Below are 144,179 nucleotides of genomic sequence, written 5' to 3'. Positions count from 1 at the left end.
CAAAACTGCACCGGAGCCGCAACGCACATGCAAGCGGTGGAAATCCGGGGTTAGTGTCACCACAGTGTGTTACTCAGATCCACCCCTCACTCCTCCACAGCTCCATCCTCCAAATATTATAACCTCTGGCTCCAAAAAGTAAGATGGCGGCAGCCAAAATGCCAAACTCAGATCTCCAAAAAGGCAGCATGACAGTACAGTATGTACATCAATTATTTTATACAGTCTGCAGAACACTGCAGAATGCCAATGTTAAATGTACTGTCTTTTGGGAAACACAATTTTGACCAAATTAGAACAGAAATATAACAAATAAACAAGGGACATGAAGTAAACATTGATGCCTTTGAGAGAGTGAATGTTGAATGTCAGTTTGACAGTAACTGGAAGTGTCTACTGGACAAAGACGGCAGAATATGTGATATGGCCCATGGGAGGCTAAATAGGACCATTTAGAGAGCAACACTCAGGTGCTATCCTGAGGAGAACAATGATGTCACATGGAATAGCACATTCATGGCCCCCTCCTTAAAACTGATTGAGAAAACATAATGGATGAAGGGAGCAGAGCAACACTCTTCACAGCTGCATGATGTGATTTGTCCAAAGCTGTTTCTTAAGGCCAAGCTCTCCACCAGGTGGACCTTCTGCTCTCGGCTGATCTGTCTGCCCTCACCTCTCACCTCTTTCCATCATTACTGCAGCCATGTTATGATGGATGGGTGTTTTCTCCAGAGGTAGAGACTCCCTTCTTATGCCTGCAACAGAATTATTTGAGGTGGATACGGGTAAATAACCCTGCTTTGAAACATCAAGTCTGGCTAGTGATGGGTTTTTTTCACTTCTTTATAGAAACAAAGAGAGAAAATGTGATTATGTAAAGGTAAGGCAGAAGAAAGAAAGGATGGGGGAAGGAGGAAGTGGAAAGGGAAAAGACAAGCCTTCCTTGCTGTGTCTGCCCCTAGCCCTACTGCTGGGTAATATAAACAGTGGAGATAAGCTATAAAAGTTAACATCCCCATGCCTCAGTTTCCATTAGAAACACCTCTTATATAGTGTTTCTATGAGAACGGTCCTCATTTAAATTCATAGCACCACAGTTTCTCTGACAGATACCCTCGCAGAGCTTAAATAGATTTGCAAAACATGGCATTTTGTTAATGCCTTTGCTACTATAGCATATGAAGATATTGTGGGTGGCTGTGGAAGTTTTACATGACTGAATGAAGAGTGACATTTCAGTCAAATTTAGGGACCACCAACAGTCCAGTCACAAGATGGGGATCAATAATGGAAGCCCAGGCTGTGCTGCCTTGTGTGCTAGTTCTTCTAAAGAAGATGAAAAGGCTTTGAGAAGGGCCCATTATTCAGCAGCTTATCTCCCTTCACTTCACACATCACCTGTCAGCCCCTCAGCTGGCCTAGTACTCAGAGGTGGCCATCAGTCATCAATCACCCAACTTCAAAGATCACATTATTACCAAAATGAAGGTGTTAGATACAACTCAGGAGTGCAGGACAGTTATTAACACCAGAGAAAGAGTGGATTTTACATAAAAGAACCATCATTGAAACATTTTCTTACAAGTAGACTAAACTTCAATTATACAATATCACACAAGTACCAAATATATACAAATATAAACAATATAATATAAACAACTAAATGTATATACATAACATATAACCACAAGCGGCATTTCAGTATCAGGCCCTTTTTCGCAAACAGAAGGAACAGCTCTAGCCAAAAATTAAAGCCATCTGACTGGGTGTCAGGCATTACAGCTCTCTACAGAAAAGTAACTTCAGCTGGTTAAAGTCTGGCCAATGAAGAAGTGAGACCCATCACAGACTTGTTTCACCATTTCACCATTCCATTTTAATATCTTTACAATTTAATTGGATATCAACAAGCATTCATTAGGTTTTAATATGTTTTATCCAGTGATTTAATGCAAATTGGAGATAAGGTTTAAGAGGAGATGTCAAAAATGCGAGCTGAGTGTATGTGTGTTGTTTTTTTGGTAACACGTTCTATGAAGCTATAGCATATTTATGTAGCATAGTTATAAGCCCTCATAGTTATTTATAATTTTTTATAAAAAATAATCATGACTCATTATGATGCCAATGTCTGTAATGAATTATGAACATAATTATAATGTGTTATAGTGTGCATATAGTTTATATAGCATTTATAAATATTTATAATATTTTATAACAATAGTCTCACACACTATCATTTTATAATGACTTATAAGGTCAGGACCATACTACATATTTGCTCTTCACTCACTGTACTTGCAAAGATCAAAGTGTATAAAAATTCTCACAGTTGTGAGGCATAATAATCATTTTATATTACATTATAATCCCTATTATAATGTATTATAATGTGAGTATTACTCACCATAAGTGTTCATTGGGTGCTTTAAGTAAAATAATGAAATCCCTGTGATTATTACTCACTATAAGTAGTCTTTGTTTGCCTTAAGTAAACTGACAAAGATTAAGATTGAGTCAATACAAAAACAGCACATTATACGCTGTAAAAGTTATTGATTTGAACAGGTACTAACATATAGTACAAACTAAGTCCAAACAACACTTATTGTCTCAATTTGGAGATAATAATACAGATAAGAGCATGAAGGTGGAGGATTGTCTTCTGTATTGTTCAACTTTGATTTAGAGGCATAACTTCTCCCCAGCTCAACAAGGGAGACAGGGGGTGAATGAGCAGCAGCATGAATGAAGAGAGCAAATGGCGGTAATGTCAATTAAGCAGTTAATTATAGGAACAAAACAGTGTTTCCTGATTATGTCACAACTGTAAAACTTTAAATCACCAAGACAATCCTGTATGACGTTGACTTTCTGCCAGATGAACTGAGCCTAAGTTTACACCTGTGCTTCATCCTGTTTGCTGCTGTTTGTCCACTAAGCAGTCTCTGGCTCAGCTACACTTCTGCCATGTTCAAACATGCACAGACCTGTAACTCTTAGCAACAGAGAGTTGCGAGCTGGGGTCAAAGTCATCACCAAAAAACCCTGCATCATCATCAAACCTTGAATTTTTTGGATATGGACACATAACAAACAATACCTTTAAGCTACAGAATGATGACTGTTGTTAAAAAGTATTCACAATATTTATAATATATAAACTATATGCACACTATAACATATTATGAGAATGTTCATAACTCACAAAATACATTGGCATCATAATGAGTTATAATTATTTTATTAAGCATTATAAATAACTATGAGTGCCCATAACTATGATTATGCAGCACTTATAGACATGGGCTTCATGTGGCTGTTTGTATTTTTTTTTTTTTTACTCAAAATGGCAGAAAATCCATTGAGGTGGACTTTTATGGTTCTTGTGGCTTTTTTTGTACAGCATACACTGCACAGAATGCAGGAAATGAGGTGTTGACTGTCAACACTTCCCTTAGAAATGATATTTCTCAACACTGAATTCAATTTCTTCTTAAATTTAATGAACAATATATTAAGATGTGCTTGTGTGGATCTGCTTGCAATGCTCCATTGAAATCTCTACAGGTTCAAAGCTGTCTATAGAAAAGCCATGTAGATCAGTTCATCAACTGATTCATGATTCATCAAACCATGACATCATTACATCAGAGATAGACAATGTTAAATCTATATATCTGATAGGGCCAGTAAAAGCATTTGAAAAAAACGTATATGCAGAAACAGTAAAGCTCTTCTTCACCTTATCTTTTTTTCCCTGTTGCCACAAACAGCAAATACAGTATTTTGCTCCTACAGACTGTGAGCTGCCAACACCATCTCAATCCTAGCTCATAGAAAATGGCAGCTTGGTCACTGTCCCTACACTAAACTGTTACGCTCTGGATGGATTCTTGCATCACTTTTGGATGTGTCACTTTCAGGGTCATTCTGTTTATTAAATGTTTTCAAAGTAAACTTATGTTGTGAAAGGAAATGTAGGTTTCACCACTAAAACTAGTTAAGGTTCAGGCAACAAAAGATTTTCATCTCCAAAACTACTTGAGGTTTAGCTGACAGAACTACTGCATTAGGTTTGGTAGAAGATCACAATTTGAGTTAAAAGTACATTTGTTACAATAAGTTTAAGTTAGACTTTGTTACGGAACAACTACTGTATGTCACCTGATGTATACCAGTAACTATGTTATGTGGTTAACAACACTTAAAGTTGATGATTGGTTTAACATGGGGCACAACCAGGTGTGTCTCACTGACACACTGGGTGTCAGACACTGACACTATAGTGCATTGTGCATTGGTATCAGAAGTTATGAATGTATAGCTGTATAGCTGTAGGTTTATGAGCAAGCAGAGGCGGATAAAAAGGGGAGTTGGGGGAAAGACATACGGAGGTGAAGAGTGTGTATGTATAGGAGGAGTAGAGTGTGCACAAAATAAGGTGATTTTTTTTTACAGAAAAAAACAATCAAAGTGCGAAGCAGCAAAGGCAGGTAGGTGGAATTCCATTGAAATGGCATTTCTGATAAGGTGACATTTAGAGAAATCTCACCTCTATCATCTTGTAACAAAAAGGTCTTATTTTGATTCCAGAAGAAAAAAAAACAAAAAACACCCAGCTGTTGCTTACAATTTGTAATGGTAAAGAAACATACAGTAGCAGATAAGGTATTTTAGTTGGCAAGACTGTTACCATTTTATAAGAACAGACTATACTGATTTTAAGCTGCAATGAAGGGTAAACTTAGATAAACTGAGTTTCCCCACTTGGTGTTTTTTTAATTAAAATGTTATCTTTTTAAGGTGAAAAAACTATGACATGAACTCTTAGCATCCATGATCACATAATTGTGATTTGTGAGCAAAATGATACATAAGATCATGGCGTTAAAAAGGCAGAAACAAGTAAAAGATGTGATTATCACCAGTCAGAGGTTATAGTTCACTCTGCTTTTTATCAGGACTACATGATTGATCAGAGCTAACAGTTACCATGGAGTCTGCTGGTCTTTCTCTTCCTTTCACTACCCATTCCCTCAGGCTTGCTCCCTTCCTCCGCCTTTAGATGGGCCCTGCTGTTATTAAATAGTAACGGAGCATGTGCAGTGTAGAAAGGAGGATCTCAGCTGTTCATCCTGGAGAACTCTTCTCCCCTCCCATTCCAGTTCTAGGTTAGCCACAATACTTCCCCAGACCTCCTATTCCTTTGGCTGCCATTACCCAAACTAAGCTCATTTGTCCCCCCAATAGACCCATGATCTGCCTTTTGTTTGGGCCCCAACCTCCCATTCATGTCCCCCAAGAGAGCAGACAAAAGAGGAAAAGACACAGGCCTGAACCCTTTGCCCAGACAGACCGCCGTAAAGCGACCATAAAGAAATGCTGGGCTTGAATGGAGCTGGCTTGTGATGGGGAGCTCTCCAGCTTTAACTTTGAGCTCTGTTTGTGAGGATGATTCAGTTGGTGCATCTTTATAGTTTCCTAATTCATAGCTAAAACTGCACACAAACTCTAAACAAAATAGCATATCTGTCTCTTGTGGACCATACTATTAACACAATGTATAGTGTTTCCAAATAACATGCAGCCACATTTCTAAATGATTAAAAACAAGGTTACCCAATACCAAAATAATATTTATATCTTGCCTTATTTACAAAGTCTTGCAAACAGCATCCCAGAAATGAAAACTAAGCCTTTAGTTCTGCAACAGCAGCAACTCAAAAGCCATTTTCACTATTTTCACTATTTTCAACAGCTGATGAATGAAAATATATTGAAACACTGAGAAATAAAGGATTTAATTCATGTAATACAGACCAACCACAGCTAATGCCAGTCTTATTCAGAGACATTTCCAGCTGTTTCAGTTCTTTTACTTACATGGAGGAGACATGTTAGATTGATTTTGTTCAGTGGGGATACAGCAAAACAAAAAAAAGCAGAGACAGAAAAATAAAATGTTAGAACAAGGAGGAGAGGAGAGGAATAGTTGGACAAGGGAAAGGAAAAGGACCAGACAGATGAGTAGCTGGACCAGGACAAGGGGGAAGGAAGAGGAAAAGGAGTAGGAATGTGTGGCGGTGGTGTTCCAAAAAGAGGAAAAGCTGCTGACTCTGGTAGCAATTTCATTTTGCTAAATATAGTCACAAGCTGTAATTCAGGGTTCAAGCCAGCACCGACCACTAAAAGATGAAAGCTGCAAAGGATCAAGACCTTTAACAGTTTCAAACAGCTGCATTACAAATACCTAACCAGTAACCAATAAGGAATGTATCTGTGTTACAATTGTGCTATATATATATAGCACACTTGGTTCAATATTTTTATGAAACATATCCCATGCATTTTGTAATGATTGGACAGACAATAGTCTAATTTGTGTTATGGCACACTGTTTTTTTTTCTTTTCTTTATTTTTGTGTTTTTAGTGCTCCCTAGTGATAACTTTGAATTAAACTTTCAGGGTAAGGTTCAGGTACTTTTGTGGACATGTACTGCAAGTTTGGTAAGGCTAAGCATTGGTTGTTGAAAGTAGGTCTGTTTATGTGTTGAGCTAAGCCCCCTCTAAAGTTCATCATCATCAGTGGTTAATCTTTATAATGCAATGTGATATCAGCAAGCTTTTGATCATTTTTGAAAAGTGTGGTCCAATGATGACCCACAGAAAATATTATACGAAACGGACCAATGGTTTAGGAGGAGATGTCTAAAATGTGTTTTTCAAAAAATTGAGATTGCGCTTTAATGCCCCCTATTGATTAAGTTCAGTATGTCATCATTTGATATATCCTGAAAGTTTTGAAATTGGACAAACAATTTCTGATTAATGTTCGAATATGTGTTACTCAAGCCCATTTTTTTGCTTTAATGGCACTCCCTATTGGTCAATTTCAATGAAACTTTCAGGGTATGGTTCAGAGACATAGCCAGTGAATTTTATGATGATTGGTCCAGTGGTTGTGGTTTGCCCCATCTTACCTCTCTGAGCTCCTTCACCCCTACACTCCTGCTCAGTGCCTCAGGTCAGCTGATCTGCTGCTCCTGGAGGTACCGAGGTCAAAACGAAAGCTCAGAGGGATAGAGCTTTTTCTTATGCTGCTCCTAAATAGTGGAACAAGCTTCCCTTCCACATTCGACAAGCCTCCTCACTGTCCATTTTTAAAACTCATCTTAAAACCCTTCTTCTTTTTCCCTTGGCTTTTAACCCTGCATGAGACTCTGCTCCTGTTTTAGTGTTTCATGGTTTGTTTTTAGTTATTGTTTTTATTGTTTTTACATTGTTTTTAAAAGCAATGAAACAATTATCTCAGTGTTTATAACTGTTTTATTTCATCCATTTTTAAAAAAATATTTTATGTCTGCGTTGTTTTACGACACTTCGTTTTGGCTGTGGTTGTTTTTAAAATGCTCTATAAATAAATTTCAGCTGAGCTGAGTTGTGGAATTTGGTCTATTTATGCGCTGAGCTACACCCCATTTGAATTTCATTGGACAATGTCTTTGAAATGCAATAAGATATCTACAATTTCTTGGTAACTTTTGATATACTTTGTCCAATATTGAGCCACAAAAAATTTGGTACAAATTGGATCTACAGTTTAGGAGAAGATGTCAAAAAATGTGTTTTTAAATCAAATTAAAAATGGCAGAATATGTAGTGGAGGACCTAAATGGTTCTTAAAGCTTTTTGTAAAGCACTTTGCACTGGACAGGTCTGTCAAAGTTAAGTCATTGAATTTATGGTGTATGGAGAGTGCCTATTTCGTGCCTACTTGAATTTTTGGGCCTTATTCATAGCACCACTATCTGAACGATTGCTGTCACATTTCTTGAGTAGCATTTGCACACAACTTCTTATCACTGGTGAAAATTTCATGTGTCTATGATCTACCATTTTAAATGAATTTACAAAAACATTTCTAAAGAAAAATAATAAATCAGGACAAAATGGGTCTGAAACTCTATTGGTGATAGTTATTTGGAATAATTTTTCTTGTGCGTGGGTAACCAGCAGGAAAGTGCACAGTGTCGGTCTCAGACACGTTTTTAACAGGCTCAACTGGAGGACTGTAATGAGCATGCTCTCTGGGTCAAAACACACAGAAGAATGAAGAAGTCTGCTGAAACTTTTTCAGCATATGTGCCCAGTGAGCAACTTTTATAGGAGTGAATGGGGTGCCATATTTAAACAAGGTATCCAGCAGTCCTTGATGCATTCATGCCAAAAAGGCAAAGGCACATGAGTTGTCACTGTGGTTGGCTGGAGTTTAATTATTCCATGACAGCTGTGCTGTAAATGTTAAAATGTGTCTTATTTCTAAATGCAGAGTTTTCAGTGAATGTGTTATTTCTACTTCTGCTTTGTCTATTAACTAAATTTAAGTTGTGATGCACTGTGCTCTCTGGGGAACAAAAGAAACAGTGCAAGTGTGTGAACTCTGTGTTTGTATGCTAACGGAGCAGGATACAGGAATTTAAATTCTTTTTGCCACAGTACAGCTTCTGATAATAACATATCAGCCCTGGATCCTTGTTGTCGGATTGAATCCTTTGGCTTATGTTTCTGTTATGGTTTGAGGCACAAATCACATCATATTTAAAACTTAAGCTATTTTACTGTAGCACAGGCTTTATAGTCATGAAGGAATACTCTGAACTCCCCGACATCTTAATCTACAAAGCTATAAAGTCTCACATATACAGTAGCTGTGTATCTGTCTCCACCTGTGTGGTGTTAAATATGAGCTTGGGTTCAGCTTGGAGACAACAGGTGGGATCTGCCATACTGTTCTATAGGGACTCCACAGCTCAAAATAAAAGAGATAAGCACTAAGTCTCAGGAGGCATCCATGCTGTTAAATATTATTACAAAAAAATATGGTGTGGGCTGATATTAGTTCCATGTAGTAATAAGGCAGGCAGATTTCCAAACTGAAAATGAAAGATTTTAAAATAAGCTATCCATTATCTCTTAAAGATACTAGTTACTCATTCAAAATATTGTTGGCATGGAAAGAAAACAACAACAACAACAACAACAACAACAAGTAAAGAATATTGCTCCACAGTGTCCTGATTTATGTCAGAGCAATGTGAAAGAAAATGATCAATTAACAGTGTGCTGCAGGTGTAGCCAGGAATGACACGTGGCTAAACATCTGCCAGCAGGAAATAATACACCTATGAGCGAAACAATAACCTGATCATAAACTAGTGAAATAAATTCTCCACCAACACCAAGATTTGGTCATCCTACTCATCACCATGATCAAATTTTATATACAAAATAAAACATTGCTTGATTCCTGCAGTTTGCTGTGTTGACATACATCCAACATGTGTGATATTAATGAGAGATACCAGCAGCAGAAAATTCCCACATCTTCAGTATTGTGATTAGAGGATGGAGATTTTTTTTCCAGATTACAGTTTGTACAGTAAGGTTGTTTGACACATAATAGTCTGGGGACTTGGTTCGACTGGGGGCGTGAAATTGCAACATTGTTGCAATTCAAGTTGGTTTAGTCCACTTTCACACTGCACTTTGTCAAACAAACCAATAGGAGTAAACATAAGGTTCTGCTGACTGACAGGTAACTCACTGGGCAGGTTTTGCATTTGCCATCCTGCATCATCAGGACCCACGTGGGAAAATCAAATTATCTGAGTGACAGAAGTTCATGCAGCACTTTAATGCTTATAGAGAGTTTATATTTATGTTATTTGGTGTCGCAAAGAGCTCATACACAACTGATGAAACGGATCGTAAGCATTATTAGACAGCTATTTTTAGACTGCACATCGATCACATGTTGTGTGGGTGCACGATCATAATTGCTTTATTGATTTGCTCTAATATTATAGAAAAAAATGACAGCCATCCAATGAACCCATCCAATGCATGGATTCTGCAAATTTCTGCCAAGGTGATCATAATCTGACTGGCAATGTTGACTTAGTGATTTGAGGACAAACAGAACCACATGGAAAGCAAAAAGAGAAACTATTCTACTCTGTTTTTTTGTTTACATACAAAAGCCATTTCGACCAATACCTCTCAGCTTTACTACGATTCAGTCTTAAAGAAAAGGTCATCATCTCCATGTCATGTATATTTTTCACAGTGGCTGACCACTCTCCCACCGTCGGCGGCTCCCTGTCGAGCCATTTCCTTGTTATTGGTTTCTTGCCTGCTATTAGTAGTATCTTAAGCAGGTATTTATCCTGGAAATTAAAATCGTCTGGTAGATTACATAGATATACAGTTTGAAAGTTATACTCTATTTCAAGTCCGAGGATTGAGTTAATTTCATTAACTACACCTATCCAATAAAATTGGATTACCGGACAGCCCCAAAAGATGTGACAGTGGCCAGCCATCACATTGTTACAATGTCTCCAGCACTGCCCAGATTCTGCTCTACCATTCTGTAAGTATGTTCTTCTCGGGGTGATAAAGTACCAAATAACATTTTTCTATGCAAATTCCCGCCATTGCCCTGAACTGGTGATAGAAGAGTTTATTTTGCATATGTTAAGCCAATCGTCTTCTGTCAAGATTATATTTGCTTCTTTCTCCCAAATTCTTTTGACATATGATGTTGACATTTTTTTGTGTATTTGCAGGCCAGAGTATATTTTGGAGACCACTTTCTTATGAATTTTACCTTTGTATGCACTGATAAGAATGTCGATGAGGTCCGTGTCGCCTTTTTCTAGAATTTTAATATTTCTATCAAAGTGATGCCGAATCTGTAAGTATCTGTAGAAGTCGTGTTTCTCTAGATCATGGTTTTCCTGTAGTTGTTGGAAACTGTCCAGGCCTATGTCAGATGTAATTACACAATATGAAGTAATGCCTCTTTGAGTCAGCTCTTTAAATCTCAAGTCAAGCTGTGCTGGTTTGAAATCTCTGTCATGTTCGACCCACCTTAATAGCCAAGCTTTTCTTTCCAAGTGTGTCTTACTTAATTCTTTGTACCAAATATTAAGGGGGGGTTTTGTAAGGTCACATATTTTACTTGAGTTTAAAGTCATGAGAGCTTTATCACCCAGCAGAGATTGAAGTGGGATATCTAGTTGGTTAAACTCTAGTTCCTTCCATTTTGCATCGTAATCGTCCTTACACCAGTAGACTATATACTGCAGTTGTGCTGCTTTGTAGTAGTCCTCATAACATGGGAGTGACATCCCTCCCTGCTCTTTTGTTAAGTGTAGTGTTTTGTAGCGGATCCTTGGCTTCTTGTTCTGCTATATGAATCTAGAAATAATCCGATTCCATTCGTTGAATTGTTTATTGGGTATTTCTATAGGAAGCGATTGAATAAGGAATAACAGTTGTGGTAGAAGAACCATTTTTATTGTTTCTATTCGGTTGTAAAAATCAAGTACCAGGGGAGTCCATCTATCCAAATCGTTTTTAATTTTGGTTGTAATGCGACCATAGTTTACACTATATAAATCTTTGGGGGTCTTGGGAATATTAACACCTAGATATTTCAGAATTCTGGTTTTCCATATGAATTTAAAAGTTTTACGTATGTTTTCCTGAGGTGAGTAATTAAAAGAAAGGGTTTGAGTTTTCTCTATGTTCAATTTGTATCCTGAATAGGAACCATATTGGTCGAAGCAGGACATTAATTTAGGGAGGCTGGTATCAGGGTCAGAGAGTGTTGCCAGGATATCATTCGCATACAAACTTGTCTTATATTCTTTTCCTTTAACTAATATTCCCATGATTTCTGGGTCTTCCCTAATTTTTTGAGCAAGTGGCTCTATAAATAGAGCAAACAGGATTGGACTCAGTGGACAGCCCTGTCGGCATCCCCTCTCCAAAGGGATTGTGCCTGAAAGACTGCCATTTATTCTAATTCGGGCCACAGGTGAATTATATATGGATTTAAAACATCTTATAACTGTATCGTTAAAGCCAAGACATTGTAGAGTCAAATATAAAAATTCCAACCGCACAGAGTCGAAAGCTTTTTCTGCGTCAAAACTAATTGCTAAGGACTTTGTTGTTCTTTCGCTCATAATTTGTAAGAGGTGTATAGCTCGCCTAACATTATCTTGTGTACGTCTATTTTTAATAAATCCTGTCTGGTCCGTGTCAATAAGGTCGGGGATAATATTTTCTAGTCTATTAACAATAATTGAGGTAAATATTTTATAATCAGTGTTTAAAACTGAAATAGGTCTATATGAGCTGCATTCTGCTCTATCTTTCCCTGGTTTCGGTATTACAGATATTATGGCTTGTTTCCAAGATGGTGGGGTCTCACGACCCTTCAGCACATACTTAAAACAATTTAATAGCAATGGGATCAGGGAGTCCCTAAAAGTCTTATACCATTCTGCAGGTAGTCCGTCTCCCCCGGCTGCTTTGTTTGTTTTCAGTTTAGAAATGGCCTTGACGACCTCTGCATTTGTAATCTCTGTGGTTAACCGCTTATTTTGTTCCTTGCCAATAGATGGGAGGTCTAGAGAGTCCAAAAATTGTTTTACTGTTACTGCTTCCGCTAATTCGGGTTGGGTGTATAAATTCCTGTAATATGTTTCAAATGCCTTATGTATTTCTTCTGGCTTATAACACATCTGGTTGGTGACGGGATCTTTTACTTTATATATGGATCTATCAGACTGTTGTTTTTTTAGTCTCCAGGCCAATACTTTTTTCGCACGGGGTCCATTTTCATAATAGGTTTGTTTGATATACTTAAGTTTAAGTTCCACCTGATCGTTAAGTCTCTTATTTAGTTCTGATTTTACAACAGTTATTTGTTCCAGTAGGGCAGGGTCATTAGTCTCTATATGCTTCTGTTCCAGTGAATCTAGTTTATTAGTCAAGTCATTGAGTCGATTAAGTTTTTCTTTCTTTCTTTGTGATGTCCACATTATAATTTTCCCACGCAGTACTGCTTTTCCAGCATCCCATAAGATACTCGGTGACACCTCTGTATTACTGTTGAGTTCTATATATTCCCTCATTTCCTTTCTAATGTAATCTTCGAATTGGGTGTCATTTAATAGGGAGGTGTTGAGTCTCCAGATAGTGTTTTTGTATGGGGTGTCCAAATTTAATTTCACGTATACTCAAGAGTGATCTGATATATCTCTAATACCAATGTTACAGTCTAAGACTCTGTGTCTGTCTGTTCTGAACATAAAGAAATAGTCGATCCTAGAGCAGACTGCGTGAGGGTGGGAGTAAAAAGCAAATTGTTTAGTGGATGGATGAAAGTCCCTCCATACATCAATTATACCAATCCCTTTAATCATTTTCTTAATGATTCAGGATTTGTTTTCTTTGTCGGGTTTGTGGAGTCTATGGTGGGGTGCAGCTGTACATTCCAGTCCCCCCCACAGATCAAAACACCAGAGACTTCTGTAGCTATCAAATCAAAAATTCTGTTAATTAATGTCTTGTCCTGTCCTGGTGGTCTATACACATTAAGTAGTGTTACTTCCTTTGAGTCTAATGTTCCCCTCACCAGGACGAAACGTCCATCCTTGTCCACAATCTGTTTGGAAAGCTGAAAGTCTACTCTGTTCGCAATAAGAATCGCAACCCCTCTTGCATGTCCAGATGTATATGAGGAAAAAAAAAAATTTTTTAAACCCATTTTTTTAAGTTTCTCGTGTTCAGTTTTAACCATGTGAGTTTCCTGCCAAAAGATCATGTGGTGATGTTCCCTTTTCATCTTAGCTATGAGCTTCCCTCTTTTAATTGGATTCTGTAGCCCATTAACATTGAGTGTTATGATACTATATTCTTGCTGAGACATTTATCACTGGATACAATTGTCCCCTCCATGTACCTCCAGGGTGACTATAACATCTGAACATAAGAAGATACAGTTACTGAGAACTTGTAACTTGAGAACACACAGATAAAGGAAATAGTAGAAAAAACGGCTTCCATATCAAAGTTTTCTCTTAAAAAGGAGTCTTATTTGAAGAGGAAAGCCTCCAATATGTGAAGGGCCTCTCCAGTGCAAACTGGGATAGCTCAGCAGTGAGTATCAGTTCAGTGCACACACGGAGTAACTTAAACAGGCTCCCAGTCCAACGGTCTGATATATGCATTTTTAATCTAATAATTAAACAAAAGTATTCCTCCCAGTTAGTTTGGGCTACAGGGGGTAAGGTTACAAAAATAATAATAATAATTAAAAAAAAAAAAAAAAAAAAATTCTCCATGTTGGCAAGTCTTACCGCAGATATGACCAGTCGCTGTTATTGTGATGTTCACCTCAGCGTGGAGACTGTGTCCTCCGTATCCGCTGTGTCGCAGCGGAATCCACTGAGTTTTTTCCGTGCTCTTTCTCCGTATGCATCCGCGTTCCGTCGTTTGGCATCCACCGTCTCCCAGGACAGCCTCCCCAGCATCTCCATCGGCGACGCCGCTGACAGTACTTCTCTAATGATGCCGGCCGGTGCGAGTCCCCTCCTTGTCAGGTCCACCATGGCTTCTGTTGCACTGTTGTAAAAGACGGGGCTGCTGTCAAAAAACACCCGAAGCTTTGCCGGTGGAGCGGAGACCCTTTTCCTTTAGAAGCTTTCTGATGGGTGCGTAGGCTCTCCTTTTCTTCTGGATCTCTGCCGGGTAATGTTGATCAAAGTATACTTTCTGTTGATCAAACAGCTTGGGGTCAAATTGACCCCAGAGGAACACCAATGTGTGCAATATGTGTTAAGCACATTGAAAAAATATTATATTGATAATTTTATGCTGAATCAATTGTGACCATCAAATTAGGAAAAGTCATGAAATATGAAGCAAAAAAAAAAAGTCAACTATTATTGTTAACTATTGTTTTTTGAAACATTGAATGGGGTCAAATTGACCCCAAGGATAATAGGAGGGTTAATAAACTCAGGAACATAAATAGCACATTAAGCATTTTATATATATATTATATATATATTTCCTTCTTTTGTGGTGTCCTCTCAGTTAGTCTCCACCATGCTTTGCTGTGCTGCAAGGGGATGATCCAGGCGCGTAGAGAAAGGGGGTACACGTGCACATTTTCTCCACTGACATGCAGATGAGGAAAATATTGTTGAGTAATGCCAGCAGAAGTACTCTTACACTCAGATTACAACTACAAAAAAATATGTGAGGTTATCAGTTTCAAAAACTGCATAAGAACATTTTACTCAAACAAAAAGCACACCACTGGGAAGCCTTGTATTAATTATTGTTTAATAAAAATAAGGAACAGGGAAAGGTTTGCAGAAGACAGGGAGCTGACTCTCAGGATGAGGGTGCTGTCTTAGTGCAGGGAGTCTCCAGGCTCCATTGAATCCTGTGTAGCTCTTTTGCTGAAAGAGAGAGGGAGAAAAGGACAGGAGAGAGGGTTAGACATACCTTTATAGGCCTGGGTGAGAAACCGCTTTAGGAGATGAGGCATGTTTGTTCCCCAACTTCAGTTATGGAACTTTGTTAGTTGTGTTAAGTTTGTGCTTATCATAGTGAATTACTCGCTTGGAAATGAGCTTTTGCTGTGCTAACCTCAGCATTCGTCTATAGTGTTTCATATGATAGGCCTACAAATATTGATCCTTTTTTAATTATATATTAGACTTTGATCCTTTGTCAGCCTGCCTGTCCCTGTGTCCAAGCTTTTTCCTTTGTTTAAAAAGGTCTAGGCTACTTCATTGTTCTATGTCGTCACACTACCGTGAATATAAGAGGGTGATTTTAATACAAAGTGCAAACCACTGCATGTGAATGCATGAATTAGTCAGATCTGCACTCCAGAGGAGAGCCTTCATTAGGCTGTGTAACATTGTTCTCTACTGGATTTATACGTTAATGAACTGCATTAAACTAGCCCTCTGCGTTTTTATAACCCGCTTCAAAAAAGTTCCTCCAGCACCCAGTGCTCCTATTGTAAGTTACCAATATACAATAACGCGATTACATGTACACCATAACAAAAAATAATTTAATACAGTAATGTAACAAGTTCAGTGTTTAGAATAATTCCCCATTAAGCCTAGTACCTTTCATTTTTCAAAATGATTTACCCTGTGATCTCATTCAGGTCTTTCCGCTTCCCCCTGTTTGCCATCAATGGAAAATCAGCTGAGCTGTAACATAATAAAGACAAATGGAGTCAACAGAATCACATGGCTAAAAACATTAACCCTTAAATTACATTTCCGTTTACAGAAATGTTTTTTTACATTCTGTTTAGATGTCTCAAATATGCACTCTTAATCCATATCAATACTTATGTAACATAAAATAGCAATCTGCTATCAAGCGCCGTGTTATCTTTAACAAAGCTGACATGTAACTCACACTGAGCTGTAAAATAAATTGGCATGGTTTGTGCACAGCCCAGGATAGAAAGGCTCTACAGTGGGTGATTAAAACTGCCCAGAACATCACTGGTTCCCATGTATGTCCAGAGCATCAGTGACCTCTGGGAAGTGAGGTGTCTGCCGAGATGCCAAAGGATACTGAGCAGCCACCCCAGCCACAGTCTGTTCACCCTGCTACCATCTGTAAAAAGATACAGAGGTATCCGCTGCCGAACCACCAGACTATCAAGCAACTTCTTTTCCCAGGCTGTGAGATTCCTCAACTCCTCCTTCGGCGCCAAATTCTGTAGCAGGGTTAAGGGTCAAATTTAATGTCATTTTTTCTTAAAATACATTAAAAAAAGACAAATAAATCTACCTTGTACCTTGTACCTTATACCTGCTCTGTGCCCAGGAACATTCTAAACACAGCAAAATAAGAAGAAAATAAGAAAATCCAGTTAGAGGACAGAGTCTCTGCAACGCGCTACTGAGTAACTTCATTACCTAGTAACACTGTTACTTTTGGCAGTAACGAGTAATGTAGTTGATTACTTTCTGATATTCAGTAACTGCGTTACAATTAGTTCAATACAATGGGGTTTGTTACTCTGTTACTCTGTGAAAAGAGCAGATAATTTAGGCCCATTTCACAAAGCCAGCTTTAGCAGTGAGTAAGCAGTGCAGAACGTGTTGTTTTTTTATTGCGGCACCCATGTTATCAAGTTAGAGCATCCACACTGCCAGTCTGAGCAGCAGTGGTCAGGAGCATCTCAGCTGTGTGTCAGCTACAGCACATCTACAGAAATGGTGGCTCGCCGATTTTTTACGCATGCCATGCGTGTTTGTCAGCAGAAACAAACAGTGAAAATGGTGTTTTGATGATTATACTGACTTTAGACCACCTTTTATATTATAATATAATATTTCACACTGTCAAAACATTGTACTGGTGCTCAGTTTGAGGGCTTGCTAAGGTTACTATAAATTTTTCTTTGAAAAGTTTTAAAATATTGTGTTTTGCGGTTCCACTACTTATGTTCATCATAATGATAATGGGGCCAGTTTATATAGAATTTGACAGTCTTGTCCCAACTGTGCCAAAACAATTGCTTTTCTTAGTAATTAATTACTTTTATTATGCAGTAATTTAAAAGTAATTGAATTACTTTATTGACAGAAGTATCTAGTAATTGTAATTAATTACACACTAAGAATGAGTTATAAGAGATGATTGAGTGGGATTACTTCTGTATAAGTCTATACATTTTTTAGGAAATTTCTGCAGAAGTACACTTTTGAAGTCCTATGTGTCACCGAGTCTTCCTTCACCAAACTGTTCAAACAAAAAGCATTTTCACATTTGGATGATTTATACACTTAACAATGGCTTTCTGTTGCTAAGGTCCCTGGCAATAAAATTTCCATTCATCCTAAAACAGAGTCTTTTGTGAAAAGTCAAGCATAAGGAAATTATTTTCTTGTCTTTACATGTGGTGTTAGACTGTTTGCTTACAGAAGTACAGTATGTTGGTGTTCATTGGTTAAATAGGCCTTTCATCACAAAAACACAAACATGCATAATTATTTGAGAGCAGAGTAATTAAGAGGTTGGTGTTTATAGAGTAACATGTGGCCCTTAAAGCAATCAGTGACTTTGGTGCCTTATCCTAACCATTGTGACAGTCTGGGCTATTTTGTGAACAGAGGTGACAGGGCCATGCCATGTCATCCCACCACACATGCATTTGTTGAAATCACAGTAACAACATCCTGGAATGTCATAGCTTGATGTAGCAAGGATAAGTAAAACGTCATAGGTTGACGTGGAAAGTCACTGACAACTGTCCCCATGTGACTACTTGAGAGAGAGAACGTTTTGCATCAATGCACTGTACTGAGGACCTTTTTTAGCCATTTCTACAGATGGTTGCAGCGATTATGAATGTGTGAGGCCTAAAACAACAACTCATTTGCCTTAGCATACAGTATGAATGAAGAACTGAATACACTATGTATATATTTTCATTTTTTTAAGGAAAAAGTGATGATTTGATTTGCTCTCTTTCTGAGCTTTCAGGAAGTGTTTGGTGTAGTTCATCATCAAAGATTATTATAAAAACTGGAAAACTAACTTGTTTACATGCCTAAAGTTGCCCAAAAGTTGTTATTTTACAAGAAAAAAGTCGTAATTTATATTATATTACTGATATAAACATATTGCCAGCAAACTATAAAACAATCAAAGGACAGGCAGCCTCCTTAGCAACCACTGTCCCTGTGCTCTCTCTGCCTCACCAACAGTCTCCTCAGCAGGGAGGGGAGCAGACAGAAGCCATGGAGACGTTGCTTCAGTTAGCGGCAGTAGCAGCTCGAATACAACCAGTGCAAACCTCAACTCCCCGGGTTAGACCCAGCACTGCTACTGGCCACCAGCCCACTGTGTCAGCCCTCGCTGGGTTAGCTCTGGCTGAATTCAGCCACTACAAGGAGTCTGTCTCCTCTCCAGAGGTGCTAGCTGCTCTCCTCATGACCAGAGTTTTTTTTTTTTCGTTTTGCAATTGTTATTATCAAAACCTATTCCTATTTCTTAATAAACACCATGAACAGTGGTTACCAAGGTGGCTGCCTGTGCTCCACTTGTTACATAGTGTTCTATGACTTTGTTTGTCTACTACTTATTTTGCTTAATGTATTCTCAAATAAAGTGCCAGAAATCAAAAAGGAAGCAGTAGAACCTTTAACAGTGTTACAAAGTTTTGCTTGTTTTAATCAGTCCAGACGGGCTGGATGAGTTTTCTCCTTAGCTGGATGCTGCTGGATTTCTCACTAGTACAGTACTAGTGAATGAAATAGTGAATGAGCTGGAAAAAATAGAGTATATTAGATATAGAGTATATAGCCCCAAAAAACCCTGCTGGATATCTCATTCACTAAAACAGCACTAATGAATAAGTCATCCAGCTATCCAGCACCCCTCCACCCCCAAAAAATAAATATATGTATATTTACACACCCAGATTAGCTATAAGCTATACCTTTCTTCATCTCTGTCATGGCAGCATATTAATGTTGACTTTCTCATCTAACTTTTAGCGAAACAGCAAAATGAAAATAATATAATATATTCACTCCATGAGTTTCAAAAAATGGAGCTTAGTCCGTAGCCCTTCGTATCAGATAGGGACGCACAATTCACACTTGCTCCCACATGCTAAGGGCATATAGGTGTATAAGTCCAACAAGCACTGGATTTTGACCCAGGAGATGAGTGTTCATGTCCCATGTGAAACTGCAAGCCAGTTTTTAATTAAATCTGTTGCCTTACATGACAAACATCAACCAGTCCTTCCCAAAACCTAACCAAGTTTTGTTGCCTAAATTGAATTGCCAACCCCATGCATAAATATACAGTGCAAAAGGTTGCCCAAGTGTTGAAATATGATGAGCAGGGATGAAATTGAATTGGACCTTCAGATCACAGGCCTGTTTCTCTCCCTAAACTGCAACCAATTTTAGATTAGATGGTTTCTTTTATAAATGTTGTGTAAATAGCTGTGCAAACAACTGCAAGAAAGCAAAACCAAAACACTTGATTTTGCAGTTCATGTATATCCCATAAAAATTATCATGGGGCCCATCTTTTCCCTAAACTATGAATTAAGAATCACTGCTAACAGGCTCTTTCTTCCTTGTATAACTTATTGCGGCCACAGGCTTGTCACTGTTGGCTGCTTCTTACTGGACTCTCTACCTCAGTGTTCATCGCCTACATTATGCTTCCCACCACTGTGCTGTTGTCTCATTATTGCATTACAGAGGCAGGGGCTAGTAGCTCAGGGAGGAGGAGGTAGACTGGTTCTCTTCCAAGTGACCCTCCCTGAGGACTTAACCTACACCATCCCACCTCACTGTTGCATAATGGATGAAGGACAGTCTTTGGGAGGGAGGAAAGCAATGGAAGTAGGGCCCTTATTACCTTTTGATTCATTTTTAATGAGGTAAACAGGTCTTTCCAGGTCACCTGCAAGCTCACACACACCCATAGCGGGTGGTGTGTCTTCACCATCACTGACTTATTGCTGCCCGCTTTGACATCCTCCATGGCTGCAGGGGCTCCATAGTATAATTAGGTCTCACTGTCATTGACAGAACGTGTCTCACTTCCCAGAGTCCCTTTTCCTTTCCTTAAAGTTAGATACCACCAATTAAACAGTGAAAAGAAGACCTTTTTTATAAGTGCTCTAGGCAACCTTTGCCTCACTTTTCTTCTTGCTGTCTATAGATGAAGTTTTCCTGCAGTGAGTTCTACAGTGAGAAGCAGCACCACAATTAAGTTGGTGTATATTCTCTCATAATTGATTCCAGCGCATTTTGCAGCTCATGAATTTAACTTTAAATGGGTTATGTAGACAAAACCTATTTTTTAAAAAGAGCTTAACTTTCTGTAGTCCCTGGCAACATCAACGCTAACACATTCTGTTGCAGGTAATTGTTTTCTCTCTTTTGCTTGGCATGTTGTGGTAGCATTTTTCTGTCTTTGTATATTTTAAAGGACAGCCAATAGAACTAACATTGTCATTCTTTAATTGAAATAAAGTGGGCTCCCTCATGCAGACACCTGGTTCTGAAGTGGCAGAAATTGGAAGTCGGGCGAAGATGCACATACGAGGTGTCATCTGGGAAAACAAACATGCTCAGTTCACCTGCGCTAAAAGTCGGTGAACAGGTATGCTTTCACAAACAGGGAGGTGGAGAAGTCCCACAGCAATTCTCTAAGAAGTCTGGCGAGGCTGTGAAGGAAAGGGAGAGAAAGAGACAGAGTGTGACAGGAAGGTGAAAACAGGAACAGATGGAGAGATACAGGGAATCTACATTTACAGCCATTTAAAACAAGGGCTATACATATCCAAGCTTCCAACCCATCATCTCATCTTGATGATATCATTACAGCCAGAAGTCATTAATGAAGATCTATGCCCCAGACAATAGAGATCCCCTTCTTCTCTCTTGGGAGTGGGGATGAAAACGAATTTAAGGCCTCTCAAGTCATTGAATTAGGCTTTTATCACCCAATAGCCGTGCTATGTTTGTGCTATTGTACCATATATAGGATTAGAGAGGATCTTCTCTACCTGACTGGCTAGCAACTCTCAGCAACAACATAAAGTTCATTTCATAATCCTCAGTGAACATCTATCTATCTATCTGTCTGTCTGTCGGTCTGTCTGTCTGTCTGCCTGCCTGTCTGTATGTGTCTGTCTTTATCATTTCCATCATCATCAGCGCCAGAAAAGCTCTGAATAATGAGTCTGAGGGGTCACATTCTGATTTAATGAGTGTCACACCATCCACGAGGATCTTCTGATGCGCATTTCTCTGCTCTTTGAAGTCTGTGTTTTCGCCCCAGAACAAGGGGTCGATAGGAGCTGTGTGGCGCAGGATCCCCCTGAGCTCTTTGTTCCTGTGTTTATTTGAAGCAGTTCTGCTTTTTTACATCACAGTCTTGAGTGCAGAATGACTGGTAATTGCAACCATCGTGCATTTGGTACCCCAAGCAAAGTCTAATCAAGAGATGCTTACTAAAACAACTGTTTGATTCAGTGTTTCAGGTTTCTAGGATGATGTTCATCCACAAAGCTGTTAAATTGATGAGTCAGTGGCAAAAAAAGCCATCATTTAGGTCAGTGATAACCAAATAAGAATGCAATTTTTAGAAAAAGATTTCATTTTAGCATTTTTGACCACGTTTTGACATCTATCTATATCTATGTTATGATTTGCTGTCTGTAATTGCTTTTCAAGCACTAGTTTTCATTTCATCAACTTGCAGAATACACATGCCTAAATTACCTACTCATGCACAGGAGATTTACAGCTACTGCTGCACTTTCGAATACTTATAAAATGTGTTTGTCGTTGTTGTTGACTATCAGTATATATCAGCGCAAGATTATCAACCAGATGGTAGCACAACCAAAGAAGATTGAAGTCAGGAAGAAGAGATTAGCGATGGGCAATGATTTACTATGTCTCAGCAATAAGCATGCCAACTTTTTTGACCTGCACTATCATGTCTCTTGGCCAAGTAAAAACCAAAATTTATGAAATACATGGTAAGTCTGGCAGTGCTGTAAACTATGTCAACTTGAGTTGCTTCTTTTGTTGTATTTCTGATTGAGTCACCCTTTAAGACATGATTGCTATATATATATGCATATATGTATAAACTTGAATTTTTCAATTATCTATATATATCATCACAAATCACAATTTGCTTCAGTGGGTTTTACAGCACACGACATTTATCAAATCATGTTTAGTGTAATGTATAATGAAATCAGGGTAGATTCCTAACTATGAGCTATGGTCCAGTCTAGTCCAGTCCTCAATTTCATTTCATTTAATATTAGAATGGTTACTTTTTGCATTTTCATTGTCAAAAGTTATGGATGGTGCGAAGAGAGCCGTTCAGTTCCCTCCAGTTTTTTGTCGTCACCCATCTGTTGAAGTAACTAGGACACTGATACTAATACTGAAAGATTAGGCTAGAAATACTGCAGTCCATTGATCAGTCAATAATAGAATCAACACTTTTACTCGACTACAGTGGACTGTAGCCATTGTTCCTACTCTTGCAGGTTAGTCAGTTAACAGTTAGCAGCCATATACTGAGAAAAAATCATTTAGGGTGCCTGTGGTGCAGTCTGTAGGTGCACTTTATATTATTTGTCACATTAATTCTTCTTCTTTTTCCTCTTCCATATGAATTTTGGCTGCACTACTCCTCCCACAGCGTTGCCACCACATACACAGAAAATACATCAAAACATGCAGCATAATCAGTTACAATAGGCTGTGTCTTTTCTCAGAAATTTAGTGAGCGGTTTTTACTAAATTTCCAGAAAACTGTGACAAATTTTACAATGGATTTCTCTGTGATGGAATGTTGGGAGCTTAACTGGAGGCAATCAAAGGCACAGTGAGGTTAGTCAGGTCAAGTCAATATCATTTATACAGCCCATTATCACAAATCACAATTTGCCTCAGAGGGCTTTACAGCGTATGCCATGCCTCTGTCCTTAGACCCTTACATCAACTAAGGAAAAAATTCACCAAAAAAACCCTATAAAAGGGAAAAACATGGTAGAAACCCTAATAAGAGTGACTGAGGAGAGATCCCTCTTCCAGGATGGACAGATGTGTCATAGACATAACTTATAACAATAGTAATAGACATAAAAATGATGTGTATGTGACAATACCAGCCATATGTATATATTAATAGTGGAGGCATGAATAATAATAGCAGTAGTAGTTGACATCAAGTAGGATCACATGATCAGTGCAAACATGACCCACAATCCAGGTGCAGCTGCAGGCAGGACCACTGCATCAGCACAACCATGGACCACGATTCAAGCTGAGCCGCTTGCAGAGACATAGCATCAGTGCAACCACGATCCAGGTACAGCCATGATCCGAGAAATCTACAAAACAAGGGAGCACAAAAGCACCGTAGAAGAAGCTGGGTTAGTGTTATGCAGTAATAGGACATGAGTGTTTACAGATGAAGCGAGTGAGAGAAGGAGAGAGGAGCTCAGTATATCATAGGAAGTCCCCCGGCAGACTAGGCCTATATCAGCCTAACTAGGGGATGGTTCAAGGCAAGCCTGAGCCAGCCCTAACTATAGGCTTTATCAAAGAGGAAAGTCTTAAGTCTACTCTTAAATGTGGAGATGGTGTCTGCCTCCCAGACTGAAACTGGAAGACGGCTCCACAAAGGTGGAGAGTAATAGCTGAGGGCTCTAGCTCCCGATCTACTTTTGAAGACTTTCGAAACAACCCTGCATTCTTCGAGTGCAGCTCTGGTGGGAATGAGCTCTGAAAGATATGATGGAGCCTGACCATTCAGAGCTACATTAGTAAGGAGAAGGATTCTATATTCAATTCTGGATTTTATAGGGGGCCAGTGCAGAAAAGCTAAAACATTAATACAAGTGCTGCAGCATTCTGAACCAATTGGAGTGTTTTTAGAGACTTGTTAGAGATACCTGATAATAAGACATTACAACAATCCAGCCTAGAGGTGACAAATGTGTGCACAAATTATCCTGCATCTTTTTGAGACAGGATATACCTAATTTTGTAATCTTACACAAGTGAAAGAATGCAGTCCTTGATGTTCGTTTTAAATGAGAGGCAAAAGACAAATCAAATATTACTCTGAGGTTCCTTACAGTTGTGCTGGAGGCGAGGTTAATGCCATCTGGAGAGACTATATCCTTAGAAAAAGAGTTTTGAGTTTTGAGGTGTTTAGTGCCAAGTACAATAACTTGGGTTTTGTCTAAATTTAACATCAGGAAATTGGGGCTCATCCAGGCTTTTATGTCCTTAAGAAACCTTTGTTTAGATAACGGATCGGTTTCTTCTGGCTTCATTGGTAAGTACAATTGCATATCATCTGCATAATAATGGACATTTTGCGGAGTGATTTCTAACAATGTTGCCATGGGGAAGCATATATAAAGTTAGTCATCGTTAGTCATTTGTAATTTTAACAGCTCATGTATTCATCAAATTAACTGCCGTCTCTGAGATGTTCTGTCCCCCTCGGCCCTCCACTCCTACACATGGTTTATTAATTACCACGGCAATGGCTATTGACACAGTTATAGTTAACAGATTCAAGCCTTTAGATGTTTCAGGTTTAAAAGTAGCTTTGACTTTCTCATGCACACACTCGCACAGTAGCTGACAATGTAAGCAGCCACTCAGAGACTGCTTAAGGGGCCACTCACACCAAGAAGCATCACGCCAGGTGCAACTGCTCCAAAACTGCCTTAGAAGAGCATCTGAAGAACAGCTGGGAGTCCCGGGAATGCCTCCACACCTTGAGCTGATAGTTGAAAATAGTTGAAAATATTTAAACTTTTATGCGCCGTGCAGCAGCAAGAGAGGCGTGACAAACAGGCACGCTGTATTATAGGAAAAACAAAGGTTTTGCTGGCAACGCTTCTCTAGTGATCAGCCTTTTATAGTTGATGTCGTAAAATGTAGGCTTGCAGAACAAAAATAACAGCTCCCGAAGCAACAAGCGCTCTAACATTAGTAAACACAGCAATAAGTAAAGTTATTGCAGAGATAAAGTCAATTATAGAGTCAATAACAACAATTAAACAAGAACAAGGGTATACACATGCAGAGTTTCTTGGAGAAAAAGATGTTTTCACCGTTTTGCTGGATTCAGCAAAAACGTGTTTTTACTAAATGGCTCCACTGGTGATGAAGAAGATGTTCCTCGGTTCAAAGGCCAACAATTATTGTCATTTGGCCACTGACTGGCTGGTGGAGGAGCAGATACAAAAGGCTGCAAAGCTGAGGATCACGGCCATGCAGATCAATGCTTTATACAGACAACAAGGATGCTGCCAGCTGGTATTCAGCAGTCCAGAGGCAGCTGGCTGCTGAATGAGAAATGCTGAAATATGCTGCAAGTCGAGAGTATCATAAAAACCTCATTGGGATTGTTGTTGATGAGGTACACATCACATACAAATGGTAAATATAAATCTTTTTTTTTTTTTAGATTTACTGTTATTGTCTGACAACATATTTGTTTAGTAGAGGCTAGAGCTAATGTCAGGATTGGCTGAAGGAGTTCGTTTGTCAAGACGAGTACTCCCGCCTACTGAAAGTGTTTGAGGTGGCAATCCAGACTGATCCAGAGAGAGAAACAGTATGTGGAGCCCACGTCATCAGAATGGTCTTAGGAGCCTATTGCTTTTTTGGATGTCACTTAATCCATGAATTTAAACTGTGAAGTAATCAGCACACCTTAATGTGAATATGATAACTAAACTTTCCATTTCTTTATATTGTCTCTCTTACATGACATATGTTTTAATGATTGTTTCTTTAAATGCTTAAAAAATGGTAAAACTTTACAATAATAGTACATTAATTAGCATTAGTAAATATACTAACGAGTAACTAAAAGTTCACTAATGTGTCAAGTAATCATTAACTAATGGTGTTCATGTTAATTTAGGTGTTAATTAATACATTATTTAATAGTATATATACAGTCAATTAACAGTAACAACAACAAGTACACATTAATTAACATTTTAACATTAAAAGATTAATAACCAATAACTAACAGTTAACTAATGAAATGTTGTTTTTAGGATGATTGTTTTCAACTTCAGTCAAGATCATAAATTAATGGTTAATTAGAATAAAAAGTAGACAAGCATTAAGTGATGAGTATTCAGCATCAGTATGTGTTAATGACGTGTTACTTAAGGAATGAATGTTTAATGTTACCTTGTAATTGTTGCTGATAATGTATTAATTACCTTTATTGACATGACACAATACACACAATACACACTAGTTGACTATGTATTGACTGCTAGTTAACGGTTATTACTCCATTATTTGATACCATTAAATGTGTCCTTATTGTTGTTGTTTATTGATGTGTCCTTGTTACGGGCTATTAAATAATGTATCAATTACCAGTTTAATTATCTTGAACACTCATAATAAATAATTACTTGACACAGCAGTTAATTATTAGTTAATAGTTATCACTACATTATTTAATGTTAATTAATGAGTCCTTGTTATGGTTGTTACTTTTAATAAACTATTGGGTAATGTATAAATGAACACCTTAATTTAAATGAATAACATTAGGATTGTTACATTAGTTAACTGCTAGTTAATGGTTATTACTCCATTTATAAATGTTAATTAATGTATACTTGTTATTGTTTTTACTGTTACTAGACTGTTTATATACTATTAAATAATGTATGAATTAACACTTCAATTAGCATGAACACCATTAGTTAATGATTACTTGACACATTAGTTAACTTTTAATGGTTAGTACGGCATTTACTAATGCTTGTGTGAATTACAAATTTTCTATTTTTTCTCTTGGAAAAAATAAGATAAAATGGAGCATCATTCCTCTGTCCAGCAGCACTATACCCTGTTTGTCTTTGCTCTGAATATGTCCCATAGCCACATTCTGTGGATGATAAGTTGCTGGACGGAGCAGTGACACAACTATTACCACCTGGTAACAACTTTACCTACTTTAAAAGTACTGTCTGCTTTGGAAACGATAAACAGATCTAGAGTTTAGATATGTCTGTACAGGTTATGCATGCTTCTAAGGGAACTATACCAAAAGTGTTTTGTTGAAATGTGACTTAAGTGATAGTATGCTTTAAAGACCCTACTATATCACTGAAATCTACTTGTCATTATGATCAGTGAGCAGAAGTACCGCCACATCAATCATGATTGATATCTCAGGACCCATTCACACTGGCTTTTAAAACAACAATGATTCATCCCAAAGTTTAGATATTATTTCTTTATAAGATGCATTACCATGCACTTTTATTTAGGCGTCCATAGACTGTATTCACAAAGCTTCCTAGTACAAAGAGTTGATCCTAATGACAAAATTCTAAGAAAATTCTTAAAATTGTGATGTTTTCCAATAATTTCTCCTTTAAATTAACACTGCATCCCGATAAAGATAAAAGTTATTCACAAAGCGTTTTAGCCCTTAAGAGGGATTCTAAGGTGAAAATCTGTCAGGAGTAGGGAAGAGGACTTTAAATAGTCTTACGAGTTTCTTAAACACAGGAGAAAATGGCAGAAAAACATAGAGGTTGGATGATTATTCCCCAAACGCTGTATGGCAGTGAGTTAATGAAACACTATCTGTTAGACAGTGGGGGGATGTTTGTGATCAATCTCATTAAAGACTCACTCACATCTCTCACCCGGCGCAGTAAAGATACAACGCCAGAAATAAAGCAATGACAACACTGGAAAAAACATTGGGGTTTTTTTTGTAGATCTCTCTCAACCTTCCATCAGCGGAGTGATCACATCATCAACAATCACAGCACTTCCACAGTCTCTCATATTGTGATGCAGTTAATTTGTTTTCCAGTGGGGGTCCACACCTTGTAGGCGCACAAAAAGGTTTGTCTGTGACAACCAATCATATCTGGTAAAAGAATGCATCACACCTAGCGATAGGATCGACCACACCTCCTCACTAAGATAAAAGTTCCTCGCTCTTCCTGCTCAGTTGCTCTGTAAATTTTCCTTAATCACTCCCAAGCCAGGACTCCATGCTAAAAAGGTTTGTGCTCTCTCTGAGAGTATTCTCAGAATTTTTGTGAATATGACCCCTGGAGTATAAGGCGCATGACAAAAGTGTCATGGTTTTACAGACAGACATGAGACATGCTGATAGTGCATATACATCTTTTAAATAAACTATGATTTACGTCCAGTCAGCACCCTAGCTAACTAGCATGTAGTAGTCACAATATTGTCGAGTTTCTAGAACCTTGAATAGAATAGTTGGTAAAGACCCCATAATTTCACTGAATTCATAGCAACACTTTCTGTTTTATTTTTTGTTTGTTTGTTTGTTTTTTACAGAACAACCAAAACTACCAGCATTGAGCAACTCATCATTTTTCAGCACTGGTCCAATACATCATTTACTGTACATTCAGTGTTTGTCTGTATCACCTACTCTCTACTCTCACAAATTAAGTTTGTGCAGTCCCTGTCTACTCCCTGCTTTCAAGTTCTTAATGCTATGTTAATACAAGCCCTGCGTTCACTTATATCTTGCTTTCCATTGGCTTGCCTGCTGCAATTTGCTGCTAATGGTCCAACCCCCCACCCCTCAATGCCACCCCCTCCACACACCATCACCCCACTGATTCCTTTGCTACACTCTTTCTCTTGGTCGCTCTCTCTCTCTCTCTCCTTCCAGCCTTGAGGCGTCCTGTTACAGCTCCCTCGCTTTCAGTCACAATGCTGTGGAGAGGGTGAATGGTTGGGGGCATTTAAGAGAGCAGTAGGTGGGAGTGGAGTCTGACCGCAGAGGGTCTGCTGTTTGAGAGAAAGGGAACTCACTCTTTCTCCCTCTGTATCTCAGCTGCTCTCAGACTCTCTCTCTCTCTTTCTCGCTCGCTCTCTCTCTCTCGCTCTCTCTCGCTGGCTGCACAACATCAGCCAGCTCTCTAGGTAGACTCGAGTAAACACTCCAGTAGAACAGAGAGAAGAGGGAAGGTGACAGAGCTGTCAGCACTCACACTGAGACACTGAGAGATACACGCTGGTGAGAACATTTGTCAGGGCTGGCTGACAAGGCGCTCTTCAACACTGCTTCTGCTTAGGTTTTCTAATCAGTGGAGAAGCTGTGAGCATTGGGTGGGAGGTAAGTCACCGTCATTACCTGCATGGAGCCTTTGTGTTTGAATGGAAGCAGCATGAATGGGCTAATTGCTTTCATTAAGATAATTGACAAAATGAATCAGTTATTATATTATATTATTATTCTCTCGCTGGCTGCACAACATCAGCCAGCTCTCTAGGTAGACTCGAGTAAACACTCCAGTAGAACAGAGAGAAGAGGGAAGGTTATTGAAATGCAATGTAGGGCTACAACCAGTAGACCAGTAGATTTTTTAAGCAATTGTTTAATCTACAAAATGTAAATGCATAGTGAAAAAAATGCTAATTACAAGTTCCAAGAGTAATATCTTATCTATATATATATATATATGTATATATATATATATATATATATATATATATATAAAGAGAGAGAGAGAGAGAGACATAGATACATAAAGTTTAAATTTACATAACGATGAGAAAAACCTTCCCATTTGAAAAACTAAAACCACCACGGTGTACTGGATGTGTATATTATATTTTTTCACATCCAGTAAAGAATGTGGGTTATGTTAACAATAATTTTTTTTCATTATATTTAAATATTTTCATTCATCAAAGCAGCTTCTGTAATTGATCTTCATGTTTTACAAGTGAGGACTTCAGAGACTAGCTTCATTTTGCTCTTTATTGAATGCACCTGGATGCTCATTACATATTTCTGTAAAAGTTCTTCCTCTGGCTATTTCCTATTTATTAGCAGAGCAGTTAAAAAGAGTGATGTTTTCAGAGATAGAAGTCTCTGATGATCAACTGAATTATCCTGCCAGCATTTGGGCTGATGCTGATAGTATAGCAGAGGAGAGACGGGTATGGTTAGTGTGTGTGCGTGTGTGTGTGTGCGTGGGTGTGTGTGTGTGTGTGTGTGTGTGTGTGTGTGTGTGTGTGTGCGCTTCTTGCTGGAGTAGCTCCAGCTGTATACTTTATGGCAGCAGACAGTAGGCTTGTGTAACCCAGGAGACAGACAGCTGCTCTGTATTAGATGCTGCTGGTTGGTTCCTCTTCCAGATCTTTAGCATACACATGCACTGGCATATGCGCGCGCACACACACACAGACACACAGTGGCTGTTCTTCTCCATGTGCCTTCCAGTCTCCTAGCTTCGGGTCAGCTTAATTTGTTTTGAACAGACTATATGAAGTAGAGGATGTAAAACAAAAGTAAATGAGGTGGATAACTGATATGGATGTTTGACAGCAGATATATCTTTTTCTAGATTACTGCCAAGTGCTTGCAATGTTTGCTGTTAAGGTTAATGGTAAAATATAATTGAATAGAAGCATATATAAACATGAGTCATAAGTTATTATACAGAATCAGCAAACTGGCTCGTGATTATCAGATACACAGTATGTAGTTCATATATACATGTATTAAGTTTTTTGACATCAGCTATCATTAGATAATGGACACACCAGACCAAGTGAGGCTGTAGCAGCCTCTGAGTGTTCATGTCACATCATCTCACCTTGGAGCTTAAAAACCATTACATGTCCACTGAAAGCTAATGCAATTCTTTGGGTCTTTAAGGATGCAGTTCTTTAAGGAGGCGCAAGGCAGGATTCATTGCAGGTTTCACGGATTTGCACTGTATACCTCTTAAGCTGGTTGCAAAAAATTGTATCCTCATGGTGCCTGAATGGGAAACCCTGTGTATGTCTTAGCAAGAGAGTTAGAGGAAGGGAGAGGGGTAAATATGTGAGCCAGAGAGGAGAGACAAGTGGGTGTATACAGGGATATCAGGTGGGCTGTGATGTAGGAGACCAGGGCAGCCTCTGGAGGATGGTAATTGTGTTGTATACTCAATGAAGGAGACCTGACTGAGTTTCAGTCACTGTGTCTTCAGGTTTACAGGTTCACAGGTTCTGTCTATCCATCTTAAATATCTCTTGGAAGATTTTTGTCTAATTTTGACCCATTGTACAACTATTTCTCCTGTCTTCTCTCTGTTTGTCAGTGGCAGTGCAGCCTTGGTGCATAAATGTTTCATGATGCTTTGGCCATGCATATGAGTAGCCACTGACAGCGACACTCGACATAACGATGAGTGGGAAATGGGCCTTTGTTTGGACAGCTGTTAGCTCCTAATGCTCATTGCCGCACAAAGCTCACTGAGAGGGTGTCGCCCTTTAACCCCACTTAGCTTCTTCACTGGCAAACAGTAATCGCTGGTATTCAAGATGACCCATGCTGCTAAAGAGAGATGCAGAGATGTTTTGGTTTGACTGAAAAAATGTCTTTTTAAATAATGGCTGATGCAGATTGTCACCATCACCTCCTCTCCTGCCTTTCCCTTTGTCTCCCTTCTTCAGCTTTGTCACTGGTTTCTGGTACAATGTCTCTAGATATTGTTGTGTTCATTGAAATAAAACCAAATTTCACATCATTTATGAATATATCTTTGGATAATTTCAGCTGTGCTGTGCTGTGCTGCTCAGTTTAAACGACCACCTTTGGTCTATATAATTCTCAATTCCTTGAATCGAGTAAACCAAAAGAAATAAAAGTGAAGATCTAAAGTTGAGAGAGAGGAGGCAAACAGTAAAAAATAAGTTGCTTCCTGAAGTACAGATATTAGATTTTATTTTACAGAGATTCATGGTTCGCAGACAATGAATCCTACTGACGTTTTGTCTAGCACCACCAGCAGCTCCAAGTTTTGATTTGTCTAACATTTTGGTTTGTAACCAAATACCTGCAAAACTGACACTCATGTCATGCTAAGCTTTAGTTGTAGCAAAGGATGGCATTTTCTTAAACCTGACATATACTTAATATCTGAATGAAGGCTGGTGTGCCTTTTCCTCTTTACTGGATATGATCAAAGTCCCCTAAAGGGACCAATGACTGTATTGTCCCCACAAAAGTCAGATCAGTTGTCACCTCAGAACAAAGACACCCCCCAAAGAAATCTAGTGTTTTAAAGCATCCCACATGGTTTTCAATGTACCTCTGATACTAATGTGTGACAGGAATGCGGAATGCCTTTGTATTGACATGTCCTCTATTGGAGGCATCCAATAGAGGAACACATGTGGTAGATACTTTCCTCTGACACTTTGCCTCCATCAGTGACCCTGCACATTGGAATGCATAAGCCATAATGTTTTTGGAACACGATGGGGGCCCTTTTGAGAGGGGCAGACAATTTCAATTGATGAAAATACTTTTAAAAAAAAACTACAAAAAAAAAACAAAAAAACAAACAAACAAACAAACAAACAAACAAAAAAAAAATTTAAAAAAAGCTACCCCAATGAAGACGCGATCCCGGGAAACAGGGTCATTAGGCTCATACAAGTGTCTGAATGGAAGGCACTCCCAATTTGGACACGCAACACGATTCAGGCTTTCATCACAGACAAGGACAAACAGATGTCCGGGTATCACAGCCAACATGCTCACTTCCATTTATAGTTGAGAGAAAAAACCTTTCCATCCTGTCTGAATGAAAGTAACCAATAGATGCAGTCTTTGAAAGGCCTTCCATTGTCCTCTTACATGTTTACTCAGCATTCTCTATAATAGGACCTATATCATATTCAATGTCATAAAATATGTTGGTTGATATTATCTTTAAGTCTGTAGGATAGCTGATTCATGCTGCCTGATAAATTTACGCACTCATCTATGTTAGGTCTGCTGTTGGTGCCACTTAAATAAATACATTTGTGAACATCTGGACATTTCATGTCCAGATGTTCACAAGAATTAACAGCCATGCCAGCCAAACACTCTCTTGAGATTGAAATTGCAGGGAGATTGTGTTCTCACCCTGCAGCCAATTACCTGAGAGGGAAGGTGTTAGTTACATGGTAACCTTAGACGAGTCCCAGAAGTCAACATCAATACCTCAGTGTAGCATGACAACAAAGGCAGGTAAAAGCCTGATTTTTATACTAATTGCAGTGCAGTGTGAAAGCTGAGAGAGGAAGTAGGTAGAACGGACGGCTACACAATTATGTGTCTGGAGAAAACAGCAGGTGGATGTGCTGTAAAGGCTGCACATGAGACTGCCAAGTCTCCACACCACACAGAGGTTAGGCTAATAAACAGTAGGTCACCAGCACCCAGCATTTTAAAAAGCTCATGAACAATGACTAGCTTCCAACCGCTCCATCTGGACTCAGTAAGAACAGCAGCGCAAGACGGAGGCGCCACAGGGGGAGAGCTATAAAGAATATTGATAGGAGCCGTGAGTCAAAACCAACAACACAATAAAAATTGAATTGAGATTTGACTGTCTGCTATGATTGACTCTTGTTCGCTTAACATTTGTCTTCTCCATAGCATAGTGTCAAAGAAGAAATTGTTTTTTTTTATTATCAGTCAGACATGTTAGCTCTGGCTTCAAATCCCTCCGGATATTCTATGACTGTGATAGGGCTCAGCCATGGCAGAGCATTTTCTCTGAGTATCCAGATAAGTGTTTCTGACGGTATCTTAGATCCAGCCTCCCTGACCGCCTTATCAGCCAAGAACACACCAACCCCCACCACTCCACTGCTATCTGTGTCATCAGATCCAATGGGGTCACAGCAGAGAGCCAATGAGCACAGCCTTGGCTTGATGAAACCAGCCTTCTTTTGATCCATAAAAAAGAGCATATTTCCCATTTCATATGTTTTTGCAAGCAATTATTATTTTTTTACCAGCCGGGAAATAATAGAGTGATGATAGAGTGATGGAGTGAAAATATTGATATGCTTTATTGATTTCATGTTCGATGGTGTGAGAGTGGACGGAAAGATATTATTCTTTAAAGGCAAGGATCCTTTGTAAATGTTGAATATAATTTTAGTTATTACACTCATGAATACAACCATGTAGCTATCTTATAGTGCCATCTGCATCCCAATGAAAACAATCCTTTAAATATACTGAGGCATCCCAAATAATCTATTGTGCTTTATACATTCCTACAACTTAAAAGAATCACCTGATGTGACCAAAGCAGTTAATCACAATGGATATGGTCACATTTGTTACACATTCCAGCACAGCTCTGAAATTTCTTTTACATCAGGTTCATTCACCTAATGCTTAAACAAATAACAATAACAAAAGAAAAATACACACCACAGGGATATTATTGTAGATAAATTCATGCTCAATAGAAAAAAGTCATGTTACTCTGAAAATACTACCTACATTTGTTCAAACATCAGAAACAACAGAGCTTACCACAATTATCAGTGTCTGATAATTAAACCACCTACAAAAGACCTTTTAGCCTCTTAGTGTTTGAAGAACAATCTGTAAACATACCATTTAGATAGGTTATGTGATTAGGGCTGCAACTAAATAAATGATTGAAATGAAAATGAAATGAGTACATGAAAGTGTGACCTAGAATATATCAGAAGGTAGTAAATAATGCCACAAACTGACATTGAAATTCCATGTTTGTTCTGACCAATATTTCAAAACAAAAAGATATTCAGTTTGTTGTTGCAGATTAATTTTCCTGGGACAGACTGATCAGTGAATGGACTCATCAGTTAGTGGGTCTGCTTTTGCTTATGGTGCTTAGCAGGTAGTGTTCAGTGGGTTTATCAGAGCTTTGCCTTCCACTGTCTGCTGCAGCTGGAGATGGTGCGGTGAGAACACCAGTGCATCATCTAAACAGAAAGAGACTAAAATGCTCAGTAGAGCTGAGATTATTGGCTTCATTACTACAGGTGACACCTTTCACATTACACGTAGTCATGTAATCTATTGTTGTTGTGAAAAAAAAAGAGAAAAAAACATTGATTATAGCAGTTTTAATGGTCAAACATCAAATATAGCCTCAATGAAGTCTGCAGGTTACCGTTTCACTGCAAAGTCCCAGCACTGCAGGGTGCTGGGACTGACCCAAAACAGTCAAATCAAAACTGCAGTCAGGTCTTTCACAATGGGTTTGTCACTACAACCTTTTGATTTATTATGGAGGTAAAAAAATATTGACTAGTGCAGCTCTAAAGTTACAGTCAAAGACAAAAAAAAAACTTGATGTGATGGAGAATTTGTAAAAATGAAGCTCCACACTTTAATCATATCATCCAATTAATGGATGATGCTTGTTCCATGAAGTAAGAAATGATAAATTGTATTTATAATGGCCATTCATGTCTGTCTGTGAAGTGTGCACTGACCTGCTGCACTTAATTTGCCTTTAAAATATGCATACCTCAGACAAGACAGAAGCTGGAGGCCTGCCACATTTGAACCAAGTACTGCACTCAGCCTCATCTTACCTGCTCAGTCATTTCCCTCACATGAAATGAGTCAAAACCAATTGTCTCTTGTTTTCTAACACTGCATCTCTTAGCCATTAAACGAGCTGTTTCCATCTTTATTGTGCCTTTTGGGTTTTGTGTAGGACAACAGTGATAGCTGCATCTGTCATCAAAGGAAGAGAGAGAAAGACAGTGTATTTCCTCCAGAGCAGGAGGTGATAAAATTTGAAAACCCTTTTCTGAGAAGCTGCAACAATGGTTCCATTGATCTGTGCATTGAGCAGTCAACCCAAGCTGTACCACTTCTTGGAAATTCATTTCTGTGTTTGATGATTATAACTCAGTCATAGTGCTGTCCTCAGCAACTCACTCTGGCTATGACCTTGGTGGAGATACAGGATCAAAATCAATATTCACCTGCTGCTCTGGACATATGTGGGAGGTTTCTTTCACCCTGCAGGAAAGATGGTAATAAGTCTGTTTATCAGCACTTTCTAGTTGTAGTGGATTTGTGGCTATTTTATTGACCAGGCACTGAGTATCATGATAGGAGCCAATTTTTAGTCCTTTTCCCTTGTTACAGCTTGACAGTATCTTAAGGTGAAAAGAGCCCCAGACAATAACCCTTCATTCAGTCCTTACTCCAGCGACCCAGATTTGGTTACTGTACCACAGAAAGCAAGCTGAGTTTTTGTCATGGGTGACCTACAAAACTAGGCAAGCTTGATAAATTCTTCAAAAATGAATAGAAAACATGTGCATCCTATAAGATCTGTTTAGCATTCAGTCGTGGGACTTGTGTTGTAGTGATAGTCATTGAATATTTACAGCTTCTACACACCAAGGGGGGCACGCTGCTTCATTATTCACTTTGTTTGTTGTCAAGTTATCAGGCGGCTTCTGCACTGTCTGTTCACACTCACTGCTGCCACTATCCAATAATAGTTCAAAAATTTCAGAGAAACAGCAGACAGCAGCTGCTTGTCCCGTAATGGTTTTCTTTTTGATTTATCTCGGACCTGCCTTATGGTCGTCTCCACAAAGGTGAGCTAACAGTAACAACTGTGTATATCAGCATGAGGCCCTGGCTGAGTTTGAAAGAAACTTATGATGTCTGCAAGTCTTCCTAGACAGAAAGTCTGCTCATCAGTCTCTCAACCAACTGAAAGTAAAGCTTGTGTCTGACAGGGGAGAGGATAACACTGCTAAAGTAATCATCTACCAGGGATTTATTTATTTCCCTGAACCACTGTTGTTCAGATGCAACTAAGATAAAATGACAGACCACCGTAGTAAGACAGATGTTGTAGGTTGTACTCTTATTTTGATCTCCTCGGTCAACATTCTTGTGAAATAAATACCCTCTGTTCATTTACCCAAGGTTAAGCTTCTAGAGCTGCACAACACAGAAAGTTAAAAAGGGGCATGTTAGAGAGCATTTGTTCTTGTAAGGACGGTGGGAGTTATGCTGCTTCAGCTGGTTAGAAGTGTAATGTGTTTTACATTGCTTTAATGGGAAAACCAGGGTTGCATGAGAAGACTTACGTGGAGAGTGGATTGTCAATTCTGCACTTTCTGAATGTGTCTATACACAAAAGAGCATCAACTTTAATTTGTTGTATGGTTTGTGCATACCAGTGACATGCAGGTTGTGCACAGAACGTACATAGATCTGTTCATGTCAACACTGTCAATGATACTGGCCCTCATGAAGGCCACAAGGTGAAACACATTGGTCTAAGAATTAAGTTTGTGTATTATACAGGTGGAGTTCTGAGACTGTCATCACCACACAAATTATGTGACATGACAAGTTAACCATTTCTTCCGTTAATGTGAAGCCACCTCACAAGGGTGTAAAATGCTACTTTGTGTTTGAGGCTTTTTTTGGCACATGCATGCAGCTGTTTCTTTTATAGCTGAACAGATTTTTCTTTTAGTAGTTCTCATGTGATCCATTTTGAACCTGCCTCCTGACAGGAGCTGGATCAACTTGTTTGATGCTTAGATCTGCTTATTGAGTTGTGAGATTTGTAAACTCATACATGTTGTTTACGTGTATCTATAGAACCAGAACTTACCTGTACTAACTATGTAACCACGGAAACTCAGGTGGTGGAGGTCAGGTGGGTAGGGATGGTTGTGCATGTGTGGCAAGGTAAGTGGCTAGAGCTGTTACTTTATTGTACTATCAACAACACCACCCAAGGGAATTTCAGTCCCAGGAAAATCTTAAAAAATGTAACAACCTCAAGACTCCAAAAGGAAGGTCACAACAGATTTGGAAATCTCTTTGAGACATAGACCTTGTGTCCTAAGCCTCTTCAAACTGTTGCTGAAGCAAGTGTAGGCTGCAGCGTCAAACCAATAAAATTTTTTAAAAAAGTAAAAGAAAATCCTGACAGCTGAGGAAGTCGACGCGATATAAAGGTCTCTCGACTTTTTATAAAGGAGGTTTCTGCTGTGAGGTTGCAGCAGAAAAGCATCTTGGACTTTTTTACAAGGATGAACGATGTGATTATCACCAAGCTCCACATTAAACCCTGATCATATGCTCTGGCAGTGGACGTGGACAATGGGAGGCAACACGAAGACTTTGATATCAACACCTCAAAGCAACAAGTGGCTGCTTTCCCTACAGTCGAAGGGGATTAAGATTGACTGCAATATCATGGAGGCATGCAACCCTCTGCCCAGGAGGGAAACCAGCGATAAACCAGCTATCATAATGAGGTTTGTCAATAGAAAGCACAAGACCGCACTACTGAAGCAAGGAAGAAGAGTTGAAGGAACAAACATCTTCATCAATGAGCATCTCACAAAACACAATGCTGACATTGCCAGGAAAGCACGATACTTAAAGAAACAGAAGAAAATCCAAAACACATGGACTACAAACTGTTAAATCTTCATTAAATTAAATGGTTCACCTGGGGAGGCCAAGGAACTTGTCGTCAGGAGTATCTAGGAGCTGGATAAATTTCAATGATCAACATGATGTGGGCTGTCAGGTAACATACAGCTACACGCAACCATGACAATCACTGACAGCACTCAAGTAACGACATCTGGAACAATTACCAAATAATTCACAGGATGAATGATCATTACCTAATAGAATTTAAAACATTTGAATGCACTGATCGCAACTCATAGGATTTGGATGATGATGTAGACCCTGACAGTATTTTTTTCTCCTCCATCAATGACAACTGCAGATATTACACTGATGATTAGTACAATGGGAACATTAATACAAATGGCAAGTTATCAATTCTCCACTTTAACAGCTGGAGCATGTATGCAAACGTCACTAATATTAAGGAAGATATATGCCAGTTTACACAGCCATTTAACATAATTGCCATATCTGAAACCTGGATCAGCAGTGACAAGGGGGTGTTGCATTGTATGTTGACAAAACGTTAAAATTTCCAAGGGTAGATGACATGCCAGGCGTTGTTCACAACATGTTCTTGAATGCATAAGTTTGGAAGTCTGCAAAGAGAAAAAGAAAAAAATTATCATTAGCTGTATATACTGGGATACAGTGTATGAAGAAACTGATATGGATGAAGCATTTGTAAAGATATTTAAATCCTTATATGACAAACATTGTCCTATAACACAGTACTGAAGAAACATAAAATATACTGAATACCCTTGGATTTCAAAAGGACTACAAAATGCCTGCAAAAAGAAAAATGCATTATATAAGAGATAAAAAATGGTTTTAGACAAGTAAGTTACCCTATGTACTTTATAGATAAGGATAGAAAAATATATAATCTGTTAATAATATTAATCTGTGGTTGACAGATTAATGTTTTTGTAAACGTGGGACCTGAACTAGCCGGGAAAATCTCTGATCCAGTGCCATCTATAGGAAAGAATATATTGATAGGAAGAAACATCAGTTCAGTGTTTCTTACAGCTGTAAATGAGATGGAAAATATTTATATTGTTAATAAATGTAAAAACAAAATGTCCACCAATTGTGATGACATTGATATGACAGTAGTGGAAAATGGTCATTGAAGGGATCTATAAAACACTGTCATACATCCACAAACTATCATTCCAAATCAGCAAATTTCCACACAAAATGAAAATAGCAAAAAACAGACCGCTGTATAAAACTCGGAATGAATACCACTTCACAAATTACAGGCCTGTATCTTCACTCCCACAACTCTCTTAAATTCTAGAAAAACTCTTAAATGAAGGAATAGACACATTTTTGGATAAACACAATTTGCTTGTAGACAGTCAATATTGTTTAAGAGCAAACAGATCAACAACGCTGGCAATAATTGATTCATTCGAAGAAATTACAAATGCAATAGGTAATAAAAGGTTTGCTGTTGGGGTATTCATCAATCTTAAAAAAGCATTTGACACTATCAATCATGACATCCTAATGGATAAATTAGAACAGTATGGCATAAGGGGAACAGTCTTAAATTGGTTTAGAAGTTATTTAAGTGAAAGGCAACAGTTTGTGAAGCTGGGGAACTACATCTTATCATGTTTGAGCATTACTTGTTGTGTCCCCCAGGGGTCAGTGCTGGGACCTAAACGCTTTATTTTGTATATAAATGATTTATGTAACATGTCTACTGTTTTGAAGTTAATTTTATTTGCTGATGGTACCAGTTGAGGAGGTCAACACTGAACTAAGCAAATTAAAAAACTGGTTTGATAATAATAAGTTGTCATTGAATTTAAGCAAGACAAAAATTATGTTGAATTATGTGGTAATTGTGGGGGTGATTCACATGTGCAGGTTCAGGCAGGTTCAGGTAGATTGGATTATTTTTGAAAGGGTTCACGAAATTAAATTTCTTGGTGTCACAATAGATGATAAGATTAACTAGAAATCACACATAAAACATGTACAGAACAAATTATCTCAGAGAAGCATCTCAGTATTAAATACAGCAAAACATTTACTAGATTATAAATCACTACACATTCTTTACTGTGCACCCATTTACCATATTTAAAATACTGTGTAGCATAATGAGATAACAATTACAAAAATTCGCTGCATCCACTGATCATTCTACAGAAAAAAAGCAATAAGAATCATTCATAAGGCTGGATATCTAGATCACACTAAGACATTATTTATAAAGTCAAAAATAATAAAATTCATGGATATTGAGGAACTACAAACCGCACAAATAATATTTAAGGCCAAAAATAATTAATTACCAACTACTATTCAAACGTTTTTCTGTGATCAAGATGGGGGTTATATTCTTAAGGGAAATTTAACTTTAAAATTCAAAAGGGTGCGCACAACAAAGAAAAGCTTTTGTATTTCAATTTATGGTCTTAAATTATGGAATACATTAAAACAGAGAAAAAGCAACGCTCAAACATGAAACAATTTTAAAAAATGTATTAAGATATGATTTTTGTAGATACATGGCCAAAACAGGGGGTTGACAGTCACCAGTTTACAGGGATTATGGTATGGTGTTGCACTGGTTTGAAGTACTAATTATTATTATCATTTTTTTCTCTATCTTTTGCACTTTTTTTTCTTTCTCTAAATAACAATGTAAATATGTTGCACATAGAATATTGCATAGAAATTTCTTTTTTGTATAAAATGAAAGCATTTTATTTTTCAATAACTGATGGAGAAGGGGTGGGATTTAATATGTTTTTATTTACTCCCACTCCTTTACGGATATGTTTATGTTTATACATTATATCCTTATTGTGTTTCATTCTATTTAAAAAAAAAACAAAAACATATACGAAATAAATAAAGTTTGAATCAAATTTCAATCAAATCAGGTGTGGAAGGAAACCAAGAGGCAACCCCAGAGGCTGGAAAATGAAGCCAATGCAGAAGTGCCAGAAACTGCAGTTTATACATTGACCACTTGAGGCAGCCTCCAAAAAAGACACCATGTTGAAATTCCCAACTTTACAGCAGAAACATTTGGTCTCTTAAGGTAATTTCAACATTCATGACAACAGTATGTAGAATTACTTTTTATATAACTCACTCGTTACATTTTATTAAGGCCCAAAGTTACACATATTTAAGGTAGGGGCTGCTTGAGTTACAGGCTGTCTGCAATGTCTCGCCTCAGTCTGTGAGTCCAACACATTCTCATCCAAAGTTGTCACATGTTGCTGCTTTGCAGTGGACTCCCACATCTTTACATTAGGCTCTAGGTATCCCTCTGTGTCTGCTATTGACATTCCGAGATGCCGCTACTGTCATGTCAACACAAGCAAATGGTGGGATGGAAGGTTAGGTTTAGGCAAAAAAGGCACATGGTATGGTGTAGAAAAAAAACATCACATTTACACGGGAAGTAAACATCGGACTACCATGTGAAAGTCTGGGGTTTGTTGAATCCAACCACCACCCCTCCTGTCTGTTCTATTGGGACCTTTGGGTTCCTGATATTATGGCGTTGACACGACTGGTTCCATCTGGCCACGTTCTCAACTGACCAACTGACTGACCGTCACATCTGGCTTCAAAAAACTAAGATGGTGACCGCCAAACCAGTGGGTGATGGCAAGGTAGTTACTACCGGCAGTTGCTTGCCCGCTATTAACAGCAGAACAGAGACCAAGAAGGAGAAACGCTTGGCTGGAGGCCAAATCGATGCTGCGTGAAATTAGCAAAAGAGAATGAGCCAGCCTACGAAGTTGTGTTTAGCAAGAGCTTGAAGCAGAAAATACCGCCTCGAATCTGCTGCTTGCAGATGAGCCAACTATGCTGCAACAAATGCCAATTTAAAGCCAATGACACATGCAATGAATATGCAGGACAGGAAAACTGTAAGAATGCATATGTTGTAATCTCTGGGAACCTAAATGTAAGGCGACATGGCAACTGAACCAGACACACCAAACTATGGACTATACCACGGACAAAGAAGGCAGACAGGAAGTGCACATCTGAGCAGCCACAGAGAAGCTCTTTGTGTGTATGCTGTTACATCTACAAAGCATCTCACTTTAATATTTCTTTTATCCATGACTATATTTCCATGAATTTAACTTAATGTTTTACATGCTGAACTTGACAAAACCTCAACCACAGAAGAGACAGCTCAGGATACACTCCTACGGCTGAATTTGAAATGATGAATGATACATTTCTTTAATTTATGTTGATGAATTTTGGTTGTTATACATATTTAGTGACTCTGGTTGTTATAATGACCACAATGCATTGTTCTCCACAGGGTTGGGGTCAGGTTAGGGTCACTTGAATCCCCAAACAACAACATCATAAAATCAATTTAACATTCCTGACAGCGAGAGAGCTAATTACTCTTGAAATGGATGCCACCTAGATGTTTGAAGCATTTCCAGCTCTCCACTGAGTGAGGTAAAAAACTCCAAGTGTTCCCTTAATTCACAGCAGGGTCATTTAGATCAGTTGCACCGAATGTGTTTGTGCCAGTGTGTTTCCCCTGGAAAAAAAGTTGCTTCACATTTGACTACAAGGAAGGCAGCAAGCTTTGTTTTTGTTTGAGAAGCTAACTATCCAGCAAAACCATGTCAGAGGATAACAAAGCATCAGCAGTCAGATTGTATTAAGACTGTGTGTACAGTGCCAGCAACCAGCTGCATTAGCATAGTACCAGGAGCACAGGATGCCCATGAGGGAAGTCCAAACAGAGGGATCAGCTCTGTGTTTCTCAGGGTCACACTCACATTCTCTTATTGTGATTGTTCTTCTCCACTTTAAAGAGTAGTACATGGCAGCTAAAAGAAGAAAGGTCCAAAAAGTTTTTTGTTTTTTTGGTTTTTTTTTAGAGTCTGTTGAAGTCTCTTCTCTCTATCCATTTCTGAATAAAGCCAAGTTTTGCCAGAGCCACAGATTCTCAAACAAAGCGTGCTTTGGTCTCTCAGGGTTGCCTCGCTCAGAGGTCCATGTGGAGAGCAGCCACCCCTCACAGTGAGAAAGCCAACCATCCGCCCAGAACTAAAACCTTAGCAGCAACTCAAAGCAATTTTCTGGCTATTTTGTTGATCTAATCCTTAGTTTGTGATGCTTGAGCACAGCGGTGTGACTGTATTTGTGTGCATGTGGACGTGCATGTGAAATAGTGTGTTAGAGTAAGACAGAGGGTGGGGGGACTCCTGAGAGCCCAGATCCTTAGCACTTCCATCAGCAAGCCACATTTGCACTTTTATAGTCTACCTGTCATGGAGGCACTCATCGTGTGTGTGTGTGTGTGTGTGTGTGTGTGTGCGTGTGTAATGGGGGGGCGGACTTGCCTCTGCCAGCTTGCCTTCTCTCTATCAGCGTATCAGCGCCTCCTTCTGGAATGTATTACCTGCTGACTGTCAGCCTCCCTCTTCATGCTCACATTAACATGGCTAGCTGAACAGGCTGTGTTTTTACGGCATCCACATCAGCGCGACTACATCAGGTGTGGCAGGGAAAATGAAACCCCTTCATACATATTCCATCACAGGGTTGGAATGTGCTGCGTATGCACATACAAACATTTTCCTGTTGGCTCCTCTCATCTGCTATTAACCTTTAGAGCAGCCAAGACACACACTGGTTTTATTAGAATCAGGAAATTATTGGTGTCAGCATCTCTGACAAGGTGGGCTAAAAAGAGTGTTATATAAACTCAGGCTGAGCCAGACACTGTTGAAAACTGGGCTTTTTTGCAGAATCTATATTAACAATTTGTAGCTGCATTAGTGACAGGCCAAGAATTGAACTTTATTACTCTCATTGTCTGTCAGCATAGAAATTAATAAAAAACTGGATTATTAAACAAACAAACTGCTTTAAATGCACAATTCAGGCTTAAATCAAAAATATATATTTTTCTTTTACCTGTAGTGCTGTTTATTATTCTAGATAGTTTTGGTGTGAGCTGCTGAGTGTTGTACATATCAGCCATAGAGATGTCTGTTTTCTCTTCAATGTAATGGAACTGGCACCACATTCATGTACTGCTAACTCACATCACAGCAACAGGGTCTGTGGATTATGTTGAGTAACTGGGTCATGATTTCTGGAAAGAGACATTGCTGATGACTTTTTCAATACAAATGTTTTGGCCATTGATCCCCACAAGCTGAGTACCATCAAGTTCCATTAGAGAGGGCAGACATCGCTACAGCTGACACCTCTGACTCTCACACCAAAACAGTGTATACTGATGAATAGCACTACAGGTACCAGTCAAAATATCAGCTGGCGCCCATTTTGTGAAAGTAGCCAGGCTGTTCTTATTCCAAACTCATCAAATAGCTCCGCTCTGTCTGTGCTGTTGGCGTACGAGTGTGACGCCAAAAGCCACCTTCCGAATCCACCCGGAACATGGCTGGACGATGTCAGCTGAGAGCGCGGCCAGACAGAACCAATGGCTTTGTTATTATATGCTGGGGAAGGCCAGACGGCACTAGGTGCGCCCACATACAATGCGCACAGAAACAGTCGAGTGCACATGAAACACGGGTTGCAATAATGCCTGTGATGACATTATATAGGGAGTGCAAGTGCGCTTATGGGGCAGGTGGATGGGGAGGTCATGGGTCGCACAAACAACTGAATTTCATGCAGGACTCTGTGTTTGCTTCCTGTGTGGATATGAGGTGTGTATAGATATGTTTTTTTTCCTACACCTTACCATTTGCTTTTTTTGCCTAAGCCTAACCATCAGTGACTTTGTTGACTAGTCCTAACCTAGTCCTCACGGACTGTGTTGATTGCCATGTGCTCATGTTGTGTAAACATAAAAACTTCCTCTCAACATGTGTATTTGTGTACATCACAGTAACAGCATCCCAAAATGTAAGCAGCTGAGGCAGAAGGAAACCTAAAACGTCATGGGTAGAGGCGGAAGGTCACTGACTTATGCCCATCTGTGCACCCATGGGCATCTTGGTCTTAAGATGAGGTGTTAGGTGTATCATTGGTGTATTGCTATTTTGAAGCAGCAGAGTTTGATTGTGCCATGTACCAGCAAAACCCAGCCTCAAGTCAGAATGGTGCAGTATTCCCTGCCATTTAAAGGCAGCATTATTAACATATTAAGATACGTCTGCATAGGTGGACTCACAGCAAATATACACTCTGCCTGTTACACACACAAGGATGTGCTGATAGGTTGTGGGTGGGTAATAATCTATCATTTATGAGGACGAGCTAATGTCATTCTGTAAAATGTGAGCATAACAGAGAGCAGAGCAGAGCTGCACAGCTGCTGTCCAACTCCACATTAAGAGAGACACTGTGTACATTTGCGCACAAAGAGCAGCATAATGTCATTGATTTCAGAAGTTAAAAGTTTAATTACACATTCCCTGTCAATGTTATTATTTTGGGTTTTAGTTTTGATGCTAAAACCCAAAATTAGCATTTTCACAAATATTGTGGGACATTAAATGTCCCACAATATTTGCTGCAGTGACATCACTGCTTTTACTGCATTACTCTCTTGCCTCTCCAGGTTACAAAATCACCATTTAAATAGTAGTGTGCCATCTGCAGGTACACTTGGCTTTTAAAGGGGAGATGGCACTGATTGGTTGAGTTCATTTTAAACCCAAAATACACCTATGACTAATTAAATAAAGCCCCTCTGGATGCTTTACTTTGTGCCCAGATTATGCACCATTTAACGAGCAAAGTGGAGTTGGACACATCCTATGTCTCCGATGCATTTGGTGGAAGCAGTACGAATCATATCAGAGAAATAAAAGAAAACACATGACTGTCAGGGGAGCAGTCAAGAAATGCTGACGTGACAGTTTGCAGGTAGCGGGAAAGTTTTTGCCGACCTCTGTGCTTTACAGGAAGCCCACAGATGGTCTAACCATACACGGCTATTAATCTGTCAGCTTGAGTTTTTGCAGAGAGAAGAGGAGGCCATGCAGGTGCTGTCAGGCTATTTGTGGCAACCTATCTCAACATAGTTAGATAAAGAAAAGATCTTTAAGATCTTTAATCTCACACACAGCCCCTGCAGTAACTTCCACTCTTGGTCCTTGGAGGAACTGTGAGGAGAATGGCCCCAGTGTCATCTGCTAAGTGTTTGTCTCCTCCTCTGAGAGCAGATGGGCTGAAATGGGTCAGAGGCAGCAACAGGATTGGACATGGTCTTTCTTTTGTTGGGAGTAATAGAAGGTTAACGGCTTTCAGTTCAATACTATATTATTTCAGCTCAGCTATGGCTCCCACTGTGTGTGTGTGTGTGTGTGTGTGTGTGTGTGTGTGTGTGTGCGTGCGTGTGTGTGTATTGAGGTGTGGTGGACCTATGCCAATGAATATATCAAGAAAGTTAAGGGCAAAAAAGTGAATATCCGACACCTTTTCCACATAACAAAGTAATAAACAATGTGATAAAGTTGTGTGCCTGAACAGAAGTGACTCTCATAAATTTTCCCTTCATGTTGTATTTTTTTATTTTTTTATTTTGGGATTCAGGACAAGAACACCTATTTGATTCCTGAACAGACTCGATTCTGCAGTGAGGTGCGACTTCCTCCAGAGTGGCAGTCAAGGTGTCATCATGGAGATGAAAGGCTTCCTCTTCGGCTGTGTGACCGTGGCCCTACTGTTCGAGCTCTCCACTGCTGGTCTGGTTAAGAAGGTCATCCGCCACCGTAGAGAGGCTCTGATGCCTAAGAAAACCCAGGAGAATCTCACCCTTCCCCATCCCGACCAACCAGTGGTGTTCAACCACGTCTACAACATCAATGTCCCTTCCACCTCCCTCTGCTCCGTGGACCTCGACTCGCCTGGTGACACCGAGCTCAAACACAAGAGTGCCCCAATGGACATGCAGAACACAGAGCACATGGAGCACACTGTGGATGGCGACAATCAGATCATTTTCACCCACCGCATCAACATCCCCAAGCAAGCATGTGGCTGCAACAACCAGCTGCCAGACATGAAGGATATCCTGAACAGGCTGGAGATGCTGGAGTCAGAGTTGTCTAGTCTGAGAGAACAATGCAGCAGTGGGTCAGGCTGCTGTGGAGCTCAGGTTACAGGTATGTCTATACCTTTCACTTAATGCACTGTTGTAATGTCAATAATGTGTTAGAATGGCAGTGTGTTTCTAGTTTACTGTACATCAAGTCTATTCAAGTGAAAGTGCTACTAGCAAGTTGTGTTTGAGAGCTGATAGATCATGAAGATGGATTTCAAATAAGAGAACAAATGCAACAAAATTTTATGAACTGTCCTAGGCCATAGCAATGGCTTTGGATCTTTTAGTCCATGAACTTCAGGCAGGATTTTACATCACTGCCACCCCTTTTCCAAAACACAAGTAAAAGATTTAACTTCCTGCTTTTTAAGCAGTCATTGTTTACCATTCATCTAAAGACATATAAATATAAATATAAATATAAAGACATGAAAATCTATGAAATTAATAAAATACAAGGAATTTTACATTCAGTACATACAGTTGTAAGACTTGACATCTGATTTGTCACAATCTAACGTTGACTTTTTGATGCAAATGCTGACTAGATTCTTATGGTCTTTTTCAAGATGTCTAAATTTGTTTATCGATGTCTCCTATCAGGACTTGAAATTAAACAACACTGTCAATAAAAAGCCTCTTGGCTGCGAACTTTTAGTTATGGGTTGTCAGAGCATTCACCATGTCACTAAAATTTAATGTCTGTACAAACATTCTGATTGTTTGTTGAAATGTATTGAAACTAATGGACACCTGGAAGTTAATAATAATTTTGCAAAAGGGTGGTATATCAACATAAATTATAGTGCAACTAGAGAATACAGAAAAGAGTGCCTCATGTCGATTTCATGCTATAGATTGCCCCATTGTGCATTAAATATTACAATTAAATCTAATTAAGACTATAGGGCAAGTTGTTTTTGACACAAAGCCAGAGTTTGTGTATGCATTGCACAAAATTTAATCAGTTTTGCAATACTGCCTTTTCTTCTTCTTCCATGACAATTCTTGCCTTTCCCTAGGTGAAGTTTCCACAAAACCCTACTGTAATGGCCGCGGGAACTGGAGCACTGACACCTGCAGTTGTGTATGTGAGTCTGGATGGAAGGGCACTAACTGCACTGAACCTGACTGCCCCAATGACTGCCAGGATCAGGGCCGCTGTGTGGCTGGCAAATGTGAATGCTTTGAAGGCTTTGGTGGAGACGACTGCGGTATTGAGCTCTGCCTGCTGGACTGTGGTGACTATGGCCACTGTGTCGACGGGTCCTGTCTCTGTGAGGAGGGTTTCATTGGTGAGGACTGCACACAGACCAACTGCCTCAACAACTGCCTGGGCCGTGGGCGCTGCGTAGATGATGAGTGTGTTTGCGATGAGCCATGGACGGGCTTCGACTGCTCTGAACTCATCTGTCCAAATGACTGCTATGACCGAGGACACTGTATCAACGGCACCTGCTACTGTGAAGAGGGCTACAGTGGAGAAGACTGCAGTGAAATCACTTGCCCTGGAAACTGTAACAACCGGGGCATGTGCATGAGTGGCCAATGTGTGTGCCAGACTGGCTACATCGGAGAGGACTGCTCAAAGCTCACCTGTCCCAAAAACTGCAATGAGAGAGGCCATTGCTTCAACGGGAAGTGCATCTGTGATCCAGGATTTGAGGGTGAAGATTGCTCCATCCTGTCATGCCCTGACAACTGCAGTGACAGGGGCCAGTGTGTTAATGGAGAATGTATATGTGAAGTGGGATACCAAGGTGAAGACTGTAGCGAGCTCTCCTGCCCTAATAATTGCCAAGATCGTGGACACTGTGTTAACGGTCAATGCATGTGTAGCAAAGGCTATGCTGGAGAGGACTGCAGCATTAAGACCTGTCCAAAAGACTGCATGGGACGTGGAGAGTGCATGGACGGCAAGTGTGTGTGCTTCGTCGGCTTCACAGGGAAAGACTGCGGTGAGCTGACCTGCCCCAATAACTGCCTGGACCATGGTCACTGTGTGAATGGACAATGTGTTTGTCATAAGGGTTTCACTGGTGAGGACTGCAGTGAGAAGACATGTCCCAAGAACTGTCTTGACAGAGGTTACTGTGTCAATGGAAACTGCGTGTGTTACCAAGGTTTCACCGGGCTGGACTGCTCCATGCTGACTTGCCCAGAAGACTGTCAGAACCAGGGACAATGTGAGAACGGAGTGTGTGTTTGTGATGAAGGCTTCATTGGGGAAGACTGCTCTGAGGGTAAGATATACTGTGCGTGCAATCCTGTGAGGCTTTCCACAGGTTCATTTATTAGAATGTAGTTGAACATGTGTTATTTACACCCTACAGCCTACTTCACAATACTAATGGTGAGTGTGACAAAAGTCAGATACATTTTCCGTTTCTACAAATAACTACTTTAAAGATACTTAAATCATTGTTTGGCCTATTAGTGGAGCAAATTTACAACAAGCTTAAAATGACACGTTTGACATTTTGATCCTGTAAAGCTGATATAGCTAATGTGTCAGCAAAATTATTGCCTGCTTACTCATCCACATCACATGCAGCAGCATAGTCTGGAGACTATTTCAGAGACTTGTTCCATGGGCCAATTACACCAACACAACTTATGCCAGGTCTTAAGAGGAGTCGCTCATACCTTGGCATTTTAAATCCAACCTCAACATTACAATGGTTGCACCAACAGGAATTAAGCCTTCAACTCACCAAGACCAGGGATAAATCTTGTGCCTAGTCAGGAGCATGCGTACAGCCAAAGTCTCTACTGTTTCAGCAGCCTGATACACAGCACAACCCATTTCAAAGTCCATTTCATGTGTCCTTTTTTTCGAGCCAACATTCAAACATAAACACATCTTGTCCTTCACCTCAGCTTGATGAATGATTGACCAAACAAATGCTCATTGATCAAAAATGCCCTGCTAATGAACATTATCAAGCAAGATAGCAAGCTAATGAGCAGGTCAGCAACAGCACTAATGACCCACAGAGAATTTTAAACTGCAACACACACAGAGGGAGTGGGACTTCATTGTCTGCTCAGGAAGCCATTACTCCAAAATATCTTCACATAGCTAATAGTGGTTTGCTGCTATATTAAAGCTCTAAATGTTGCTTTAACATTGCTACTTGTACTTTTTTTCGGTGGACTGCAGCAAGACTAGAAACAAAATACCAAAGTGTGTTGCTGACTTACTGAGTCCACTCCATTTCTGTGAACCAATTCACCGAATTACATGTAATTGTGAGGGCTGGGATAGCTGCAGCTGCCAATATGTATCTGTCAGCTGACAAAACAAACAACGATGTCGGTCTACAAGGCAAAAGCCATGGTAGCTTTCCAAAACATTGTCATCCCAAGTTGTCATATATTGCTGCTTTGCAGTGGCCTTCCTTGTCAACATATTACATCCAAGGTATCCCTCTGTGTCTGCTATTTATAATCTGGGATGCCGCTACCTTGATGTCAACACAAGCACGTGAAGGAATTACACTGCATGTGGTTATTTTTAGACAACAACAGCACATGGCAACTAACTCAGGGACATCAAGTAACACACATGCTGGCATGGATGGTTAGGATTAGGGGAAGTAGGCACATGGTAAGGTGTAGAAAAAAAACACAAAACAAAACATCACATTCAGATGGGAAGTAAACACAAGCCTCCCTAATGAATGTATGGGGGAAAATACAGGAAAATACAGTTTAACAACCTAAGAATCTTAATAATATAAATAAATAGATCTGAAATATAAATAAATTAAAAAGTAAGTAGATTAATAGAATAAATAAATACCTAAATAAATAAAGATAAATAAGAAAGATTAGCTAAAAGCTAGACTAAAAAGGTGGGTATTGAGCCTGCATTTAAAAATCTGAACACTTTCTGCAGCCCTCAGGTCTTCTGGCAGGCTTTTCCACAGACGGGGGCCGTAATACTGAAATGATGCCTCACCGTGAGTTTTTGTTCTAACCTTAGGAATAATTAAAAGGCTGGTACCGGAGGACCTCAGGGTCCGCGAGGGTTCATATGATAAAAGCAAGTCTGATAAATAAGAAGGCCCAAGACCATTAAGGCTTTTATAAACCAATAAAAGTACCTTAAAATCAATCTTGAAACACACAGGAAGCCAATGCAGAGATTTTAAAACAGGCGTAATGTGTGCTTTCTTTCTGGTCTTTGTCAGCATACGTGCTGCTGAATTCTGGATTAGTTGTAGCTGAGTAATGTTTTTTTTTTTTGGGAAGACTAGGGAGTAGAGCATTGCAGTAGTCAATACGAATGGAGATAAAAGCATGCATCAGTGTCTCTGTGTTTGCTTGGGAGAGAAACGGGCAGACTCTGGCAATATTTTGAGATGGTAAAATGACATTTTTGTTATGTTTTTAATGTGTGGAATAAAACCAAGCTCAGAGTCAAAGATGACGCCCAGGTTTTTTACTTGTTGTGATGGGTTTAAAAACAATGTCTATAGTTTTGTTATAAGTTTCTCTCTCTGAGTTTCAGGACCAATAATTAAAATTTCAGTTTTGTCCTGGTTGAGCTGCAAGAAGTTCTCTGCCATCCAGGACCTGATGTCTAAAATGTAGTTTAAAAGGGCATCAAGTGGTCCTGGGTCATCAGGAGACACAGAAATATTTAGCTGTGTGTCATCAGCATAACTGTGAAAGTTGATACCGTGCCTTCTGATGACCTTACCAAGTGTGGGCATGTAGAGATTAAAAAGTGTGGGGCCCAAAACTGAGCCTTGAGGCACACCACAGTTTATTTTATAGTTCTTCGAGGAGCAGGTATCCATACTTACTAAAAATTCTCTATCTGTGAAATAGGAGGAAAACCAGTTAAAAACAGTATCAGAGAGGCCAAATTTGGTGATCTACTGCATCAAAAGCAGCACTTAGATCCAGTAGCACCAGGACAGAAGGTTTCTTCATGTCCATGTTACACCTGATATCATTTACGATCTTTAACAGGGCTGTGGTTCATCCTAAAACCAGATTGATATTTTTCTAAAATATTGTTTTCATTTAAAAAATCATTTAGCTGAGTAAAAACAAGTTTTTCTAAAATTTTGCTTAAAAACAGTAAGTTGGATACTGGTCTGTAGTTATCAAGAATGCTAGTATCTAAGTTGCTCTTCTTCAGAAGGGGCTTGACCACTGCCATCTTTAAGGCAGTGGAGAAGAGATCCGTCTGAAGAGAGCAATTCATGATGTTTAAAAGTACATCCTCGAAGAATCCATAAAATGTTTTAAAAGTGAACTGGGAATGGGGTCTAAAGAGCAGTTTGTAAGATTTATTTGGGAGAAAACTCTACCAAGCATTTCAGCATCAACTAGGACAAAAAATAGTGCTTCCTCAGATAAAAGCAAAGCTTCAGGTGTGTTAAAAAACATATTCTGATATGGTAACAAATCTGATTTTATGTTATCAGTTTTACCTCTGAAGTGGTCTTTAAAGTCCTCACAAAGGGAGTCTGTTGACATCCTGCTGGACTTATTAAAATCAGGGTTAATAAGGTGATTGATGGTAGAGAAGAGGATTTTTGGATTGTGTTTATGGTCTGTGATGAGTTTAGAGAAGTGAGCCTTTCTAGAATTTTTGACTGCATTAGTGATGAAAATTTATCAAAGGTCCGTGCAAAACTTCTACGGTTTTCCCTTGGCGCAGCATTGAATTTTAATGTTCTGCCATAAAAGAGGAAATTGTTGTAACTTTGGTCTTCATTGTCCAATCTGCCTGAAACTTCATAGGTTTGATGAGGGTCCCATCCTAAACACATCTATATGACAATATTCACTAGTCGTATTAGCGCCACCTACTAGCAAGAGGAAGTAAGCCTTGCAAGACAGTTATGTTTTAATTTACATTAAATTTTCATGGTTTGGTCTAAAAATATTGATGCACCAAGATGACATGGAATTTATGTGCCCTCCAGTGCCATCTAGTGGGCACTGGAAGTACTACATCATGTGAAATATCTCACTCCAGGGTCCAAACTCTCTACGTGCATTATCTGACTTTCATAAAAATTAAAGACTGCTTTAGCTGGAGTTCATCAGTACCCCAACATATGTGGGGGTGTGAGGGCCCTTTCATCATTGCTTGCAGCTTTAAATCAGTTTATATTGCTTAGCTAATTTCACATGAGAAATGTTAAATTGTTGTTTTGGAAACTGCTGATTGGAAAACTGCCCTTGGTCAGCTAAGAAAATCATAAAGATGTGCAACGGCTTTTAGGAAACATACATTCTGGATCAAGACATGCATGTAAATGTCTATGAAAATATTTAAAATATTTACATGGCTCTAAAAGTCGTACTTAGTCTTCAGGTAACATTTATATATATTCTGGAGAAAATCACTTTAAGCCACGTTCTATAGCCATCAACTTTATGTTGTATTACACAACAGTTAGTTCAAACCAAGCAATTTGATTGGTGGAGAGGCAGTCCATAGTGCTGATATATAGTATATCATCACTGAGACTTTTAACTCTGCATGTATCACTCCACTTTACAGCTGTTCTAAACCTTTAATTTGACAAACATTAACAGTCAGTAGTTACCTCATCTTACTGTATCTTATTGTATCAGTGTTGGAATGGTGAGGAAATCCCATCTGACCTGTATTATCACTCATAAAATACCTGAGCAAAATTCTGCCTAATGCAAAAGCCCTCCACCTGCAGCCCAGGAGGGGAGCTTGTGTGACGGACGGGTTTTGGTATATCGCCATTCTCATCGGCCCCGAACCGTATTAAGGAGCGTTGTTTGTTAATGTTAATGTCTTGGCTCTGGCAATTCGGCAGAATGAATGAAGAGTGAGGCATTTAGGTACTGTCCTCCAACAGACAATTTAATGCAGTCTCCAACAGCAAAAACACAACACGGCCGTTTCATAACATTTATGATGGAGCCCTGAGCTTTCCTGGACATTTTCACACTGGCTAACATCAGTCATAACATGCGGTCTTCACTTACTGCAATCAGGGAGGGTGGCTTCCCATAACACACCTGTACACACGTCACAGTCCCAGGTTACCCACAAGGCCACCGCCCTTAAAGGGGAGGGTGAGCCGGTGACACTACCCCCCTTCTGGATGATGGTTAAACCCTTAACATCACTTAACATAAAAAAAAAAAAAAAAATTCAGAACAGTCCATTCACAACTTGAAATAGTGCAACTCTGGAATTCTTTTTTTCCACTGAGAGGGGTGGCAAATAGCCCAAACCCCAACTCAGGTATCTGAGGAGGGTAGCAATCTGCCTACACCATGTCTCACATGTGCTCAGTGACTGACCCAGTCACCAAACATGTTGGGGCCTCTGCGGACCCTCTGGGGTCTGAGAAAATGTAGAGTTCAAAAGTGGGCAAACAGTCTGCTCCCCAACAGGATGCTGGGTCCCTGCCTCATCCAGTTGAGGCTGAGAGGGGCTGTCAGGAGGCTGGCTACTGCTCGATGAAGAGAATGGCCCCTACAGGGCCTCCACACCAGGATCCTCACTGTCTGATGGGTTGTACCACAGGTTCAGGGGACCGATGTCTGGGGCAGGAGAGCTGAAATCTGGCAGAGAGAAGGACACCTCCATTGGTGGCCAGGTGTCAGCATCTTGGAAGACCCAGCTGTTATCCAGTGGGGTCCTAGAGTAGTGGGGCTTGAGTTTGTAGTCTTGATCCTTGTTCTTGGGCCCTTTTTGATCCTGTAGACCAGGTCATCCAGCAGGCTAATAACAAAGCAGGGGCCCTTGGGGGATATTACATCCTTACATTGTTTTTCCACTTTTTTAGTGTTTTTGGTCAGGTACCAAACTGCATTGCTGACTTTGTGATGGACTTGGCGGATGTTTTTGCCCTTTGGCTCGCTCAGCTGATTGACTCATAGCCTCCGGTGCCAGCTGGTGAGAGAGCTCCAACTGTTCTCTGAGCTGCATGACATACTGCAGCAGGGTGTTAGCACTGTCACTGTCAGGTGGCAAACCAGCAACCAGGTGGATGGGTTTAGTTATTTCCCATCCAAAGAGCATCATGTTGGGTGTCGAGCTGGTGGAGCTGTATTTGGTGGCGCGATAAGCCATTACTGCATACGGCCCATCAAATCCCAGTCCCAATGGCACCGTTCAGCAGTGGAAGCCAGGATTTTCTTAAGGGTGGCGTTAAAATGTGCCACTTGGCCAACTGACTGTGAGTGAAATGGGGTGGTTCATGTCTTTTCAATCCCAAGCACCTCCCACATTCCCTGGAACACAGCTGATTCAAAGTTGGTGCCCTGGTCACTGTGCAGACACTGAAGGGCTCCATACCTACACACCCACTCAGAAGTGATCTTTTCTGCCACTGTGGATGCCTGCTCATTTGGAACCGGATAGGCCTCTACCCACTTGCTAAAGTAGCCCTGTACCACTAATATGTAGTGGTTATGCCCATCAGTCTCATTTAGAGGTCCCATCAGGTCAATGGCAATCCTTCCCATGGTGGCACCAACTCACACTGTGCCCATGGCAGCTTGAGGGGTTTTCTTGGGGTGCGTCTTAGCGGCACAGCTGTTAAAAGTGCAGCACCAAAAGGTGACAACGTCTTTCATATTGTACAAAAAGTACCTGGTTTTGAGGCAAGCCAGAGTCCTCTCAACGCCAAAGTGGCCACCCACCGGTCTATCCTGCATCTGCTCCATCACTGGGTTACGATAAGTATGAGGTAGCAGGATCTGCAGGTGCATCACTTTTCCTTCAGTGCAGGAGAATTTCCCCACTAAAACTCCATCTTTCTGGTACAGTCTTTTCCACTGTGCCCAGTAGGCTTTGGTGGCAGGGCTGCTGGCCGCTGTGTCAGCCCATAGTGGCTGGCCTCTCCCTTCATCCATTCATCTCCTCACTGGTGCTATGTCTTTTTTTGTCAAAGACAATTTTTTTGTCATTGACATTTTATTTTTTTTTGTCAATGTACACCAAGGATGTCTCCCATTGCCACCCGGCCAGTATGGTCCATAAGCCTTTGAAGTGTGGCCGGCGCGTTGCATAGTCCAAATGGCAACACATTCCACTCAAATAATCCTATCTGGGTGCAAAAAGCTGCAGCTTTGCAGGCCCTTGGTGTCATCTCCACCTGCCAGTATCCGGATGTTAAGTCCAGTGTGCTGAAGAACCTGTCAGTGGACAGGGTGTCTAAAGTGCCCTGGATACGTGGAAGGGGGTAAGAATCTTTAATAGTCCGCTTATTAAGAGACTTGTAGTCCAAACAGAGTTGTGGGCTGTCATCCTTTTTCTTCACCATTACAATCGGTGCAGCCCAGCTGCTGTTGCTGCGTTGGGCTACACCAACCTCCAGGCTCTGCTGCACCTGCTGGTCTGCTACTTGTTTCTCTGTGGACATTCTGCACATTGGCTGTTTCACAGGTGGGCCTAGTGTCGTGCTGTACAAGGCTAGTGTGGCCGAGGTCAGCAGGCCCTGTGGAGAAGACATTGCCATAGGACTGTAACAGATGGGCCAGCCTGCTAATGTTGTCCTTGGATAGGTTAGCGCAGCTCGTGGTGTGCAAGTCCTGCAGGTGGGTAGGTACATAGACTGAGAAAAGGTTAGTCAACTTGGGTGCTGCTGGGGACAGCAGAGACAGACGGTGCAACACTGTAGTGCAGGAAACTCAAACAATGTGTGCATTGCATTGGTGGGTGGGGTTAAGGAAAGGCACCTTTTCACCAAAGAGAGTGGCCTCTCTGCAGCCATAGTCCAGGTGGGCACTTGCCTGATGCAGAAACGGGTGCCCCAGCATAATCTCTGTGCTGTCAGCAGTTTTACTCCCAACGTGCACTAGCAGAGTGACTTCTCCCAGGACTGTCAGACCTGCAGGTCCACCACCCTGCAAGACTCGGTTGATAGATGGCTTTAGATGGATGGAGTGTAAATGGTGGTGAGGCAGCACGTTTCTGCTAGCACCAGAGTCCAACAGAGCACACAATTCTAACCCATGTATAAGTATCTGAACTAGCATGTCCTATCCCTAGTGGCCAACATACCTGAATTGGGAGCTGGGGTCAAGTTGGGGCTCAAGGCAGGTTGCTTGGTTGGGTGGGGGAAGGGCAGCTTTTCTGTAGATTTACTGCTTTACACCGGAGCAGTTGAGGCAAATGACCTTGTTCCAGTTCATTTTTGTATCGATGTTTTTCTTGGGTTGCCACTGCTGGCGAGATTTTGGCACCCTCTCCTGTGGGTCAGCTGGCTCAATAGCGACCCCCACTGGTCCCCTGCCCACTGGAGTGTTTACATTTTCATGCACCATTGCTGCTCTGGCTCCCCTGTCTGTAGTACTGCATAGACCTGACTGCATTAGCTGCATGAGTGTCCTGGCAGCCCGTCTAGTGGTCTCATAACTTTGCCCTATGTTGTAAGCTTTAGCCAGTGTGCGTGGATGCTCCTCTAGTGGCTTTTGCAGAGTTTAATCCTGGTCGAGCCCCCAGTGTTACCTTCTATAGCTTACTGGCCCCGAACCCTAGTAAGGAGCACGCTGTTTGTTAATGCTCAAGTATCTTGGCTCGTTATTAGCTAGTTACTACCCTCTACCCTTTAGTCATATCCTCGTCACTCAAGGTGACGGAGATCATGGCAGTGAGTGGACACATGTTGGAGTGACATACTGTCTTATCAAACTAACTCATCTGAATCACACAGGCCGCTAAAGTGACTGTTAACAGACTCTTATTTCACTGGAAATGCAGCGATAAATGTTTATGATACTAAGCAGCTGGTCTGTGCATAACATGCAGACCAAGGTTCTACAGAGCCAGTGTGCAGGAAAATGTTTATGCATTGCAACAGCTGTCACTTTCAGCAGTTGCGGAACTATTTGTGTCAGCTGAGCCAAAAAGCAATGAGAGGGAGTGATTGTCAATTTAGCTTTTAACTTTCTAAACAGTTCTCCTAGGTGGAATCCCCCAGACCTCGCTTGGCATGTGGGTAACAGAAGGTGTAAAGGTACTACATCATCTTCAGCCAAATCCTACGACTGGATCACAGCCATGACAATATACAGTACAACATCACTCTCTTGTGTGACATTGCTTAATTATCTCATCTTTTAAAAATGTCACCCAATATGTTCAGCAAGTTAATTCATCTACCTATTGGCACATTTCTAAACAGTACTTTGAGAAAATGACAATGTTACTAACATTGAAACACTCACCACTTATTTTTAATGTCTGTCCATAGTCTCACCACCTAGGGACCTAAGAGTAGTGGAGGTCACCCCAGAGACTGTGGACCTGTCCTGGGAGAATGAGATGCGTGTGACTGAGTACCTGATCACCTATGTGCCAACGGCCCCTGGAGGTCTGGAGTTGGACATGCGGGTGCCTGGGGACCAGAAGATGACCACTATTCGGGAGCTTGAGCCTGGTGTGGAGTACCTAATCAGTGTCTATGCTCTGCTTAACAACAAGAAGAGTCTTCCTGTCAGTGCTAGAGTAGCCACACGTACGTAGATCACCTCTGTGGCAGTTAACAGTTTGCAATGTATAAATCTAGATGAAATTTAGTCAGAGTTTTGTTTTATGGCTCTCAGATCTGCCTGAGCCTGAGGGACTTAAGTTCAAGTCAGTGCGGGAGACGTCAGTGGAGGTGCAGTGGGATCCGTTGGACATTCCCTTTGATGGTTGGAACCTCATCTTCAGAAACACAGTGAGTCTTTCTATCTAGTATGTTAATGGAGATTCTGTCGGCTAGTCCAGGAAGTAGTTGAACTCCAGACCCTACCACAGCCTCCATCATTACACACATTTTCCTCTCGTAGAAACCATATACTGCCCACTGAAGGCCTCCTAATTAAATTTGGTTACTGACTAAAATGTGCATACATGATGATTATTATGGTGGGTATCCTGTGGAAAATGGTTCAGGCAAGCAGCTGCACAGAGCAAGTGATACTTTCTTTTCTTTGCGTACTTACAGAAACTTTTTCCATCAGTGCTACTAACCCTAACCCTTCTCAAAGCTTCACTTTATTAAGCTAAGTCTTCTGTCAACGCCAATACCATAATGTATGATTTGACAGTTTTTTCTTCCCACCCCATACATTTTGTCAGTAATTACTCTTAACAGCGATTGATGACTGGTGTTTTTCGTGCTGGCAGAAAGAGGAAGATGGTGAGATTCTTAATTCCCTTGGTCGTCCAGAAACTACCTTTGAGCAGTCAGGCCTGGGTCCTGGCCAGGAGTATGAGGTCAAGCTGGAGGTGGTGAAGAACAACAAGCGTGGACCACCTGCCTCCCAGAATGTCATAACAAGTGAGTAAACACCTTCACACTGCTAACTGGCTCATCATTTTTTGTATTAGACTGGTTTAGAATGGTTTTATGGCATTAAGCACATACACTCAGCTAACTTTTCCTCATAACTCACCACTGAATTAATTTTAATAAAACATAATGTAACCATGGCAACTCTATTTTATTGTTGCCTCATTGTGCCATACAGGTAGACAGATAAAAACAGATAAAAACACAAGCAAAAATCCAATTTCACAATTACGAGTTGAACAATGCAAAAATGCATTAAAGAACACACATATGGTCCATTGTCAAGAAATATTCCCTTGTGTTCATAACGTCTCTCCTATAAGTGTTCTTCCACTCCCTTGCTTTTATGTGCATTATTATTTGCACTGGAAAAATGGGAGATTTGAAAAAAAGTTGAAATATCGTTAAGAAGTGTTTATGCTTGACTGAGGTGGTGGTTTTTATTGCAGTGCAGTGCAATGGAATCATTTGATGAATAAATGATTGAATGATAAAGTACATGAAGGTTGTAATTTAAATGTCACAACATGAAAACAAATAAGATGTCAAGGTTTTCACTACTTCATCATCATCATTGGTGGGGACAATTTTGTGGGACCATTGACGCCTTCTGTTGCCCACATGCCCAGTGAGGTCTAGAGAATTCCACCCAGGAGAAATGTTTGAAAAATTAAAAACTGACCACTTTAGAGCATTTTTGAAAATAAAAAATAAAAATCTCAAATCAGAGGTTCTCAAATTTTTGATGGCGATGATGATTTTAGGTTGCCAGCATATCATTAACGGCTTTAAAGGAAAAGTGCACACACTATGACTTTTGATGGCATACTATTATATAACTTTTTTTTTTCAATGGGTTAACATACCAACTTGTCATATGGAAATAGAACAGTAGGCACCTGGGTGAAAGTTTGCTGGACCCATCCACCTATCCTCCCACAAGCACTGAAGGGACTTTCTAACTCCTTATGTTACATTGTTACATTATACTGCCATGGAAGGTGCCTTTTTGCGTCAGTGTCTTAAGCCAAAATCACTGAGGCGATATTTGATGATTTGGGAATGAGAACGGGCTGCTCTTCTAAATGATTTAATTTTTAAATAACCCCTAACCCTTTTGTAAGATAATGTACTATGACTTGTTTTTAGGACACCATACCATGACTTTTTGAATTACTTTTTTGTGGCGTGCTATCATTAACAGTGATATAGCCTATGTAACTACATGCAGAACTGCAGTACAACATCATACAAGTGGTAGCTATGCACGGTGGCGTTGTGGTTAGCACTGTTGCCTCACAGCAAGAGGGTCCCCGGTTCGAAACCTGGGTGGAAACCCGGGTTCGGTCCGTGGGTGGGCGCCCTTCTGTGCAGAGTTTACATGTTTGCATGTTTTCCCTGTGTCTGCGTGGGGTTTTTTGTTTTTTTCCGGGGTCTCTTCTCCCACAGTCCAAAGATGCAGCTCAGGTTGATTAGTGACTCAAAATTGCCCTTAGGTGTGACTGTAAGCGTGTATGGTTGTCTGTCTATATGTGTCGGCCCTGCGATAGTCTGGCAACCTATCCAGGGCAGGGTGTACCCTGCTTTCCGCCCGATGACAGCTGGGATTGGCTCCAGCCCCCCCATGACCCTTGGACAAGCGGTTACAGAAAATGACTGAAATGACTGACATTTATTTAAAACATCTCCATTTTTGGTCATTTTGGACTTTAATTTGATTTGACTTTCAGAATATGAAATTTTTTATCACCAAATTCAAACAATAAATGCAACATTCATTGTAAACGCATGATGACAAGCTGAATAAACTCATCAGCTGCACTCTGTCCTTCTCATTCTTCTCATGAATGGCTTACATTTTAGTAACAAGACAGGTTCCAGGACACTGGCAATTAAACACAATCTTGGCTTTCAGAGAAAAACTTCTTAAAACCTTCTGGCGACCCACTTGAGGTAGTTTTAAGCAGCTTAGCATCATGGATCAAAATATAATGTGACATAATTAAATTTATGTCAGTGTGGACACGCTACACATTGTTAGGTTGCTTAGGTTCTCCACAGTTTATTTGCTCATTTCAAAATAACTGTAAGCACGAAAGTACATTGCATATTTTGGATAGGAATGGTAAGAAAAGAAAGATAAAGGAAAAGGGTTTGGCATCACACTCATATGGCACAAGCACTGACAGAGTGGCACTTTTTAATGAGTTTGAAGTGACAATGAGTTGGGCTACCAGTGCAGGTTCTAGAGGACAGGGGTGATGTGATCATCGGAGTGGGAATGGGTGAGCAAATGAGCAGCAGAGTTAAGCAATATTACACTCAAGGGTGTGCTCAAACGTCATTTGAGCATGACAATGATGCGGTCAGGACGGAGGTGCTTGCCAACGGACTGAACGGACCTCTCCAACTTGTGCATATAGCCTACTTTGAAGAGATTGTGGGGTTTCCCACACTAAATAAATACACCAGACATCAATACAGAAATGCTTAGCTTGCTCATTTTTGTTAAGACTAAGAAAGAAGAGAAAAAAACATTTTTAAGCTCGTAGCACAGCTGATAGGGGATGCCAAAGGATGACAGACATTTCCAATAATGCAATAGCATGGTAAAGTCCAAAAGTCAAAATTAATGAAAAAAGATGGAGGTATCATCATTTCCAAAATTCATAAAATGTTGTTATCTAGTGAAATATTCTGCTTTTTGATGCCATTTAGTGTTCCATTCACTTAGCCTTTATTTCCCATCATGCCTAGATCTGGACTTTATGGTTTTTATTTTGCAGATAAGTCTGCTGTTTTCTGATCATACACAGAAATGTCGCTTTTTTGTCAGTGTTTATACATATCACAGAACATCGTTTTTGTGTTAGTTAATAGTTTACATCATTAGTGGTGCACAGTTACTTTACATTTGCTCAGCTGTAGTTACAATTAATTAGGGTTAGTTATAAAAATAGTGGCAATGATATCATATGTACTGCTGCCCCCTACTTGTATGATTGTGGTAATAACTGCATGTCTTCTGGAGCTGGGGACTAGAAGGTTTCCATTACTGATTTGTGCAAAACTTACGGGGTATTTTTGAAATTTTATTAAAACACAATTACAAGAGGACTGCCTTTCCAGTGAGTGATGGTATGCAACTTATCTCGTGATGTTCTGACACCTCTCATTTCGCAATAACATTCCAAGAAGCATGGTGATGGATGTAAAAAAAAACAACATTTTGCAGGTTTTTTTATTTTGTCACCACCGCACTAGTCCTCATTATTTTCAATCCACAGCCCTGTAGGCGTGTAAAGCAAGCAATAATGGAAAGGGAAGCCCCTTATATGTCGGAGCGACTACGTATGAGGAATTTCATGGAGGTGATAGTCCACAATTTCACAGCGGAATTATGGATTCAAAACTTCGGGATGATCCTCTCGATGCAATAACACCTCTTTTACACTCTTAGAAATAGATGTACGAAACAAGAACAGTTCTGTACCTATAGATACACTTTTTAAGAATATTCCCTCTAAAGTATTGTTATTTGCGAGGCCAGGAGTGTACCTTTTGACCAACAAAAAGGGTACAAAGTAATTTAAGACAAAAGAAACATATTTGTACCATTTCAATCTGCAGCACAGAAAAATATGTACTGTATTCCTCCACCAAGTGCTATAGTTCTTCAAGACAGCGACAGTGGTGCATTAATACTAAAGACGCTGAAGGCAAATGGCACTACTTCCCTCAGATCTAGTACAAGCAGGACAGGAGATGTTGGGGAGTCCAGTATGTTGCTTAGGGATTTATCAAACCTTCTACAAAAGTTATTGGTGGAAGGAGGCGTTGGAATGTCAGATGAGGAGGCTCAGAAATGTAAAGGTAAGTGTGTGATTTATACAAAGTTGATTGTATCAAACAGCGAAATTTAGCTAAAAGCTGACAATCATTAGCATTGCTATCAACAGCAAAGTTACCATCTCAAACTTAACCATGACGGTAGCCAGCATTATTTAATAAAGTTAACATTGCGCTCTCTGTAACACTAGCCTTACCCATAAGTAATATTGGTGAGTTCATAAAATACCATTAGTTAAAGGTAAGCTCATATGATTGTATTAACATTAGCCCTTAGCATAAATGCTAATCTTAAGTTAGCAAGGCTCACTGTTTCCCACTCAAAATAATTTGAACAAAGGAAGGTACAAATCTGTACCATTTCAGCCACAATTGTACCTTTGTGTACAAGTTAGCTATATGACTGAGTGATCATTTTCAGAGACATAGTAAAGCGCCAGCCACTATCTTTATGACTGAGGAATTAACCTCAGGTGGAAGATGGACTCCTTCTCATGCCATCCATCTTCAAAAAGGATATTGAGGACTTTGAAAGGTAGATACAGGGTGTTGTACATAGCCACAGCATTAATTTAGTGTTCTTTTGGATTAGGCTACTGTGTATGCATTATTGGATCCATCTTGTTATGTATACTGACGTTTTTGTCCTTTGATGTAGAATTATCCTCTCATTTCACAGCAAACCATTTAACTGAAGACTGACCAAGACTGGAAAAGTGCCCTCTAAAGGCAGTTTCACAATGACGTCAAAGTCTAAGGAATTGAGGTTTGTTCCTGTACCTCAGTGGATGAGGCCTTTATTGCAGTCCTCTTTGTTTTCAACATGACATATCCTGTATACTACTCCTCCAGAGGTGCATCACATCATGGTGTATGGAGACAAACCCCTGCCGGTTACTGTAACTCAAATGATTAACCTTTACTGAACTCACCTGGACTGCATCAATGTTCAAAATGCTCAGAGGACATTTACACTCAGGAAGCTGATTGAGTATATTGGACTTGTTCATGCCCATCAAACTGTAGACACATATTTATTTGATGATACAGTTTGTTCCTTGGGATATTCTGTTTAAATATGTGCAGTCTAGGCATTCATGATATGATCTTTTAATAAACTGTCAAGAAGCAATGTTGTGTGGACAGTTCTGGTATATTTTTGTCTTGTCCAAAACAGCTTGTCGCTGGGGTGGTACCTTTATAAGTACATTATAATACCTTTCCAATGGGTGGCATTGCTGTACTATAGTTTAAAGGTACTATTATGTCTTGCAGGGTACATAACTGTACTTTAACTAGTACAATTTGTCCCAAAAACGGACTGGGACTAAAGGATACCCCTCTAATGACAAGCATTTGTACCCTTTTAGGTATACAGTGGTTGTATTTTTGAGTGTGTAGCACCTGCTGCATGATGCCTGGGGGAGCCAGTTCCTACCGACAATCATATAGCCATAGCATAATGTGATCTCTAAAAGCTAAACACTGTTTTCATTGCAGTTTTGCAAAAAATGTTGTTGTTTTTTTTTTCAAATCACCACCTCAAGCATAAAAACTATTTTATGATAAATGTGAGTTTTAATGAAACTGATGTTTATATTCGCAATTTTAATTTGCACAATTTGAGGGTTAATGGAAACCTGCCTAATGAAGGCATGTGGATGAGGTTGCAGCAGCAGAGAGGGGGAGTGATGGATGGAGATGAGCTTTGTTTTTTAGTCGGAAAAAGGTTGTTCTGGTCATTTGATTGACATGGTGTTTGGAGGGACAGTTGGTGTCGAAAATAATTCAGAGGTAACGGATGTGTAGGGAGGAGTGCAGAGTCAATCTATCAATGTTGAGGCTGAAGTTATGTGTGGTTTTGGTGAGGGATTTGGAACTGATGATGATCATGTCATGGGAGGAAGTTGGCTTACATCCATGATTTAATTTCAGTGAGGCAGGTGGTCAGGCAGGTGGTTAGTTGCAGTGGTGATAGATTTAGTGGAAATGTAGAGCTGGATATCATAAGCAAGACCCTGGCAAATTTTGATGTAACCAACAGGAAGCATGCAGAGGATGACCCGGAGAGGATCAAGCACTGAACCCTGGGGGACGCCCTTGGACAGAGGAGCAGGGGAGGAGGCACAGGTGTTGTTCTTGATGAGCTGTTGTTGATTTGTGAGATATGGCCATAGCCAGGAGAGGGCAGTATTCGTGATGTTGGGGGAGGAGGCGGGAGAGCGGAATGGTGAAGTTGATGGTGTGGAGAGCTGCAATAAGGGTGAGAGGGATGAGTATGCTGATGTGACCAGAGTCTGAGGAGAGGATGATGTCATTGCTGACTTTGAGGACTGTTTCTATGCTGTGTTCCAGCGCTGGATTGAAATGGCTTGAACAGGCTGTGGGAGATGAGGTGGACTTTGAGTTGAGAGTATTTTCAGGTTGCTATTGATGACATAGGCCCTTTGTTTGTTTGGGTTTTTTTTAAAGAAGAAGAATGAAAGGAAAGAGGATTTCAAGGTCTTATCACTGGATTTGACAAGTTTGTATACGGTAAAAGAGCTCTTTCAACTGATGGAGCCAGACTATATGAGGTGTGACTAGCAGGAGGACCAGGTTGTGATGAGTGTTCAAGTGTTAAAGTGTTGGAGGCAGTCTGTGTAGGCTTGGAGATGTACTGTTAAACCAGTTTTCTTGGAAAGTCTTTCAAGCTGGCACTAATGGGATTTTGGTGGAGTTCCCCAGCAGTACACCAGGGAAGTGAGTGTGTGAAATAGACTGTTTTAGTCTTAATGGCAGCCAGTTGATTAAGGCAGGAGGACAGTATAAAAAAAGTAATTATGGTAGCTGAGAAGACCAGAGGGATTATGAAACAGGGGGAGGGAGACAGGACCTGAGAGTTTTTGAAGGCAAGGTGCTTCAATGAATAAGCGTCAGGAATGGAGATGGTGGTTGTTGTAATATCAATCCTGTAAACAGAAGCAACATCACCTCCCCACAAGATGAGGTTTATCGATGTATGTAAATCCTGGAGATGTGGTCTGGTTCAGGGAGAAATAGTTAAGAGGTTTGGGCCAAGTTCCAGTGAGGTACAGAAAATCTAAGTAACCGTTATAGTCATTCACGATGAATCTTTTATTGTTGAGCAAACAAGTTTTAAACAAAAAACGATTCAAGAGACTTTGATTTGTAATAGATGATGAATAATGAGAAAGGGGACAGATATTGGACAGATTCATGCACTGAGAAGCAATACCAGCATTAGTTTGAGACTAACAGCTATATATAGTGCTTAGGAAAGAGGTATCATTGATGTGTAGTCTGTATTTGGTTCTGAATTGAGTGTTGTAAACTCTCTAAGGGAAAATTGTTAAAGTTTTAAATGCTGCAATTTTAGAATGCTTGACACATGACACTTTATGTGTGCATATGATAAAATTTTAAAAAAAGAAAAAACTAACATAAAAAATGTGCATGTGGGGGACTTGTAGAAGGACCCTACCTAAAATGAAAGACAACTGCATATGCTTTTCACCAGTTAACATAACATGACATAAATCTTTTTCATATATCTTTAAAACAGAAGAAATGAAAAAAATAAGAAAAGAACACTTTCCAATCAAGTAATACCAGTGTTAAATAAAAACGAAAGAAGAAAATAAATAAATAAAATGCAATATTTAAACAAGAAATACAATAGGGCACTTTATGGAAGTACGAACAGCTGCATGTGGATTACTTTTATTCTTATTCATTATCCATGTAGGAATATTAGGTCCCCTTCATGAAATGTTAGTTAATCTGAGTAGATTTACACATAAACTAAATGCCAACACTAGACTCAAGAATGCTAAGGGGAATTAGGATTTGATTGTAGGCACGTCTGTATGTTCACGAGTCAATTGTAAATTGATAGCACACTCTCGCTAGTCAGCAATTAGCATACATCCCCACCCATTAACAGACCGTGAGCATCATGTAAGGAGGTGATCATTACTATGGATATGTCCGTCCTGTCCACCTGTGAACATGCCACGAACAAAGAAAGAGAGAGAAAAAAAGAACTTTTTCAGCGCTGAGATTAAAGTTATTAAAGATAGGAATTTTTTTTGTCCACCGCCAAGTGTTTTTTTTTTTTGGGGGGGGGGGGGGTGTTTTTTGATTTATTCGTTTTACTAATGCAACAATACAACACGTAAAATGCACCATTTCAGTCTGCCAAAAAGTGATTTTAGCTCCTGTCTTGTCACTGAAAGACTGCCTCAAAATGACTATTTTATTCACAGTGATCATATTTAACAGATCCCAGTCCCTTTTACTTGTTTAAATGCCTTTAAAGGGCCAAAAGTCAAGCAATAAAATACATAGCAAGGCATTTAAGGTTTTATTTATTATCCAGTTATTGTGGTCGCTTGCATTGAACACATTTTCAATTCTTACATGCCATCAGAAGTCACACAGCAGAAACCAGCCGTCAAATTAAGTTTCATGGCTCTCTGTTGTATGTAAGGCTTCTTTATTTAAGGCACAAGATATACATAAAATATTTCCGACGCTGTGATGGCAGCATTTGAATGCACCCGCCTGGTCCTTGGCTGCTTACTGCTGCCCTCTGCAGGTATGAGTGGGTAATGCATCTACAGTTGAGGCAACATGAGAACGCTTGCTTTATCATATGCTAGCTCATTCATTTGTAAATCATTGAAAATTGCAAATTGAGGGGTGTGACTTTCCAGAAATAGAGGTTCTTGTGTTTTAGGTTTTGCAAAGAGCTATACAAGTTTTAGGATATGTGAGAAGGGTATGGTTCAACGTTAACAGAGGAAATTTGAACAATTGGTCTGAAGATTCAAGGGGGGCGAGTAGGTTTATATTGTAACGTATGTTGTTTCCATCGATTTGCACTTTTTCATATTGTTTGCTGTTTCCATGGAGGACCACTTTGGAAATAAATAGTAATGCTTTTAGTGCTATCCTCTGGGATATTGTTCCAATTATTTCTTAAGTAAGTCTCATTTGCTGGCTTTCCAGGCTGTTCCCCATAGGAAACCTTTGTTTGAACAAAGCAGATTCAACAAGCACAACAATGTCTGCCACATTCAGCTCTAAGTTCAATAAATGGCAGCTTTATGTCAGAATTGGTCAGTCCTCTTCTTTGCTTATTAATTGTGTGAAAATAGCCCATGCTTTGCCAGGATAAAGAGAGAAATGCATGGACAGGCCATTAGAGACATACAGTAACCTTTTTTTTGAAACACTCAGAAGTAAGAGACGGTTGGTAAATTACAGGAAGAGCACATTAATGTGTTTCTTGTTACATTTGCCATCTATGGAACAAAAAAGAAAAGTGCAGGAATAATGCCTTATCTGCACTCTAGATGGCTGTATCTCTCACTCTTGTATGTTGCACATACTGTTATGCATGTTTAGGGAAAATGCCCCCTACAATCTAAACCCCTGCTATAGGGATTAAATAAGGTGGTAGATCAATTTCTTGTGAGAAAACTCAAATTAAAAGGACTTAAGAAAATAATTCACAGTAGCATATTCCTGTCTCTACAATTAAACAAATTTGGTCAATTTTGTGTTGGTCTTCAAAGAAATGCATCAAAGAAATAGTTGAACTAGTTAAACATTTTGGGAAACACTCTCTTACCACTCAAGATTTAGTTGAGAATATTGATAGCAATCTCATATGTTGACACTAAACACAGAATGAAGCTAGAGCCAGAGGAGTCAGCTTATGCCTTAAAGACTGGAAACAAGGGAAGCTTGTGACCTGTGTCATTACTATGAGGTTGCAAGGCATCCAGTGGAGACTCAGGAATATCAACACCTATCACAAAATTCCTCAGCACAGAACTCTCACAGCAAGTCATTGTTACTAATTAAATGAACAAGATACACCATGACAGTTAGTTAAGAGGTGCCTATCGGTACATTTGATCTTACTTGTCGACCAGTCCAAGCTAACTGCTTCCCTGTTTCCAGTTTTTGTGCAAAGCTAAGGTCCTGCCTCCAGATTAATATTAAACAGACAAATATGAGAGTGGTGTGGTTGCCTCTCAACAAGAAATAGAATGTTTATTTTCCAAAGTGTGAAGGTGTTCCTTAAAAACTATCAGTTATGTCAAGTCATCTGGGGCCGGTTGAACCAAAAGGGCTTAAGCTAATTGGGTGATTTTTTTTCATGGACACATCTTTCTTCACCTTGCTAGGAAGATCCTTCCTCTTCTTTCTCATTTCCAACTCAAAACGAGGGCAGTCCGAGTCCAAAGTAATTTACTGCGTCCTTTGTAGTTTTCCAACATAACTGTTCTAATTTGTGATTATGTTGGATGCTTGGCAGTCTTTGTGTTCCTGTACAGGCTATACAATTCAATTAATTTTCTAATTTCAATGTCAGTGAAATTTCCTTTCCATTTCCCTTGATCTTCCATTGCTGGGGCAAGATGAACAAAACTAAAAAGACAGTGACAGAGGTTTAACAGCGTATCCTAGCAACTCACACTGTTAGGCAATAGCCATAGTAACTCAGCTGTGCACATGAACGTAAAGACCGGGCGTAGTTAAGATCAGGCTTATGTTCTGTTGGTGCAACCGACTTAGAATCCTTTCTTAAGACTGGTCTTAGCTAGGACAGACTTAGGAGTTAAGACAAGTCTGATGGCCCCTGGCTTGGAGGTAGTGGCAGCACGTTTCAAAAGAGGCCATAGCGTCTCTCTTTAGGCACTGACTGGAACTATTTCTCTTTTTAACATCGTATAGAAGTTTTTGGTTATAAAAACTAACTAATGCACTCTGGCACTTCTACACCAACTACCTCGGCTCCCACACTGTGCAAACATGTGTATAGGCCACCATAGGCCTACTTTATTTGTCATTCATACTGGTAACCTGTTTGGGTTTTTGTCTATATTGTATGTATTGGTTGCACCTACTTGCACTCTGCAGTTTACACCTCACTAGTTCTTACATTTTGCACCTTGCTGTAATGTATTTTAAATTTGCTATACTTAAGATTTTTCTGCTTCGCTGTTGTAGTCTATATTTTAGTATATTGCATGCTTTGTCTGCACTTCTCTAACTTTGAGATGTTTCCACTAGCAGATTGGTTCGGTTCAGTTCAGTTTTTTGTGTGTTTCCATTGTGAAAAGTTGTGGACTGTACCTTTGGAACTGTCTGTTGGGGTACATAGGGAATCTGGTACTAGGTAGAGCTAGAAACACTGCAATCCACTGATTGGTCAGAAGACAATCAGCACTCTGTGTACAGGGTTGAGCTGTGGCTTTTTTAACCACTGTTCATACCGTGAACAGTTTTTCATACATTGGTTAACTCTAACTATAAAATGAAAGGATGTTTGACATGAATCTTTCAACATGACAACTTTGACCACTCCATCTGTTTTTATTGTCTCTCTTGGATGACAGATACTTCTAGTAATGAGTGGATCTATAAGCATATAAAAATATTGATTAATTGCAACCAGATTATGTGAACGGCATTTATACAACAGTTAGCTCAGACCAAGCAATTTAATTGGTCAAGAGACATTCAGTGAGTGCTAATATATAGTTCAACATCTCTTGGACTTTTAACTCTGCATGTGTAGCTCTGCTTTACAGTTGTTCTAAACTGTTAATAAGGCCACATTACAGTCAGTAGTTATCTAATGTTACTGTAGATTGTAGTGTAACAGACTGTTCTGTTTTGTGTGTCCCTCTTGACTAGCCGTAGGGCTGGAAAAAAGTTGTGGGGGGAACTTCCCCTGTTCTTGGGGCTCATGCATGTGTGGGAGTCTTGGTTAAGAAAAATAAAAGGGCAGCAGTTGCTGTTGGCGCTGTCACACTGTCTTCCGTCCCATTTATGGTTTTACTAGTTATTCGGTTAAGTGCACCCAGGACGCTCAGTTACATTGGTGGCAGCGGTGAGGGCTTTTCTGTGTACGTGTCGAGCTGTTACCTGTGCTGCTGATTTTAGCTTAGCTTCCTCAGTATACCCATGGTGCTTCAGAGACTGCGCACAACTAGCTTACATTTTGAAGATGTCGTGTGGAGACGAGGACCCCGCAGGGACTCTAAGATTGACCTGCCCTCTTCCTTCACTGGCGACGGGAGCCAGAGTTTCCTCAGCTGGGTGAAACAGCTGGAGGCGGTGGTGAGTGCAGGAGGTGGAGAAGAGTAGACTGCAGCTCTGAGCTGATAAAAATTCTTCCTGCTTGGCTCGGCAACTTAAGAGGGACATAACTGAGGGACACAACTGATAGAAACATACAGATAAATCATCATAATAAAACAGCCTAAACAGCTGGTCTGCAAATAACATGTCTACCTAGCTTGCACAAGTAGCAAGCCAGTGGTCAGGATTATGTTTATGTGTTCACGGTAGGGATGTTACGATTCACTCAACTCACAATTCGATACCATTCACGATACTGGGTTCATGGTATGATTTTCTCACATTTTTTTAAACACAAAATGAGATTATAGAAAAAAAATATGACTGAAAAATATTCTATTAATTATTCAATACAAAATATTGCATTTTCTATTCTTTTCCATATCAAATTAAAGAATCCCTTATTGTTTCTGAGGCATCATTTCTGGACATTCACAGTGCTGTTAAAAAAAAAGACCCTTTCACTTGGGACAGAATTTGCTGGTGGGGAAAGGTATGCTTTAGCTAGAAGGGAAAGCAGAGAGTGCAAGTTTGAAGAAGTTAGCTATTTCCCACTCGTGAGTAAGAAGTTGGGCACTCTGTTTGGCTCCTGTACTCATTTGGGCGAACGAGGTTGCAAACATGCTTGTCAGTGTGGTTTGGCCGTGTAGTTGTCGTCAAGGAGTAACGTGCGTAGGCGGGGCTGACCGGCACTCATTACTATGATGCCAGCGCTCATGCTGCATCATCTTAGTTGTAGTATTTGTGTAGTTCAACACCATCTTGCAATATTTGCAGATTGTCTTTGTCTTTTCTGTCATCTCCTCACCTTTTTTCTTTCTGACTTGAGGAAGCTCAAATGCCGCCACATTACCGATTTGAAACTGGAGGGTGCATCTTCTCTTTTGTATCGATTTTTAACTGCCCTGTGATGCATCGTTACATCCCTGGTTCACAGCTGTGATTCCTACAACCGAATCATAGCCATGATGATAAACAGTACAACTGCACTCCGTCTCATGTGCTATTGCTTAAAATATTCTTATCTTCACTTGAGGAAAAAACTTTGCAGAGCGCCATTCCTGTGCACTCCAGCAATACTAAACCCCTACCCTTGCCTGACAAGGAGGCAATGCACACACCTGCCATTTATGAAAATCCCATAGAGAGAAACTCACACTCCAGCCTGTTCCTGTTAGAAATATCAGCCTGCAGCCCCGCTCTGTGGACAACCCCACCCACATGCACACAGATCTAGGGTCTAAGTCCCTGTTTGTAGTAGTTACCTTTGGTTCCAAAGGCAATGTACTGAAAGCTTTTGATGGAAACATAGCTTTTGTATTACAACTGCTGCACATCCATTTCCCTTTCTTTTACCCATCTTATCTTATCTTTCTTATCTTACGTACCAAATTGTTTATATTTCTTGTTTAATGCGTTACATTGACTTTCCTCAATAACGGAAAAGTCTCTTTCTCTTAATTTGTTAAATTATTTCAATACATTTTTTACCAAAAGTTACTAATAGACATATTTTGAACAAACCTTGTTATGCATGACAAAGTCAAAGGGGATGAACTTGTCTTCTACCCCATGTTTATGCCAACACTATAGCCCGCCCACGTACATATGCACATGTGTTAGCACTACACGGATTATGAGGTTCAAAATGTACCATATCACTCAGGCTCTCCTAATGTCTCCTATTACACCGGCTTGTGGACACGTACTGTGGGATTTGCATGCTGAGGGCCTAATTGTGTGAAGTAAGCTCTCCCCTCTCTCCTCCCCCTCCAACCCAACCCATCATGTGTGGGAGGCACCAGACAGTTGAGTAGTCAGGCTCAGAGGGACTGTGGCCACCCAGGAAAGAGGTATTGTGACACCCAAATGACACACTCACAGCATCCTCAGAAGACAAATCTGTTAAGCTCAAATGCAGACTCCTTACGTTATCAGGTCTGTGCAGAAGGTTTATTTTCCTAAAGTTACTTACGTGTGACAAATCAATTTCAGCGCTGGTGAAAAGGCGCTCTTCATGGACTGAGGATTTGATCTGTAAAAAGGCTGAACAACCTCATAAATGCAAGAAGGCTGTCACATTTCAAAGTCCTGCATTGCTGAAATGACTGTATTCATTTCAGCAATGCAGGTTAGGTGACTCCCCAGACCTAACCCTTTATCTGCCTCCTGCTTAATGATCTATGGCCAAGGTTCACTTCCATGAGGGCACCAACACAAGAGATAAAATCATGATGAAAATATCTACTTCTGCTCAAACACAAATTTACAACACAAAAATGGCCCTTCTTTGACACTCTGTGATCAGTAGCTAGATTCAGCTATTGGTGGTTGTCCTGATACTGCTTAGAATGAGAGAGAAGATATACAATGGGAAACTGTGATGTGTGTTCAGACACAACATGAATGTGACAGCTGGACTGTTGGTACAATCTGTGTTTATTCACCCCAATCAGCCAATAAAGTCGCATACAAATATTTTCAACTCATGCACACGTCCTCACCTCAAAAGGCATTGACATCAAGTCATCTTTTTATTGACTTTATTTGTATTGTTGCTAAATTTGACTGCATACTTCCTCAAAGGTAAACTATGGTTTCTGACTTAGCAAGTAAGATTATGACTTGCAGTCGGTGTCTAACATCCAGGCCATACTGCATGAACAGTGCATGATAGCTGCTGAAGTGCTGTGGTTCCCATGCTTTTGGTGTTCACACAGACAGCGTTGTTGCTGCGGTTCTGCTACAGAGCAGACTGCTGCTATAACTACTGTATTTCCACAACATGGCTGTGCAAATATTTCACAATAAAAAGCCTCATGTTAAAAAATTAAGGAAATCTGTCAACAGAAATGTTGTCAGAGGACTTTAATTTTGAAATGGGAACATGAATGGTTGAGTTAAACAGATATGTTTGTTTTTCTTTATGTCTGTAAGAGAAATAGACATTGGAACTGTAGTGAAAGGGGGTAAAATGTCGTTATGATTATTAAAAGACCACTTTACTATCTTTGGTGTGAAGTATTTGCATCACAGGAAAAAAAGGGTAGAGACTCTTTAGATATGCCACAGCTAAGCAGCAGCTGAGTCACACTTGACCAGAACATCAGAAGTGAACTTTAACACATTTGAAAATGTAATATTTAAATGAAGCTGGGGTTGGTGATGATACTGTATATGATGAAATATTATTAAACAGACAAAAAACAAACTAATCCAACAATTTATCAACAATATACATATTTATGTGTGTGTGTATGTGTGTGTGTATAACGTTCCAATTTTGTTTAATTTTCTTCAGTTTTGTCAATCTTTTTGCAAACAAAGGTCCTTACTGTGTCACCCCTCTCCTCTCCAGTGATTGATGCCCCCAGCCAGATAGATGTGCGAGATGTTACAGACACCACAGCCCTGGTGACGTGGTTCAAGCCCCTTGCTCATGTGGATGGGGTCAGTGTCTCCTATGGGCCCAGGTCAAACCCAGCTGATCACAACATGGTAGAGCTTTCCTCCACTGACACCCAGTACCACCTGGTAGGCCTTGCCCCCGACACCCAGTACGAGGTGTCTCTGTTGGCCCGGAGGGGCGAAAGGGCCAGCATTCCTGTCTATGAGTCTTTCCACACAGGTAAGACTGAAATAACAATTTGATGTTTTTTTTCAGTACCTGACCCTGTTAGTTACAACCTGACAACTATAAACTGTTAATCATAACCAAGTTGAATGACCTGTGTGACAGCTGGGAGGCACTGGAGCACACATACTTTACTTATGGCTCTATGTTTACCAGAGAGGATATCTTGCCGGTGTGTGTCCATGGATATGTATGTTTCATAAAGGACCAAATGTCCTCCATAATACAGAGAGAGTAAAATCCCCAATGTCAGCATGGTCCTTAAAGACAATCTAGTTATGATTTGGTATATATACAGTATGTGTATTAGAAATACAGTTGAATTTAGGTTGGGGTATAGTTACATCTATCTGAAGTCCAGTTCTCTGTAGACCTGGATGCCCCCAGAGACCTGCAGACAGTGGAGCTGACTGATGAGAGCATCACGCTTGAGTGGAGGAATAGCCATGCTCCAGTCGACAACTACCGTATCAAGTATGGACCTCTGTCTGGAGGGGAGCACGGAGAGCTGCTCTTCCCCCCAGGACCCAAGGACAGCACCCAGGCGAAGATCACAGGTACTGGAAGCCAGGGCCAAACACACACAAACATCAATTCAGGTTCATGGTCCTACTATCAACATGCAAATCACAGATACATACAGCAGTGTTAGAATCTTAGTCCAAGTACTAGTTTTCCCAAGCCTGTTGTCATGTTCTGGTCATCATGTACTGATGCTGAGACTACAGTTTGTATCCTGTGGGAGCCCAAAAGTCAATGTTGTGTTAACTTAGCATTATGTAATTTATATAGAGTTGTGACGTACTTACGTGATGTATTGTCAACTTATATATTTATTTTAACCCTAAACATGATCTTTTTGTAAATCTAACCAGGTACTTTTGTTGTCTAAACCTAACTGCTACTGTTTGACGGTGTTTGACAGTGTTTACCACCTGTTACAACACGTTTCTCCAAGGAGACAGCTGTGCATCACATAAAGATGTTAAGGGAGGCCTTATCTGTGTTTATGACATGCCGAGGGGGCTTAACCAAGCATCTGTATTAGACAAAATGGGAATGAGCTGTTCAACCACATCTCAGGGTCTTTATGACGTTACATATCTATAAACAGATATACACTCAGAGGCCAATGCTGTAGGCACACCTGGGGTCCATTCGCTGAGTTGGGGTCCACAACTTTGAGTTTTCAGTTCCAGAACAGTTAATCAGAGTTCCAGAACAGCTAACAGCTCACTCTGAGTTAAGCTCATGCTCTGTGAGAGAAAAACTATCATCAGTGGAGCACTGGTACTATGATTCACTATAGCAACAGGTAAACGCAAAGTCTCCATTTTATTCTGATGGACAAAGAAAAATTAACAATTGAGATCGCAAGTTCCACCTCCAAAGCTTGGTAGAATTATGATACATTTGTCATGTATTTGTAGGTCTACATGCTGACTGCTATCGGGCACCGGGTTAGCGGGTTAGCTCTGGCTGAATTCAGCGACTCCGTCTGCACCAGGTGCAGGCTGCTTTCCTCACGGCAAGTGAGGCAGAGAGTAACTAGCTCATTTTCTGATTGCAATTTTCTCATTTCTGAACAAAAATCTGTCGCCCGCCATGTACATGAACCATCAATGCATTGAGCTCTTATTTTGGTACTTCCACTAAGCAGCAGTGTGAATTTACATATTGGTTAAATATTTAGAATTTTGATATAAAGATCTGATATTTAGACTTAGCATTTAACATTTAGATTTGACATTCAACATTTAGATTTAACATTTAGATATAATGATCAGATTCAACATTTAACAGTTAGACTTAATTTTAAACATTTTTATTTGACAGTGATATTATCTTGAAAATATTTTTCACGAAAGAACAAATCTGACAAAGTTTGCAAATATTGCTCTAGATGTGATTAAAAAGTGACTTTAAAAGGTTCACACCTCTTTTTAATTGTTTTTCAGAGCTAAATGTGGAGAAATGTTGCTGTTACTTTCAGAGTGTACAAATTTACAATCGGCACCCCATACACCGCATATTAAAAATAAAAGAGCCAGAGTAAGTGCCTGGAAAGTGTGAATAAATTACCAAAAATACATTTTATGAAATCAGCATTATTTCTATTCACACATTTATCTTTATTCATACATTAATTCATAATTTAGGTCATAGTCTATATTACACTTTATTAATATTTGGACAGCTTTATTCTTTCAGAGATGAAACACAGGCCCAATCTAAGATTTCAATAATAAATCAAAGACATAAACACGTGATTGTAATGGGATTCAGTAATAATGTGGTTGGTGATTTGCACACGAGAACAGTTACAATACAATGGGCTACAATAGAGCATTCAGTGGTTTTATTTCAACTTCTTTACTAAATATAGCAGTAAATTTAAACTGAAATGCTTTTAAAACATGTTCAGATTATATGGCATCTATATAAAAAGGAAAAAAAAAAAACATGCTCACCCTGCTGTGGCACCACCACTGTGAACTGTTAACATATAACCCACAGTATCTCATCTCAAATATTATAGAAATTATCTTCCTTCCATGTGACCAATCACATCATAAATTATGGGGAAAAATATTCATTTTGCCAATGTATCTAAACCTGCAAACCTGCAACCTTTTTGAAATTTAAACTGACAAATTATGTGCAATAAACATTTTAGTGCAACTGCTCTTGTCTGAAGTGTTATGAAAGAGAACATACAGTGATTTCATTCTGAGCTGAGGGTGGTTTGATGCTGCATAAAAATGAGGGAAAAAAACGTTGTTCAAAGAAATGACTGACAGCATATAAAAGCAGTAACTTTAGATTGTCCCGAGTAACAAATAAATATCAACAAAGTTTCTGGTTCTATCATACAGCAAAACGTTGTTAATTAATGCGCTTCGATCTGTGGTGTGATCCGATGATGAAGTGAAAAAACTTGCCAGCATGCAGGTTAGTTTCAAATGGTCAGTTATCGTGGTAACTCATTAAGAGTTTAGGTCACCTCTCTTGCTGGAACTGAAAACCCAGAATTGAAGCTTCAATCAGGTAACGTTTATTACGAGCACTCGGGTCAACATAGGAATGAAAGAAACATGCAAGCAGCCGTTCAACACAGAACAGAGAAAAGACAATGGTATTTATACAGTTGTCATGACATAGATGGTTGGTATCAATTACTAACATTTCAGATACTAAGGTTCTCTTGAGAAGTGAGGCATGTGTTTGCGTTACTAAATTTGCTGGCAGGTCCATCTCAGATACCTATGGTCAACTTGCAGGCACTAAGAGTTCACCATAGGTAGGTATTTATTTGGGGTAGACATTGAGCCTTGAACTAACTATGGAGGATGCATAATCCTAAAAATACATACTAACATTAACTTTGAACCAAGAGTTTTTACAAAACCTGCTCTCTGGAATATACCCTTGCACTATAGAAATCCCATACAACTGCTCTGCCACACTTTTATGGTGCCTATAAGTTTTGGAATTGAGGTTGTGCTTATTACCAGTGTTGTACCAGCTTGTTTTCACTCCAAACCAAAGACTGTATATAAGTTAAATGATGCATCCACTTACCCCTGCTATGCTTAAGTGAGGCTAAAAGCCTTCTCCAAATCTTTCAAAGACAGAAAATCGCTGTTTTTCTCCAGAATCATAGACAGCAGTCGGGCAACTCAAAGCAGCTTTTTTCCACTATCCACCATCTCCTCAAACCTCAAACCCTGTCACACGCCAGCATCACAGATGAAGGTAGACACCATCCGCAGCTCCCTCTCAAGTGCCTCCCTCCTTCCAGACCCTTACGTCCACCCACAGCCAGTGACCGCCCTGCCTTTCTCCAGCTTCATTAGAATAACACAGAGAGAAGTAGAGGACATCAGTCATAAGATGAAACCCAGCACCTCTGCCCTGGATCCTCTTCCCAACACCCCTTGCCAAAACAAACCTTGTCGCCATAAGTCCCCTAATCACCACAATCATAAACCACTTCATCCAGTCCATAGATGAACCACAGTTTCCTTCAATTAAAAAGCTCCAAAACTGAAACCATTCTAATTGGCATCCCCCACCAAGTCCAGTCATCCGACATCACCACCATATGCTTCTCTGGCCGAGACATCCACCTCTCAACAACACTCACAAACCTGGGTGTTAAAATCGACTCATACCTAACCTTTGAAGCACACATCAACAATCTCTGAAAAACCTTATTCTACCGCCTCAGAAACATAGCCAATCTCCACCCCTTTCTCACTCTCCCTGATGCTGAAAAACTAGTCCATGCTTTTGTCTCCTCCAGGCATGACTACTGTAATGTACTTCTCATCGGGATCCCTAGCAAGAGCCTCCAAAAGCTCCAGTGGCTTCCAATTCCACTCAGAATAGAGTACAAACTCTCCCTGCTGACACATCATTGCATTCATGGCAACGGCCCCTCCTATCTCAAAGAACTACTCATCCCTCAGACCACCACAAGAAACCTCCACTCCACCAACTCCAAAATATGGCCATTGCCATCTTGTGCTGGTGAAGTCATACAGAGCTGGAGTCTGCACAGTAGGGGAAGTTCCCGCCAAAACACCCGTTTGACCATTTGCAAGCAGCTCCATTCAATGCAAGCGCATGGACTGGCTGATACAGTTGTCAATCATGGCTGAAAATCCCCTTTTTGTTTGCGTAACTCATTAAAACTGAACTTATCATAAAATGATCACTTGAATAAATATCAGAATGATAAGAACTACGTTCAGTGTTGGAAACCATTTTAAGGAAAAATGCATTTGGTGTGTACTTTCAATTTTAGTTTGGCCTATGTTACATCCATTAATATGGAGGGGCAGGCTTTATGAACTATACTGCAGCCAGTCACCAGGGGGCGATCAAAATTGAAAAGTTACACTTTGGGGAAACTGTCATGTTGTCCAACCATCCATTCATACAGTTTAAGCTCCGAACTCATCAAATGGGCTAGTGCCACTCTGACAGTGTTTTTGGCATGTGAGTTTGATGCCAAAAGCCACTGCGTCCACCTGGAATGTGGCTGGATGGTGTCAGTTATAAACACGCTCAGACAGAACCGATGGTGTTGTTATTGTACACTGGCAGATGTCTTGGAGGGCACTGGGCATGTCCACATGCAACGCACATGGGTGGCATCACTTTAGAACACAGCCAGATGGAACCGGTCACACGCACATGATGCTGAAGGACAGCATCAGGTAATAATGCTGCCGGCAAGCATGTAATATAAGGAGCGTTACTGTGCGCATAGGGCGGGCGACTGGTCAGGAGGTGGTTCTCACAAACAACTGACTTCCCATTTGGATATATATGTTTTTCTTTCTACACCTTACCATGTGCCTCTTTTATTTCTGATTATGTAAATTGAAGGGGTAATGTTTGATTAATTTATGACCATGCACCCACTCAACATGTCAGAGCAATTAGGCTGGACTTCTCCTGATCTCAGCTACAGTTAAAAAAAAAGGGAAAAAAAGTCTTGCTTAGTAAAACGAGCAGTTCCACAATATATTCAGTGTTTTCATTCTTTTGTCTGTTTTGAATTCACATTAGCCCATTACCACTTTGCATACAAATGACACAGCTGAAAAGGCTCTGTGGGAAAAGAAATGATACAGTGTGAAGTGTTTATTCTCCTGTTTCTTTGGGCAAGTGTTTATGGTGCTTCCTGTTAAATGGTTTGTGTTATGTTGAGCCTGCTCATTTCCAAAATGGGTGCCTTTGTTTTGTGTTGTGAAATGTTTGCCTGTCTACATAAAGCTCACTTTATAAGAAAACCACCCAAGGGGGTTTGGCATTGAGACTTTTAATGGAATAACACTGTCGCTTGTTATGCTGTGAGATCTCGCTCAAACAAGAGAAGCGGTGTGTTTTCATCTATCTGCACCACTGACATTATAAAGCCATGCTTTGAGGTGGATGTGTTTGTTTCTACACTGTGTGCTGTGGCATGGCAGGATTAGACACTATGAGAAACAAAAAGCTTCCAAAAACAGGCTAATAGTGTCTTTGTCTGGCCCAATTCTTTGTCCTTGGGAGGCCCATCCTATGGAAATTAAGCACTGTGTCCATTCAGCCAGCGTCCCACTCTGCTCCACGCACACCTCAGCACTTCTTTCACACAGTTATTATCAGTAATTACCTTCACGCTTGTGATTTTATTGATAATGAGTTTCCTGGGCATTAGATGTAATTTCATGCTGCAGGACTTTGTGTGATGACCTCTTCGGGAGTAAATAAAGGAATTAGAAGCGATCAGGTCGAGAGAGGGCTTAACTGTAGAGACCAAAGGGCCTCCAGAGACTATTGTATTATAGTAGTGTTTCTGATCTGCCACAAGGGCCCTATAGATCCATCAATACAAATACAACACTGGTGTTCCACAGTGAGTGCAGACTTGCCATGAAATGCAATTAGGGTTCTATTTTGCAACCCAGCCACATCAGAGCGTTTTTGTGTTTGCTATAGTCACCGGAATCATTAGCCCAAACAGCTGGCCACTTGACTACAGAGCCTCCACAGCGTTCATTTGGAGACATCTCAGTGGATTTGTGCAAATAAAACATGAGCTTGCATTTTTATGTCTGTATCACAGTATTTTTATTTTGCCCTGTGATGTAGGCCTGAGACCTGGCACAGAGTATGGGATGGGCGTGACCGCAGTGAAAGATGAACGGGAGAGTCTGCCGACAACCACCAATGCAGTAACTGGTAAGATACTGTCATATACAGAACTGCATACATATATATGCCATAGACTTAATCCACAACTGTACTCCTGCATATCCTCATGAATAGGGCTGGGCAATATGGGCTCAAATCAATATCACGATATATTGAGCAGTTCACCTCAATAACGATAAATGGACGATAACTTACTCCACTGCACCCCCTGCGCAAAAAAAAAGTTTGGCCATTAGATGGGGCTGTGGAAGTTATATTGATAGTATGACTCCCCTGGACCTATTTATTGCAATTATTTTGCCACTTTAAAGGACTGTAAAGGAATGTAAGACTACACTGTCTGAAAATAAATTACGAAAATACAAATTAAGTACTTTTAGTTGTTAAGATTTATTGAACAGCTGATAAGCACAGAAGTACCGAATACATTTGAAAGTATAAAATAACTTAAATTTCCTGCAAACACAAAGTATTAAAAATACAATCTCATAAAAAAAAATCCAAATATGGACATTACAAAGAGCTTCGAATGGAGGATGTGTAGGACAGGCTTTTAAGATGAGATGGTGACATACTTCTTTACGGCCTCCAAGACATCCAGGTCTGACCATTTCGGAACAAGATGCCATGTCATCAGCGAGGACCTGTAATAATAATAATAATAATTATTATTATTATTCATTTTTATTTATATTGCACTTTTCATCTTAAATGACAGATCAGTGCAATTACAATAAAGTCTAAAATCATTACATTAGCCCAGCCACTAAAAAGACACACAATACAATAGAAAAAATAGCTATAGCCATTTAACTGTAATTCTATAGCTAAAACGTTACTGCTGTAGCTCTATTATGTGGCAAAAAGACATAATTTAATAATTTAATATGTCCTACATTATACAATTGAACACACAAAAACACAGAATATAACTGCGCACTTACCGATTGCCAGGTGTAGCCGATGCCCAAAACATTGCACACACGTCCATTCATTGAGCTGGGCAGCTTTCACAATATTGGTGCCGCTGTCAGTTGTTATGGCGACGAGGTCCTCTTCCCTGATGTCCCATGCAGACAGTATCTGTCTTAAGCCCTGTCCGACCATCTCTCCCATGTGATCAGATGGAAAATATGCGTCCCGAGCACTCTGGTGCGCGATTTCCATTTTTTGTCGATGTAATGTACTGTCAGACTGATATGTGGGTCCATGGTGCGACTGGACCAGAGATCGGATGTGGCTGCAAAGTGCTTGACATATCTCAACTCAGCAGTGAACAAGCTGCTCACCCTCTCCCTCGACCACATCAACTTCGTCTACTTCAGCTGCCGCAGCAGCCGCTACAACGATTCATGGAAAGCTATTTACTTAAGATTAAACGGTTGTGTTTGTCACAATTGGTGGGATTTTATTTGTTTTTAGTAACCCATATGATGTGAGAAGCAGCTGCAGGTATTTTCACATATTTCCCCAAATCAAAAGAGTGTGGACACCCCTGCTTTCATCTTTAAGGGTCCACTGATCTTTAGCCAGCTATAGGTGTTTTCATAAGAAAAAAAAAAAAAAAAATTAAAAATTGATCCAAGTTGTCAATATTGTCATGTGATGTCACCAACTGTGTATGCAAATTTCGAATGGGCCACTGTGCTTCCCTCGTATTTTCTCATCTCCCTGCCCTGCTGCTATGGGCATATGCATCCACCACTATATGTTAGTCACCAGTGCTGGATGGCACACTAAAACAGCCAAAACATCCATCCATCCATCCATTTTCTTCCACTTATCCGGAGTTGGGTCGCAGGGGCAGCAGCCTAAGCAGGGAAGCCCAGACTTCCCTCTCCCCGGCCACTTTATCCAGCTCCTCCCGGGGGAACCAGAGGCGTTCCCAGGCCAGCTGTGAGACATAGTCTCTCCAGCGTGTCTTGGGTCTTCCCCGGGGTCTCCTATCAGTGGGACGTGCCCTGAACACCTCACCAGGGAGGCGTCCTGGAGGCATCCTAATTAGATGCCCAATCCACCTCATCTGGCTCTTCTCAACACGGAGGAGTAGCAGCTCTACTCCGAGCCCCTCCCAGATGACCGAGCTTCTCACCCTATCTCTAAGGGAGAGCCCAGCCCCCCTACGGAAGCTAATTTTGGCCGCTTGTACCCGCGATCTTGTTCTTTCGGTCACTACCCAAAGCTTGTGACCATAGGTGAGTGTAGGACGAAGTCGGTGGGATTGAGGAGGTCTTTGAAGTATTCCTTCCACCGATCCACAACATCCCGAGTCGAGGTCAGCAGAATGGCTAACACATGCACATTTACAGAAATGTTGATTAATGTGTGTTGTCTTTATAAATAAATTGAATGAAATGAAAATGCCTGAGAGGCCTACTGCACTATATTCTATCACTGACTATTTTTTATATTGTAAATTATAAAAAAAAAAAAAACTCCCCCAAAAAACACCTGTAACAGGGGGAAAAAAATGGTAGAAACCTCAGGAAGAGCGACTGAGGAGGGATCCCTCTTCCAGGACAGACAGACGTGCAATAGATGTTGTAAATAACAATTAAATTACAGTAAGGACAAAAAGGAAAGAGAAAGAGAGAGAGAAAGAGAGAGGGGAGGAGAGAGAGGGGAGAGAAGCACAGCAATAATGGTAACAGCAGCATATCATATTACAAAAGTGATAATGGAAAATAACTAAATGCACTCTATGATAGCATGTGATGTTACATGCAAATATCGTAGGTGTTGTTAAGAGTCCCATGCATTTGGTTTTATAGGTAGGGGTTGAGCCTGCTTGACTGTAAGCCTGCCGCACCTCTAACGGTGCTTGTTTGGTTGGCTGCAGGGTCATCAGCGGGGGCCACCATTCACCGATGTTTCGCCCCTTAACCCGGTACATCTCCTGGTGGTGGAGCAGTGAACAGGGACATCTTCCTGACACTCCCTCCAACCTACTTCAGGAGTTACCAGCTCCCCATGCCTTGTCCCGCCTCCTAAGCCAGAGCCAAAAGCTTGCTTTTTCTGCTTCTTCTTCCTGGAGTGCCAACTTCCACAGGATATGTTCTTGTGTTTCCTCCACCTTCCCTGCATTCCGCAACCAAGTCAGCGTATTTCAGCTTCTTCCTTTCATGTGCTGCTATAAGCTCAACCAGCATTAATGATTTTTTGCCTGTGGCCCACAGCACCATGTCTGGTCAGTGTGGTGCTGCAGATCTCTTGACATGCATGGTGCGGTTTGAATCAGGCATGTAATGTCATCCATATAGCTCCTTAATGGGCGGAGCCTCTGGCCTGCAGGAAGTTGGACTCCACCCACCACCTGCCTGGCACCGATCAGGATAACCTTGAATGCTGCAAAGAGGTTGGGGGAGATGGAGCATCCCATTGCAATTCCTACCTCCAGTTGTTGCGTTTTGGTGGTGAACTTCTGTAGTGAATGGCACATGTACAGGTCCTGGAAGTAGCACATGACCATGGCCTTGATGCTCTGCAGGGTGTAAAAGAAGTCCGGAGCAAGGGCAATGAGCTGGTGTGGCACCAACCCGTACACATTGGATAGGTCTAGCCATACAATATGGAGATCGTTTTTCTCTCTCATTGTGGTCTGGATCTGATCCCAGATCATTGTGGCATGTTCCACACAGCCTGGAAATCCTGGGGCCCCAGCCTTCTCGCAGCTAGCGTTGATGTAGCCGTTCTCCATCAGCTAGGTGGTCATCCTTTTGGCCATCACTGCAAAGAAGATCTTCCCCTCTATGTTTAGCAGGGCTATACTCCTGAATTGGTAGATGGTCTTGGAGTTCTGCTCCCTTGGTATGAAAACCACCACTGCTCTTTGCCATTCAGATGGAATAGCCAGCTTGGCCCAGGCTGTTCTCATCAGGCTCCACAGGAGCTTCATCACATTGGGGTAGTTCTTGTACAACCTGTAAGGTATTCTATTTGGCCCTGATGCTGATCTTGCACGCATGATGACCTGCCTGATCTCTCTGAGTTTGGGGGGTGATGTATCAAAAAGGGCTGTTGGTTCTGGGGGCTTTTGCACATACCCTGGCGAGCCTAGTGGCTTGGTCGCTGTACTGAGCACGGATGTATATTAATAGTGGAGGCATGATGCATAATAATGGCAGTAAAAGGTCGCAGCGAGCAGCATCATGGCATCTGCACAACCAAGGCCCACAACACAGGTGCAATCTCAGACAGTACCACAGCAACAGCACAACCAAGACCACGATCAAGGCAAGTTGGAGGTACAGCATCAATGCCATCACTGTGAAGTCAACAAAGGTTGCAGCTAAAATCCGGGAAAACTATTAAGGAGCAAAAATGCTCCTGAGAGGCAACCGAGTTAGTATAATACAGTAAAAAGACAAGAGCGTTTGCAGTTGGAGGGAGCAAGAGTAGGAAAGAGGAGCTCAGTGTAGCCTAGAAAGTCCCCCAGCAGATTAAACCTATGTCAGCCTAACTAGGGGCTGGTCCAGGCAACCTGAGTCAGCCCTGATTATAAGCTTTAACAAAGAGAGGCTCTTAAGTCTACCCTTCAAAGTGGAGACAGTGTCTGCCTCCCTGACCAAACCTGGAAGATGGCTCCATCAAAGAGGAACCTGGTAACTGAAGGCTCTGGCTCCCATCCTACATTTGGTAGGTAGGAGGCCCCAGGGAAGAACCAGGACATGCTGGAGAGACTATGTCTCTCAGCTGGCCTGGGAACACCTCGGGATCGAAGTGGCCATGGAGAGGGAAGTCTGGGCTTCCCTGCTTAGGCTTCTGCCCCCGTGACCCGACTCCAGATAAGCGGAAGAAAATGGATGGATGGATGGATTTTAGGGGTAGCCAGTGCAAAGAAGCTATAAAAGGAGAAAATATAATCCCTTTTCTTGGTTCCCATTAGTACAAGTGCAACAGCATTCAGCACCAGTTGGAGAGACTTCAGGGACTTGTTGGGGCTATTTTTTTTTTTTTTTTTTTGTTACGTAATTGAAAAAAAGCAGTCCTTGAAGTTTGTCTTATATGGTAGGCAAAAGATAGATCTTGATCAAATATAACTCAGAGGTTCCTTACAGTTGTGCCAGAGGCCAAGGCAATGCCACCTAAAGAAATTATATCTTAAGAAAAAGAGTTTCTGAGGTGTTTGGGGCCAAGAACAATAACCTCAGTTTTGTCTGAATTTAACATCAGGGAATTGTGGTTCATCCAGGCTTTTATGTCCTGAAGGCATGCTTGTAGTCTAGATAACTGATCAGTTTCATCTGGCTTCATAGATAGATATAGTTGCGTATCATTCGCATAACAAGGAAAATTTACAGAAGGATTTCTAATGATGTTGCCTAAGGAGGCATATATAGAGTAAAAGGATTGGTCCAAGCACAGACCCTTGTGGCACTCTGAAGCAGACCTTAATATGCATGGAGGATTGATCATTAAAATGCAAAAAACTGGGAACGATCTGATAAGTATGATTTAAGGCCAATTCAGTGTTTCAGTCTGTGCAGTAAGATTTGACGGTCAATGGTGTCAAATACCGAACTGAGATCTAATAGGATTAATAAAGAGACCAGTCCTCTATCAGAGCCAATTCATAAGTCGTTAGTAATTTTCACTGGTCACAAAGCTGATTAGCAACTACTTTTCTGAAGGATTTTAGAAAGAAAGGGGAGATTAGATATCAGTCTATAGTTTGCTAAAACCTCTGGATTGAGAGTGGGCTTCTTTAGAAGGGTTAGGGTTAGGGTTAAGGGTTGAAGGAAAGCTACTTTAAAGGACTGTGGTACATAGCCTGTTAATAGAGACACATTGGTTATATCTAACAAAGAGTTGTCAATTAAGGGTAAAACTTCTTTAAGCAGCCTAGTTGGGATGGGGTCTATAACATGTTGATGGCTTGGATGCGGAATGAGAGTATGTGAAGGTCAATGGGGCAAAAACAGTCTAAATAAACTTCATGCCCTACTGCCATATCCAAATTACTTGTGTCAGAGGTAAGGTCGGTTGAGAGCAAGAGGTGAAGGATTTTATCTCTAATAGTTATAATTTCATCGTGAAAGAAACTCATAAAGTCATCACTCCTGAGGGCCAAAGGAATACAAGGCTCTATAGAGCTGTGAGTCTGGGTCAGCCTTGCTACAGTGTTGAAAAGGAACCAGGGATTGTATTTATTTTCCTCAATTAATGATGAGTAATAGTTTGCTCTGGCATGGCGGAGGGACTTTCTATACATTATAAGACTGTTCTGCCAGGCTAAACGGGACTCTTCCAGGTTGGTTGTATGCCAATTTCTTTCAAATTTTCGCAATACTTGTTTTTATTTGTGGGTCCGGGGTTTAAATCATGGAGCTATTTTCTTTGTGTCATTATTTTCCTCTTAAAAGGTGCAATGGAGTTGAGAGCTGATCACAGTGAGCCAGTAGCACTATCAAGACAATCAATTTGAGAGTGACTTAAATTCGTAAAATCGTTCTCAGTCACATTGAGACATGGCAATGAGGTCAATGCAGAAGCTACTGCACCACTGCAGACATCTGGTACAGTAATCCTTGCTGACAGGCGTGTAATCGAGTAACAAAAAAAATGAAAGTTATTAAATAATGGTCTGACAGAGCAGGATTCTCAGGGAAAACTAAATCTTAGTCTTCCCTGATTAAATCTTCAATTTCGATGCCGTACGCAAGGACAAGATGTAAAGTATGGTTGAAGCAGTGGATGGGTTTATGTACACACTGACTGAATTCAATTGAATCCAATAGTGTTAAAAACTGAGGCTATCATTATTAATACCCACATTAATGTTAAAATCACCAACGATAATAACTGTCTGATTTAAGCACTAAACTTGATATAAACTCTGCAAATTGGGTTAAAAATGCAGTGTATGGGCCAGGGGCATAGTACACTATAACAAATAGAATGGGCTGTAGTGATTTCCAGGATGGGTGTGAAAGACTAAGAAAAAGGCTTTCAAAATGAATTATGATTTAGTTTAGCTTTAGGATAAATTACTAAGAATTCAATTAAATTCAAATGAATTAAAAATAGCAGCAACTCCCACTCCTTGACCAGGGGCCTGAGCAATATTAATATTTATATGACCAGGAGGAGTGGACTCATTCAGGCTAACATAATCATCAGTAAATCAATATCATTATCCAATATTAACTCACTGAAAAAAAGAGCTTTATATGATAGGGATCTGTTATTCAAAAGTCTGCATTTAATTCTCCTGTTATGATGCTCTTTGACAACTCCCCTTTTGTTTATTTTAGATTTAAACAATTTCAGTGGTTGGTGAACCCACACCATTTTTATTACACTATGGGTGTTTGACTGCTGGAGCAGCTCAGAGAAGTATGTAAGACTGCGACTCTGCCCCCTGGTCCCAGCTCTGGATTGTCATGGCTTTGAGCCTCTAATAAACCTGGCCATATTCCAAGAGAGGAGAGCGGCTCCATCCAAAGTGGGATGGATGCCGTCCCTCCTAATAAGACTAGATTGTCCCCAGAAAGAATGCTAATTATCTACAAAGCCCACATGATTTGCTGGACACCACCTCAACAGCCAGTGGTTGAATGATGACGTGGCTAAACATGTCATCATTGGTCAGACTGGGGAGGTGTCCAGAGAAAATTACAGTGTCCGACATCGTTTTTGCAAACGCACACACCGACTCTATGTTAATTTGGGGACCTCCGATTGGCGTAACCGGGTGTCATTACCGTGGACATGAATAACAATCAAATAAACTAATTACAAATAATAACAAATAAACTACACTTATTAAAGCCATCCACTTATGAAGCCATTGCTATCCAGGGCTAAAGTAGCTTACGAGCTGATAGTGAGTGAACGGCTATGTGATTAAACAGGAAAAACCGCTGAGAGGAGAAGACAGCAGTGAGTGTTTGTGCAAAACTTGAGTGGGTTTATCACAGGCAAGTAAGAAGCAGCAAGTTAAAGGATTAGCTGGGAATTGCTCGCAATAGCAGCACAGAGAAGCTACCAGACACAAACAAAATTTTGTGTTTTACTTTACATAATAAAAGACATCTCCACCATAACTTGTTGCATAAAACTTCATCGGAATGTTGGAGATGAAATGTTTGACTGTGTGTTTGTGTTCATCAAAACTCTGACTGAAGGTCTGAATAAGAGCCTGACACTCTGTTGCTTGGTGGTACTTCAATCTTTTTTCATAGGAGCATTATCTTGTTTGTGGTCTCTTGTTTGCCGTCTTTTCACCTATTCTTTGGATGTGCATGCTTTTGTACTCATGCATTTCAGAATTCACCACAACTCTTCCTGTTGATTTACTCTTTTTGCTGTCCCTCTCATCTCTGTATGATGTAAACCCAGAAATCCCAGGGATTCACACAGTTTTTACTCAAGCTAAATGATTTTCAACTCATTTTCTTTTATATTATGTCCCAGCCAGATCACTAAGGTCCTCCACTGTTTTGCATTTAAATGTCCCTCGTGTTCCATAAAATTACCTGTGAGGGTATCTTCTCTTTTTAGGCCCCTAATCTGCCTCTTGATATTAGAATGGCAAACTCTGTCTGTAATTTTTTGACGTGGGGTTACAGTCAGTATTCGAGATGTCAGTTGGCATATCCCCAGTTTGGAGAAGCAGTCTGCAGAACAACACCATGGAAGCTTAGCAGTCTAATGCTGTGAACATTGTCAGCAACAAAACATGTTTTAGCCACCTAAAAAGACAGCTCTCAATTTAAATGTAGGCTATCTTTGGAATGTTCACTGCTTCACCTTTTTTTCAGAAATATAAAGGGAAAATTATATATCGCTATGTATACCTATATCGCTCTCTGCAAAGCCGAAAGAAAAACTGATTTAACATTGCTGAATACAAGAGCTGTCTATTGCTGCCTGAACAGTTTGTTTATTTATGTTATTGTGGCTTTGGCTTTGAAAGTGACAATAGTTTTTTGTTTTGTGTTGTTTACATTCACCAAAGTCACACAATAACACTAACAACCTAACTAACTGATCAAAGCAGCAGTAGACCAGCAGCTTCCATGTTTTTTTGTTTTGTTTTTTTTTTATCAATGGAGTCTGGTGGCTTTGATCAGCGCACAAGGGACTGAGCCTCCCCGTTGGAGTGGACTGTCTGACACAAGGGTAATGCAGTGAAAATACTCTCAGTATACACTTCAACTGATGTGGAGATTTCTAGATTGGACTTTTATTAGATGGCCAAAATACATTTTTTGCTGACCCCCACGAACAGCATTACATTGCTTAGCTACTGTGTCAAACTTTAGCCTGCTTCCCCAAACTAGGAGCTTGCCAACCGCTATCTACTGTTTGTAATATACGGTCTATGTCTATGAACTTCATAAAACCCCACTTTATAAAATCCAAACGACCCCTTTAATCTGAGTTTAAAGTGGCATTACAACCTTTGACTTCATTTGTTTTTACTTTTCTTGTAATCCCTGGTGTTTATTTTGTTTTAATTCATTTTATAGAATTAGATTTGTTGATTTTTCATAATTTGTTGTTTTAATGCTATAATTTTCAACTTGACAGTACAGTTACAATACAGTTGTTCATGCTAGTTTTTATCCTTTGTCTATGTTGTTTAAATTTTGCTGTGTGAAGCATAAAAGTTCTGTATAGATAAAGTCGAGTTGAAATGATTTTGGGCAGACGTTTTAGTTTGTGTTGCTCCTGGGTGAATTTGCTGCTAATGGCATTTTTCTATTAACTGCAGTCATGCCACTTTGTGTTCTGTCTGAAAGCACAGTAACACATCAAATCACAGCACCAATGCTCTTCGAAAGACTCATCTGAACACATATTGACTAAAGTGAATATATCATTCATATATCATATATCAAAAGAATAATCCATTTTTTAAAAGGTGCTTCACTTGGACTCTTCCAGCTCCTCAACAAAATCTGTCTCCCATCCCTATACTGCTCTAGGTTCTATCTGAAGCTCTTTTCTCTGCTATCTTTGTAATATCTTTTCAATTATTTCAAGGAGGAAACATCTCACTTCCTCTGTGTTGTAGCAGCAAAAAAGTTCAAATTTTTAATATCAACTGGAGACTCACTAGCAGCAATGAAACAATCACATTCTCCCTCCCATTCCTTATTTCAGTTTTTAATTTCATGAGAACATTCTGCCAGTCACACACTGTGTTTTCACTACTTTGTTTTCTTAAGTTATTCAGTGTGAAAACTGTGGTAATCTAGTCTTTGGCAATGTAGCTGGCTTTTGCTGCTTCAGCTAACTGCCCAGTTCTTCTGGTCTTTATGTGAAATAAACTTCTGTATGTCTGCTAGAGGAGGTGCAGCCATCTCACAAGATGGCTACGGGTTAAATTAATATTTTGTGTGTGTGTTATGTATGTGAATGGGCACTCAAGCACAGGCATATAGCAAAAGAGAAATTAATGTAAAACCGTTTCAGATAGTGGCTTCGAGTTTTGTCTTTAACAAGTTGCTCTGCAGTGTCAAATCTTAAGCCTTGTTTACAATCTCTCCTCCTCCTCTCTATTTAGCCCTGGATTCTCCCAAGGACCTGACTGTTGCAGAGGTGACAGAGACCACCATGATGCTGGAGTGGAGACGGCCCCTGGCCAAACTGGATTCCTTCAGACTTGTTTATGTATCTGTTGATGGCCACAGGGCTGAGGATGTGGTCCCAGGCAGCTCTGAGTCTCACGTCCTCAGGGGCCTCACACCCGGCATGCTGTACACCATCAGCGTCATCGCCGAGAGGGGCCGCAGGACCAGTGCACCAACCACCATCTCAGCACCCACAGGTGAGTAGTGCAAAAAACACCTTTCATCTTTAGGAGCAATGTCCCTGACTAAGCAGTAATGCCTTTATGTCACAGAGTGCTGGAAGTGCCAGCAAACTAACTCTTGGCAGTACTACAGTATGTATAGCAGCTTAGTATCTATCAGGGATTCACTCAACTCGGGATTCGATACAATTCACGATACTTGGTTCACGATGCAATTTTCTCATGATTTTTTTTTTTTTTATTAAAAATGAGATTACAGAAAAATTATGACTGACAAATATTCTAATAATTATTTCAAACATTATACATTATACATAAGTGGCTGGTGTAGATATGCTTTTGCATTGTGGCTGATAAGTTGGGCACTCTTTTTGGCTCATGTACTCGTTTGGGCAAGCAGGGTTGCAAATGTGCTTGTCAGTGTGGTCTGGCCGTATAGTTGTCATTAAGGAATAACATGTGTAGGCGGGGCTGACTGGAGTTCATTACTATGATGCCAGCTCTCATGCTGCATCATGTTAGTCGTACTGTTTGTGTAGTTCAACACCCTCTTGCAATATTGGTAGACTTTTTTTTCTGTTATCTTCCCACCTTTATTTCTTTCTGACTTGAGGAGGCTCAAATGCCACCACACTCCCGATTTGAAACTGCAGGGCGCATCTCGTCTTTGAATATTGCCTGTCGCAGAGCCTTTGCTTTGTCTTATTTACGTTGGCGGGCTGTCTCCAGTCTTGGATGTGACGTAGGACGTTGAACACATAGTGACATGGTACGTCAAGCAAGCAAAGTCAAAAGCAGATTATGCCCTCTGCTGTTCAAAAAAAGTGTTGTGGTTCATTTTTCATTTCACTGATTTGAATCTCACACATTTTGTATCAATTTTTAACTGACTCGCAATGCATCATCACATCCGTGGTATCTATGCAACTAACTGTCAGTGACTCTGTTGCTTAATCCTGACTATCATGACAGTTTGCGCTGGTTGCCATGTGCTGTGGTGAAAACATAAGGGCAGTGCAGTGTCATTCCACCATGTGGACACCATGTTGACATCACGGTAACAGCATCCCAGAGTGTACCATTTGACATGTTTGGTCGTCTGTATTCATCATTCCAAATAGGAGATCGGAAGACCACCTTTACAATAGTTAGCCAGTTAGCACATTAACAACACAACCCAAGACTTAAAAAAACTAAGTAAATTTATAGTGAGCCTGTGAACAACAACACAACTCATTAGGAAACATTCAGAGAGCTCAATGCTTAAAGAAAAACAATCTTACTTCATACAACAAATTTGTTTTGACCTCCCTCCCTCTGAATTTTAGTTGTTTACTTCCTCCCGTCCATTTGTCTTTTGTGCTGAGGTGAAAATGAAAATGAAAATCTGATTTCATTCTCCAATGGTGTCCACGGCAGCTGCTGATTCAACATGCTGAATTGGCCAAAAAATGGCAAATGAGGGTCAACTCTGGCCAGCGGTGTGGGACACAATGCAGACATGCCTCTGTCGCTTGCCGTCAGACCAACATGGGTGTACGGCCAATCATCAGCTTGGTGTGTCACAGCCTTAACATGTGTCTGACACAAAAGCTCCTCTGAATGTAGCCCACTGTTTCTTTGGTGAAGGCTTTCGGAGTAACACAAGTTATTATTAATTGTATAGGTTCACTTTTTTGTCCTTCAGTTCTGCAGCCAAACCAAGTTAATGAATTGAATTCATTGTTAGCTTCTCAATGTAAGTCACTCTACCCTCCCCAACCACACACAAACACACACGGGTCATTTATAGCAGTTGGGATTATTTTTCTTTTTTTTCTCCAGCTTCTTAAACCAACACAAGAAAAGACAAATGAGGTGATTGTGGTAGCCTATATTTCATGAGCTGTGGTCAGAGTGCCTCAAAGCCTAAAATTTCTCAAGCAAATCTACCAGTTTTGCAGTGAGTGCCCATTTAATGCATGGCTACAGGCACAAATCTATATGGCATGAGGGAAAAGCTGGTGAGCTTCTGAATAATTGTCTTTTGTTGAAGTTTTTGGAATACACACTTCTAAGAAAAGCAGAATACAGATTCGTGTGTGTGTGTGTGGGGGGGGGGGGGGGACATGTGTGCACCCTGCACAATGTTCATTCATGTGATAATTGTTGGCGTGAGCCCCCCCATCCACCACTCTGGTTTTGTGCCATTTGACCATGATGAACTGCGGCTGTGTCAGATAAAAGGCCACATGCTGGGACTCCTGTTAAACATTGTCTCTGAAATCAGCAGCCTTCTAATCCATGGCCGATCTGCTGCCTTTATCATCTCCAAACATGAAGCACAAACACTGATGGCGCTGTATTTACAGGAGGAGGAGGGGTAGAGCGAGCGGAGAAGGAGTTGTCCCTCACAATCACAGAAAGGGTTAAGAGAGTTTATTTTTAAGCCTTTCTCAAAGCTGGTTAACTGACCTGCTGAGAATCAATTCCAAGCCAAAATGGACCTCTAAAAATGAACCACCCTCTCTAGCACTTATAAGCAGTATATAAACATTAAATGCATGGTTTATAACACACTATAATGTAGTCTTAATAAGCTATAAGGCATTTTAAGTGTTTATTCATATAGAGTACTTCTGAGAAATCCTAAATTTTAATATAAAGGTATATTTTATATCATTATAGTGTTTTCCGATATTGTCTTTTTTTTTTTTTAAATAGAGTCGTCTCCCCCTAAGGTCACCCACAAGACGCGGTGGATTTGCAATAATATCCACTTACAACTACATTAATGTGTTAATAAATAGTGTGTAATGAAATAATGATCCAGTTATTATTATTTTAACATTGAAAACCTAACAATTATTTGACATGTTGCTTATAAATCCTAGGTTGGAAAGCTAAGTGTTGCTAAGTATTATTTTCTGCAAATCTTCCTTACTCTACAGGGCCAGAAAGTCCTCCTACACATATCCTGTAAATGCATTTTCAATGTCCATATGAGCTCTCATAAGCTATGAGCAGATTCCAGCAAAGTCCCCCCTCCTATTGTCTACCATCCCATTTGCACTCCACTCTTCCACACAGTGAAAAGACGATAATGGAGCCTTGATGCTTACCTGCACCATCTTTCTCCAACTCTATCTAATCTCCTTTTTCAATGCTTGCACACTCATTGAACCCCAATTACATGCTACTGCACGAGGCTCTGCATGGCCTATCAATAGGACTGAAGTGGATGGCATGCTTTTGCCATATTGGTTGGGCTACACTGCACCTTTAAATGTTAATGGCTTGTTTACAGCCATTATTGAACACAAGCTGCATCAGCATGTCTATATTTTTAAGCCTTCCCACTTATATGGAAATGTAGAGGAGATGGCTATAGGCAGCCACTTATAATGAGGCCTTTTATCCCCTCTGGCCTTTTGTATTGGAAAGAAGGGAATATTTCCACCCTGATAAAGCGAGGGCCTTTACCTTTATTTCTCTTGACAGCAAAATGAATGATTGAAATACAAATGAGAGGTCATCAGTTTCACCCCCCTTGTTGCAGTTGATATTGTCAAGGAGGATTAATCCACTGTTGAGCAGAAGCTCATTTCTTTATGTTTCATAATGTACATTGTTCCCAACAAGAAAGCTTCAAATAAAACCCACAAGTTTGATCCATGTATGTTTGTGTGTTTTAAGGTTAGACTGACAAGAGCTGATTCTGGATTTTTTTTAACAATTGAAATCTTCATCTGTTCCTAGTTTAGTTTTAGTCCAAAACATTATAGTGCCAATGAAAAACCTGTATCAGCCTAACCTTTTGTCTTCACTCTGTATCTGTCCCAGCCCCATAACTCCATAACCCATGTTGATGTGTTTGTCATCAATCAGAGGAAGAGAAGCCTGTCGTGACCAACATCACTGTCAGCGATGTGTGGTGGGACAGTTTCCTCCTGTCCTGGTCAGCTGAGGACGGGACATTTGATGCCTTTCTGATTGAGGTTACCGATGCAGAGACGGGTACAGAGTGGCAAAACCATACAGCGTCCGCTGATGCTCGCAGCGTTGCCATCACTGGCCTCTCCTCCAGCACCTGGTACAGGGCCAATCTGTACGGGGTATACAGGGGGGCTCTCTTAGACCCTGTCTTTGCAGACACCATTACAGGTATCAATGCTGTCAGCATCAGAACCTTGCTCCTTCCTTTGCTTCCTTCTTCTTCTGCTGCACATAGTGGATTAATCATTGTTTTTCCATGTGGACTTTCTGAATAGCAATTGCTTGCAGTTGTGAGAAGGTGTTTGTCTATTCAGCTCTGATGTGGCTGAATTTGTTAGTTAAATTGACTCCACTAAGTGTTATAGAACCACTTGTTTGTGTCTGTTTATACACTGTCAGATTTAAATGAATGCTGTCAATTTTCCTATGCCCCTTAAATAATGTCCATCTCAGTAAATTATTCTCATTGGCCTGATATTAAGAATATCTAGAAAAAAAGTAAAATAATTAACTAAGCCTAAAATTAATTAGACAAATCTTTGTGAGTGAAATCTTGGACACTACTACTCCTCCAATCACAAGCTTGCATTCACACACTGAATATGAATACACGTTGCATACCTGAATACATGTGGAACCCACAGTTTTTAAATGGACCTGGTAAATGGACCTGCACTTGTATACACTTTTCTAGTCATTTTGACCACTCAAAGCACATTTACACTATGAGTCACATTTACCCATTCACACACATTCCATCCTGCTGGCAACTGCAACTGCACAAGGTTCCACCTGCTTCTCTTTTTTTTAATAGTCATACACAATTACACTCTAATGTAGCAGCCATCTGGAGCAGCTGGGGTTCCCTATCTTGTCCGAAGACACTTTGACATGCGGACTGAAGGAGCTTCTCTGCCCACCCTCTAGTGAAGCAGTTCTTGCAGCGGGTCAGGATGCGTACCTCCTCCCCGATATAGGACATACTATTGGGGCTTATGGCCTTGGTGAAGGATCCCTCCAGGACTCTGGACAGCCCTATTGGTGCACCCCCATTGCTTTGTAATGACCGCAGTAGGGCTTTTCTTGGACGAAATCCCTCCTTTGTTCCCAAGAACATATGGAGTTTGTTCAGGTCAAGAGTAATAAAGTAAAATGCCTTTTGTCCTCGAACCCCATGAAGGTGACAGGGAGGCAATATTGCATCTGCTTTGCCCAGTTCTTGCATTGGCAAGTTATGTGGAATGCATGGCCCCCATCAGATGCAGTGAACAGCTGTTTGTGTGCTTTGGTGATGGTGTGGCTGGTAAGGCCTTATCCAAGAAACACCTTGCAAGATGATTTTGTCAGTGCTTCTCCCAAGCCTAGAGGGAGGCAGGGACCCTCCCACTGTTGTCCACTCACACTTCACATGTGGTGTGGCAGTGTTGGGGGCCTTGCTCTGTGGAGTGAGTGTCACAGAGATATGTATGGTGGCGCGAAGGTCTTTCCCTTGCTTATTTATACGGTTGTATCCCTTGGACATATCAGGCTCTTTTTCAGGGTCTGTAAATGGTAAAAGGACTGCACTTGTACAGCACTTTTCTAGTCTATTGATCATTCAAAGCACTTGCACACTCCATGTCACATTCACCCATTTACTCACACACTCACACACTGGTGGCTGAGGTAACCATACATGGTGCCACCTGCTGCTAGGTGACTCACACTCCAATGATGCAGCATGGGGAGCAATTTGGGGTTCACTATCTTGCCCAAAGATGCTTCAACATGTTGCCTGGAGGAGCCAGGGATTGAACCGCTGACCTTCCGATTAGAGGAAGGTCAAAAAAAAGTGGCTAAATGGGACTACAGTGTTTGTCTAGGATGTTAAACATCATTACAGCGGACACAGAAACTCATTAAACCCACTTATCTGCCTTTACAGCTTTACAGAGTCGCACTCGAATTTATCTGTTTATAATATTTTTCGATCAAGTTTTAATGTGTTTTTATAGTATTTGTAGTTGTGACGTTTAAGTTGTGCAATCGCGATGTAGTTCGTGTATAGCCTAACATCATTTATGCTTCAAATCACACAAAAATGGTGTTCATCTGTGAAGATTATCATGCTAAACAAAACATGTAAGTCTCATAAACTCGTGTTAGTCACAAAGCTTATTTTTGGTGATAATCGAAAATCCCATTCAAAAAACCCCATAAGTTTTTTGACGAGGGAATCAGTGCGATGCCAACTTCCTGGTTGGCCTACAAAAATATGTCATCCCTTCACCACTCTTATTATCACCACAGTTTCCTGTTACTCCTACAATATTTGCTGAAGAAGGTGCAGGATGACTGACTGCGGGAGAGCCACCTCCTTATATACTGTGGGTTCTGCACATACTCAAGTAGGCACTTCCTGATTGGCCGGCTACATTTAGTCAGATTCAGTGTGTGAATGTGTGCTTGTAACTAGGACGCAACAGGTGCCCTAGTTTACCCCACACACTACACTAATCACAGTCATCACCCATGATTAACATGCTGTGAATTCCAGTGTGTGCATAATAAGTTCACAAATAAAACAGAACCAAATATCTGAGTAACTCTCTCACTCTTACTCTATAAAACATTTTAGACTAGGCTAGAATGTAAAAAAGAAGCAGTTTCAGACTTCATTTTTTTTATGACAGAGTCTATTCTGACATTATCATTCAACATTTCACTGATGAGGATCAGTCAAGTGGAAGGAAGATGGGAGGATTGACAGAGGACAAAAAAAAAAAACCCTGAGGCGCTTTTGTCACTTTGTGTGAGGCCTCTTTTCTGTATGCATCCCCAGTTCCCCAGCCTGGACTGCTCTTCATTCTCATGCTGCCATTGCCCGTAGGCTCTGGTGCTCGGATGCCAGGGGTTTCTGGGGCCATGCAGAATATGGCATGCGCTCAACATGGCCCATTGTCGGCATGCTAATAGCTGGTAAAAACCATCTTAACATTTTTCATTAGCATCACATAATCCATTAAACATTCCAGCTTGAGAATACAAGTGCAAAGTAATTTGATTATGCCTGATGGTCTTCGTCAGTCCACTGGAGGAAGATGTTTTATGGAAAATAAAGTCCTCTGAAAAGGAAGTGAGATAACTGAATTAGTTTCATACAGTATATGATTGATGCAACCACAAAGAGATGTGAACAGCACCCAGAACAAGTATGACTCAGTTGTAATTCATATCACCAGAGGCTGCTCTCATAGTTATCAGACGAGACTGGAACTCACTCTGGGCTTCTGCTTGCAGACCCCCTTTTCAGCAGGTTAGTTGGCGCCAGCACATACCTCCTCCAATAACAGACTCCCTTTTGTGAGCGGGGATTGTGCTCCCTCAGGTCTTTGGGGGTGTGGAGGGCTATGGGGTAGAGGGGTAGCGGTGGTGGTGGAAGAGAGAAATCAGTAGCAAGCTAGCACATGTTAGCTGACGATGTGGCCCTCCCTCCCTTCCACTGACCAGCTAAAGCCGCCCGGCGGCTAATGAAGACTGACAGCTCCCTGGGATTTGTCTGCTCTGCCTCTCTTTTCGACCATTTCTTTTCAAAACAAATGCCTCATGCGTTTTCCCTCACAATAAGAAAGGGGTTTCAGGCTTGCTGAAGGACCCCTGAGACCCTCACATTTGGTGCTGTGTTTTAATGAGCGGTTGCGCTGGGCTGTATTGAGGCTTTCGTGAGTCCTCTTATATCTACTTCTTTCTAGCCTACTTTAAAAGCTCTGTCCGGTCCATGTATCCATCTGTGCTGCCACCGGAAGTTTCTCCAGCTAATTAGGTTCAGCGGACTCATCCTCTGGAGAAACAGTGCTTTTTTTCCAGTAGCTGTAGACTCCTGCTGTCTCTCAGTTTCTCTTCCTATCACTAACATTATTAGCTACTGCTAATGAGTGCTTAACTACCAGCTTTTTACAGCACCACATGCACACACACCTATCTGCATGCACATGGTTAGATGTCTGCAATGTATTGTATTTGACCACTATTCTAAGAGAAACCACTGTTCTTTGACAAAGCTTTGAAATCCCATGTAATTGCACAAATTGTGTGATGGGTAAGACCTAGGCTGGTTCTTTTTCAGAAAATGGATTTGAAGAAAGCATGTTATATGTTTAATGGGGATTATGTCATACACAGTCCACATAAACCATCCTAAAATTTGTTGCAAGGTTAAGGCCTGGTCCTTGGCATCAACAAAAAAAATGATGAATTCCAAGAGAATCTTTGTGATTAATGGCTTGTGGGTTTTAAGTAAATTAGCAAAAAAATTTAGGGCTTAGTTCAACTGTCCAATAAAATTGTGTGGGAAGGTGAAAATGGCTAAAATAGTTGCAATGTTCTTTTGTATAGTTCATTACAAATTGAGGAGAGCTCTATCTCACTCAGTGATGTCTCTCTCACACATGCTCTCAATATCTGATTTGTGTGTGTGTGTGTGTGTGTGTGTGTGTGTGTGTGGGCAGACTGACTCCTGATGTCTTGTTTCTCATGATAAACAGAGAAGGAGCATCTGTGGGACAAGGAGGCGCTGAGTGAAGCAGTATGCTGTGCACAGCCATGAAATAAGATGTTACCATCAATTGTCTAAATATTTTTACCCATTTGAATAGTAAAACTGTGAACCCATGATGACTGGTCAAATTTATATCAAAGTTGCAGAGAGTGGACAAAATTGCAAAGTTGCACAGAATTCATGCAGATTAGTTGAATTTGCATTAATTGTTGTGACTGAGAATCTGCAAAATCCTGGAGGGACTGAATAGCTAAAAAAAATAAACGCCCCCTATGGGAGTACAAGGCTTGGCCTGTGGCCCTTTCACACTGCTTTTTTTTTTTTTTTATTCAAAAGATCATTAGTGATTCAACAGAATTTTCAAGTAAAAGTAGTAGCCCAAGGTCAGACTAATGTTTTATTTTATTAAAATTTCATGAAAACCAATTATAGGTCACAATAACTGCATCAGTGCTTAGTCTTACTAACCACATATGTTGATCAGGCAAGTCAGATTGTTTTGTTTGGCTCAACAACCTTTCCAGTATTGCGTAAAGTTCATCTCTTCCTCCAGTATTTCTCACCAGATTCCATTAAAACTCCTCTAATTCTGCTCTGCAAACTCATGTTCTTGATTTGTTGACTGATGCTGAACTTCCACTTACCCACTGCTGGGATTTACACTCTTTTGCTTCCATGTTCCTTTAAATGCCAGAGCACTCTATAGTTCCAAAGAGGAACCAAACTGACTTTCCACTGTCACTCAGAGGCTGAACCTGAAGTCCAGGCTCTCCTAGTCTCCGATGTCACCCCTGAGAGCTTTAGGCTGGCCTGGATGGCTGAAGAAGATTCCTTTGACACATTTGTCATAATGGTCAGCCATGCTGAGAACCCAGGCCAACCCAGAGAGCTGGTGCTGGGTGGTGAAGAGCGAACCACAAACATCACAGACCTCACCGAAGACACAGAGTACAAAATCGAAATCTTTGGGCTCATTTTTGGAAGACACTCCAAGTCTGTAATGGAAGGGGTGAGAACAGGTACACAGTGAATGGACGGAAAGATGTAATGAGAGCTGTGAACTAAAACTGCACTGGTATGGTCAGCGTAGTCAATGTGTAGGCTAATGGTGTCTTTTCTTGTTGATTTCATCTTTTATGGTAACAGCATGAAAACATGGTCAATAATACCTGTGTTCTAACATTTTCCTTTTTGTATACTAACTTGGTACCAAGGCGTCATAGCACCATATTCTACCAATGCACTTAAGCCTCCAATTTCACAAAATTGAAGGTTATACATTTTAATGATGAGGATGTTTTCATGGTAACCAGCTGAAGCTGCATTGTGTGTTGAGGCTGTATGTGAATGTACCTAAGTGGTTCGAGCAGATAGTCTCAGAGCTCCCCACTTTACAACAATATCTGACAACACACTGGCTTCAAAAGAAACACATCTCAGGGCCCCACTGTTGAATCACTTCAGACAGATATATGGGTTTACTAAATGGGTCTTGGCCCATGTGATATTATGCATATTGAGCAGCTATTATATACTGATAGATTAGTGTTGTAGAATTATCCTGGTTTTAATGGCTAGTTTAGTATCCCATGAAGGTCTGCCGTTAGATGTTTACCTATGCTTTAATAAATATAATTCTGGGTAAGAAAAAAAAAGAAGGTCAACTTAAAAGATGCTGAATATCTGCATATATCAGCAAAGCAGGTTCAACCCAAAAATATGAGAATAGGCCTTGAAAACTCTTATGAGTGGACACCCACTCAGGACATATCCTTAGCTTTTTACTCTCCTCCTGTCATTGTTTCGTCTCTCCCAAATGCTGTCTTTGACTGCCTGGCCCCATGTGTCTGAGTTAGTCTTTGCAAAGAGAGTGTGTGTGTGTGTGTGTGTGTGTGTGTGTGTGAGTGAAGTGGGGTGGGGGGAGTAATTGTCTGTGTCCCCTGTCCTCCCTCGGGGTACGGCTTTACTCTTGGGCTACGTAGCGCATGTTTCACTTTTGTGTTGCCATGAAATGGGGGCAAGTTAATCTCCTCAGGTCTGTCACGCAAGATACTGTGGCTCGCTGTTGGCCAGGAAGGGTCTCTCCCCAGGCCCCTTTTGTCTGTCTACCTCGCTGTCTCTTACACACTCTACGCTTTATTTTGAAACCAGTACCTTCAGTGGTGGATCTGCCTTGGCTGCAATAACGTGTGTAATATGTGTGTCTTTTCTTGTCTGCTGTTAATTCTGAAGCAGAGGATACCATCTGATAAATGCAAATGTATTCAATAATGTGACAGAAATAATGTATGCTATGTTTTTCAGTTTTCACCAGTCTAACCAGGCATTACATATATGAACTAAACCTATATTTATCTGTTTGTCCCTACCTTCTCTGTTTGTCTTGTTTGTGCCAGATCTTGGCTCACCCAAGGGCATTCGCTTCTCTGATGTCACCGACACATCCGCAACTGTTCACTGGTCGGTTCCAAGAGCTCGGGTGGACAGCTACAAGATCACTTGTGTGCCTGCTCATGGAGGTCAGTGTCCTTATGTGTTCATAACACTCATTCACTGCTAAAACTAGGAGGAATTGGCCACTTATTGCAGCACTGAAGTGAAATAAACTGGAAAAAGGGGAAGACAGTAAGCATTTACAAGAGTATATAGCTTTGATAAAGCTGTAGAGCTCTAATAATTTAATCTTAACACTTTCTTTAAACTCTTCAGCAGACTGAAATTAGCAGGTTATGAATTATGGCAAGTATGGAAAATCTCACTGGTATATAATCACTGGCCCATCAATCAGTTAAATCCTCCTTCATCTGCAGGGTAATCTCTTTTCTTCAATTATAGACTATTGCTGCCCCCTAGTAACTAGTCAAAGGTACTGCTACTGAACAAGGGAAAATCATCACCTGAAAATCATGCCAAAAACAACAGCTTCCTTTTAAGTTATATGAAAAATCTATTATATGAAAAACAAGTATGGCATAAGTGTAGAGCGATAAAGAGAACACAGCTGCATCAAAAAAACAGCTGATAACAACATTAATCTGATCTTTATGAAATTATGAAGTTAGATCAAGTTAATATTGAATTGATCAAGTTTATTCCATGTTATCTGACATTTTAATGTATAGTGAAATAATATATAGCTATAAAGCTTAGTAGTGTTTGTCATTAGTTTGTACAACCACGTATTTTACATTTGAAACGAACAAACAAGAATTAGCCTCCTCTACTTAATACTGCAGCTTGTTTGTTTGTTTTTTTCTATTTATGTTGTTCCTTTGTTTGATGCTTATTTTGTACACACCTTGCTGCTGTAACAATGTGAATTCCCCCATTGTGGGACTTATAAAGGATTATCTTATCTTATCTTATCTTATCTTATCTTATCTTATCTTATCTTATCTTATCTTATAATATCTTACATAAAAACAATCAGGTTATCAGGGCAGCTGTGGCTCACGGGTAGAGTGGGTCGTCCTCTAATCAGAAGGTCAGTGGTTCGATCCCAGCTCCTCCAGACAACATGTCAAAGTATCCTTGGGCAAGATACTGAACCCCAAATTGCTGATGTCACGGAGTGTGAGTGTGTATGAATGATTACTGAGTAGCACATGGCACCTTGTACGGTAGCCTCGGCCACCAGTGTGTGTGTATGGATGAATGTGACATGTAGTGTTAGAGTGCTTTGAGTGGTCAATAAGACTAGAAAAGCGCTATACAAGTATAGTCCATTTACCATAAGTGATACCATAATCATTATCTACTAGTCAAGCTTAAAATATTTGTACTTAATTCACCAAATGACATGCTGTTTCCACTTCCAGGTAATGCTAAGACGCTTATGGTGAACGGCTCTGAGTCTCAGACTGTGCTGCCCAACCTGACCCCAGGGGTCACCTATCAGGTCACCGTCGTCGCTATCAAGGGTCAGAGTGAGAGTGAGCCTGGATCAGACAGCATTACCACAGGTACGACTTAAATGAAACGTACATGGACACCATAATTTTCTTAAGACTAGATGGGAACATGTATGTTTACCTGGATTTGTCAGTTGTGTGATTCTGTGATAATTTGCTTATATGCGGCTTGTGTATTCTCTCTTGCGTTATGTGATTAACCAGGCACAGACCTTTTCTCTTTGGCTTCATTAATTCATGGGGCAGCACACTGTGGACAGCTGATAACGCAGAATTGTATTAGATCGCATTCCCATTCTTCATCATCACAAAAGCTCCCATTAAAACCAAAACACAGAAAGAAATCATTCAGCTAACAGTCGGTAACCAGGTTACACCGAAGATTTCCTCTGAAGCCAGTGTTACATTCAAGCTAGCAAAATCACAACGTGGTGAAATGACAAACTACCTCACAGCAAGATAACATCAGTGCCAAAACACCTGACATTGAGCAGCAGTGTTTTCAAAATTGTTACATGGGAAAAAAAATACAACAAAACAATATGTTTTAAGCAGTTAAAGAGAGCTTATTTACACGGGACTTACCACAGGGACAAGCTTACACCAGACTCACAGCAATAAGTGGGATACACTGCTCAAGTTTGCGGGGACTGAGCTGAAGGGGCACAGCCTCTGCAGGGGCCCAACAAGGGGGCACACGTTTACAATTTTAGATCAGTCCTAGTGGAAAAATAAAATAGTACTGAAATAAAATAATTCAAATGATATAATTACTGATAATGACAACCATAGGCAAGTAATGACTAGTTACTTAGCCTGCTACATACAGCTATTCCATTATATTTCCATTCACAGTTTCTAATAAGAAACTGTGAATGGAAATATATATATCTGCCTTTTAACACAGTAACTCTGTACATATGTAAATACATAACTGTGTTCTATGTGTGTGTGTGTGTGTGTGTGTGTGTGTGTGTGTGCGTGCGTGCGTGCGTGCGTGCGTGCGTGCGTGCGTGCGTGTGTGTGTGTGTGTGTGTGTTACAGCTCTGGATAAGCCCCGCGGTCTGACTGCAGTCAACATCACAGATAGTGAAGCTCTGCTGCTCTGGCAACCCGCCATTGCTACTGTTGATGGTTACGTCATTACCTACAGTGCAGACTCGGGTATCTAGTATATACACATGCATGTCTACCACAAACAATACACAGTGACATATTAATAAATACACATGCTGTAGTCAAAAATGAAATAAAATGAATGTTTTTTCTTTCCCCATCTGGTTTAAAGATGGTGTTGAGATGATGATCTTTAGATGATCATTACTGTCTTTTAATGAAGAACTAATGAGAAGGAAGGGCAGATTTTCAATCATATCTGAGTGAACCAGACTAATCAAAGTCATATTTGTCAGTTTGCTTTCTCTTTTACAATCAGCATTATCCTGGATCCTAACTGAAGGCCTGTTTTTGACATTCCAGTGGCTCCGGTTATGGAGCGTGTGTCAGGGAATGTGGTGGAGTTTGAGATGAGCTCTCTGACCCCAGCAACACACTATACTGTGAAGGTCTATGCTGTGAGGAACTTGTCCAAAAGTGCAGCCACCACAACTGAGTTGACAACTGGTGAGCATTCTTGCCTAAATCAAAAAAGGCCTTTTGCCAAATACAGTCAAGGTAGGAGCCAAGCAGTCAAGTGGACTTTTCATTGAAACTACAACAAATAACAACAACATCAACAAAAGCGCATTTAAAATGTGAGATAACCCAAAGGAGGAACCGAGAGTATGACATTGTCACCCTATTTCTATTGGCACAAGCTGACTCAATGGGTAACACTCTCCTCCAGTTACGAGCATGCATTCGCCCACTTAAATCTGCATAAATGTAGCTGACTAATCAAGACTTTTCTACCTCAGTGCATGCAGAGCCCACAGTATACATAGGAGCCATATGATAGCCTCAGCATCCTGTAACCCTTGTTCAGCGAGCAGTGTAGGAGCAACAGGACCCAGCCAGTTCTCATTCTGAACTCGTCAAATACACTTGCTCTGTCAGTGCTTTCGGCATAAGAGTGTGGCGACAAAAGCCATCTTCCGTGTCCACCTGGACAGCGTTAGCTGTGAACTTGTCCAAAGAGAACTGATGTCAGCAGACAGCTTAATAGCACCAGGCATGTCCATATGATATGCATTATTTGAGAACGTGGGTGGATGGAACAGATTACGTGTGCATGAAATGTCAAGTTGCAACACTACTTATGAGGACATAATACAAGGAATGCAAGTGCATTTGTGAATGGATCCCATAAACAACTTGCTTACATGCAGGAGTCCAGTGTTTGCTAACCCTAACCCCCTTCCTGTGTGGATGTAAGGTTTTTTTTTCTACACCTTAACATGTGCCTAACCATCCCTGACTTTGTTGCCTAATCTTAACCATCACGTTGGTCTGCAATGTTGTCTAAATGTGAGCACATGGCAATGTGCTGTGTCATCCCACCATGTGCATTTGTTGACATCATGGTAGCAGCATCCTGAAGCATAAACAGCTGATGCAGAAGAATACCTAAAACATACAAGTATATGTGGGAGATCACTGACAGAGCGGCACCTTCTGACGAGATGGGATGAGAATGTGTTCCACGTTAATAGAACTAGGGTTACAGTATTGTAACCTTTTTTTAGATTATTTTGAGGGAATTTTCCCTTTATTTTATAGGAAAGCTATATTAGAGTGAAAGGGGAAGAGAGAGATGAGATGACATGCAGCAAAGGGCTGAGAGTGGAATCAAACTCACGGCCACTGCAGCAACATAGCCTTTTGTATAGGGGCACCCGCTCTACCAGGTGAGCTACTGGGCATCCCACAATATTGACACCTTTCTTCTATCTCACACAAGGGTCTTGACATTATTGAGCTGGAGCACCTGCTCACTCTAACGGCAGCAAATCATCTTGTCGAAGCCTCTGCAGTGATCCCATTGCTGCTGGTGTCCCAACTTGGGCAGTGCCCAGCAGGTGTCGCAGGCTGCTGAATACTGCTCTCTGCATAGTCTGCCTTAGGCACTGATAAAGTAAAGCAGTGACTCCATCCATGGACAAAGGTGATCAATGAGCAATTTGCCGTCACTAAAAAGGAAAGCATGCAGAGACCGTCATACAGCTCCTACATATACTGTTGGCTCCTATATATTCTGTTGGCTTTTAGTATTTCAGGCAGGTACGTCCTTATTGGCCAGCTTTCATTGGGCCTCTGTGTTGTCATTGTTGGAGTTCAAGTGGAGAGAGAGCTTGTTCCTGTGTGAGATAGAGCTTGTTCATATCACAGGTATACTGTTTTTGTTTTTTTAAACATGAACCAGATGAATGACTGCATAATGTGATGTCAAGTAGAAATATGTCAATGAAAGACAATTAAAAACACTAATCACAAAAAGGGGCTGAAACAGCTGAGGCAATGAGCAACTGACAGAAAATTTTACCTGCTAAGATCTGAAATGTTTTTAGATGTGGACGCCCCTCAGGATCTGGTAGCCAGTAACATCCAGACAGAAAATGGTATGCTGACGTGGAAGCCACCTCGCGCTGACATCACTGGGTACATCCTCAGTTTTGAGTCTTCAGACGGCACTGTGCGTGTGAGTACACTCCGGAACCCCACAGATTCAGTAGTAGACTCAGTCTATTCAATGTGTTTGGGAAAAAAATGTATGCACGTTTCCTCTTTCAGGAGGTGGTCCTAAGTCCCACTGCTGTCTCCTATAACATGGCTCAGCTCAGCGCCTCTACAGAGTATTCAGTCAAGCTGCAGGCCATTGCTGGTCCCAAGAGAAGCAGAGTCATCACAACTGTCTTCACCACCAGTGAGTGGACTCATGTAGACACTAGGCAGATTTTAGCCTTGGTGGACTTTGTGTCTGTCAATACCCTTACACATGAAGCAAAAGGCATACTATGCAGGATTTGTGGCTTACTGTTTGTAAGCACTCACTGCACACACTTGCACTCTTGCAAACATTCAAACTTGGCACCTCTGCGACTCAACAAGACTGAGAGAGCAGCGGTGGTCAAGTGAGCTAGAGAGTAAATGAAGAGAGGAAGTGGTCTCACAAAAACAAAACAATAAATCAGAGAAAATTAATAATAATTTTCTCATTTCTTCACGTACATTCTAAAGCAATTATAAACATCCGACAGGAAGGTGCTGAATTACCAGATTTTGAATGAATTCCCCTGAAGCACATGCTTATGTGTGTGGTTTAACCTATCAGACAGATACACAAACCTGCAGCTTGCATCCACAGAGTGGGGAGAGAGAGGGCAGGTTGCTGCATTTTTATAGAGTCCAGACCTCGCACTGCTACTGCATGGGGGCCATACACCACTACCCAAAGGTTGACACCCATAAATGTCCTTAAGATACAGAAACCACCACACTTAAGTAATGACCGAGAGGGCTTACTGTATGTTGTATTTAAGAAATGTCCTGCATGATATACCTTTATCTTTTGGTATTTTGGTTACTTTACTTTGGTAGTGTCGCCTTAGATGGTCCTGGGTTGCTCCTGGTGGCCGGTGTGCCTCACTTTCCTCCCATACTCCAAAGACATTAAAACAGTGAGACTGTGTTTATTAACCTAAAATGTAATCCTTGTTATTAGCAGTATGGGTATATTTTAGCAGTCTCATCAGCTGTCACTTGTTCCCCTTTCCCCAGGCTGTGAGACTCCTCAACTCCTCCTTCAATGCCAAAAAGATGTAGCAGGATTTAGTATCAAGTTTTAAGAAAACGTTGAAGAAAAATAACAATAAATCTACCTTGTACCTTGTTACAGGTTGTGTATAGTTTACTTTGTTAATTATTCCATCATATCCATCTCCTGAGTGTTTGTCTGAGTGTTTTGTGGGTTTTTCTGATCATGGCTGCACCTGGTTCATGGTCATGGTTGTGCTGATGTTGTGGTCCTGTCTATGACTGCGCCTGTGTCATGGTTGCGTTGATGCTGATCATCTGCTTTGTGTGTTTGTAGCTGGTGTGCTGTACAGACACCCCAGGGACTGTTCCCAGGTGCTGCTGAATGGCGATACCTCACCTGACCTGTACACTATCTATCTGGGTGGAGATGAGAGCCAGCCCCTCCAGGTCTACTGTGACATGAGCACTGATGGAGGTGGATGGATTGTAAGTCAGCAGCTAACAGTGACTTACAGTATATGCTCTCTGTGTATGAATATTTAAAGCTGCACTAATCAGTATTTGTATATTAACTGTCAACCACATGACTATTTATAATGTTAAAACTGTCACTCATCGTGACAGATCCCCAAAGACTTATCACTAACTCTATTCTATGATGTGTTACTTAAGAGATGAATGTTGCCAACTATACAATAAGGCTCATAAGCAGCATTAATGGTTTATTATAGTAAAGAGATACTTATTCAGCATCTTTTTATGTAAATTAAGTGTTACTCAAAGGAAGGAATGTTGTCATTTTTACAGAAAGGGTCACAAGCAGCATTAGTAAATGGTTTATTATAGTTAAGTGATGCTTATGCAGCATCTTTATGCTTTAATTAAATGTTATTTAAGGGATGAATGTTGTCAACTTTACAATAAGGGTCACATAGAGCATTAATAAATGGTTAATTATAGTTAAGTGATGCTTATTCAGCATCAGTATGTGTTAATGAAGTGTTTCTTAAGGGATGAATTTTAATGTTACCTTATTATCGTTACTGTTTATATACTATTAAATAGTGCATGAATTACTACCTTAATTAACATGACAGAGTCAGAGTCAGTAAATGATTACTCTCAACACTGGTTAATTATTTATTGACTGCTAGGTAGTGGTTACTACTACTTCAATATTTAATACCATTAAATGTGTTCTTGCTATTGTTAATGGTAATAAACGCTTAAATTAATTCTAATTAGCATGAATACTACTAGTAAATGATTACATTTAACTATTAGTTAGTGGTAATCACTACACTACATTTAATGTTTATTAATGTGTCCTTGTTATGGTTGTTACTGTTAGTAGACTATTAAATGATGTATGAATTACCAGTATAATTAACTTAAACACTTCTAATAAATGATTACTTTACACATTAGTTAACTGTTAGTTAATGGTTATCACTCCATTATTTAATGTTAATTAATTTGTCCTTGTTATGGTTGTTACTATTAATAATCTATTAGGTAATGTATTAATTACCACCTAATATAAATGAATACCATCAGGAAGTGATTACTTGACATATTAGTTAACTGTTAGTTAATGGTTAATACTACATTTTCTGATGGTAATTAATGTACCCTTATTGTAAAGTGTTACTGTTGTCATTGAATATACAGTATATTTCACTATTGTCTTTCACATTCAGGTGTTCCTCAGACGACAGAGTGGTAGACTGGAATTTTTCCGCAACTGGAAGAATTACACAGCTGGCTTTGGTGACATGAATGATGAATTCTGGCTGGGTAATGTAAAGAAACATCCGAGTACTATGCACAATTCAACCACACATAAGGACATAGCCATATATCAGTACATTCAGCTAGTAATGAAGGTGTTTTATACAAAACGCATAGCATCCTGTGTTGCAATGGCATCCATTTTGTGTGAGGATGTATTCATTGTGTTCCAATAATTGATTTTTATCAGACTCTACAAAAGTTCATTAAGTACATTGATTCACTTAATTATTTTTCTTTATTTAACATTATGAATAATTGAATCAAATAGCTACGTTTGAAGCTTGAATCAAACTAAAGGGGATCAGCGTTCAGATACTTACTGAATATATATTGGCACTTCAAATCTCATCAAACTCACCACTGAATTGTTATTATTTGAGCATCTCCTCTTTCACACAGGTCTTTCCAACTTACATAAGATCACAACTGGAGGTCAGTATGAGCTGCGAGTCGACCTGAGAGATAAGGGAGAAACAGCGTATGCTCAGTATGACAAGTTCTCTGTCTCTGAACCACGGACCCGCTACAAAGTCCATGTAGGAGGATACAGTGGAACTGCAGGTAAAGCTGACTTCTGTAGCCTGCAGCCAAACATGTCTATCTCTTAATACTCCTGGACTTTCCTGTCATATTTGTGGCACTCAGCTCCAAACCCACTAGCTCCTACTGAAGAAAATCATATAGTACATATTTGTGTTTTTTTAAAGATGCTTTAAATTTCTAAAACAGCTGCTCACTGTTGTTTTTACAAAACAAACAGGAGGAAAAGGAGATGTGTCTATGGTAATGAATGAGTATCACTCAGTGATACAGTGTGGCTCACTGATGTGTTTCTGACAACAACAGAGCTTGAGGATGTATCAGGCTGCACACACACTACTTCTAATATGAAATTGTAGGGATTTGGCTTTAACATGGGGCAACCCTTTATGTGATTAGGCTTCACGCAAGGGTCACCAAATGTTAAAAGTATGGCTATCATAACTACTTGATAATTATAAAATAATTATTAATTATGTTAAATAATGTGACTTAATTTACATTAAATCACCTTGTGTGGCACCATTTCCGAATAGGGAGAAATGATAGCCAATCACTTATATCAGTCTCAAAATACACTCAACTGTCAATTTGGAACACAATATTAAGCAGACAGCAAAAATGATTCCAAAAAGATTTATTCAAAAAGGAAAGCAAAAACCAAAACACACAATATATCCTAACTACTAATATAGACAAATAGTATGGATGTGTAAATGTGTGTGTGTGTGTGTGTGTGTGTGTGTGTGTGTGTGTGTGGGGGGGGGGTGGAAGGTGTGTGTGTTGACAAACACAAACTAACAGTCTTGCTCAGCCTGTTCTTATGTCGTAATGCTATGCCCAAAATGTTACTTGCCAAGATTTCTTTGGATTGCTGGCTGAAGAAAAGGGGATTCCAGTACTTCTAGTGTGCCACAAGATCAGCAGAAGCTTCTCTTCTTGGCTGTGTGACATTGCAGGGGGTCACATTAGTGAACCAATCATGTTTGAAGATGGATCCATGTGAGAATCTAACACATACATGTCAGAACATGAGGCAGTCTAGGAAGTTGAGTTCAAATGGCTGTTCTTTGTTTAAGGAACAAAGAGGACAACAGTAGCCATTTTGAAGAAGGAACTCATAGGACATGTGGCACACTGTCCAAATAAACAAATCATATGTGGAGTTCCCAGGTCCCAACAAAATTAAGAAAAAATAATAGAATGTCATTAGCCTTGTGGAAGGCGATTCAATTGTTATAGGCTACAAAGCAGGAACGCCCCAATCATGTGTGATGCCACGCTGCCGGACAAGCTGAACACATTTCACGCTCACTTTGACATCCTCAATAAGGACTCAGCTGTGAAGTCCACTCTGCTTCCAGAGGACCGCCCACTCTCAGTGACCACAGCAGATGTGAGAAAACTCCTGGGGTCCGTTTCACAAAGCAGGTTCAACAAACTCTGAGTGTAACCCTGAACTCTGAGTTGATCTACTCTGAGACAGGAAACTCTGAGTTTCCGGTTCCAGAAGAGCTGATTTGAGTTGGTTTAATCAACTCGGAGTAGTTTCACCTGGAGTTAAGCGCGTGCACCACAACTATAAAAAGCCAGCATCAATGGAGCCCCGATTCAACGAGTCACCATGGCAACAGGGAAGCGGAGGGCTGCATTCTTCACCCCACTCGAATTGGAAATTTTAATGCGCTTATATGCGGAGTTTGAACACGTTTATAGAAAGAAGTGCAACACCGCTGCAGCTGCAAAAGAGAGGGAGACGGCGTGGGAGAACATTGCTGCCCGGGTCAATGCGTAAGTTTAAATGTAGTCCTTTGCAATGACAATACTACTACAGGGGAAAACTGTTTGAATGGTAGCGTATTAATTTATTTAATTTTATTTCATTTGTGCACATCCCCATCCCCATGCTCCCCATGGCTCTGACAGGTTTATGTCCAGGGAAAACGACAAAGATGTGTAAAAGTCGTTTCAGGGCCAGGCACACTTTTCTGACCGCCCTGCATACAGTTGTCTTGCTTAAATGCTCTGCACCTCCGACATTATACAAGAAACTGCCATTTGCAAAGAACCACAGCGCAACACACAATATCTGATGGGATGTGAGAGCATGACTGCGGTTGGTAATGTTGCAAATGTAAGGACGGATTAGGTTGTGTATGTATAATATGGACTGTGATGTGAAACGGTACCGCTCAAAAAGATAACTGTCCAGAAATGCAAGAACATCTATCCGCGGTCTGAAAACAATCTCCCGACGAATATTTAGGCCTAATTCTCTGCGCAGTAATGCTGCTCCTTCATCCACTGGATCATTGATGAAAGGGCATGCCATTTTGACAGACGGCAGAACTATACTCCGACACTCGCCTGCTGACTGAATGAATGAATGAGGAAATCAAAGAGCGTATGTGGCTGAAAGAGGGCGGAGACTGAGAGAAACTCGAGGTTCATTGAGAAAAACCTGGTCCCGACCAGGTTAGGTTCATAGAGTCTGTTACTACGGTAACTGACCGAGAGCTTAAGTTACCCCTCTCTGTGAAACAGGCTAGAGTTACACTTCTTTCTCTGGTTTGAGTTACCTCCCTTTTTGAAACGGAAAACTCAGAGTTTCCCTCATTTCAGGGTTAACAGACTCAGAGTTTTCACTAAACCTGCTTTGTGAAACGGACCTCTGCTGAGAGTGTATATAAACAAGTCCGCCGGCCCGGACAACATTCCTGGACGTATACTAAAACCTTGTGCTGATCAGCTTGTTAATGTTATATCTGATATTTTTTGCAACTCACTCTCACGAGAGACTGTTCCCTCCTGCCTCAAGACAGCCATAATCATCCCTGAACCTAAAAAGTCTGCTGTTTTACTAACTACCGCCCTGTGGCCCATACCCCCATCCTAATGAAGTGCTTTGAGAAACTGGTTCTTAAGCACATCAAAGACAACATCCCTGCCAGCCTGGACCCTCACCAGTATGCTTTCAAGTCATGTCAAGTGAAGTCAAGTCAAGTCAAGTGTATTTATAAAGCCCATTATCACAAAACATGGTTTGCCTCAGAGGGCTTTAAAGCATACAACATTCCTCTGCCCTTAGACCCTCACATCACCTAAGGAAAAACTCCCAAAAAAGAACCCCTGTAATGGGGGGGAAGGAAGAAACCTCGGAAGAGCAGCAGAGGATGATGAGGGATCCCTCTTCCAGGATGGACAGATGAGCAATAGATGTCGTAAATAACAATTGAATTACAATTATGACAAAAGGGAAAGAGTAAGAGAGAGGGAAAGAGAGGGGGGGAGGGGGATAGATGCACAGCAATAATGAAAACAGTTGCATGTCATATTACAATAATGATAGGTGTAAAATTACTAAATGCACTCTATGATAATATTGAGGGTGTTGATAAGAGTCCCATATTGATAGTGATAGTGGATAGTGGAGGCATGGCTCATAATAATGGCAGTAGAAGGTTGCATCAAGCACAAACACAGGCGTAGCTTCAGACAGGACCACAGCAATGGCAAAACCAAGTCCACGATCAGGGCGAGCCGAGGGCACAGTATCAGTGCAGCCACAGCAAGACCACGACCAAAGTCAGGGTTGCAGCACCAGCACAGCTACTACCACTATCAGGCGCAGCCAAGATTGCAGTTAGAATCTCGGAAAACTAGGAATTAAGGGAGCGAGAATGCTCCGGAGAGGCAACAGAGTTCGCGTAATGCAGTAAACACACATGAGCATTTTCAGATTGAGGTAGCAAGAGAAGGAAAAAGGAGCTAAGTGTATCATAGAAAGTCCCCCAGCAGATTAACCTATGTCAGCTTAACTAGGGGCTGGTCCAGGCAACCTGAGCCAACCCCAATTATAAGCTTTATCAAAGAGGAAGGTCTTAAGTCTACCCTTAAAAGTGGAAACGGTGTCTGCCTCCCTGAGGGAAACTGGAAGATGGTTCCATAAAAGAGGAGCATGGTAACTGAAGGCTCTGGATCCCATCCTACTTTTGGAGACTTTGGGAATAACAAGTAACCCTGCGTTTTTAAAGCGCAGTGATGTTGAGGGTTGGTAAGAAACTATGAGCTGCGACAGATTGGATGGAGCCTGACCATTTAGAGCTTTGTAAGTAAAGAGGAGGATTTTATATTCAGTCCTGGATTTTACAGTGCAAAGAAGCTAAAACAGAAGAAATATGGTCCCTTTTCCTGGGTCCTGTTAGAACACGTGCAGCAGTGTTCTGCACCAGTTGGAGAAACCTAAGAGATTTATTGGGGCAACTGAATAATAGGGAGTAATGTAATCCAGCCTAGAAGTAACCAGTGCGTGTACTAATTTTTTGGCATCTGTTTGGGACAGGATATGTCTAATTTTTGCAATGTTACGCAAGTGAAAGAAAGCCGTCCTAGAAGTTTGTTTTATATGGGAGGCAAAAGGTAGATCTTGATCAAATCAAACTCTGAGGTTCTTACAGTTGTGCTAGAGGCCAAGGTAATGCCATCAAGAGAAATTACATTTTGTCTGAATTCAACATCAAGAAATTACAGCTCATCCAGTCTTTTATGTCCTAAGACATGTTTGAAGTATAGATAACTGATTAGTTTTATCTGGTTTCATAGATAGATACAGTTGTGTATTATCAGCATAATAATGGAAATTTACAGAGTGATTTCTAATTTTCTTGTCGAAGGGAAGCATATATAAAGTAAAAAGGATTGGTCCAAGCACAGAACCTTGTGGCAATCCAAAGCAGACCTTAGTATGCACAGAGGATTGGTCATTGATGTGAACAAACTGGGAATGATCTGATAAGTATGATTTAAATCAGCTTAGTGCCGTTCCTTTAAGGCCAATTAAGTGTTCCAGTCTGTGCAGTAAGATTTGATGGTCAGTGGTGTCAAATGCGGCGCTGAGATCTAATAGGAATAGGACAGAGACCAGACCTTTATCAGAGGCAATCAATAAGTCATTAGTAATTTTTACTAGTGTCATCTCTGTACTATGATGAGCTCTTAAACCTGACTGAAAATCAAAGAAACTATTATCTTGGAGAAAGTCACAAAGTTGATGAGCAACCACTTCCTCAAGGATTTTAGACGTAAGGGGGAAGATTAGATATCGGTCTATAGTTAGCTAAAACCTCTGGATCGAGAGTGGGCTTCTTTAGAAGGGGTTTAATGACAGCTGCTTTAAAGGACTATGGTACATAGCCCATTAATAAAGACACATTGATTATATCTAATAAAGAATTGTCTATTAAGGGTAAAACTTCCTTAAGTAGCCTAGTTGGGATGGGGTCTAAAGGGCATGTTGATGGCTTGGATGTGGAAATCAAATTAGAGAGTCAGCGAAGGTCAATGGGGGAAAAACGGTCAAAATAAATTCCAGGCCATGTTGCCTTATTCAAACTACCTGTGTCCAAGGTCAGGTCAGTTAAGGGCAAGAGGTGATCTATTTTATCTCGAATAGTTACAATTTTATCTTCAAAGAAACTCATAAAGCCATCCCTTTCAGAACCAACAGATCCACAGAGCACACCATATCTACTGCTCTTCACTCAGTCCTCACTCACCTGGAGAATAAGAACAGCTACATCAGGATGCTGTTTGTTGACTTCAACTCAGCATTCAACACAATCTCTCCCATGAAGCTGATTGGAAAACTTAACACTCTAAGCTTTAGTACAACACTTTGCAACTGGATACTGGACTTTCTCACATGCAGACCCCAGACCCCATGCAGTCACACCTCTTCTACATTAGTGCTTAACACCAGAGCCCCCCAGGGCTGTGTGCTCAGCACCCTCCTGTTCACACTGTGCACCCATGACTGCTCTCCCAGACATCAGGAGAACTCTAATGTGAAGTATGCAGACGACACCACCATCGATGGCCGTATTACAAACAACGATGAGAGTTCAAACCGGGAGGAAATCAACAATCTTGCAGAGTGGTGCACAGAGAACAACATACTGCTCAACCTCAGTAAAACCAAGGACATGATTGTTGATTTTAGAAAGAAGGAGACAAAGAGACATACCCCAGATTACATCAGTGGAGCTGAGGTAGAGCAGGTGAACAGCTATAGGTTCCTTGGAATTACTATCACTGAGAACCTATCTTCGTCATTACACATCACCACCCAGATTAAAAAAGCACAGAAAAGGCTCTACTTCCTATGGAAACTTAGGAAGGCTAAATTCCAGAGCAAGATCCTGATTAACTTCTACAGAGAAGCAATAGAAAGAAAAAATAGAACGAAAAAAATACTGACTGGAAACAAAACAAACTAGCATGGTTCGTGCACGGCCCAGGACAGGAAGGGTCTACAGCGGGTGATTAAAACTGCCCAGAACATCACTGGTTCCCATCTACAGAGCATCAGTGACTTTGTTGGTGAAGTGAGGTGTCTGCACAGAGCCCAAAGGATACTGAAAGACAGCAGCCACCCCAGCCACAGCCTGTTCACCCTGCTGCCATCTGGAAAAAGTACAGAGGTATCTGATGCCGAGCCACCAGACTACATAGCAGTGTCTTTTTCCAGGCTGTGACACTCAACTCCTCCTTCAACGCCAAAAAGATGGAGCAAGATTAATTAGAATTTCATTTCTTCTAAAGAAGAACGTTTAAAAAAATGACAATGAATCTACCTTGTGCTTTGCAACTTATCCTTTAACTTTTATTGCCACTATGAACAATTATATACATATGATATGGGGTGGCTGTAGAGCGGGTTGTCCTCTTATCAGATGGTTCGTAGTTCGATCTCTGGCTCTTCCGGTTTGCATTCCAAAGTATCCTTAGGCAAGATACTGAGCCCAAAATTGTTCCCGATGGCACCTACATTGGTGTGTGAGTGTCTATGAATAACTTCAAACTGAGTAGCAGGTGGCACCTTATGCGTGAATGTGTTTGTGAATGGGTGAATGAGACATGTAGTGTGAAAGGGCTTTGAGTGGTCAAAATGATTAAAAAAACACTATACAAGTGCAGTAACAGCCATTTACATTTCATTGAAAACGATATAAACATCCACTGCACTAGGATATTAAATCCCTCCCTCTGAAATCAAAACATCTTTTAAACAAATTATTTACAAACTTCAATTTTAAACCCACTGCAATTGAAATAGGATATTTTTTATATTCCAAACAATATTGTATACAGGATGGATGGATGAATGGTTTTGTCAAGCTCTTTCAAGCTGACCTACATGGTCACATGCTTGGGTTCAGGAGTGACTAAATACAGAAAGTGTTTTACAGGATTCAGAATGCAATTTGATGACATTAAGGAGCAGTGATGTTGTTTTTGTAGGCCAACATTTTTTTTTTCCACTGGATTTTGCAGAAAATAAGCTTTGTTTCAAACATATGATACTTACATGTTTTATTCAGCAAGATAATCTTCTGAAATGAACACCACTTTTAATGTTTAATGTAAGTGTAAATGCAATTGCAGCAGTAAAAAGTTGATATGTCAAAAACAACCCACAGTCACATGACTTCAATGTCAACACGGCAAGGCTGTAAAGCTGAGCACAGCATGGTGACATTCTATAATCTCATTCAGTCACTTGCCAGCAACCACCTTTTTAAGAACATGTAAAAGTTTCAAAATTCAGGAGTGGGGTATTTACTGACGTATTTTATGTTGTAGCACAAAACGTGAAAGTCTTTAACTCATTGAGTGCCAGCTCTATTATATCATGGAAAGTGGCTTGTGCCAGCTTTTCTGGCCATTTTGAGTCATCTTTCAAGACCCACAGAATATTTTGTACAAAGACTAAAAACACAGAATAGCTTAAATGAAAGAAGAAACTCCCTTCTTCATCATGGAAAAAAAACGTTTGTTTGCACCTTGTTCCATTCTTGATTTATGGGAAGTTGAATAGAGGCTAGTTTCATCAAAAATACAGCTTTTTTTCTAGAAAGCTGAGAAAATACATTTTTGTGAAAGGGAGTCTGTCAAGCAAAACAGTGATTTGAATGTTATAATTTTGCCTTCAGTGTCATAAAAGACATCTGAAAACTATATTACAAATGTGTGTAAATGTGTAAATGAGCAAAGTACAGCACAATGCAACAAATCATGGCCCCAGTTCAGAGACAGAAAACCCACAAAATAGAACCAGAGTCCTATTCCATTATTCCTACCTGCACTATTCGGGCGACCGGGCCTGCTTTGAACACTCTGATTGTCTCAAAGTAAACGCTTCGGACCCTGTGGGACACTCAGTCAAGTCGAGATTCATGATAGTTTCTTCCAGCGTCTGCTGGCAAAACTGGCAACTTGACCCTCTTTGTTTTTTGGGGGGCATTTTATGCCGATATTGAATTGATGTAGCTTTGTTGCTGTAGTTTCGAATCACCTCCGTACAGATCGCTCTGCTCTCAGATCCCAGCAGCCTCAAAATTACACATAGGGAGCGTGAGAGTGCCCCCTTGTGCCAGCCGCCGAAAACACACTTTGACAAATGTGTCAATGGCACTCAATGAGTTAAGCTTGTGTTAACCACAGACTTAATTTTAGGCATAAACAGGAGTGCTAACATGCTGACTCATTGCTGGGTTTTAAGGCTCATTCCTGCAGCACTATGAAAAATGTTTTTGACGAACTAAATCTAGGGAAATTAAATAGTAAAATGAAGCCATAGAACATAAATATAGTATATTGTTATCATACGTATTAAATTACTTTAAAATAATTGCTCTCTTCCTTTTTTCCTAATATCATTATTCTGTGAGGAGGTGGGTTTCTTCTTAATTTTGTACAGTTTTGTCTTTTTAAAAAATATATGTATCAAATGTATTTAAAAGTTCTTATTATTATATTTAATACATTTCTGAGCTTTTCAAAAGGCTTTCTTTATGAAATATTTTTTTAGGATTTTTTTTTTCAATATTATCATTCATTTAAAATCTTTGTAAAACACTCAATCATTTTAAAAACTGAAACTTAAGAGGGCTCATACCTGCAGCACTATGAAAAATGTTTTTGACAAACTAAGTCTAGGAAAATTAAATAGTAAAAAGAAGCCATAGTACATAAATATAGTATATTGTTATCATACATAATAAATTACTTTAAAATAATTTCTCTCCTTCTTTTTTTCCTAATATTATTATTCTGTGAGGAGTTGGGTTTCTTCTTCATTTTGTACAGTTTTGTCTTTTTAAAAAATACATGTATCAAATGTATTTAAAAATTCCTATTATTATATTTAATACATTTCTGAGCTTTTCAAAAGGCTTTCTTTCTAAAATATTTTTTTAGGATTTTTTTTTGTTCAATATTATCATTCATTTAGAATCTTCGTAAAACACTCCCTCATTTTAAAACCTAAACTTAAGAAGATTAACATTTTAATACAATGTTGTGTTTCTTTAAAGGCGACTCTATGACCTACCACCATGGCCGCCCATTCTCCACTTACGATCATGACAATGACATTGCTGTCACCAACTGTGCCCTGTCCTACAAAGGAGCCTTCTGGTATAAAAACTGCCACCGTGTCAACCTCATGGGACGATATGGAGACAACAGTCACAGCAAGGTACAGCATGTCTATAGAGCAATTACTCTATGTCCTAAAATTGACCCTTAGGGCCTTCCTGGGGTCACTGAGGCTCCCTGAGGTAAAGGTATTTTGAGGGTTCCTGGAGATGGTTCATCTGCATTTGAAGGGGTGAGATTCTTAGTATCTTTAATGGGTTTTCCGTGTCACTGAGGGATTTCCACTGGTTTCCTTTCACTGTTACACTGTTATATTGTTAGGAACTATCTCAGTAAAGAAAGTACTCTCACATATTGTATATGCACTAAAACTTCAAAACTATTGAAGTCTTACAAAAAGGCTGTCTTCCAGCATTGCTAGGAAGCTGATGTACATCCAGTGGCAAATGTTCAGTGCCAAAGCAGGAAGGTGTGTTAGCGTATGTAAAGAGGGGAAGGTTGGGTTCAGGTAGGGGTTGACAGTACTGCATGGTTTGTACACGAAAATTGATTGTGGTATTGATTTGGGGACAGAATGGTTGAATAGTTTTCTAGTCTTAACGGCTTCCACTGCACGTCGAACAGTTCAGGCCTCCAAATCAGCCATTAATTCCTGATAATGGACACCTTGTCACTCATTGTCCCTTACTTTAAGTGTCATCACTGTCACATGGGAAGCTCAACTATCATACTTTTTCATGTAACACATTAAACAAAGCAATCTCCACTGCAAACTTTCTGCTCACTACAATCACCAATCTCCATCACAGTGAATGAAACAACATAAATCAGCACTTGGTTTGTGGTGCTCAAAGTGGCAATTAAACACATTTTCCAGAAATCACGACCCAGTTACTCAAGATTGTGAGCAATTTCATGTAGTAAGTGTTTTCTTTCCACTGAACTACACCTGCCAATTGTATCACTGTGCAAAAGGATGGGTTCATCTACTGCTAGCTCTCCTAACACCACTGAGCTACACTATGTGAACCACAGTATCAGGCCACAGCTCTTAATCATTGAATTCAGGGGTTTCATTCAGTCCCATTTCCACAGGTGTATAAAATCAAGCACATAGCTACGCAGTCTGCCTTTATAAACATTTGTGAAAGAATTGGTCGTTCTAATTGGCCGCCCACTGAATTCGAGCGTGGTACTCTCTCAACAAGTCAGTTTGTGAAATTTCTTCCCTCCTAGATCTTTAACGATCAACTGTAAGTGGTATTATTGCAAAGTGGAAGCATTTAGAAACCACACCAACCCAGCCATGAAGTGGCAGGCCACATAAAGTTACAGAGCAGGGTCACCGAGTGCTGAGGCGCATAGTGCGCAAAAGTCGCCAAAGCTCTGCTGACTCAATAACTGCAGAGTTCTAAACCTCCTGTGGCATTAACATCAGCACAAAAACTGTGCACCGGGAGCTTCATAGCATGGATTTCCATGGCCGAGCAGCTGCATGCAAGCCTTACATCACCAAGCAAAATACCAAGCGTCGGATGGAGTGGTGTAAAGCACGCCGCCACTGGACTCGGGAACAGTGGAAACGTGTTCTCTGGAGTGACAATTCACACTTCTCTATCTGGCAGTCTGATGGACTAGTCTGGCTTTGGTGAATGCCAGGAGAATGTTACCTGCCTGACTGCACTGTGCCAACTGTAACGTTTGGTGGAGGAGGGATAATGCTATGAGGTTGTTTTTCTTGGGTTGGCCTAAGTCCCTTAGTTCCAGTGAAGAGAAATCTTAATGTTTCAGCTTACCAAGACAATTCTATGCTTCCAACTTTGTAAGAACAGTTTGGGGAAGGCCCTTTTCTGTTCCAGCATGACTGTGCCCCAGTGCACAAAGCAGGGTCAATAAAGGCATGGCTGGAAGAGTTTGGTGTGAAAGAACTTGACTGGCTCACACAGAGCCCTGACCTCAACCCTATCAAACACCTTTGGGATGAACTGGAATGGAGGATGTGAGCCAGGCCTTCTCCTCCAACATCGGTGTCTGACCTCACAAATGTTCTTCTGGATAAATGGGCAAAAATTCCCACAGAAAACAGGCAGACATCTCTACAGCTGAAGTCTCCACCACTCAGCAACACACACCAAAACAGTTCAGATTGATCACCAGAACTACACATAAGGGAAGATCTATGTACTTTTGATTTTGGGGTCAACGGTCCCTTTACACCTTGTCTTAAGCCTAAATCAAACCTACATATGCACTAGTCAGTTTATTTTACACAACCACAATTTTTCCCAAACTGATCCATACCATAGCTGCCACATTCATATTGTAGAAAGTATTGGACATAAGTTTTGGTCTTAGAACTGTCTAATATTGATGCTGTTGTGAGGAGATAGGGTTGCTTTTATTGTAATGTGAATCTGTGACAGCAACATGGCTGAGGACCTCCACATGGGCCTCTCATATATTACCTGTTCTCCTGGAATTAGTTTTTTTGCCAGTTTAATCAAACAAAACATCTTTAATATCAAACAAAAGTAAGAATATGAGAGAAAATAAAACTCACTGAAACAAAAAAGCCTTTGCGTTTTACACCAGCTTCACATTGATCTGAAATGTTAATTGTAGCTCAGCTGCCTGTCAGCAGTCGCCTGGCTGTTTATACCGGCAGCGCATTCTCCAAAGTAGTCAGCTTGCCTCCATGTCTCTGGCTGTGCATCTGCGTCTGTGGGTGTGTATATGTGTGTCTGTATGCATCTCTGTGAGCTTGTCTGTCAGTGTGTGTCTGCTTGTCTGCCTCCCTCTTTGTAGACACAAGTGACAAACATTCTGAAAGCATTGGATGCATATTTTTCATCATGATAAAATCATTCATATCATATCTATCCTTTATATTGTTCATAATAGAGCATTTAGTGCATTTTCCTGACAGATTCACTCACGGCTCATGAAAAAAATAGATAAGACACTGCAGATTGTCAGTCTGAAGTCTGCATTTGCGTCCATTGTGAGTGGCTCAACAAGGGCACAAAAAGCAAGCAATCGGTGGCCCATGGAAAATGAGTGCATTTGTTCCAGTGTACAAGTGTGAACCCGGCGTATTCTTTTGTTTAAAGTTCTAAAACAAACATCTTGAAAGGACAGTTTTTTTCAGCATTGCGTTCCCATTGGCTAATGGGTTTTTGAGTAGCAGCTCAGCGCCTAAGGAGTGCCCCAAATCGGACACCGTAAACAACGGCGGCATTTGTCACCGGATTCCAAATGAAGTGTAAGTATTGAACATATCTATTGTCTGTGCTGTACTAAGTGTTCTGTTGTGAGGATATCATCAGTTCAGTTAGAAGTAAAGCTAAGCTGTACTACGTATGTAGCTTTGAATGTTTACCAACTTGCTATCAATCAGTAGCTAGTTACATAAGCCTATGTAATTATTTAGTGTGTGTTTGTGTGTGTACATGCAAAACATGTGCCTTACCACACCAGCCTGTAATTATTTCTGGTTATATATAGAAGTGCATGCGATGGTAGCTTTAGGAAAAAAGCATGAATGCTTGGTGTCTCACTTTCATCCTCTTCCCTCTTTAGAACAGTGTAACATTTCTTGACACTTTCCCTAGACTTGTCTCATGCACATCGCCTGCAGTTCAGTGAGAGTGCAATAAACATTGAAGGACAACATTTTGGAATTTTACAGTCAATAATATGAAACCACAAATTGTTGAGGTTGTTATTGATCTGATAATACACACTGTGTTGTAAGAGTGTTGGTGAATTTGTACAATTTAGCAGCTGTGAATATAATATATACAGATGTTGATGCATAAGATGCAATGTAAGCACTGCTAAACCGGTTCATCTTTATAGTTATAGTATAGTACGTGTTTCATTATTGCACAGCAAAAAACAAAGTCAGTGACAGCAGTAACTTTACAGCCAAGTGGATGACATTGCAGATCAGATGATTATTTTCGTCTGGCCTTTCCTAGTTAGGAGAGACTTTACACACACTGTACAATTATTGTCAAATTAAAAGATAAAGTTGCTGGTACTGGTGCTGCTATTATCAACAGGGGTAGTCCCCACTGCAAAGCTGAATGCATTTAGAAAGTCTCGTTGACATGAAAATTCTTGCTAGATCTAATACCACAGCGTAGTCTGGTACAGCAAGGAATGCTGCAAGCTAGCTGTTTTGCTCTAGGCTGAATTTCTGTATTGTAAACAGGCAATCCTCACTCTAACTACCCATGTTCTGTTCCATTTGCAGGAGGGTCAGCAGAAGGACTGCACGAACCTCCATGAAAATCGCAGTCACTTCTGATATTGCTGAAAGATGCCAGATAAATGTGATGCATTTTTGTGAGTATTTTGTTAATGCTGTAACTCTAAATAGACAGGACATTTCAGAGCAGCAAACACATCTAATGAGTTTTACGATCTGTATGTCACTATTTTCTCACGGAAGATTAGACAAGAAATTGTTTTGGCCCACTAACACCTAAAGTAAATATTTGATGTACATATCAACAATAATTACATAATATGAAGCTTATTGTAACTACTGTCAAAGTCATGTCCTGTATTGACAAGCCAGGCCATTGACAAATACTCTGCTCAGTTATTCATTATTTGATTTGATTTTGATTTTGATAAGGAACTTATCATTTCCAACCCCTTCTCAGCTATTCATCAGTAACTCATGAACTTTATTTCTAACAAATATTCATACATATATGTCGCTCTGCATTTACACACATTTACATATGCATACATATGAAACATATTATGTGTACGTACATACGTACATGCATGCACCTGTACACACACAACCACACAATATACAGTTTGTTAACAGTTATTCAAGTTGTACATACAACACAAATGTCATAGTGTGTCACCGATAAAGACTTGACAGTTGTCAAAGTCTTTCCTCATTCTTATACCTCTGGAAAATGTTCTGCTTGCCTTTTTCATCCAAACCATTCCATAATTTTACTCCCAAAATACACATACTCCTCATCGTTGTACGAACACAAACTTTCTTTAAATTAAGCTTTTGTCTGAAATTACAACCGCCCACCCTGTCAAAGAACATTTTTTGTTTTTTACCTACAAATTATTTCTTGTTCTACACATCAAAAATAGAGAGATATCGTGTTCACAGAATCCTACATTATTCACCATCCTTATGGTCCTATTTTGCAGAATACATGACGGATGTGGGCTGCTTTTGTAAGAGTTACTCCATGCTTCCACACAGTAATTTAAAATACGGCAGTGAACAATACAGAATGCATGGTGTTTTATGTTCCTTGTTCTTCCCATTACTGAGATGCTCCTTGTCAGTTAAGCTTGCACGTGTTTGATTAAGTTTCCAGCTCATATCCATGGGTACCGAATACGTCACTCCCACATTTTTTGGCGCTAATTTGTGACCGATAGCAGACTTAAGCCTCCTGCAGAATGTGAGATTTCTGCAATCTTTCTTGCAGTCTTTAGTGCAAGCCACATTGTGCTACATGGATAAAATAAGAATAAACTTGGGCATGATATCAAGGTTGATGTGTACAGACTGTACGAAGAATCGCAGGCTACGACCTACGTCCAACGATGTATGCGTCATTCATCTACGCTGCTGTAGTGGTAGAGAAAAATGTAAACAAACAAATCCAGCCTTCACTGTAGCAGCATTTATGTGTTTCAGAAAAAAATCAAAAGAGGCAAATGTGGACACGGTCATGGCTGGGGGAAAAAAGGCTAACTTGGCACACCAGTTTTGCAATGAGAGCTTGAAGTAAGTATTAGCATCTATTAGCATTTCACACTGTCGCGCTGGTCAGTGCATCATTCATGTTGCATTTATGTTCGCTGGTTAGATTGTAACAGCTGTCACACCGTGAGATTCTCATCCAAAATATCTGACACCTTCAGATATTTATCCCAATCTGTCTTTGATTGCACAACCATGACAACGGCCACTCTTGCACCTCTCTTACTCTGCAACTTAGGACCAACGTTTTAGAGTCACGACCAAAGATATCACCACGTTTCTGCCACTATGGTTGTCCTTCGTCTGACACAGCCCAAAATCTACAGCTCTAAGTGTATCCTACCAGGCTTTACCCTGAATACCATGACTGCAAGCACAGCACATCTTAATGAGACAGAGCTTTATTTGCATGGGACTAATATTACCTGGCGACCTCATATAATTTAGAATTCACCCCCACGTCTGTGTTTCATGCAGCGCATTCGCGCTGCATAAGCAATATTTGTATTTTACTTGCATTTACTGACAACTCAGTAGGTTTCAATGCACAGTTAAATCGAGCTACAGTTAGAGCTCGATTAGTCCATTTAATTGGACTACTGTCCTTCTCTCAGTGTACAAGCAGGGGGGGTGAATCCATTTATTGATGAAGTATGTGTGGAGATATGCACTTCTTCAGCTAAATGCAAAATCACTATTATTTATACAGTCTATGAATATACACCGCATCACAATTATAACTATTTATTTATAACTTCAGAGTGGAAAACTGCCGCGTCACATATATATAGTCAAACAATGCTGAGCAAACTCTGCCTTCATTAATAAATGAAGTCAATAAAAATTTATACGCTATCAGTTTAGGAGTATACTGTATTTAGAATATTTTCACCCTTTTACCTTGGCGTAATACAGCCCTTACCACTGGGGATTTAAAGCTGTTATATCAAAAACACCAGACTCCCTTGAGAAAAACAGTCATTTTACTACACCAAATGGCAGATCTGCTTGTTTACACAAGCCTGGAATGTAAAGGGGCAAATATTCAAATATAGTGTAAACTTAAACTGATATAAATTTTAGGTGGCTAGAAGATGCTTTGCTGTGTACCCGTCCACAGCAGGACATCGTTTAGCTTCTGTGCAGGTGTTGTGAGACTGTACTTTATTTATCAAAGGAGGGGGTGGGTGGACTGTGATTTTTTAAAATTTTAAATACATTTAAAATACTACATTTTCAAGTTGTATGTCCCTCACCTAAGCCAAAATTAAAAACGTAAATCTCTCCTCAGTGCTTAATTTTTTTTTTAAACGCCTGACCCATTTTGCAGCACTCCTTTCCTTCTAAGAAATATCACACAGTCCCTTGGGGGCTGGCACGGTGACAAGGAGCATGTACCGAGTGCCTGGTCCAGTCACTAAGGTGACGGAAAAAACCCAAATCACAAGCAAATCATGCCGATTCATATGTGACTGATATTATTCAGTGACCTCTGTGTTTGCCAGAAATTTGAAGGTAATTTGCCCTGGAAGTTTTACTTTACATATTATGGTCATGGCTGTTTCGCATAGGATTCGCATAGGATTCAAACCACAGATGTCCTCCACAATTATTACTTATTACTCCCCACTGTTTGCTTATTCTGCCAATCTAGATGCTCTGGGATGGAACAACACTGTAATTCTGGGTTTCTCTGAGGACTGTTGTTACATCCAACAGCACAACATATTCTGGGCAAAATGTATGAACGTAATTTATTTCATTTCAATTTCGGTTTCATAATTCCTCCATCCATCTTCTTCTTACTTGTGGCTGTGGTATGCAGCTCTGACCGGTCACAAATATGGCGGCGCTAAGGCACAGTGATGTCACAGTGATGTCACATGGAACCCATTAATACTCTTTATATACTCTTCCTATCAATTCTTACTTATACCTGAGTGTTTTGGGTTTTTTTTACAATTTACAAACAACATAATGTTTGTTTTGTTTAAAGTGTCCTAACATGAAAAGAGATGGGATTAGAATATTTGACTGCCTGCATTTCAGTGTTACAGGTCAAGAACTGGAGTATTTCCACTATGCCTTTCTAAGATATACTCGCGAGTACTTGGATTCTCCCTATATATGGCACTGCAATCCTGCTACCTGCCTTGGACTACAACTCCCACCTTGGAATATTACCCAAGAAAAAAGCAAATGGATCATATGAATTAGTTAAGCATGAAGCCATGTTATGATATAGACACATGTGTACATGTAGGTGATGAACATATAGGTAGAAATCAGATCAACAGCATTTCAAAATGAACTATTCCAGTAGTGTTTATCAAAGTAAAAAAAAAATGTTCCTTCAAGTATTAAAGTTTATTGAAAACATCTTTCATTGCCAATCGTAATGTAAACACTTTTATCATCTAATAATCTAAGGTACCGGAAGCTTAAAAGGAAGGAAGGTCAAGAAAGTGAAGAACTACGTTGACATTCCAGCACTTGAAGGAGCTTTCCTGCAGAAAGAGTTGCTGTCTGGAGTGGGATCGCCATCAGTTAGGTCAAGGAGGCCTAGTGATCCCAGGTTCCTTGCAGTTCTGTTCGGTATTACTCTACTACCAGTGGAAGAGATGTTGCAGACATGAGCCAGCATATGACCTGGTGATACTAAATAAGTGAAATGTGCAATATTTTATATAATAATTTTCTATTTTTTCAGCACCATGCTATCATGGAAAGCATGACTTTCTATGACAGAGAAGCACTCGGGAAAAGGTGTGTGGGTTTTGGACTGAATGCAGCAGACCACAAGAGGGTCCCCACCAATGGCATTGCTGAGCAGCCAGTCAGACTGTCTCCAGAGGGGAGAAACAAAACTGAAAGCGCCGGACGAAGAGAGGGAAGAGAGCCGGTATCAGGGTGAGGCTCACCCAACTTAGAGCTTTTCCTCTACCAAGCCTTCTTCTGGCTAATGTCCAGTCACAGGAGAAGAAAGTGGACGAGATGTAATTGAGGCTCATTCAGCAACGGGTAATCTTAAACTGCTCTGCGCACATCTTCACAGAGACATGGTTAACCCCTAACATTCCGATCAAGCTGTTGCACTGGATGGGTGGACCTTGTTGGGAGCCATAAAGACACAAGACTCTGATGCAAATTCAAAAACTACACTACAGGAATTGAATGATGCCACCAGCAGCAACATGCCTGAGCAACCGGATAGAATCTTCATAGCACCTAATGATCAACTCATCCTACAACTCCAACGATGTAGCAGGATCAAGGACAAATATAATTTCATTTTTTTTTAACTTTGTTTAAAACTTTGTTTAAAAAAAATACTGATTAATCTACCTTCTATCTTATTTTCTCATTGTGTGACTTGTTACTTTTAAAACATTGCACACTGTATTGCGGTGATCCATAATTAAATAAACGCCATCTGGTTACTGTACAGTTCCCTTTTCCCTTCAATCCTATAGCCAAAATGCTTCCATTGCATACTGTGATATTTCACCAGAAATAGTATGAAATAACTACGTATGTACTAGGGATGTCCGGACGAAGTTTTTTTGCCCCTGATCTCGATCCAAGCCATTTGATATTGAGCATCTGCTGATACCGAATCCCAATCCAATACTTGTTTTTACCAATAAAATACAACTGTGCAGAGCACAATTAAAGCAGGCCCAACTTCAAGTTATTAAAATCAATCCAGTCTATATGCTGACAGTTTAATAGCTCTGCTATGTAATACAAGAAAAAATGTCTGCATCTTTACAGAGGGGTTAACAGTTAGACATTGTATTAAAACATGCTTGTAGCTGCTGCCTTTTTGAAGTGAACTTTAATGTGTCCGTATGTGAACTGCCCAGGTGTTGCGGTTGATTTCCGCCTCTTTCATTCTGCCGATATCAAGTTATTAAAAAACATTTAGATAATTGATTATTGAATTCATGCTGATTCATCCACATCTGCACTGAGCTGCATCTAAAAATCATTGGTAGCACTTGATAATACAGCCTGCAACTTACAGTGTAATTACGTGGAACTAACAGGGTACTTTTGAGGAATAGGCATGGAATAGACCCTTCATTCATTCACCTCTGTAGCAACAGGCAGGCTGGAGAAAAAAACAAACTTACCTTTCTTCAGCTCCACAGAAGGCTTGTGCTGTCATCCGAGAATGAAAAAAGTAACATAATACAGTAATCTAACATTGTCACAGACAAATATTAAGGTGGATTAAATGCAGTTATGCTATATGAAGTGCTAGTAAGAATGTTTTTTCCCACAATTTCAAATATAATGTATTAAAAGTTTAACTTGTTATATAAAAATCTCAATTTAATACTAAAGTAAACAAGACCATCAGATTGGCTATTTCTGAATAAATACTATTGTTATTCTTAAAATCAACATCCACTGTTCCCTTTTTTTACCCTGTATTTACACAGTACTTACATGGGTGCGAGCTGGATAATGGAGTACCCACTGTTCTCCTTTCTTACCCTATTCCTACAAGGTATGCGCCTTGTACTTACATAGCATTTACTCAGTGCTTACACAGTATTTACAGGGGTGCGGGCTGGATTATGGAGTATCCACTGAACCCTTTTCTTACCGTGTACTCACATGGTACTTACAGGGGTGCGGGCTGGATTAAGAGTATACCACTGTTCTTCTTTATTACCTTGTACATACATAATACCTACTCTGTACTTATATAGTACTTACAGGGGTGCAAGCTGGATTATGGATTATCCTCTGTAACATTTTCTTAGCCTATTCTTACACAGTGCTTACCTTGTAGTTACAATGTACTTACCCTGTACTTACACAGTACTTACAGGGGTTCAGGCTAGATCATGGAGTATCTACTGTACCCTTTTCTTACCCTATTATTACACAGTATTTACTTTTTACTTACAAAGTACTTACCCTGGAGAATACGGAATCTCAAGAATCTTAATGTGTTGTGTAACCCACCGAGGGGTTACTAGAGTACTTATATATGTTTGGTCAAACCAGTATTCTAGTATCAATAAAGTGATGGATACCATATAAATGCATTCAGTACATCAATAACTGTTTTAACAGTTTGTCAGAACCTGAACACATAACATAAATTCCATTGAACTGGTTGTTTGACAAAACTAAATTGCAAGGAAAGAAAATAGTCTCTGAGGGCTGCGGAGTTCAGGATTCCTGTGTCTGTTCCTTTAAGTTCAACTTTGCTCCTTTGTTGCAGTCAGTTCAGCTAGCTTCAGTCAAAAAGGGTAGTGTCAAGTCAGTTCCAGTTTCAACTGTCTCAGTTTTTAGTCAAAATGTCTTGTGGGCTTCAACAGTCCTGCCAGGGGGAGGAGGGGTGGTTCCCTCCTCCAGCAAAAGATGATCTCCAGCTCCTCTGGGTAAGGAATTGGTCTGGTTCAACAATGGCTTGCCATCTCCTTCATTAAGAAGAGTTCAAAGTCCAAAATCTAACGATGTTTCCAGGGTTTCTCAAAACCCAGCCTGTGTAAAAACAAGGCTTTTTCTTTGAGTCATAAAATCCAGATCCTCAATGGTCGTTCTGAATGTCATATCAAAATTCTCAAACACTACTATAACACAATAGGGTCAAATAAATGAACTGTTTTTAACTACACAGCATCTCTTGTGTGGAATATTTCATCCATTTTATATCAATCATGAATTATTTTCACCCTTTTAACTATAAAATATGATTATTAAACATTTTAACCATGAATTTTGATTATTTAACATTTTAATAATGAAATTGACGTGTTTCCTTTAAAACCATAATCTGAATAACAGTACCAACATCATGTATCTTGCATACATCACATCACATTCAAGGTTATTTTAAGTGCACATGTTCAGGTTTCTCTTTTCTTAAATACACTGCAAATTAAGAGCACGGACAGTGAATAACAAGGCAGCCATGTTGTGTGTGCACATAACACTTACAAAAGCACAATATTGAATCCTGCATCAAAGTAAATAGCTGAGATACTTGCATTTCATCATTTCAATCAGGTTATCGATACAGAAATGTGCAGCTTTAACTAGAGTTCAGTGGGAAAAACAGAGGCTTTCTGCATCACCTTGTGTCTACAGACAACACTTGCAAAGTACTTAGCCTCCATGCTAGCTGAACTCACCAAGATGCTGCCAAAGGTGATAAACTCCTGGTGCATAGGTCCTGGTTCACTTCTTCCACTTCACAGATGCAATCTCATCTGTATTCAGTATTTCGAGCAAAGTTATCCCCTACCATTTATTGCTTTCATCCAGTTTCTGACTCACATAGCCCTCATCCACACATTGGGTTTCTCTCTGTACAACCGAACTTGTACGTTGGAGAGGTGGGACTTATTTTTCCCTCTCCAATAGGACAACTGCATTGCCTCATTTAACCAATGAGAGTCAAATTTCTGCAAAATTACTCAAAAATGACACATTAAACAGTGAATAATAATCGGAATAAAGTGAAGTGACAGAGCTAAATGGTAAATGGTAATGGATTGTACTTGTATAGCGCTTTTCTAGTCTTATTAACCACTCAAAGCACTTTCACACTACAATGTCACCTTCACCCATTTGCACAGTCACACACTGGTGGCCGAGGCTACCATATAAGGTGCCACATGCTACTCAGCAATCATTCATACTCACTCACACTCCAATAACGCAGCATCGGGAGAAATTTAGGGTTCAGTATCTTGTCCAAGGATAATTTTAACATGTTGCCTGGAGGAGCCGGGGATCAAGTTTCTACTGGGTTATAGTTGTTATTTCAAATAATATACCCTATTAATGATGCTTGTGGTCCTGACCGCATCACTTAAGTGCTCAAATGATGTTTAAGCACACTCTCAAATGTAATCAACCATCAAAATAAAAACGTATAGTCAAAATGTATTCATGTTCAAGATTCTAGCAATTGTTATCTCCATTTCATTGAAAACACATGGAGTCTGACTAATTTGTGGAAAACAATCAGTCACATCAGTAGAATCCTATATAAAATGAAATGTGGTTTACTACTCCAGCAAGTAGGTCAGACCTTAGCAACAACCTAGCAACAGACACATTTTCTAGTCCCTCTTCAGTCCGCTGGCCAACTTGTGCATATAGCCTACTTTCAAGAGATCATGGGGTTTCCCACATGAAATAAATACACCAGATAAAAACATGTGTAAATGCTTAGCCTGCTCAGTCTTGTTACAACTAAGATATCTGCAGACAAAAAAACATTTTACATATACAGACATTTAGTGATTACACCCGCAAGCTTTACCTGTATTTTTTAGGCTAGTAGCTCCATGTCACGGCACAGCTGATGGAGGATACCAGAGGATGACAAACACTCCAAAAGCTCAAGAGCAAGGTAAAGTCTAATGTCAATCCAAAAGTCCAAAAAGCAGCAACTGGCTTTGGATTAAAAGGAAGGACAACAACTGGGCAGAGAGATAAAGACATTTGGTATGCGGTCAGGCGTAGGCCTGGCTCTGCCATGCAGAGTCCGCTGTGGGATATGGAGGGTATGGAACAAAGGGGGGTATACCTGGGACGTCAGTTACAGTGTTGAGCCCTCTGGAGCGTTGTGGGCTAAATCAATGAAATGTCAATGAAGCAGGGTGCCCACCTGATGACCCCAATGAAGGACCTATATCCTTCCCTTCACCACTCCACTCAAACTGCTACCTTCAAGAGCACCAGTTACCACAGGGTTTGAAACATCTAGTTCTATTAGCTTAACAAAAGACAAAATTAATGAAAAAAGATGGAGGTATCATCATTTCCAATTCATTTTGTTTAGCCTTTCACATTTCACTGCGGTCCCAATCACTTTGCCTATATTTCCCATCATGCCTAGATCTGGACTAAGTGGTTTTTAGTTTGCAGATAAGTTTTCCTTTTTCTGGTCATACACACAAATTTCACTTTTTTGTGAGTGTTTATACATATCTGTACAGAACATGATAGTTTATGCTGATTAATGTTGTATTTGTGTTATATATTTTACACCATATATGAGGTGGCTATTACTTTTCATTTGTCCACCTGTATTTACAAACACATAGTTTTCGTAATCAATATAGTGCTAATGATATTATACGTGCTGCCGCCCACTACTTGCATTACTGTGGTAATAATTATCTACTGGAGCAATGATTCAGAAACGGTGGAGAAATTTTCTTAGTGCTGGCGCAGGTGTGCTGTAATGAATATTTGAGCATGTTTTAAAAGTCATGTGGACCAATTATATTGCTTGGTCTGAACAACTTCTATAACGAGAGAATGCATTTTCTGAAGAAACTGCGGGTTTGAATGATCAGCTTACGCTACACTACAATGCTCATGCTGAATAGCTTACACAACGCTAAAATGCTTGATTGAATGACTTGAGCATGAAGTAGTATGACAACACTCAAAGACAACATCAACCCAGCCACAGTCTTTTCACCCTGCTGCCAAACCACCAGACTTCAAGGCAGCTCCTTTCCCCAGGCTGTGAGACTCTACAACTCATCCTTCAACTCCATATGATGTAGCAGGAACAAGGACTCTTTTTTATTTGATTTTTTTAATTATGTTTAAAATGACTAATAAATCTACCTTGTACCTTGTACATATAAATAGGGCCTAGCAGGGAACTGTCCTGTTTCATAAGTGATGGAAATATGTATTCTGTTAAACGTGTCTCCTTGTATGTTATACTGTGGTAAATGTTGCCATTAAACATATAGGTGTTACCCTAATATATCTTCTGTCAATTTGCAGGTGAAAGAAAAAAAATGATGTGGTTGTGGGGCGGTTGGGGGGGACAATGGGCCAGTTCAGAGGAAAAATGCCAGGGCCAGAATTTGGCTCCGAGTGCAACCTGCTGCCATCTCTATCTTGTCTTAACACATTACAGCCTGATACTGAAAGTCAAACAGGTCTCTTGAATTCATATAATTTCTTGCTCATCATTTAATTGTTGAATATACTCCTTAAAGTCTTGTCCATTTGCTAGAAAAGTTCTGGCATTCCACTGTAGAATAAGGAATACTTCACTATACTGCAATATGGCGTCATTGGGAAGAAGCATTTTCTGCAACAATTCTACAGTCAAATCTTCAATGCCCAGATTTTCATCTTAAGCTTCAACAATAGTCTTAAGCCTTGATCCTTTTTTGTCTGTCGCTTTGTAACATTTAAAATCTTCCCAACGAAAGCCCCAAAGCTGAATTAATTACAATCAAGGTACAATCCTTTGCTGCACACTTATGTAAACACTTTATGTGAATATGCACCAACAGCGGTCTGAGACAGTTTCTTGCAGTCTCTGTGTTAAGAGTGAATGAATGTGGCTTTTCTGTCATACACTGCTCTATTGCTTATGCATGTGATAATTTGCTTTGTACTTTCTATCTTTGGTTGTGTCCAATTATTATGATACAGAACAGAAGTAAGCATGTCAACATAATGGTAGAATAGCTTGCCTGCTCTAGATGAGAGGAAGGCTGAATGCAGTCAGAGAGGACAGACTGGCCAGTCTGTGTGGGTTTGTGAGAGAAAACACATATATTACAGTATATTGATGTATTTTTTTCTCCATCACCGTTGTTATTCAGCACCTTCACATCAAATGTGATGGTTTGTCTTTGTGGTAGGCTATTTGTCCCTCCTCCACTGTGATTGAATGGCTGAAGTGATGGTTACAATGCAGAGTTTTAACCAAATTTGATGATTTTTCACTGGAAGCACAGAAAAAAAAACAAAAAAAAAAAAACGCCTACTTACTGCAAAATACATGCAGAGCGCCTTGTCGTGCTGTCAGTGTTTGTAGTGTGGCATAAAAATGCACCGCTCCCATTGCAAAGCATTTATAAAAGACAAACAAACACAAAAAAACACCAGCCTTAGAAGAAGAAGAAATAAAAACGTTGGTGGACACAACTCCTTAGAGCACTTCAATTTAGCAGCAGCTTCAAAAAAGGCATTACCCATGTTCCCCAGCACAGTTAGCACATCTTAGTTTTGCCTTGCGTTGATCTGCCACAATCCCAATTCTTTGACATGAAAAGCATGGTATTAGATTAGGAATGTACTCTGACAGGAAAACTCATCCGATCATTACTTTGTCGAGCATGTTTCCTTCAAACTGAAAAAGCACAGACAAACCATAAACTATTTTACCCTGATCCCTAATCAGAAGGTGCACTACTACAGTTAGTTTCACCCTCTCTCCCCCACATAGTTGTTGGGAAAATCTTTACTTCGTTATATCGAGATTTATCTGAAAGGGGAAACAACCAAGCATGAGTGACAGATCTGCAGCCAAGCTATACCTACCTAACTTTAAATTTTACTCTTTGGCATTTACTTTACTTTCTGTCTAGTTTGATCCCCATAAATAGGGTAAACTAAGATTGCTCCTATTATCTCCCACTTACTAGTTAGTTAAACAACTCAAAAATGGCACCTAAACTCTCCATTTTTCCACAATCACTCATTACTCTCTGATTCTCGTCCTTTTATTGCCCCTTAATTTTCAGATAAAGGAACTTACACACTTATGCACATATACACATTATGGAGACAAAGGCCTTCGTACATTCCAAGATTTAAAGCAGCAGTATGACATACCTGGTGCTTCTTTCTTCTTTTATTTAAGACTTAGTTCTTCAAAGAAAGCTTATGGAGTGCCCTGGGACAGATAACTTGACTCTTTGCATTGTCAATCTGTTATATTTAATGCAGATAATACTAGAGGCCTAGCTTCATCTTTATACAATTTTTTTCATATAGATGTCTTGTGCGTCAGACCAGTTGGCAAAAAGACTTATCCTGAGGTGAACTGCCCTAGAATCATATTTTTTCCATCATAAAACCGGCCTCAAGATGCCTACATAAGTAAAGTACAGATATTCCCATAAATACATAATTATTGTAACAAATTAATAATACTGTGTTACATTACACCACTGCTTTAATATACAGTCTATGGTCAGAACTGTAAATAAAAAGTCAGGTAGCCCAAAGTAGAGAGCTGGGGGCATGACTGCAAAACTGACAGTGTGAACTCTGTCAGTTTTGCAGTCAGACTTTGATCAGTGAGAGAGAAGCAGAGGGAACTTCAAATAAAGGACATAATCAATGAAAAGTAAAAGACCAAGAGTTCTTCCAGTTACACAAATAATCTGTTTGCAAGATTGAAAATTTACTTTTTAAGATAATGTTTATTTTTTTGGTTTGTTTTTTGCTTTTTTTTAGTACGGTAAGTTTTTTCTTTTTTTTCTCAAGTTGTTATTTTTGTTTGATATTAAAGAAGTTTTGTTTGATTATATTGGCACAAAACTAACTCCATATTCCTCTCCTCCTCTCCAGGGTGTGAACTGGTTTCACTGGAAAGGCCATGAGCACTCAATCGAGTTTGCTGAGATGAAGATCAGGCCATCTAACTTCAGAAACCTGGAGGGAAGGAGAAAAAGATCATAAATGATCCAACAACAACAACAACATCAACAACACTACTATTACTCTGTCTGGACTCCCCATTAAACCACCTCGACTCCCACACCCACACACTCTGCAGCGACCAAAGCCACTGCCAAGAGCCCTGCAGCCTTCACACAAAACCAACTCATCTTCCCTCCCCCCATTTGTTCACAAATCAGCCTCGATTTAATAACCCCTCCCCCTGTGATATGGTTGTAGAAATACTGCCAGTGCAGAAATCACTGGCAGTATTGCATGTCACAAATTGGACTTACATCAAGCCCACACAGATTCTACTCACGCTACCAAGAGGAGAGCAAAAACAACTATATCTCACCTTCATCCTCTGATGCAGCAATTTTGGGGAGGGGACTGTGCAGCTCGGGCATTATGTTGTTTACAGTGATTAATACAGTTCCCTATTTCACGTTTGGTTTTTTTACAAAAAGGACAAGGCTGTTTATACAAGTCTTTTTTAAGTCCAGAGCGTCTTTGCTAAAACCGATGATACAGTGATAATTCAACTGGATTATCACAGATATTCTATTTCCTGTACAGCAGTGTACATATAAAGATCTGACTGAAACATTTGAAAAGGGATATTCCTCAGATAGCACTGATCAGATGTCTCCATCTAACTTGCCATGTGTTTGTCTTTGTGCTTAACTTGTGTCAGTGTCACTTTATCCTCCCCAAGTCCCCATATATCATGCTACATCTGAAGTGATAAAGCTGGAAATGAAAGCGGAGAAAAAAAAATTGTATGAAAAAATATTTTACCCACCACATCCCATGTCCATGTGAATGGCAATGTTTTCAGTCATTTAGTATGCCCCTAGAAGCATCATGCTTCAGCAGCAGTATTGGAAAGAACAGAGAAAAGGAAAGATGATGTGTTTCTTTTGTTTTGTTTCTCTTGTGAATCCGAGGCAGGACCTGTTACTCAGTATATATAGAAATGTGCTGATTATATTTCTCCTTTCTTTTTGCAAAATGTGAATACAATACATATATGAGAATATTGTGACGTCAATGCTAAAAAACGTGAAAAATGACCAATTCCAATTGAATTTGACCGGACAAAGACAGGTCTCTATGATGATGTTGATGACAAAAGTGTTTGAGGAGGTCAAAGGTAGAGTTAGTGTTTTTATCCTCCTAGCCCCCTCAGCCCCCAGGCCCTGCCACAGCAGTGTACTAAACCACTGACCTTCTGAAGACTGCCCATGGAAATGAAGCTTGTTTTTATTGTTTTGTTGATAACTGGGTGAACAGCAGGTGTGTCTCTGTAAACTGTATTACAATAAAACTGTTTTAAAGAAACATGTTGAGGCATTTGTCTTGACTCAAGGTCCAGTATTTAGCTTTTTCTAAACTTTATAGCCCATGGTCATGGGTCATGGTCTTCCTCACTTGATGAACATTGGCTAGTTGTCACAGCACGTTTTAGGTCACGAGTCAGCTTTTGCACAGATTTTAGGGTGTTGAATGATTTGAATGGCTTCTTCCTGGTGGAGAGGAGCTCATATGTAGCCTGGGGAGGTTTTGTTTTTCAAACAAAGCAACTTACTTACAGGGGCAAACCTGGGAGGGAGGCCAGAGGGTGGGCATTAAGTTTCCTCCAACAATGTGTTCAGCTGATCAGTGAATGAGTACCAATCCTTCTAAGGTAATGTTAGCTTCCATTCGATCGGGGTGGTGCTCATTGTAGAGCAGCTGATGACAGTGGAGAGTGAGGGCAGTGGGCATGTTTCAGCCATGATACCATGGCTGGCAGCAAATCCAACTGATAATAAGATAAAAGTCACAAAAAAATCCCATCATAAAATATGCCAGTGCCAGTATTTTGTGTCCTTTTTTTTTTTCTTTTTTTCTCAAAAAATGACCAGTTACGGGTGGGGGTGGTGATGTTTCCAGTCAGTATGCTTTATATTGCTCCTCTAGAAGTTAACCAGGATCTTGCTCTGGAATTTAGACTTTCTAAGTTTCTGTATGAAGTAAAGCCTTTTTCTGTGCTCTTTTAACCTGGGTGATATGTGATGACTAAGAGGTTCTCGTGCTCGTGCTGTGGCTGTAATGATTCTATGCCCCCCGCTCGCCCTGATCGTGGTCTGGTCCTGGTTGCGCCGATGCTGTGATCTTGCCTTTGGACAACTCCCTTTCAACATATGCATGAGACTGTTATCATCTCTCTCAACATCATCATAGAGAGCAATTACTAATTTCACACTTACCATTATTGTAATATGACATGCATCTGTTTCTATTATTGCTGTGCCCCCCCCCCCGTACACTGTACAGCCCTCTGAGGCAAACCATGTTTTGTGATAATGGGCTATATAAATAAAACTGACTTGACTTGACTTCTCAGTGATGCTAATTCAAAGGAACCTTTAGCTGTTTACCTGTAGTAAGTAGAGTTGAAGGGTTTAGGATCTAACCCTGTGTGGCTCAATTTATCCTTTACCCAGGCTCAACTCACCCCCTCACCAGGTGCAAGTTGAGCAAAGAAACCACTTTTTTTGTGGAAAGTCATATTTTGAAAACTGTTTATTTTAGATCCAAAGTGATTATTTCCAGGGACCCACCACATCTTCAAGTATTTTAGTTAGTTTTCCCGACATGCCATGACTTTGGAGGTGCTTCAACTAAAAATTAGCTCAACTTCCCCATCACACACCCACCCCTTACGGTGCCAGTCCCAGCTCTCTTTCTAAATATGAATACTCTATGAATAAAGACTGAATAAAGGGCAAAGCATATTAAACAACAATTAGTTCATGTACTTTTATTGGATTAGAGGCATTCCATGAATGAGGATGAGTATTAAATCACTCGTACTCCACTTTTCAAGTGTTCTAAACAGTTAGGGCAATAGGGCAAAAATAACAGTCAGTTCAGTTTTATTTTATTTTACTTATAAAGCCCATTATCACAAAACACAGTTTGCCTCAGAGGGCTTTACAGCATATGCCATCTCGCTGCCCGTAGACCGTCACATCATCTCAGGAAAAACTCCCCAAAAAAACCCTGTAATGGGGCGAAAAGAATGGTAGAAACCTCAGGAAGAGCGACTGAGGAGGGATCCCTCTTCCAGGACAGACAGACATGCAATAAATGTCATAAATATCAATTAAATTACAGTAATGACAAAGAGGAAAGAGAAAGAGAGAGAGAAAGAGAGAGGGGGAGCAGGCACAGCAATAATGGTAACAATAGCATATCATATAAAAATAGTGATAGGCATAAAATGACTAAATACACTCTATGATAGCACGTGATGTTACGAGCAAATATTGTAGGTGTTGATAAGAGTCCCATGCATTTATTAATAGTGGAGGCATGATGCATAATAATGTCAGTAGAAAGCACGTTTAGCAGGATCACTGCATCTGTGTAACCAAGGGCCCATGGTCAAGGTGAGCCGGAAGTCGGTCACAGCACGAGCAGGGCCAAAGGCAGGGTCACAGCATCAGCACAGCCATCACCACAATCCAGGCGCAGCAAAGATTGCAGCCAGGATCTGGGGAAAATAAGAAACAAGGGAGCGCATATGCTCCAGAGAGGCAATCGAGTTTGTGTAATGCAGTAAAAAGACAAGAACTTTTGCAAATGGAGGGAGCAAGAGAACAAAAAAGGAGCTCAGTGTATCATAGACAGCCCCTCTGCAGACTAAACCTATGTCAGCCTAACTAGGGTCTGGTCCAGGCAACCTGAGCCAGCCCTATGTAGTGGACTGCCTTGGCGTGGTCTTTTTATTTTCCCCTTGGGAAACTCCAGAGTTCGACTTTCCCTATGCAAGTGGGGGACACATCAAGAGACACTGTTTTAAGAACCAAAAGCATTTAACAGAGGGTTAACTTTAATGAGACTCCCTGTGGACATCTGTTAAGAGGACCTGCTTTTAAGCCACAAAAGGTGTCAGCACTTGACACTTTCCATCTCAAGATGCTGTGAGAGTACACAACAAGATGTAAGACAACAAGATGTAAGACATCTACATGACCTCCTGGGGTCACTCAGACAAGCAAAAGAACAGTCGTTTATCACCTTTCCTTGACACAAGGACTGAAGTTTGGTGTAGATGACTGGAGACACACTTCTACCAAGAATTTGGGAAGGACAACATGATTAGATGATGACCCTCATTCTGAAATTTAATCCTCTGCCTACCTGTCCCTCGCACACTCTCTCTGTCTCTCCCGTTCTGTCTCAATCCACACACGAACAAACAGACAGATCTCCTCCACTCTCATGTCTTAGTTTCCCCCTGCTGAGATGACAAAAGGCAGGACACGTTGTAAACTCATTATGCATTCTTGTGTTGAGACTAACACTTGACAATCACTAGGACCAAACTTGTGAATTAAGGTTAACCTAATTCCCTAAGCTTTCTCCTAGTAGATAAAAGTTTGTCTCTGAGTTTTGATGAGTAAGTAGGACCAAATCCCATTCCTTTATCATTTAATTTGAACAAGTTGGGTAAGAGCATGTTTTATTCCCTTTCTGTGATTGAGCCATACTGCCATCTAGTGGCCTTAGTTATCAGTAATTCCATAACCAACTTTATAGTTGTATCTTTTTTTGCATTCATTTTATAATGTTAAAAGGTAGTTCTATATCTAAGTAATTACCAAGTTCTTTATAATCTATTGGATAATGTTATATTATGTGTGGTCATTTAACAGAATTGAACCAAGGATCTTCAAAGTCATGTGTTACATTATAAATTGCCTTTAGGTTTCCTAACGTGTTTGAAATTACTGCGATGAGACTACAGTAGTGATGACAAACGTAAATTAACACATAACGGGTCACATCGCGTAATTCG

At 40.2% G+C, this 144,179-nt stretch overlaps 1 protein-coding gene across 3 annotated transcripts; it reads left to right on the top strand.

Annotated features, from left to right (window-relative positions):
* Positions 1-29,539: 29,539 nt before the first annotated feature.
* LOC121944261 (tenascin-like) lies at positions 29,540-139,575 on the top strand. 3 transcript variants are annotated; one of them, XM_042488001.1, is made up of 22 exons: positions 29,540-29,596; positions 47,282-47,853; positions 48,815-50,035; positions 59,009-59,272; positions 59,361-59,476; positions 59,929-60,082; positions 75,465-75,734; positions 76,112-76,297; positions 82,389-82,478; positions 92,965-93,228; positions 97,081-97,356; positions 104,122-104,244; positions 105,544-105,687; positions 106,681-106,800; positions 107,116-107,259; positions 109,143-109,273; positions 109,366-109,498; positions 110,666-110,817; positions 112,032-112,128; positions 112,525-112,686; positions 122,040-122,203; positions 139,238-139,575. In XM_042488001.1, exons 2-22 carry the CDS (start codon positions 47,367-47,369, stop codon positions 139,346-139,348), a joined length of 4,809 nt encoding a protein of 1,602 aa, XP_042343935.1. In that variant the 5' UTR covers positions 29,540-29,596; positions 47,282-47,366; the 3' UTR covers positions 139,349-139,575. The 3 variants fall into 3 exon arrangements, with proteins under 3 accessions (XP_042343935.1, XP_042343936.1, XP_042343934.1); XM_042488002.1 differs by lacking the exon at positions 29,540-29,596 and having other exon boundaries at positions 47,277-47,853; XM_042488000.1 differs by lacking the exons at positions 29,540-29,596; positions 97,081-97,356 and having other exon boundaries at positions 47,295-47,853.
* The last annotated feature ends 4,604 nt before the right edge of the window (positions 139,576-144,179 follow it).

This window comes from Plectropomus leopardus, chromosome 6 (assembly GCF_008729295.1).
Source record: "Plectropomus leopardus isolate mb chromosome 6, YSFRI_Pleo_2.0, whole genome shotgun sequence".
In the NCBI taxonomy this organism is placed as follows: domain Eukaryota; kingdom Metazoa; phylum Chordata; class Actinopteri; order Perciformes; family Serranidae; genus Plectropomus; species Plectropomus leopardus.
The sequence above is the reverse complement of the archived record's forward strand: the minus strand, read 5'-3'. Positions and strand labels throughout refer to the sequence as shown.

Coding starts and splice junctions, on each gene's coding strand:
- LOC121944261 (XM_042488001.1), top strand. CDS start 47,367: ATGGAGATGAAAGGCTTCCTCTTCGGCTGTGTGACCGTGGCCCTACTG. Junction 59,273..59,360: donor CAGTGCTAGAGTAGCCACAC/GTACGTAGATCA, acceptor TATGGCTCTCAG/ATCTGCCTGAGCCTGAGGGA. Junction 110,818..112,031: donor CTGATGGAGGTGGATGGATT/GTAAGTCAGCAG, acceptor TTTCACATTCAG/GTGTTCCTCAGACGACAGAG.